We start from the raw sequence: 107,452 nt of genomic DNA, 5'->3' as shown, positions 1-107,452 counted from the left end.
AGCGTGTCCTGGGTCTTCCCTGGGGTCTCATCCTGGTGGGACATGCCTGGAACACCTGACCAGAGAGGGGTCCAGGAGGCATCCTGACCAGATGCCCGAGCCAACAAACCTGGCTCCTCTCAATGCGGAGGAGCAGCGACTCTACTCTGAGCCCCTCCTGGATCACTGAGATTCTTCTCTGAAACCTGATACACACGAAGATTTTTTGGCTGTTTTTGGTCCAGATTTTACCTCTTCCCGACCAATGATGGCAAACGCCCAATTATCATATGTCTTGTGTGATTTTTCTGTACAATTATCATTTGGTCTGAGGTGTGTTACGAGCAGATTTGTCCCGATAATTCACACCAAAATGGGTTGTTGCCGACAATTAGAAATGTTGAACATGTTCAATATTTACGACCCGATTTCTGAGGAAAGCCGATGACTCGTGAATTGTGACTGCGTGGATGGTGATGTGGCACGGAATGTAGCCAATCAGAGAGCAAGCTGGCTGGGGAACAAGGAAGTAAATAAAGTCCGTGTTCACGCCGTTCTCGACCAGATAAAAAAGATTTAAAAATCCTTATGTGTGTACCAGGCTTAAGGAAGAGCTCGGCCACCCTGCGGAGAAAACTCATTTTAGCCACTTGTATTCGCTATCTCGTTCTTTCAGTCACAGCTCGTGACTACCCACTCATAGGTGAGGGTAGGAACGTTGATCGACCGGTAAATCGAGAGCTTTGCCTTTTGGCTCAGCTCCTTCTTCACCACAACAGACCGATGCAGAGTTCGCATCACTGCAGACGCCGCACCGATCCGCCTGTCCATCTCCCGCTCCATCCTTCCCTCACTCGTGAACAAAACCCCGAGATACGGGAACTCCTCCACTTGGGGCAGAACCTTAGTCCCGACCCGGAGAAAGCACTCTACCCTTTTCCAGCTGAGGACCATGGTCTCAGATTTGGAGGTGATGATTCTCATCCCAGCCGCTTCACACTCGGCTGCGAATCGCTCCAGTGAGAGCTGAAGATCACGTCCCGATGAAGCCAACAGAACCACATCATCCGCAAAGAGCAGAGACCCAATCCTGAGGCCACCAAACTGGATCCAAATTGTATTTTTATTTTTATTTTTTTAAAAATCAGTATAAACAGGCAGGTAGATGCTGTTGATCAGCTCTCAAGGGTAGTAAAGATAAATATATGCCATCTACAGGCCACTATGTGTTACCGTGCTCCTTAAGAGGGGGGTGCATTTCATGACAGGGGTGCTTTTTCTGTACAACACCTGTCCTACACGACTGTGCTGTAGCCCAGTCAGGCGATCTGGGCCTGCACGGCGTGTCGTGGAGCAGTCTATAACCAGCGCTTATCTTCTGCAGCAGGTCATCGAGCGCTGTGTTGTCACACCACAGTGGGTTGCACTCAGTCCGGGACCGCAGGGCATGACACAGCACAACCAGCAGAAGTTTACAGCAGCGATCAGCAGTTTATAAGTGACCACAGGCTCGACGAGGAGCACACAGCCTGCAGCAATACTCAGACAAGTCTCCAGAAGCATATAACCAGAGTGAGCAGCACGAGAAGGACAAAGCGCAACAAAAACAACCATGGCTGCAAACCTTCCAGCAACCGTCCAGGAGGGGAAGTCACGGATGCCAGGAAGTGACGTAATCTCAGCCACCACTAAGTAAGAGAGGCAGCATGTACCCCTTGTTTGCCTTTTATATTATACTCCAGACGCAGTGCCAGAAGCAAACAATAGACATTAGAGTGTCCTGCTACAATTACATAGGTGGAAGAAGGTGTTTCTAGAAACCTGTGTGAGCCAAAGGACAAATCCTGGTTAAAAATTTCTCCAAGGTTCCTTACTGTGGAACTGGAAGCCAAATTAATGCCATCAAGAATAATTACATTGCTAGACGATTTTGTCCTGAGTTTTTCAGGTCAAAAGACAACAACCTCAGTCTGGTCTGAATTTAGTAGGAGAAAATTCAGTCATCCAGGTCTTTATGTCTAAAAGACATCTTTGTAATCTAACAAACTGATTGGTTTTATTGAGATTCATGGACAAGTATATCTGAGTATCATCCACCATGCAAAGTTTATACCATGCTGTCTAATGGTATTACCTGAGGGAAGCATGTATAATGTGAAAATTATTGGTCCAAGTACAGAAGCCTAAGAAACTCCATTACTGACTCTGGTGTGTGAGGAAGACTCACCGTTTACATTAACAAACTAAAATCAATCAGATAAATATTGCTTAAACCAGCCTAATGCAGTTCCTTTGATCCCAATAACATGTTTAAGCCTGTGTAGCAGAATGTGGTAATCAGTGGCGTCGAATGCAGCACTGAGATCTAACAACATGAGTCCAGACAGGAGGATCTGAGGCCATGAGAAAATCATTGGTAAGTTTCACCAGTGCTGTCTCTGTGCTCGGTCTTTACAAAATCAACTGGCATAAATCAGAATCAGAAGAATGGAATTTTGATTGGAGAACATCTAAATCAGTGAAGAAGAGAATGATAAATTATACCTTTATTTATAGAGTTTACTCCTGTTCATTTGATGGGTATAAGTGATTCAGATATTTGTTGACACTGCAAGATAACCTTTTATCATATGGTTTGGACATGCAGTAAAGTTGACATTTTTTGGGAAAATGTTATTCAGTCTTTGGGTAAAATTGTTGGTTGTTCTTTTATCCAGCTTTATGACTATTGAATTGTAATGCTAAACCAGTTCTGTCTAAAGTTCACAAACAAATCTTTTTGTCAAAATTTATGGGGGTGGAAGGTTGGCGGTTCGATTCTCGCTCCCCCAGTCGATCTGTCGTTGCATCCTTGGGCAAGACACAGAGGCCATAGGCAGCAACGTTTCCGTCAGCCTGCCCCAGTGCAGCTGTGGCTACACATGTAGCTTCCATCACCAGGTATGAAAGAGGAGTGGATGAATAATGGATTCAGTGTAAAATATATAAATCCATTATTATAAATATTAATAGCTGCAGTATATCAGCAAAAAGACCGATAGAGATGAACTGGAAAGATGCAGATCAGTAGAAAGATGAATTGTGACATACAACATTTTTAGAAATGCTTTGCATGGAAAGAGCTGCATTTCATTTAACTGAACTTTATAATGAACAAAAGCTGTAGAAATTTTTAATGATTATAACTCATAAAATTTTCCTCTACCCCTGAATTTTGTGACAATAATCTCTGACAAGTGAAAAGTGCTTGCGTAGCCGGCTGACAAACAATGGAATGAAAAATGTACATTTCAGAGAAATAAAATAATGTTTCATGCAAAATTTAAAGCATTCAGAAATAAGCAGTGTTTAATTAGTGGGCATCACATACACACAACTTTGTTTAGAGGTTAGTACACAGAAACCAAGTCTGTGTCTCATACGTGAAGGATAAACAGATGGAAAAGAGAAATCTGACTCCAGGGCCTTTCCTGTGGATGGCCAGGACTGTGGGGGTAGGTTAATGCACAGCCAGGATCCTGATGAATGTGTTACACTGAGAGAATGAAAAACAGACTGGATTTGACTTGAAAATGAAGCAGGCTGATGTTTAACCTTGGCTTTGTGCTGAGAGGAGCTGCCAGGCGTCCTTATGGGACCACAGAACCCTGCTGGAGGCACTCAGTATGCATCAGGTCATCTGAACGCCTCTACCGATGCTTCTGGCATTTACATCCTTCTGTCAGTTAGAATTCACACATTACATCTGAATCAGCTCGGTGTGGACAGACCTCATCAGACAGTCTTTTTCTCAGAATACAGGTACACAAACAGCCATAAAGATATGAAGGAGGCCATATTCTGTTAGACTTGACACATTTGCTCCAGAAAAACTCAGACAACTGATTTCTTTCCCCTTTTCCCGTCTTTGACTTTCTTTTTTTTTTGCCTTGAAACCAGGAATTTCCTGGTATTCCTGTGGAATTTGTAGTATCTGATCACTACAATGCAGAAAAGTCATAAACTATGAGTCCAACATGGTGTCTGGATGAAAAGAAATCAGTTTAATACCCTGGACAACATGAGCTGACAGATTCTCAGATGGACTTTGGTCTGATCAGGGTCATTTTTCTGCTGGAATGTGAGCCAGTCTCACATCTGTAGAAGAATTTACCTGGATTTATCTCCAGCCATCGTTCCCTCAGTTCTGACCAGTTTCCTTGTTGATGGAAATATCCCCACATCATGGTGCTGCCACCACCATGCTTCTCTGTAGAAATGAGAGGTGTTGGCTTTTCAGGGCACATCCACACTGGAGCTGTTTGCGCCTCTTTAAATAAACCCTGGTGGTCCACTTTCACAGATAGTTTGGTTCGTTTGGAGCTGGATTAACTTACTCTCATTCTCACTCTGGTTGGACCAAAGAAATAAAGTCTGTTCCTCTTGAAAACCGGGGGTCTCCTTATTCAGTTTTCTTCCAGTGAGAAATCAAACAGGCATCCAGTGAACCAAAGAGAGGAAGTGATGTCAAGCAACATGGTGGATATATGGTTGCCTCTCCTGCTGCTCGTACTGGACAGATTCTGGTGAAAACCAGATCAGTAGAAACAGGAACCAGACTGCAGAAATGTGTTCTTGGTCCATTGTTTACTTGTTATGAGTAAGACTTTTCGGTTGTGGCCAGTCAATGAGCCATATTTCCTGCTTCTATCTTCTTGGTCAGTGGTCATTTTAGGAAATATTGCCCCCTAGTGACCAGTTGTTTGAACTTTGTGAACTTGTCCAGGTGGTTTGGTCTGCTTCCATAAGTGCAGCGTGAAAACACTGAGATAATTTCCAGAAATCATACCAAGTCCCCCTAACTATCCTGTTGTAAACAAGCCTATCTATGCTCTATGCTAAGACAGAGCCTTCTGTCAATTTTTTTGACCAATATTGAACAATTGGTCAAATAGACTCTTTTGACCAAGAGTTTATTTAGCCAATAGATCACAATCTTTTACAATGGAAGTTTTTCTGATGTCACATTTGGAGGGCCTCAGGGCAGCTGCTCGGGTCCATTATTGTAGTGTTTTTACAAATAATTCACCACTTAAAAAAGGCCAAAACAATAATATACACTATTTCTCTGCACCCACAACTACTGAACTAAACAAAATATAACAAGTTCATAAAACCAAACTCCTTGGTATTATTATAGATAACAAAGTAACTTGGAACAAACACATTGAGGAAATTATAGCAAATATGAGAGGAGTGATCACTGCACTTAGAAGAAAAGCAACATTTTTACCAACAAATGCAATGAAGGAAATAATCCTGAATCACTGTTCAGTTATCTGGTCCACTGTATTAAATGAAATACTCAAGAAACAAATACTACAAAACTGAACAGCACATGTAATACTTACATGTAATTACAGGACAAATATGATCACAACGCACAATAGTATAAATTGGTTAATGGTAAAAGAAAGGTTATTATACTCACTACTCGCTTTCATCAAGAATACAGGTGCTCGTCATAAAATTAGAATATCAAGAAAAAGTTGATTTATTTCAGTAATTCCATTCAAAAAGTTAAACTTGTATAATGTAGACATTCATTCCTCACAGACTGATATATTTCAAATGTTTATTTCTTTTCATTTTGATGATTATAACTGACAACTAATGAAAACCCCAGATTCAAATTACTTAAGACCGATACAAAAAAAAGAATTTGTAGAAATGTTGGCCAGTTGAAAAGTATGAACATGAAAAGTATGATTATGTACAGCATTCAGTACTTAGTTGGAGCTCCTTTTAACTGAATTCCTGCAGCATGCGGCGTGGCATGGAGTCCATCAGTCTGTGGCTCTGCTCAGGTGTTATGAGAGCCCAGGTTGCTCTGATAGTGGCCTTCAGCTCTTCTGTATTGTTGGTTCTGGCGTATCGCATCTTCCTCTTCACAATACCCCATAGATGTTCTACGGGGTTCAGGTCAGGCCAGTTTGCTGGCCAGTTAAAAACACCATGGTCCTTAAACCAGGTACTGGTAGCTTTGGCACTGTGTGCAGGTGCCAAGTCCTGTTGGAAAATGAAATCTGCATCTCCATAAAGTTGGTCAGTGGCAGGAAGCATGAAGTGCTCAAAAACTTCCTGGTAGACGGCTGTGTTGACCGTGGACCTAAGAAAACACAGTGGACCAACACCAGCAGATGACATGACACCCAAACCATCACTGACTGGAAACTTTACTCTCCACCTCAACAACGTGGATTCTGAGCCTCTCCTCTCTTCCTCCAGACTCTGGGACTTGATTTCCAAAGGACATCAACATTTCCTTCATCAGAGAACATAACTGTGAACCACTCAGCAGCAGTCCAGTCCTTTTTGTCTTTAGTCCAGACGAGATGTTTCTGTCTCTTGTTCCAGAGTGGCTTGACACCAGGAACACGACAGCTGAAACCACGTCTTGATATGTCTGTACTGGTGGTTCCTGAAGCTCTGACTCCAGCTGCAGTCCACTCTTTGTGAATCTCCCCCACATTTTTGAATGGGTTTGGTTCCACAATCCTCTCCAGGGTGCGGTTATCCCTATTGCTTGTACACTTTTTTCTACACATCCTTCCCTTTGCCTCTCTATTAATGTGCTTGGACACAGAGCTCTGTGAACAGCCAGCCTGTTTAGCAACAACCTTTTGTGTCTTCCCTCCTTGTTCAAGATGTCAATGGTTGTCTTTTGGACAACTGTCAGGTCAGCAGTCTTCTGGTTGGTTGGTAACTTTCCACGAACACTGGCTGATCAGAAAAATTCATTTAGCCCAGCTGAGAATGAACATCGTCATCATCTCCTCCACGTCACCAATTTGTTGTCCAAAACTTTTTTTGTTTGTGAACTTGGAGGTGAACTCTAAACTTTAAACTGCCGCCAGATCATTGAGTCATTCAAGGCAAAAATGGTTGAGAAGATAACTGCACACTTGCGTTGCTTCCCTTTTTTGACTCCTCCCCGTCAGTCTGTTGTCTTTGTCCGCCAGTAAATCTCTAACGTCCTGCCGTACCTGCATCCAGGTCTTCTTTATGTCTCGTTACAGGGAACCGTCTTTGCTCTGATGTGAAAACGGTTATTTAGGTGGCACAGGAGGCAGAACTTCAGAGGTTTAGCTGAACTGGAAACACACCAGTGATGTGACATTTAAATGCTTTATTTTATTATAAAATCAGGATTTTACATGAAACATCAGCAGGAGACGTTCTCTGCAGGAGAAGAGTGTCAGTTCTGCAGAGCCGGAAGGATGGTCCCCCGGCAGCTTCCGAAGCCCACCCTGAAGCCGTCGCCCTGACAGAAACCTAAACATGGATCGGACATTAGAAGAACATCTAAACGTCATCATCATCCAAACTACAAAGTATCTATTAGATATGAAAAGTGAGGGTCCTTGAGCTCCAGGTAAGTCTGAGTTTTGATCAACAGACTGACCTGTGATGATGACTTCATCTCCATCATTCAGGAACGTTCTTGTTCTTCCTTCTCCAAGATCAACGCTCTTAGATCCTCTCCATGACAGCTCCAGCATGGAGCCAAAACTCTCTGGACTCTGTGGAAACACAGTGGGTCAGAAAGGAGGAGGAATTCTGGGAATTTTACCAACTGAATGTTCGATGGGAAAATGGACATTGATTTTAACTGGATTGACTGACCAGCGAAAAGTTGTCACTTCATTTCTGCTGATGTGAGATTGAATGGATATCTTTAAGGAACACGGACGCAGCTGCACGCTAAACCCCGCCCTGCCACGCACCAAGTTAAGCGCTAAGTATGAAATCGCCGGGTCACTTAAAAATACAGGAAGAGGAGAACACTGCAATTACTGTGGTCACTTGGGGCAGCGCAAAACCGCAAAGACTCATGGGAAATATTCAGTATAATTCACCCTTTTGTGATTGTTACCTTATTAATGCACGTTTTGTGTTTGCGTTCAGTGTTTGAATGTTGTGTTATATATGAACAAAAAAGTACAAGTGAAAAACACGGACCTTTAATTCATGAAAATGGTCCCTGTATGACACGTTGGAATCAGTGGTAGATGCCCTCTACCAGCTGGTGGCAGCATGAACATGTCAGGGTGGAATACCACCCAATCAGAGAGCAGAAGAGTAATGAGATGCTGGCCTGCCCCCCTGATAGTAGGAGAAACACTGGATTGTGTTCACAACAACAGCACATTAAATTTTGATGAACAGGTGTCAGTCCAACACTAAAGTCTGCATATGTCAGGGTTTCAGGCTGGAGATGGAATTTCCCAGCCACCTCTGAAGGCATCTTTCCTCTGGCTATGATTGCTTTGCACCAATTGCTGATGCTCTGCGTTGCTCCCTGGATGAGCAGGAGTCAGGATTCTCCTGAATGTTTCCAGCCCTTCTCTTTTCGCCTGTTGACCTGTTTTCTCCCTTCCTGGAGTTTTTGTACCTGTCTGTTCCAGCCAGGTAACTTCTGCTTTCTTCGGCTTGTTATAACGGATTGGATTTGGATTTTGGACCAAGCTTGTTCTTTCCTTATTGGATGGATTGAAGGAAAAACCGGACCTCTTGGAGTTCCCTGTCTGGATTCGAGTAACCGAGCTCTGTTAACCCTCTAGTTCTCACTGCAGTAACCTCCTCCTCATTAGTTGCTCGCAGCTCCCTGGAGAAGATACCTGATCAGATCCCATCACTTCTGCTGGTACGTTGCCTGAGTCCTTCTTCTACAATCATTCAGCGTCTCAACTGTTCTCTTACATCCACAGAGGAGCCAGCAACCAAGAACCACATATAACCTTCCTGAAACACCTACCTGAGCACAGCCCTAAGGTGTCTGATCTTTTGTGGGTCCTAACTGCTGAACCGTTACAATGTGTTCATGTTTCCATCAAGTTTACCATGGAGCAGGGTAATGTTTGTTATACTAGTTAAAGGGCTGAAAGACAAACGGCTGCAGCGTTGCTGAATGCAAATGACTAATTAGGAAGATATTGTGAAATTTAACATTATTTGCTCTTATCAGGTCAACGTTATAAAAATCATTCAGTCTGTAACACAAGCAGATCATGTACATGGTGTCCTGCAACCGAAAGACCAGAGATAACAGAACTGTGTCACATATTTGATAAAACAGAAAACTTCAGCTTTAGCAAAAGTTTGAAGCAGAAGTATTGATAACTTATGACCAGTGTTTAATATTCCAGTGTAGATTGTCTGTTATTAGTCAGATAAAACATAGTTTACATTAATGCTCTGATGTCCAGATCAGATACCCGTATCAGTAACTGTGGACTACCGTCTGACAACACAGTCAGTCCTGATAATCATGCTTCTGTCGGCGGTTGCAGAAACAAGGTAACAAAATGCCGTTTGCGGAGCGAGAGAACTTCTGGGTCGTACCACCGCCTCCAAGGAAAAATACAAAATCGGATCTGAGCCGTTTTTTTTCATTTTCATTTTCATTTTGTGCACAAAACGGTTCAATATCCAATTTTTCACTTAGGATTAGGAAATTAAAAGAGGAAAAACTAGTGTTTTTTTTCTTTTCTTTTTTTTTTAAATGTCAAAAGAAACTGCCTGAATGTGCACAAACCAATAATCTGTTAAAGTTCTGTAGTGCATCTTTAAGTGACTTTTTAAAATAAAAAGTCAAATTTAAACCGGATGCTGTTAGTAACAGGAAGCCAGCGGTGAGGCGCCATCATCTGGGTTCTATGGTCCTTCTGTCCAGTACCAGTCAGCAGACCCCGGCAGCACTTTGTACCAACTGGAGACAGGGACCAGAGGACTGGTTCAAACCAAAGGACAGACGGCTGCAGTAGTCCACCCTGCAGGTAATTAACAGGTGGCTAGCATGTTCACAGAAAGGCATGGCTTCACCTTAGCTAACTGTCTGAGATGGAAAAAGCTAGACTGGACTACTGCACTCACTATCCAGGAAAACTCATGATAAAGAGTCCAGACCAATGTCAATATCTGTTAAATATGGCCAAAAAATACAGTTCTGTTTTATTTTGATTGATTTTTTTACAGACATTTTTCAGGCATTTCTATCCCGTCCAGGTTTACAATCCAGCCACCAAATGTAGGTTTACTCAGAGACTCTATCTGGTAAATCCACAATGATCCATGATAACAGCATTTTTTATCACATTTCACCATAAAAACATCACTATCACTACTATGTTGCTAAGAGACCTCTATTTAGACCTGGACATGATGATGAAGCCACTTCCTGTCAGACTTTCCACCAATCAGAGAGCTTAGATTGACGGTAACGTCCAATCAGGAGCAGCCAAAGATCAACCAGTGAGCAGAAAGTTCTATGTGTGTGTGAAAAGAAGAAAAATAATGCTCCTCTATGGCTGGAATAAAGCCAAGAAGACGTTTCTGATGCACGGTGGCGCCACAAAGCAGCTGAGCTGGAGTTGCTTTAGTGAGGATCAGGGGCCGTCCCCACGGAGCCGAACTGCAGTAAAACTGCAAAAGTATTTTAGCAATCCACCCTTTCACCCCGCGAAACCAGGGGTTAGCCTCCATAAAACCGATCATGTCTGAAACCAGGTACCAAGGTGGATAGGTTTGAGAGCTTCACACCTGAACCGGCTTTGGTGCTGTGTGGACATAGCCTTAGGTCAGCAACGACCCCACTCTGCCTGACACCTTGAACAGCTTCGACTCTCCAAGCAGCAGAAGTACTGTTCACCCTCCACAGCCAGAGGCAGCATCAGCCTCTTACCCTGCAGCTGCTCCAAGTCACCTCCACCCTGAGGAGGATCAACATCAACAAGACTGCGGGTCCAGATCAGGTGTCAGGTCGGACACTAAACTCGTGTGCAGACCAGCTGGCAGAAGGTTTTCTGGACATCTTCAACTTGTCCCTGCAGCTTTCCACGGTTCCTGTCTGCCTGAAGTCCTCCATCATTGTCCCCAAAATAAACAACCATTACCCGCCTGAATGATTACAGCCTCGTCGCTCTCCCCACAGTCATTATGAAGTCCTTCGAGCGTATTCTCCTAAAACACTTCAAGGACGCCATCCCTGCCGGCCTGGGCAGCCTGCAATTCACCTACAGGTTCTATACACCTACTGTTCTATGGACGATGCTGTGTCTATAGTACTTCACACGGCCCTGATTCACCTGCAGCATCCCAACACCTGTATTAGGATGCTGTTTGTGGACTTCAGCTCAGCCTTTAACACTGTTCTCCTGGACCTGCTGGCCCTGAAGCTCCACAACCTGGGTCTGCCAGCATCACTCTGCACCTGGATCAGGGGGTTCCTCACCAACAGACTCCAGGTGGTGAGGATAGGGAAGTAAAAACTACAGATCCTCAACACTGGAACGCCGCAGGGTTGTGTGCTCAGCCCTGCCCTCTTCACCCTTTTCACACAGGACTGCTCTGCCATCCACCCACCAACAAGGTTGGGAAGTTTGTACCACCATGGTGGGTCTGATATCCAACAATGATGAGACCCACATCAGAGAAGATGTCCAGAGTCTCACAAAATGCTGTTCCAAGAATAATCTGGTTCTTCACATCAACAAGACCAGGGAGGTCCTAGTAGATTCCAGGAGGTCCAGGAAGACTGAACATGCTTCTCTCTGCATCCACGGAGAGGCAGTGGAGTGTGTGGACAGCATGAAGTTCCTGGACATCCACATTTCCTCTGACCTCTCCTGGACTGTGAACACTTCACACCTGGTGAAGAAGCCCAACAACGGTTCTTCTTCCTCAGGAAGGTGAAGCAGACGGGACTCTCTTCTCAACTGCTGATGAACTTCTCCAGAGCCTCCATGGAGAGCATCCTGTGTTTCAGTGTGACGGTGTGTTACGGCAGCTGCACAGGACAAGAGGAGCTTAGCCCGGGTGATGAGGACAGCTCAGGGGATTGTGGACCGCCGTCTACCAGATCTGGAGTCCATCTACACTGCCCAAGTCCAGAAGAGGGCCAGGCACATTGCAGCCGACGCCACCCACCCGGGCAACGCCCTGTTTGTGCTGCTTCCATCAGGAAAGCTGGACAGGAACATTAAAACCACCACAAACAGACTCAGAGGCAGCTTCTTTCCCACAGCTGTGAAAGCAATAACCCCCCTGTAATCCAACACTTATACCCCCCCTACAGTACTCACACACATGCACCCACCCCTTCACAGACACACACACTGGTCACGTTTACATGAGAATTTTAATTCCCCTTTAATTCAGAATAAAAATTAAATCCTCTTTAAATGGCCTTGTAGACACCTAATTCCAAATGAAAATGGCCATTCCTCATTACTCTTAAACCCAAAATAAGTGGCTGGTTTATTCTGATTTTATATCCTTCCTTTAATTCCTCGATCATGTATATGTTCATTCTGCTTTAAATGAATTCCGGTTGTTCCCTTGAACTGTTGCCATGCCGGTACGGTACTCTACCTCCTCCTTAGCTGACCAAAGTGAAGCAGAATGCTGGTGTCGAGCTGCTGCTTCAAAACTAAAATCACAACCAGAACTAAAATGGTTTTTATTATGTGGTCTTCCATGTTGTAGAAAAGAAGCAGGAACTGGAGTTTTCTTTGTTCCTGTACACGTAAATGCGTCACGTCCACCCCCGTCCAATCAGAACCCTTCCCAGCTCCAGATCTTAAGTGAATTTTTTTTTTTTTTTTTCCCAGTATGTTTATTGGCTTTTTTGTTTTATACACACATTCAATAACAGTAAACAATAAATACAAACAAACAAACAAACGACGGCCCAAACAAACAATCTATCATTTCAAGACATCAAGATACAAATGCCCTTTTAACAATTGCTGAAATTTCCAGTTCCATATGAGACAGGAAAAGTTTCCAGGTTTTTTCAAAGATCACATCCTTGTGATGTAGTCGACAAGTTAAACCATCAAGGGAAACATAGCTGAGAATAGTCCTATACCACTGTGTCACAGTGGGAATCCGGTCTGAAGTCCAGTTAACCAGTAAACATTTTCTGGCACAAAAAGTGAGCATTTGATACAGTTTCTTATGGTATTTGTTGGTGATAACCGGATCAGTCAGTCCAAGCAACAGGAACAGAGGGTTACAGTTTAAGTTAGCAGAGAATATCTTGTCCATTTCCTGTCTGACAACCTGCCAGAACTTTTTCACTCCAGGACAAGACCAGAAGCAGTGCGTGAGGGTACCTATCTCAGCCTTACACTTCAGGCACAATGGCGAGGAATCAGGCTTAAATTTATGGAGCAGATAAGGCGAGATGTGGGCCCTATGGAGGATCATGAGCTGAGTTGCTTTAACTCTTAACTGCTTAACTGCTTTAACTACAAACACACAGTGTTTTAGCATTCTTCCAAATGTCATTCCAATCATTGTCAGTGATGACACAGTTGAGTTCCTTCTCCCACAGCGCCTTCAGCTGCAGAGTATTGACAACAGAGTACCCCTGCGTAATGTTATAGAATGTTCTAATAGAACTATTTGATTTAGTTAAGAAAATTTGTCTCTCTGCGTCCGATATGCCCTGGAGTATCAAATTAGCATTGTCTCTCCGAGCGAAGTCCCTCACCTGTAGATACTGATAGAAATCATTCTTCGGAATGTCATATTTCTCAGCTAACTGGTTAAATGACATAAATGTAGTTCCCTTAAAAAAGTCCTGTAGTATAATCAAACCTTTGTGTGCCCAGTTTTGAAATCTCTTATCTTTCATACCTGGTATAAACTCAGGGTTATTCCATATCGGCGTGAGCACCGAGGTCATATTTGGCCGCCCCTCAAGTTTTCTTAACATGCGCCAAGCTGTAGCTGTAGCAAGGGAAATTGGGTTAGCGCAAGCAAGCTTTAGCGATTTATTCTTTCGAAGAAACAATAAGGTTGCTAATGGGCATTCAGACATGGAGCTTTCTATATCCATCCATAGTGATGTAGGTTTGTTAAGTACCCAATCTGCTATGACACGTAAATGCGTGCTAAGTTGGTAGTTTTTGATATCTGGAAGATCTAAACCTCCATCAGATGAGGGGCGGCATAGTACAGCTATTTTAAGGCGTGCCTTCCTTTTAGACCATATGAATGAACTAAACCAACTGTTTAACTGCTTTATTACTTTGTGAGACAACATAACCGGAACCATCTGCAATGGATAAAGAAGCCTAGGAAGAACATTCATTTTTAATAATGCAATTCGGCCCATCCAAGTAACAGGGAGAGTGTTCCATCTTTCTAAGTCCAGACGAATGCGATCAAACAAAGGGGGAAAATTTATTTTATACATTTGTTCAAATCTAGGTGTCACCTTTATCCCTAAGTAAGTGAAGCCCTCCGGAGACCAGTTGAATGGAAAGGGTCTTATAGGAGCTTGTTTCGGGTCTAAGAGGCCCAGAGGCATAGCCTCAGACTTGGTAAAATTTATCTTATAGCCCGAAAAACTACTGAAAGCATCAATTGTTTCAATGAGACAAGGAATAGAGATCTCCGGGTCAGTCATAACAATCAAGATGTCATCAGCATAAAGTGTAATTTTGTGCTCCTTATCTGCAATTCTAAAACCACTAATGTTTTTGTTCTCCCTAATAGCCTCAGCTAAAGGCTCAATCGCAAGAGCAAAGAGCAGTGGTGAGAGGGGGCAGCCCTGCCTCGTTCCTCTAAAAATGGCAAAATAAGGAGAGCGTAAACCATTTGTGAGCACTGCTGACAGGGGATTTCTATAAAGGATTTTGATCCAGTTTATAAAGGTAGCACCTAATCCAAATTTATTCATTGTACAAAACAGATACGACCACTCTATCCGGTCGAAGGCCTTCTCAGCGTCTAAGGAAAGCACTAGGCCACTTTTAGAGTGATGCTGGAAATATTGAAAAGTATTCAGTAACCGGCGCATGTTATTGTAAGAGTTTCGGCTTTTTATGAACCCAGTTTGATCTTCTTTTATTAGTGTGGGCAGTAATTTCTCTAACCGAAATGCTAACACCTTGGATAGAATTTTTTGGTCTACATTTAATAATGAGATGGGTCTATAAGACGCACAGTCATCAGGGTTCTTACCTTTTTTCAATATCAAGGAAATATTTGCTTCTCTCAAGGATTGTGGTAAAGTATTTTTAACCAGAGAGTCATTAAACATGTTCAACAAAGGATCAACTAATATATCATGGAATTCTTTATAAAATTCCACGCTGAGTCCATCTGGGCCAGGAGATTTGCCAGACTGCAATCCTTTAATTGCATCGAGTACCTCTCTTTTAGATACAGGAGCTTCGAGAGTTGCTTTCTGTTCTTCCGTCAGATAAGGAAGGTTCAGTGAGGAAAAGAAGTCCTCCATTTTCTTTAATGAGTCAGGCTGTTGTTCAGATTTATATAGATTTTCATAAAAGCTTTTGAATGAATGAATGAATGAAAAATACTTTATTAATCCCAAAGGGAAATTCAATATTGTAGTAGTAGTAATTTTTTAGTAAAACAATCACATTAATTAATTAAGGGCTTTGTTCTTCAGCCTGATAGCTGCTGGAAGGAAGGATCTTCTGTATCTCTCTGTCTTGCATCGGACTTGAACAAGCCTCCCACTGAACACACTCTGTTGTTTCGTCACGGCGTTGTGTAGAGGGTGTGAAGGATCTTCCATTATCTTCGTCAGCTTGTACTTTTAAAAGTACTGTTAATTTTTAAGGTATCAAAAGATAACTTTCCTTGGTTATCCACAATTGAGCAAATAGTTTGAGAATCAGCCTTTTTCTTAGTTAAATATGCTAAGTATCGCCCTGCTTTGTTGCCACTTTCATACAGTTTTTGTTTTGCAAATCTGATCTGGCTTGCTGCCTCCATTGTCAGAAGGGTATCCAAGGCACTACGAAGTGCAGACACCTCCTTGAGTTTTTGTGAGGATGGCCGTTCTCCACATTCCCTTTCAGCACGCCTTAATTTGGATTCAATTATTTTAACTTGCTCAGACTGTCTTTGCTTTTTAGTAGAAGTATAGGATATGATAATACCTCGTGAGAAGGCTTTTGAAGTCTCCCACAGTAAAGACGAGTCACTAGTAGAAGATGAATTCGTGGAGAAGAAGAATTTAAATTCGTCTCTAAAATAGGAGGTAAACTTCTCATCTGTTAGTACGAGGGGGTTAAATTTCCAGTACCGGGTACGAGTTAGTGGGTGTGACAATTTATATTCTAAAAATACTGCAGCATGGTCAGAGATTATGATAGGGCCTATTGAACAGCCAATAACAGAACACAATAAAGATCTGGGAAGCAAAAAATAGTCTATCCTGGTGAATGACTGTGCAGCACTTGAAAAGAAAGTATATTCTCTATCAGCGGGGTGCTGGGCTCTCCACACATCCGTATAACCCGCGTCCTCACAGGATGCATTAACAAACTTGGCATGAAGAGAGTGCCACTGTCTCCCAGATGGAGATTTATCAAGAGCAGGGCTGAGGTGACAATTGAGATCACCTCCTATGATAATGTGTTTACCGCCAAAATTAACAACTTCAGAGAACGCGGACGACAACAGATGTGCCGGAAGTCCGGGAGGATTGTAAATATTTAATATTGTAATTTCTTCACCGGAAATTATACCCTTTATAATTACATAACAACCCGATGCATCCTTTCTACAGTCTAGAAATTTAAAATTAAGGTTCTTTTGTACCAAAATAGCAACTCCTCGGCTCCTAGACATGAAAGATGAGAAATGAACTTGATTGAACCCTCCCTGCTGAAGTTTTGAATGTTCAGTGTCATTTAAATGGGTCTCCTGTAGTAATGCTATTTGTACCCCCTCCTTTTTTAGATAATTTAGGACTTTCCTTCGTTTCATAGGTGTATGTATTCCCTTAACATTCCAAGTACACAGTTTAAGTCTTGACATAACCGTAGTTAAGAAATAAAGTAACAGGGCACCTGTTAAATGCTGAAAGCACAAACATTATGATAGTGAACATAGGGCCAAAAAGAACATATAAAAAACAGTTACAACAGAAATCGGTGCACTTAAGGTACACGCCATCAAACTTTAGCAAAGAGCGGAACACTGTCCTCCTCCTAAAGGAGATCGAGCGAGTGGGATTCCTGGCAGCAAAGAGAAGCATATCAGTCCGGGCCGCCGGGAGGCTGTGCTCATCTTTCCCCTACGCCGTCATTTACTGATTTTAGACTCCATTCGTATCGCATTTCGCATCAAACAACATACTCACAGACAGGTGACAGTCCAAGGTAAATTACGCCGTGCCGGGAAGTTACGACGTCACTCACTACCAGTCATCGCGTCCACATACTTCTCCGCCTCAGTCGGGTTGTCAAACACCCGGCTTGATCCACGATAAGTTATCTTTAGCTTAGCCGGATAGAGCAGCCTGTATTCCGCACCTAGGGCTTGGAGTCGCCTCTTCACTGGGTTATATCCTTTTCTCTTACGAACCAGCGCGGCAGAAAAGTCCTGGAAAAACATAACCGTGGAATCTCCGTGTTTTACAACCTGGTTCTTCCTTGCTAGGTCCCAAGAGGCATCCATCACGCGTTGTTTGTCTTGGTAGTTATGAAAACGCGCTATGACCGGTCTTGGCTTCTGCTTTGATGAGGGCTTTGGAGCGAGTGAGCGGTGGGCTCTCTCCAGTTTAATCCGACCGTTCTTCGCTTTGATCTGTAAAACCTCAGGTAGCCAGCGTTCGAAGAAGCGCGTTGGGTTAGTCCCTTCCACGTCTTCAGGTACTCCCAGTATCCTTATGTTCATCCTGCGGCTCCTATTCTCCATTTCATCCAGACGCTCGGTCAGAAAGTCCACCGTCTTTTCCAAAACCTTGACCTTAGTTTTGACCGGGTCCGATGCATCCTCCAGGGCCACAATCCTCTGCTCTGCCTCGGTTAGCCTTTTTTCGTGGTTGTCAAGAGTGTCGCCGTGTTTTTTTAGCAGTTCTAATACCGGCGCTAGCTTCTCATCCATAACTTTAGTGACATTTGCGGTCACCTCATGCACCACTTCACGCAGTGCAACACGAAGGTTAGTATCTGTCTCTCCGTCTACGCCAACCTGTTGCTCTGCCACATCGGCAGCATTAGCTTCCTCTCCAACCATATTAGCTTGTTGCTCGTCGGCGGCGTCTGAAACAGGGTTTTTCCTCCGCGGCCGTGCTTCTTGTCTCAGAAAGTAGTTATTGATGCTCATCTTATGTATGTTAATCAATGAGCAAACGAAGTTGTCCTCATTAGTAGGGATATATGAAAATATCAGTGAATAGCTTTGCCAGCACTCCCAGACTCAACCTGCCCTCACGCCGCCATTTTGAAAAACCCTCTTAAGTGAATTTGAATAAAGACGATTAAACATGCTTTTCATGTAAACCTCAATTCATAATTACTATTTCCATGTAAAGATGAAGAAGAATACTTTTATTTGGAATGATTCTGAATAATTAATACTGAATTAAAAAACATCATGTAACACACACACATATTACGGTCTTATTTGTGTAAATATAGAGGCGTTTTTATGTTTTATATATTTTATATCTTTATTTTTACTTATTTATATGTGCTTGATATGTTTGTACTTTCTTATTTAAATGTGCTTAAGCTGAGAGACTTCAAATTGTAGTTGCACTTGCATGATAACAATAAAGGTCTTGAATGTTGACGAATATTAGGTAAATAATAATGTAAATAACTGGAAAAGAGGAAAAAGTGGAAACGTAGAAATAGTTTCTGTTGTGTGTTTGTTTCAATAACAATATTTTTTCTCCTGAAAGCCAAGACTTGAGAGAACGATGAGATGAGAAAAGGTTTGGTCACTGTTGATCTGTGTGTTATTTCTACAAAGTTCTGTTAGTAATAAATTCTGCTTTCTTCTTCTGGTCGACCTTTATGCTGCTATATCTATTCATACATTAATTTTACATCATTTTACCTCCCAATCTGACAGCTGAGAAACATCACGTCTTCAGCTTCTACAGCAGTTTTATATTAAAAACAACACAGAAAAGCAGGCAGACCAAAAGCAGAAATAGTTTGGAATTTTAAGGGTTAATGTCTGAATGTTGTTGCCTTAATGGTTTCTCATGTCTGAGAAGGACTGCAGCTAAAAGATCTGATAATCAGTATCCCATGTTAACACAGTTAGAGGCTCACCGGTCCACTGATGGTACCAGAAGCCAGCAGGTCTCCTGGCCGAACGTTGCAGCCATTCACTGTGTGGTGGGCCAGCTGCTGCTTCATGGTCCAGTACATGTTCTGAGACAGAAGGAAGAGGAACTGGTCAGAAGACATTACTGGGCCAGTTTTTCACGATTCCAGATGCTTTATTTTCATTTAACATGTTCAACTTGATCCATAGGATCGGTAGTGAGGCATAGTTAAAAACAATCCAATCCACATTAAACTAGGAGGAAAAAAAACTAATAAAATAAAATGAGGGAGTTGTGAGTAAGGTGTTGTGATATGCTGAGATATGTTGAGACAGAATATTGCAGCATGTTGTACAAGAACCTAGTGACCAACAGCTGAGTCTGCAGGCTGCGTTCAGCAGCTTCTTACTTTAAAGTTGGAACTGCAGATGTTGGCAGCTTCAGTCATGTCCTGGCCTGGAAGGAAAACAGCTGTCAGAAGAACAGATCTTTACACCACATCACTCAGCAAAACCTTACAGATGTTCAGTACTGTGATTAAAGATGGTACTTGAACTAAACATGGATTGCTGCTGGATCGTAAGTTTATGTTAGAGTAAACTCGGCAGAATAAGAAACCAGTAAAGTTGCTTTGAGTGCTGGGCAACGAAAAAAACGTTAATCACATCATCATGATTAATCACATTATACACAAAATTCAATCATGAATTCAAAAGCAGTGCTCTGCACTTTTCTTTCAAAAGTACTTGTAGCTGCTTTCTAACAGCAGTTTTCTCTCTATAAAGCAGCAGTTAAAATGTTTCTTGTGAATTTCAAAAATAAATATTATTATTATAAAATCAAATATTCATGACAAAGATGGACTTTTTAAACGGTTGCATCAGCAGAATGAAAACAAAAGCTGCCAGAAGCTGATGTCCTGCTAAACTCAGAGGAAACAAAGTCTGATGAATTTCCAGCCATCACTTGAGTTAATTTTTAACAACCTTAAAACCTTAAAATAAAAAGAAAAGCAGCAAAATAAAATAAATAAATTAATTAAAAAATTTAAAAAAAAGAAAGAGAGAATTTTGGGGCTTTACACTTTCCATAGAAACTGTGCATGTGGACGATGCAGAATTCCGATGGAGCTGGAGGCAAAAATGACCAAACAACACCAGTTCATGTGTGTGAGTGTATACACACCCCTCAGAGCCACAAACAAGTTAATGTTGAAGGTGTACGCATCATGATGCTGCAGGTACGGCAGTGGTTCAGGGTCCTGGAGGAAGAAAACAAACCAAAACTGAACAAACAGCTGAATGAACAAGCCTTTTCTCTCGTAAAGGTTTTTCTGAATAAAGAATTTGGATTAAATATTTGTTTTACAGCTTCTGGTGAAAGAAGAACAGCAAGTCAATAAAATGAAGAACAAACACAAACAAATATTCTTTTTTCAAAACTAGAGAAATTTGATAAAATGTGGAAGTTAAAAATCAAAACACAAGCAGTTCAACTTCTCCTTCAGGAACACAAACAGCTGTCCTGTCTGGCATTTAACCAGATACACTCAGATTATAACCTAATAATAATATTGTATTTAGATTCAAATCTAATAACCTGAATAATCTCAGATTATAATCTTGTAATGTGAATTTTCCCAGAACAGCTATCAGGAAAGAATTAAACTGAGTTCTGAGGTCAGTGAAGATGCTTGGTGATCCATCAGTTGTAAACATGTAAAACATTTTCATCAATGTCAGTCTCATCAAGTCAACCACATTTCTGCAGATTATCAACACAACAAATGTGAATAAACCCCCCAGTTTAATTTGATTTTTCTTTCTGAAAACTGGCAGTTTAAATGGATTTGAGGGAAATTTTAGGTAAAAAGAAACAAAAAACAAAACAAAAACTCCTAATTGACAGAATGAAATACATAGGTAATTAAAAATTGCAGAAAAAATCAGGAGACACCATGAAGGACAAGAAAGTCTCCAAACTGGTCAGGGACCAAGATGTAGAGAAGAACAAGTCAGAGTTGGGTTATAAAAAAGACCTGAAGCTTCCCACAGAGCTCCATTAACTCCATCATCACCAGATGTAAGAAGATGACACCATAACAAACCTGCTGAGAGACAACCGTCCACCAACACTCAGAGGCCAGACAAGGAGGACATTAATCAGAGACAACAAAGAGACCAAAGGAAACCCTGAAGGGGAGACTGCTGGATCTGTCCGGATCACTATCAACTGGACTTTGTGAACAGAAAAAAGACGCTGCTGACAGAAAAGTTCACCAGAAGGCACGAAGGAGATTCTCCAAACATGTGGAAGAAGGTCCTCTGGTCAGAGGAGACACATCAGTGAAGCATGGTGGTGGCAGCATCATGATGTAAGTGTCATGCTTGCGCCCTCCTCTCGGGTGCGCTCCTCTTCACCTGAGTTCTGATCACTGGCCACAACACTAAAATACCCACAATCCCTCAGCTTCGGACATCTTGGACACACCTGCCATGAATCACAATCATCATTAGTGTACACCTGGTCTTCTCCCTACAAAACCCAGTCCTGGACTACTGCTTTGTGTGTTATTCTGCCTTATGGTTGCATTCTGCTCAGCGTCTGTGTTTACCTTTGAAGCTTTACTAAAGCTCGATTTCCTTGTTACCTGCGTTTGTGTCCGGCTCTTCCTGGGATCCGCCTGACAGTAAGGATGTTTCCACCAGCTTGGAAACTGATCAGAACTGAAGCAGTGATGGATGGAGATTCATCCATGGAAGTTCTAGAAAAACCTGTTTAATTAGGGACAGAGGTCCACCTTCCGGTAGGACAATGACCTTCATCATCCTGATGAAGACTAGGAGAAATGTATACTGGGTTAATGGCCCAGTTTAAGACCAGACCTCAGTCCATTTGAGGATCTGTGGCAGGACTTAAAGACTTTAAGTTGCCATAAATGACTATTTTCTGTTGAATATTCACATTAAATTGTTCCCAAAATGTAAATTACAGGGTGTAACAGAAAAAGAGAGAAAAAAGAAAACGTCCAGGAGGATCAAACTCCTGAAAGCTAATCTATCATCTCACTTTGAAAATGTTAACAGTTTTCTATCAACCTTGTGTAGTTCTTCGTTTAACAGTTTATTGATAATAAGCGATTAATGAAGTTTTAATAACAAGATTCAGTTCTGGTTAAATCTACTGAAGACCTGCTGATAAATAACCAGTAAAGTTTATTCCTGTTTAGTTTTAGTCTCATCCCAATAAGGCCCTACTGGTTGATAATCGGATCGGCGTTGTTACTACAGGCACTTAGTTGAGTTAATGATGGCTCCTCTTTGATCCGGTGATTGGTTTACAATTTTGGTTTACAATTAATTTTTTTATCCATTAAGCAGTCCTTTTATCTTTAACAACATGAACTCTCGCTGAGTACCAACCTGTAGAAAAACTGTTTGCTTCTCTCAATTACCAACACCTGAGTCATAGGAACACCTGTCCTTATAATGATTTCAGGTTACTGTATGCCACAGACAGCACACAAGACTCGCTACCACCCCCAGCAGATCTGTTTGCATTTACTGTCAGAGATGTTAACAACAGCTGTTAGAGCTCCATCAAGGTCACACAATGTCCCTACTGATCGTCCACCAGGACTCACCTGGACCGGGTTGGGTTCTGCAAAAGGTAGAAGTGCCTCCATTGGGACAACCCACGGGGAGATGGTCGTCCCAAAGTTCTTCCCCAGGAAAGGTCCAAGAGGAACGTACTCCCAAGCCTGGATGTCCCGAGCTGAGAAGAATATAAACACATGGGTGAGTCCAGGAATCCTGAAGTCCAGAACCAGGAATCAGAAATCCTACAATCTGGTTCCAACCGGTTTAAAATAAATGTTTTCAGAGATGTTTTCAAGTTTCTTTGTTAAAATGAAGCTGCAGATAACAATCTGCTCCCACATCACAATCTGGATGAAACTTTCTATTTCCTGTCATCTCTCACATTCAAACGGTCCATCGAGGAAAGAAAAGCAGAGAAAGGAGGGAGTGTCTGACATAAACTGAGGCCATGCTGGCAGAAATCTGCTCAACAGCAGAAACATAAAAAATGTCTGCAGGATTTCTGTGTGCAGCAGCCGGACGGGATGTTGCTGAAACTGTTTACCGTGTCCAGCAGGAACATCAGCGCCCCTCACACCGTATGAGGAGGAATCCTGAAGACATGAAAACAGTCAGAAGAAGCCGGCAGCAGCTCTTCGCTCTGTCTGAGGCTCAGCGTTTCCCCACAGAAATACAGGCCATGAGCACAGTTTAGGTGTTAGCAGTTTATCGTCACAGTATTCATTCATCATTTGTGGTGTGTGTGTTGTTTACATGATTGGGTGCATGCAGATGTTTATGAAGCGTCACACAGGGCAGCTCGTATATTTTCATTGTATATTTTTTGTACAATGACAGTAAAATAAAACCTGGTGAGGTTAGCAGACTGGTTCATGCTGACTGGTTTATTAGGCCCGAGCACCGAAGGCGGTGCGAAGGCCTGTTGTAATTGCTCCGTTTCTTCCTTATTAGGCCCGAGCACCGAAGGCGGTGCGAAGGCCTATTGTAATTGCTCCGTTTCTTCCTTATTCTTCTTCTTCTTCTTCTTCTTCTTCTTCTTCTTCTTCTTAAACATTGGAGGCATTTTTGGGGACCTGAACATGCACGAAAACGCGCCTATTTTTGTGTACCCCCCCAAAGGAATGTGAAAAATTTGATATTTTGGGGTGCTTGGGACTGTTCGGGCAAAATTGAATGAGAGCGCCACCTATTTACGATGCCCCGCCACTGCACGTCATCAATCTTTATGAAAATTGCTACAAATATTCTAAATGTTCGGGCGAACAAAAAATCCTCTTGGAGCAACAGACTAAAACCAACAGGAAGTCGGCCATTTTGGGTCAAAGTCGCCATTTTGGCGTTTTACTGACATTTTCAAAATCTATCTCCTCCTAGAGATTTCATCGTACCGCTACCAAAATAGCTCAGGATGTCCAGAAGGCATGTGTCTTTAAAAGTTATTGAAAGTTTTCTAATAGGAGAAAGGGCATGGAGGGGGTGGGGCCTCAAATTTTGATGTGTCGCCGTGAAGAACGAAAGTGATATAGCTTCCACATAAAACAATGTATCTGAACCAAAATGGCCATGTATGATGCCAGTCCCATCCTGAACACATCTACATGTCAATATTTGGGTTATGAATTGGCCACGCCCCCTGGCGACAGTAAGTCATGGTTTTTACTTGGAGACCCTCTTATCTGACGTTTTGAACACAACCAGGTCCAAACTGGGTCAGACAGCAGAAAACAAGTTGGTGATGATAACCAGTGAAAACTGTTGCTCTATGCTGCAGGGCGAGACCGTGGCGCCATGGCGAACTTTGATAAGACGCCATGACATCATAAATCACTATAAATCCCTCAATTCTGATCCAATCCCCATCAGACTTGCAGGGATTAATCAGGGTCCGGCCCTGAACAGATTCATATCACCAATTCCGGTCTAGCCCTAAGCCCCGCCCACTTCCAACAGGAAGTGCTTTTTTTCAGACGCAGGGGTCCATCTCCTCAGGAATAAAACGTGCACACTTGAAAGTACTTCACAACAGGTCAAACCCTTTCATGATACCACAATAAAAATCTCAAGCTCCTTCGCCAAACGTAACCATGGCGAATAGCGGTCCGACGCCATCAAACAGGAAGTACTTGTAACTGACCCATTGTACTGCTGATCTACACCAAACTTGGCAGGGAGGAGCGCGGACCAGCCGAGAACTCAGCCACATTGACATATGCTGCAAAAATTGCAATATGGCTCAATAGCGCCCCCTACAAATATTTAATTGATCATATCTGCCCACTACATTGAGCGATATGGCTGAAATCCGGTATATTGATAGAACTTGGAAGGATGTACAAAAAAGCCTCTTGGACCTATATGATAACTTCAACAGGAAGTCGGCCATTTTGAAAAAATTGTCATTTTGGGGGTCATTTTTGCATGTTTCTTTGCCTTGCATTTGAACGAACTCCTCCTACAGATTTAATCGTATTTACCTCAAACTCAGTCTGAACACTCCAGAGACATGTGTGGTCAAAAGTTATTGAAAGTTTTCTAATAGGAGGTGGCGTTCAGCGGCGGCGCCTCATCAAGTCTTGATGTTTCGCCATCAAGCACGGAATCCATTATTTCTGAAATACAACACTCATTTTGCACCAAACTGCACATGTTTCACTTCAGTTCCATGCCGGCCACATCTACATGTCCAGATGATGTCACCTGAACATTGCTCAACGCTGCATGGCGAGACCGATGGCGCCATGACAAGCTTGGAGAAGACGCCATGACATCATTAATCTGTACAAATCCCTCCAATTTCATCCAATCACCATCACACTTACAGTGATTAATCAGGATCTGCTCCTGAACAGATACATACAACTACTTCTGGTCTTGGCCTAAGCCCCGCCCACTTGAAAGAGGAAATGCCCTTTTCAGACACCGGGGTCCCTCTCTTCAGGAATGAGTCTCACACATTCTAAAGTACTTCAGATCAGGTCAAACCCTTTCATGATACTACAGAAAAAAGCCCTCAAGTTCCTTGGCTAAGCAAAACCATGGCGAATGGCGTCCACCGCCATGAAACAGGAAGTACTTGTAACTGACCCAATGTACTCCCGATCTCCACCAAACTCGGCAGGGAGGACAGTGGTCAGGCCTGGAACTGATTCAATTGGACATATGCTGGTTATGTGGCTCTATAGCGCCCCCTATAAATATTAAATCTATCAGCTCCAACTACTGCTTTGACTAACATTGATGAAAAGTTGCATATTTATAGAACATGCCAGGAAATACAAAAAAGCCTCGCATTGTCCTGATGTTGTCAACGCCATAGCCCCGCCCCATGGGAACAGGAAGTCCCACCATTTTAACCCTTTGTCCTCTGTAAAACTAATTCTAACTCATTAATATCATCCTTCATGAACTCATGGTTGAAAATATGACTGACTTCTTACAGCATCATGATTAAAATGGCTTTCTGTAATGGTTTAAATCATTTCGCCATTATACAGGAAGTGGCACTAACCCTGCTGTCAGTTGACCAATTGAGCTAATATTTTCCTGTTCTCATTAGAGTTCCAACCTGAACATGGTCCTACATTAAAACAACTTTACCACCACCCAGTGGCCACGTGGAATTTTCCTCTTGATAAAATCATGCTCCAGTTTGTGGGAATTCAACACAGTTTGTAAGAAACAAGGTCATGAATGCTTCAGATGTGATCACTGGAAAGGCTGGAGTGCAAGTTGATCTTCTGATGAGGAAAATCACCTCTTGATGGAGATAAACTCTGGAAGAATGGGTATATGGCTGTGGGCAAGAGAGGCTGTGTTGCTGGAGGGAGGCTCTTGGCCGATGGGGCGGTGCAATAGGCCGAAGCGGCGCCAGAGGTGCGAGGGCCTCCAACGCTGCTTGCAGCTTTAATTAGGCCCGAGCACCGAAGGCGGTGCGAAGGCCTATTGTAATTGCTCCGTTTCTTCCTTATTCTTCTTCTTCTTCTTCTTCTTCTTCTTCTTAAACATTGGAGGCATTTTTGGGGACCTGAACATGCACGAAAACGCGCCTATTTTTGTGTACCCCCCCAAAGGAATGTGAAAAATTTGATATTTTGGGGTGCTTGGGACTGTTCGGGCAAAATTGAATGAGAGCGCCACCTATTTACGATGCCCCGCCACTGCACGTCATCAATCTTTATGAAAATTGCTACAAATATTCTAAATGTTCGGGCGAACAAAAAATCCTCTTGGAGCAACAGACTAAAACCAACAGGAAGTCGGCCATTTTGGGTCAAAGTCGCCATTTTGGCGTTTTACTGACATTTTCAAAATCTATCTCCTCCTAGAGATTTTATCGTACCGCTACCAAAATAGCTCAGGATGTCCAGAAGGCATGTGTCTTTAAAAGTTATTGAAAGTTTTCTAATAGGAGAAAGGGCATGGAGGGGGTGGGGCCTCAAATTTTGATGTGTCGCCGTGAAGAACGAAAGTGATATAGCTTCCACATAAAACAATGTATCTGAACCAAAATGGCCATGTATGATGCCAGTCCCATCCTGAACACATCTACATGTCAATATTTGGGTTATGAATTGGCCACGCCCCCTGGCGACAGTAAGTCATGGTTTTTACTTGGAGACCCTCTTATCTGACGTTTTGAACACAACCAGGTCCAAACTGGGTCAGACAGCAGAAAACAAGTTGGTGATGATAACCAGTGAAAACTGTTGCTCTATGCTGCAGGGCGAGACCGTGGCGCCATGGCGAACTTTGATAAGACGCCATGACATCATAAATCACTATAAATCCCTCAATTCTGATCCAATCCCCATCAGACTTGCAGGGATTAATCAGGGTCCGGCCCTGAACAGATTCATATCACCAATTCCGGTCTAGCCCTAAGCCCCGCCCACTTCCAACAGGAAGTGCTTTTTTTCAGACGCAGGGGTCCATCTCCTCAGGAATAAAACGTGCACACTTGAAAGTACTTCACAACAGGTCAAACCCTTTCATGATACCACAATAAAAATCTCAAGCTCCTTCGCCAAACGTAACCATGGCGAATAGCGGTCCGACGCCATCAAACAGGAAGTACTTGTAACTGACCCATTGTACTGCTGATCTACACCAAACCTGGCAGGGAGGAGCGCGGACCAGCCGAGAACTCAGCCACATTGACATATGTTGGAAAAATTGCAATATGGCTCTATAGCGCCACCTACAAATATTTAATTGATCATATCTGCCCACTACATTGACTGATATGGCTGAAATCCAGTATATTGATAGAACTTGGAAGGATGTACAAAAAAGCCTCTTGGACCTATATGATAACTTCAACAGGAAGTCAGCCATTTTGAAAAAAGTGTCATTTTTGGGGTCATTTTTGCATGTTTCTTTGCCTTGCATTTGAACGAACTCCTCCTACAGATTTTATCGTATTTACCTCAAACTCAGTCTGAACACTCCAGAGGCATGCGTGGTCAAAAGTTATTGAAAATTTTCTAATAGGAGGTGGCGTTCAGCGGCGGCGCCTCATCAAGTTTTGATGTTTCGCCAACAAGCACGGAATCTATTATTTCTGCAATACAACACTCATTCTGTACCAAACTGCATATATTTCTCTTCACTTCCATGCCGACCACATCTACAAGTCCTGATGTTGTCATCTGGACATTGCTCAACGCTGCATGGCGAGACCGTGGCGCCATGACAAGGTTGGATAAAACGCCATGACATCATTATTGAGTATAAATCCCTCAATTTTCATCCAATCAGCATCACACTTGCACTGATTAATCAGAGTCTGCTTCTTAACAGATATATGTAATTACTTCTGGTCTTGGCCTAAGCCCCGCCCACTTGAAACAGGAAGTGCCTTTTTCCTGCAGCAGGGTCCCTCTCGTCAGGGATTAACCTCACACACTCTACAGTGCTTCAGATCAGGTCAAACCCTTTCATGATATAAGAGAAAAAAAACCTCAAGTTCCTTCCTCAAGCAAAACATGGCAAATGGCGTCCACCGCCATGAAACAGGAAGTACTTGTAACTGACCCAATGTACTCCTGATCTCGACCAAACTTGGCAGGGAGGACAGTGGTCAGGCCTGGAACTGATTCAAATACACATATGCTGGTAATATGGCTCTATAGCGCCCCCTATCAATATTTAGTCTATCAGCTCCACCCACTGCTTTGAACGACATAGTAAAATGTGGCATATTTATATAACATGCCAGGACAAACAAAAAAGCCAGTTCATGTCCTGATGTTCTCAACACCATAGCCCTGGGAAAAGGAAGTCCCACCATTTTAACCCTTTATCCTCTGTATAACTAATTCTAACTCATTAATATCATCCTTCATGAACTCATGGTTGAAAATATGACTGACTTCTTACAGCATCATGATTAAAATGGCTTCCTGTGATGGTTTAAATCATTCGCCATTATACAGGAAGTGGCACTAACCCTGCTGTCAGTTGACCAATTGAGCTAATATTTTCCTGTTCTCATTAGAGTTCCAATCTGAACATGGTCGTACATTAAAAGAACTTTACCACCACCTAGTGGCCACGTGGAATTTTCCTCTTGATGAAATCATGCTCCAGATTGTGGGAATTCAACACAGTTTGTAAGAAACAAGGTCATGAATGCTTCAGATGTCATCACTGGACAGGCTGACGTGCAAGTTGATCTTCTGATGAGGAAAATCACCTCTTGATGGAGATAAACTCTGGAAGAATGGGTATATGGCTGTGGGCAAGAGAGGCTGTGTTGCTGGAGGGAGGCTCTTGGCCGATGGGGCGGTGCAATAGGCCGAAGCGGCGCCAGAGGTGCGAGGGCCTCCAACGCTGCTTGCAGCTTTAATTAGGCCCGAGCACCGAAGGCGGTGCGAAGGCCTATTGTAATTGCTCCGTTTCTTCCTTATTCTTCTTCTTCTTCTTCTTCTTCTTCTTAAACATTGGAGGCATTTTTGGGGACCTGAACATGCACGAAAACGCGCCTATTTTTGTGTACCCCCCCAAAGGAATGTGAAAAATTTGATATTTTGGGGTGCTTGGGACTGTTCGGGCAAAATTGAATGAGAGCGCCACCTATTTACGATGCCCCGCCACTGCACGTCATCAATCTTTATGAAAATTGCTACAAATATTCTAAATGTTCGGGCGAACAAAAAATCCTCTTGGAGCAACAGACTAAAACCAACAGGAAGTCGGCCATTTTGGGTCAAAGTCGCCATTTTGGCGTTTTACTGACATTTTCAAAATCTATCTCCTCCTAGAGATTTTATCGTACCGCTACCAAAATAGCTCAGGATGTCCAGAAGGCATGTGTCTTTAAAAGTTATTGAAAGTTTTCTAATAGGAGAAAGGGCATGGAGGGGGTGGGGCCTCAAATTTTGATGTGTCGCCGTGAAGAACGAAAGTGATATAGCTTCCACATAAAACAATGTATCTGAACCAAAATGGCCATGTATGATGCCAGTCCCATCCTGAACACATCTACATGTCAATATTTGGGTTATGAATTGGCCACGCCCCCTGGCGACAGTAAGTCATGGTTTTTACTTGGAGACCCTCTTATCTGACGTTTTGAACACAACCAGGTCCAAACTGGGTCAGACAGCAGAAAACAAGTTGGTGATGATAACCAGTGAAAACTGTTGCTCTATGCTGCAGGGCGAGACCGTGGCGCCATGGCGAACTTTGATAAGACGCCATGACATCATAAATCACTATAAATCCCTCAATTCTGATCCAATCCCCATCAGACTTGCAGGGATTAATCAGGGTCCGGCCCTGAACAGATTCATATCACCAATTCCGGTCTAGCCCTAAGCCCCGCCCACTTCCAACAGGAAGTGCTTTTTTTCAGACGCAGGGGTCCATCTCCTCAGGAATAAAACGTGCACACTTGAAAGTACTTCACAACAGGTCAAACCCTTTCATGATACCACAATAAAAATCTCAAGCTCCTTCGCCAAACGTAACCATGGCGAATAGCGGTCCGACGCCATCAAACAGGAAGTACTTGTAACTGACCCATTGTACTGCTGATCTACACCAAACCTGGCAGGGAGGAGCGCGGACCAGCCGAGAACTCAGCCACATTGACATATGTTGGAAAAATTGCAATATGGCTCTATAGCGCCACCTACAAATATTTAATTGATCATATCTGCCCACTACATTGACTGATATGGCTGAAATCCAGTATATTGATAGAACTTGGAAGGATGTACAAAAAAGCCTCTTGGACCTATATGATAACTTCAACAGGAAGTCAGCCATTTTGAAAAAAGTGTCATTTTTGGGGTCATTTTTGCATGTTTCTTTGCCTTGCATTTGAACGAACTCCTCCTACAGATTTTATCGTATTTACCTCAAACTCAGTCTGAACACTCCAGAGGCATGCGTGGTCAAAAGTTATTGAAAATTTTCTAATAGGAGGTGGCGTTCAGCGGCGGCGCCTCATCAAGTTTTGATGTTTCGCCAACAAGCACGGAATCTATTATTTCTGCAATACAACACTCATTCTGTACCAAACTGCATATATTTCTCTTCACTTCCATGCCGACCACATCTACAAGTCCTGATGTTGTCATCTGGACATTGCTCAACGCTGCATGGCGAGACCGTGGCGCCATGACAAGGTTGGATAAAACGCCATGACATCATTATTGAGTATAAATCCCTCAATTTTCATCCAATCAGCATCACACTTGCACTGATTAATCAGAGTCTGCTTCTTAACAGATATATGTAATTACTTCTGGTCTTGGCCTAAGCCCCGCCCACTTGAAACAGGAAGTGCCTTTTTCCTGCAGCAGGGTCCCTCTCGTCAGGGATTAACCTCACACACTCTACAGTGCTTCAGATCAGGTCAAACCCTTTCATGATATAAGAGAAAAAAAACCTCAAGTTCCTTCCTCAAGCAAAACATGGCAAATGGCGTCCACCGCCATGAAACAGGAAGTACTTGTAACTGACCCAATGTACTCCTGATCTCGACCAAACTTGGCAGGGAGGACAGTGGTCAGGCCTGGAACTGATTCAAATACACATATGCTGGTAATATGGCTCTATAGCGCCCCCTATCAATATTTAGTCTATCAGCTCCACCCACTGCTTTGAACGACATAGTAAAATGTGGCATATTTATATAACATGCCAGGACAAATAAAAAAGCCACTTCATGTCCTGATGTTCTCAACACCATAGCCCTGGGAAAAGGAAGTCCCACCATTTTAACCCTTTATCCTCTGTATAACTAATTCTAACTCATTAATATCATCCTTCATGAACTCATGGTTGAAAATATGACTGACTTCTTACAGCATCATGATTAAAATGGCTTCCTGTGATGGTTTAAATCATTCGCCATTATACAGGAAGTGGCACTAACCCTGCTGTCAGTTGACCAATTGAGCTAATATTTTCCTGTTCTCATTAGAGTTCCAATCTGAACATGGTCGTACATTAAAAGAACTTTACCACCACCTAGTGGCCACGTGGAATTTTCCTCTTGATGAAATCATGCTCCAGATTGTGGGAATTCAACACAGTTTGTAAGAAACAAGGTCATGAATGCTTCAGATGTCATCACTGGACAGGCTGACGTGCAAGTTGATCTTCTGATGAGGAAAATCACCTCTTGATGGAGATAAACTCTGGAAGAATGGGTATATGGCTGTGGGCAAGAGAGGCTGTGTTGCTGGAGGGAGGCTCTTGGCCGATGGGGCGGTGCAATAGGCCGAAGCGGCGCCAGAGGTGCGAGGGCCTCCAACGCTGCTTGCAGCTTTAATTCTTCTTCTTCTTCTTCTTCTTCTTAAACATTGGAGGCATTTTTGGGGACCTGAACATGCACGAAAACGCGCCTATTTTTGTGTACCCCCCCAAAGGAATGTGAAAAATTTGATATTTTGGGGTGCTTGGGACTGTTCGGGCAAAATTGAATGAGAGCGCCACCTATTTACGATGCCCCGCCACTGCACGTCATCAATCTTTATGAAAATTGCTACAAATATTCTAAATGTTCGGGCGAACAAAAAATCCTCTTGGAGCAACAGCCTAAAACCAACAGGAAGTCGGCCATTTTGGGTCAAAGTCGCCATTTTGGCGTTTTACTGACATTTTCAAAATCTATCTCCTCCTAGAGATTTTATCGTACCGCTACCAAAATAGCTCAGGATGTCCAGAAGGCATGTGTCTTTAAAAGTTATTGAAAGTTTTCTAATAGGAGAAAGGGCATGGAGGGGGTGGGGCCTCAAATTTTGATGTGTCGCCGTGAAGAACGAAAGTGATATAGCTTCCACATAAAACAATGTATCTGAACCAAAATGGCCATGTATGATGCCAGTCCCATCCTGAACACATCTACATGTCAATATTTGGGTTATGAATTGGCCACGCCCCCTGGCGACAGTAAGTCATGGTTTTTACTTGGAGACCCTCTTATCTGACGTTTTGAACACAACCAGGTCCAAACTGGGTCAGACAGCAGAAAACAAGTTGGTGATGATAACCAGTGAAAACTGTTGCTCTATGCTGCAGGGCAAGACCGTGGCGCCATGGCGAACTTTGATAAGACGCCATGACATCATAAATCACTATAAATCCCTCAATTCTGATCCAATCCCCATCAGACTTGCAGGGATTAATCAGGGTCCGGCCCTGAACAGATTCATATCACCAATTCCGGTCTAGCCCTAAGCCCCGCCCACTTCCAACAGGAAGTGCTTTTTTTCAGACGCAGGGGTCCATCTCCTCAGGAATAAAACGTGCACACTTGAAAGTACTTCACAACAGGTCAAACCCTTTCATGATACCACAATAAAAATCTCAAGCTCCTTCGCCAAACGTAACCATGGCGAATAGCGGTCCGACGCCATCAAACAGGAAGTACTTGTAACTGACCCATTGTACTGCTGATCTACACCAAACCTGGCAGGGAGGAGCGCGGACCAGCCGAGAACTCAGCCACATTGACATATGTTGGAAAAATTGCAATATGGCTCTATAGCGCCACCTACAAATATTTAATTGATCATATCTGCCCACTACATTGAGTGATATGGCTGAAATCCGGTATATTGATAGAACTTGGAAGGATGTACAAAAAAGCCTCTTGGACCTATATGATAACTTCAACAGGAAGTCAGCCATTTTGAAAAAAGTGTCATTTTTGGGGTCATTTTTGCATGTTTCTTTGCCTTGCATTTGAACGAACTCCTCCTACAGATTTTATCGTATTTACCTCAAACTCAGTCTGAACACTCCAGAGGCATGCGTTGTCAAAAGTTATTGAAAATTTTCTAATAGGAGGTGGCGTTCAGCGGCGGCGCCTCATCAAGTTTTGATGTTTCGCCAACAAGCACGGAATCTATTATTTCTGCAATACAACACCCATTCTGTACCAAACTGCACATGTTTCACTTCAGGTCCATGCCGACCACATCTACAAGTCCTGATGTTGTCATCTGGACATTGCTCAACGCTGCATGGCGAGACCGTGGCGCCATGACAAGGTTGGATAAGGCGCCGTGACATCATTAATCTGTATAAATCCCTCAAATTTCATCCAATCAATATCACACTTACAGTAATTAATCAGGGTCTGCCCCTGAGCAGATACATGTAACTACTTCTGGTCTTGGCCTAAGCCACGCCCCCTGGAAACAGGAAGTGCCTTTCTCTGACACCGGGGTCCCGCTCATCAGGGATTAAACTCACACACTCTACAGTGCTTCAGATCAGGGAAAACCCTTTCATGACACCACAGAAAAAAAACCTCAAGTTCCTTTGTCAAGCCAAACCATGGCGAATGGCGTCCACCGCCATGAAACAGGAAGTACTTGTAACTGACCCAATGTACTCCTGTTCTCCACCAAACTCGGCAGGGAGGACAGTGGTCAGGCCTGGAACTGATTCAAATAGACATATGCTGGTTATATGGCTCTATAGCGCCCCCTATGGTTATATCATTCGCCATGAATCAGGAAGTGGCTCTAGCTCTGCTGTCAGTTGACCAGTTGAGCTGATATTTTCCTGTTCTCATTAGAGTTCCAACCTGAACATGGTTCTACATGAAAACGACTATAGTGCCACCTAGTGGCCACGTAGAAATTTCCTCTTGATAAAATCATGCTCCGGTTTGTGGGAATTCAACACAGTTTGTATGAAACAAGGTCATGAATGCTTCAGATGTCATCAGTGGACAGGCTGAGGTGCAAGTTGATCCTCTCATGACGAAAATCACCTCTTGATCGACATAAACTCTGGAAGAATGGGTTTATGGCTGTGGGCGAGAGCGGCTGTGTTGCTGGAGGGAGGTTGTTGGCCAATGGGGTGGTGCAATAGGCCGAAGCGGCGCCAGAGGTGCGAGGGCCTCCAACGCTGCTTGCAGCTTTAATTCTTCTTCTTCTTCTTCTTCTTCTTCTTCTTCTTCTTCTTCTTAAACATTGGAGGCATTTTTGGGTACCTGAACATGCACGAAAACGCGCCTATTTTTGTGTACCCCCCCAAAGGAATGTGAAAAATTTGATATTTTGGGGTGCTTGGGACTGTTCGGGCAAAATTGAATGAGAGCGCCACCTATTTACGATGCCCCGCCACTGCACGTCATCAATCTTTATGAAATTCGCTACACATATTCTAAATTCTCGGCTGAACAAAAAATCCTCTTGGAGCAACAGACTAAAACCAACAGGAAGTCGGCCATTTTGGATCAAAGTCGCCATTTTGGCGTTTTACTGACATTTTCAAAATCTATCTCCTCCTAGAGATTTCATCGTACCGCTACCAAAATAGCTCAGGATGTCCAGAAGGCATGTGTCTTTAAAAGTTATTGAAAGTTTTCTAATAGGAGAAAGGGCATGGAGGGGGTGGGGCCTCAAAGTTTGGTGTCTCGCCGTGAAGAACGAAAGTGATATAACTTCCACATAAAACAATGTATCTGAACCAAAATGGCCATGTATGATGCCAGTCCCATCCTGAACACATTTACATGTCAATATTTGGGTTATGAATTGGCCACGCCCCCTGGTGACAGGAAGTCATGGTTTTTACTTGGAGACCCACTTATCTGACGTTTTGGACACAACCAGGTCCAAACTGGGTCAGACAGCAGAAAACAAGTTGGTGATGATATCTGGTGAAAACCATTGCTCTACGCTGCAGGGCGAGACCGTGGCGCCATGGCGAACTTCGATAAGACGCCATGACATCATAAATCGCTATAAATCCCTCAATTCTAATCCAATCCCCATCAGACTTGCAGGGATTAATCAGGGTCCGGCCCTGAACAGATCCATATGACCAATACCAGACTAGCCCTAAGCCCCGCCCACTTCCAACAGGAAGTGCTTTTTTTCATACGCAGGGATCCATCTTCTCAGGAATGAAACTTACAGACTTGAAAGTGCTTCACAACAGGTCAAACCCTTTCATGATACCACAATAAAAATCTCAAGATGCTTCGCCAAACGTAACCATGGCGAATAATGGTCCGACGCCATCAAACAGGAAGTACTTGTAACTGACCCATTGTACTGCTTATCTCCACCAAACTTGGCAGAGAGGATCGCGGTCAGGCCGGGAACTCAGCCACATTGACATATGCTGGAAAAATTGTAATACGGCTCTATAGCGCCCCCTACAAATATTTATTTGATCATAACTGCCCACTACATTGACCAATATGGCTGAAATCCAGTATATTGATAGAACATGGAAGGATGTACAAAAAAGTCTCTTGGACCTATATGACAACTTCAACAGGAAGTCGGCCATTTTGAAAAGACTGTCATTTCCGGGGTCATTTTTGCATGTTTCTTTGCCTTGCATTTGAACGAACTCCTCCTACAGATTTTATCGTATTTACCTCAAACTCAGTCTGAACACTCCAGAGGCATGTGTGGTCAAAAGTTATTGAAAATTTTCTAATAGGAGGTGGCGTTCAGCGGCGGCGCCTCATCAAGTTTTGATGTTTCGCCATGAAGCACGGAATTCATTATTTCTGAAATACAACACTCATTCTGTACCAAACTGCACATGTTTCACTTCAGTTCCATGCCGACCACATCTACATGTCCAGATGTTGTCATCTGGACATTGCTTAACGCTGCATGGCGAGACGATGGCACCATGACAAGGTTGGATAAGACGCCATGACATCATTAATCATTATAACTCAATTAATTTTCATCCAATCAGGATCACACTTACAGTCATTATTCAGTTTCTGCTCCTTAACAGATACATGTAACTACTTCTGGTCTTGGCCTAAGCCCCGCCCACTTGAAACAGGAAGTGCCTTTTTCCTGCAGCGGGGTCCCTCTCGTCAGGGATTAACCTCGCACACTCAAAAGTGCTTGAGATCAGGTCAAACCCTTTCATGATATTAGAGAAAGAAAACCTCAAGTTCCTTCCTCAAGCAAAACATGGCAAATGGCGTCCACCGCCATGAAACAGGAAGTACTTGTAACTGACCCATAGTAATCCTGATCTCCACCAAACTCGGCAGGGAGGACAAAGGTTTTGCCTGGAACTGATTCAACTAGACATATGCTGGGAATATGGCTCTATAGCGCCCCCTATAAATATTTAATCTATCAGCTCCAACCACTGCTTTGACAGACGTTGATGAAATGTGGCATATTTATATAACATGCCAGGACAAACAAAAAAGCCTCTTCATGTCCTCATCTTGTCAACGCCATTGACCCGCTCCCTGTAAACAGGAAGTCCCACCATTTTTATCGATTTAAAGCCTGTAAAACCAATTCAGACTCATTAATATCATCCTTCATGAACTCATGGTTGAAAAGTTGACTGACTTCTTGCAGCATCATGATTAAAATGGCTTCCTGGCATGGTTGTATCATTCGCCATGAAATAGGAAGTGGCTTTACTCTTGCTGTCAGTTGACCAATTGAGCTGTTATTTTCCTGTTCTCATTAGAGTTCCAACGTAAACATGGTTCTACATGAAAATGATGATAGCACCACCCAGTGGCCACATGGAATTTTGCTCTTGATGAAATCATGCTCCAGTTTGTGGTATTTCAACACAGTTTGTAAGAAACAAGGTCATGAACACTTCAGATGTCATCACTGGAAAGGCTGAGGTGCAAGTTGATCCTCTCATGAGGAAAATCACCTCGTCATGGAGATAAACTCTGGAAGAATGGGCATATGGCTGTGGGGAAAAGCGGCCGTGCTTACTGAGGAAGGTTGCTGGCTGAGGGGGCGATGCATTAGGCCGAAGCGGCGCCAGAGGTGCGAGGGCCTCCAACGCTGCTTGCAGCTTTAATTCTTCTTCTTCTTCTTCTTCTTCTTCTTCTTCTTCTTCTTCTTCTTCTTCTTAAACATTGGAGGCATTTTTGGGGACCTGAACATGCACGAAAACGCGCCTATTTTTGTGTACCCCCCCAAAGGAATGCGAAAAATTTGATATTTTGGGGTGCTTGGGACTGTTCGGGCAAAATTGAATGAGAGCGCCACCTATTTCATATGCCCCGCCACTGCACGTCATCAATCTTTATGAAAATCGCTACATATATTCTAAATGTTCGGGCGAACAAAAAATCCTCTTGGAGCAACAGCCTACAACCAACAGGAAGTCGGCCATTTTGGATCAAAGTCGCCATTTTGGCGTTTTACTGACATTTTCAAAATCTATCTCCTCCTAGAGATTTCATCGTACCGCTACCAAAATAGCTCAGGATGTCCAGAAGGCATGTGTCTTTAAAAGTTATTGAAAGTTTTCTAATAGGAGAAAGGGCATGGAGGGGGTGGGGCCTCAAAGTTTGGTGTCTCGCCGTGAAGAACGAAAGTGATATAACTTCCACATAAAACAATGTATCTGAACCAAAATGGCCATGTATGATGCCAGTCCCATCCTGAACACATTTACATGTCAATATTTGGGTTATGAATTGGCCACGCCCCCTGGTGACAGGAAGTCATGGTTTTTACTTGGAGACCCACTTATCTGACGTTTTGGACACAACCAGGTCCAAACTGGGTCAGACAGCAGAAAACAAGTTGGTGATGATATCTGGTGAAAACCATTGCTCTACGCTGCAGGGCGAGACCATGGCGCCATGGCGAACTTCGATAAGACGCCATGACATCATAAATCGCTATAAATCCCTCAATTCTGATCCAATCCCCATCAGGCTTGCAGAGATTAATCAGCATCCCGCCCTGAACAGATCCATATGACCAATACCAGACTAGCCCTAAGCCCCGCCCACTTCCAACAGGAAGTGCTTTTTTTCATACGCAGGGATCCATCTTCTCAGGAATGAAACTTACAGACTTGAAAGTGCTTCACAACAGGTCAAACCCTTTCATGATACCACAATAAAAATCTCAAGATGCTTCGCCAAACGTAACCATGGCGAATAATGGTCCGACGCCATCAAACAGGAAGTACTTGTAACTGACCCATTGTACTGCTTATCTCCACCAAACTTGGCAGAGAGGATCGCGGTCAGGCCGGGAACTCAGCCACATTGACATATGCTGGAAAAATTGTAATACGGCTCTATAGCGCCCCCTACAAATATTTATTTGATCATAACTGCCCACTACATTGACCAATATGGCTGAAATCCAGTATATTGATAGAACATGGAAGGATGTACAAAAAAGTCTCTTGGACCTATATGACAACTTCAACAGGAAGTCGGCCATTTTGAAAAGACTGTCATTTCCGGGGTCATTTTTGCATGTTTCTTTGCCTTGCATTTGAACGAACTCCTCCTACAGATTTTATCGTATTTACCTCAAACTCAGTCTGAACACTCCAGAGGCATGTGTGGTCAAAAGTTATTGAAAATTTTTTAATAGGAGGTGGCGTTCAGCGGCGGCGCCTCATCAAGTTTTGATGTTTCGCCATGAAGCACGGAATTCATTATTTCTGAAATACAACACTCATTTTGTACCAAACTGCACATGTTTCACTTCAGTTCCATGCCGACCACATCTACATGTCCAGATGTTGTCATCTGGACATTGCTTAGCGCTGCATGGCGAGACGATGGCACCATGACAAGGTTGGATAAGACGCCATGACATCATTAATCATTATAACTCAATTAATTTTCATCCAATCAGGATCACACTTACAGTCATTATTCAGTTTCTGCTCCTTAACAGATACATGTAACTACTTCTGGTCTTGGCCTAAGCCCCGCCCACTTGAAACAGGAAGTGCCTTTTTCCTGCAGCGGGGTCCCTCTCGTCAGGGATTAACCTCACACACTCAAAAGTGCTTGAGATCAGGTCAAACCCTTTCATGATATTAGAGAAAGAAAACCTCAAGTTCCTTCCTCAAGCAAAACATGGCAAATGGCGTCCACCGCCATGAAACAGGAAGTACTTGTAACTGACCCATAGTAATCCTGATCTCCACCAAACTCGGCAGGGAGGACAAAGGTTTTGCCTGGAACTGATTCAACTAGACATATGCTGGGAATATGGCTCTATAGCGCCCCCTATAAATATTTAATCTATCAGCTCCAACCACTGCTTTGACAGACGTTGATGAAATGTGGCATATTTATATAACATGCCAGGACAAACAAAAAAGCCTCTTCATGTCCTCATCTTGTCAACGCCATTGACCCGCTCCCTGTAAACAGGAAGTCCCACCATTTTTATCGATTTAAAGCCTGTAAAACCAATTCAGACTCATTAATATCATCCTTCATGAACTCATGGTTGAAAAGTTGACTGACTTCTTGCAGCATCATGATTAAAATGGCTTCCTGGCATGGTTGTATCATTCACCATGAAATAGGAAGTGGCTTTACTCTTGCTGTCAGTTGACCAATTGAGCTGTTATTTTCCTGTTCTCATTAGAGTTCCAACTTAAACATGGTTCTACATGAAAATGATGATAGCACCACCCAGTGGCCACATGGAATTTTGCTCTTGATGAAATCATGCTCCAGTTTGTGGTATTTCAACACAGTTTGTAAGAAACAAGGTCATGAACACTTCAGATGTCATCACTGGAAAGGCTGAGGTGCAAGTTGATCCTCTCATGAGGAAAATCACCTCTTGATGGAGATAAACTCTGGAAGAATGGGCATATGGCTGTGGGGAAAAGCGGCCGTGCTTACTGAGGAAGGTTGCTGGCTGAGGGGGCGATGCATTAGGCCGAAGCGGCGCCAGAGGTGCGAGGGCCTCCAACGCTGCTTGCAGCTTTAATTTCTTTTATTTCTTTTTGTTCAAGTAAAAGAATGTCAGAATAAATCAGAAAATATTGTATATATATATATATATATATATATATATATATATATATATGCATATAAGAATCTGCTGAAAAGTCAGTTTAACAAAAGCTAGTTCACAAAAATGAAAAAAAGGAAAAAAAACAAACATATTCATTAACTAAAATCCCAGTGTCTTCAGACATCAGCGTTTCTGTGAGGCTGGTTTCTGTGTGATAGAATGGGTCATTTTACAATTTGGTTTCTTAACAGTCACAGACCAGGATCCGTTCCAGGTTCCAGGTTCTGGAGAAACTCTGAGTATGTTAATCCTGAATGAGTTCTGGTTCCAAACAGTCAAACCTGGAATCTGTTACCATGGTGACTGACTCTGTGAAGTAAACCTGGGAGGTTTCCTATCATTTCTACCCGTCTCCTCCGCCTGAATCAGCTGTCAGACATGGGTTGTCGTAGCAATGTGATTCCAGACATTTAGAAGCAATGATTTATGTACGGAGGGTTTTATGACCTCCAATAGATGATCTATCATTTCCTGATCAATAACTTATCAAACAGCATCTTTTTGCAGTCAGATTCTTCTTCTGAACATATTCACCGTCACACACCGAGGACATGAGATGATTCCTCAGGCAGGTTTCTGCTGTGATACTTTCTGTTTTTAATAAATGGGATGTTGCTTAATAATATGTTGGAAAGTCGACGGTGTGTTGAGTCGTGAGGAAAGTCCTTCACAAGCCCGGAACCACAATTCCACTAATAAAACTATGTAGAGATTTGTTGGGGGTTTAAATTACAAAATGTAGAAACAGCCACTGAATATATCAGCTAGTGCGAAATGGAAATAAAATATGTCCAATCATGGTCTAGAAGAGGGCTATTCAATTCGGTGCAGCAGAGGTCCAAACTCAGTCGCACTGGTTTTCTCCATGTGTGTTCTCCCTGGTGGGATTTAACCCAAATAAAACATCTCCAGTGAGCTTTTCTCTGCTGCTGTGTGCTGGGGAAGCAGCATCAGAGCAGCAGCACCAGCAGACTGAACAACATCAGAAAGAAGGCTGGAACTGTGGTGGAGAGGAGGTCGCTGAACAAAGTGGTTTCTATCATAGAGAACCCCGACCATCCTCTCCAGCACACACTGGTCAGCCAGCGGCGCTCCTTCTCTACCAGACGGAGACGCTCCGCTGTCGTACGGACAGATACGGGAAATCTTTCCATCCCTCTGTTCAGCTCTGGCAGATGGGGAAGAGCCTGCAGACACCAGGCTCTACCTGCTGCTTCTATCCACGACATTTGAGAAAATGTCTACATCGAAGAATCTACATCGAAGAGACAACATGGATGTCACACCTGGAACTTATGAAAAGATGAAATCTGATCAGGGAGGCTGCAGAGATACTGCAGGAGGTTCTGGAAGTTATGGTTGTGTCCTACAGGTAAAAACAATCTCCAGGATTTTTCCAATGTCTGGACTATGAGGTAGGGTTGGAGACAAAAGACTTCTGACAAAGAAAAACATCCATAAAAAACAACTTTTCCAAAATCATGAAGGAAAATGTCTTCTGGTCTGACAGGACTTTCTGGACACACTTCCAGAAGAAAAACCACCATCCCCACAACGAAGCATGGTGGTGGCAGCCTCATGCTGGAGGCAACTGGAGTTTTAATCAGGGTGAAAGGAGTTCTGACCAGGTCCAGATACTAGATTCATTTTGGGTCAAAAACTACTGGAAACTACTGGAAACCTGAAGAGGAATCTCACCTTTCAACACGATGATTATCTCAAACAGGTATCCAAATCAACCTAAGACCAGAAAGATATGAAACATTCCAGAACCAAAACCCCACAGGAAATCTGCGGGCTGAGAAGATATCCTGTAGATATCAGTCTGACAGATGTGAAGCCAGTTTGTGACAAAGAAGGGAAACATATTGCCAAGTCAGGATGATCCATGCAAGAAGACTGAACGCTGGGATTAAATCTAGGTTAAAGGTGCAATGTGTAGAATTGCTGCCACACAGTGGTAATGAAGGTGTACAGAGCAGTTGTGAATGTACAGTGATTGTCAGTGGCCAAAATGAAGATCATTTCATGTTTGAGTGGATCCAGTGGCCCCAGATGCAGCGATGGCTGCACGACAGGCAACTCCTTCAGCATTATGTACTGTACAAGTGTACTGTCTTCCTCTGTGGTGCTTTTAATGTGTTGTTTATACCACACGGTGCTCTAGTGCCTGTCAAACAAAGCCGGTGCTGTAGTTTTAAAGCTTCAAACACAAGGTTGTTTGTCCATTCAGAGACACCGTAGTAAAAACAGTGGCATAAATATGGCAGCTGCCATGTATGTGGACCCATGACAAGCAGATTCAGATTCATTCTAAGAGAATAAAATCATACGGTATTTTAGTAAAGTAATTAGATAGGAATACAAAGTTTAAAATGACAGATTATATTTTTTGTTCTCAACCTTTACACACTGTTGGGTAAAACACTGTTTCCATTGAACTGTTCAGATGATCAAAGAACACATTAAAAACACAGAATGTTAATACAGTTGTGGAAACTTTTTACATCTACCAGGTCTAAGATGTGAACCGTGTTGATTAATAACACTATAAGTTAAAACTTCTCTGGATCAACAGAATCTGTTCACATCACTGCAGATGTGCAGAAACTTCCAGTCAGGATTTATGTCTCTAGACTTTTCCAGGATTTGGGACAGAACTGTAACCTTTTCAGTAATTTTCCATTTTACATCACAGTATGTGTGTGTGTGTGTGTGTGTGCAGTGCTGTAGCTGAAGTGAGGTGGTATTACCACTCCAATCGTTCATGAGCACCATGCCAAAGATGTGTTCATGGGCATTGTTGATGGGAATGGGCTCCCCCTGACGGTTTCCTCCTCCAATGAAGAATGCCTGATCAGAGAGGAGGTCAGCTGTGAGCGGCGTGACAAAGACACTATCGAGGAATATTAACTCGAACATCAGAAACACAGAGCATCAGGTCCAGTAAACACACCATCTCCAGCTCAATGTCCAGCTGCTTCGATGGGCCGAACACCGGAGGCTTCGCTGAGAGAAGAAGAAAAACATGGTCACCATCATCACCATCACCACCAACATCACCATCATCACCATCATCACCATCATCACCAGCATCACCACCATCACCATCATCACCAGCATCACCATCATCACCATCACCACCAACATCACCATCATCACCAGCATCACCACCATCACCATCATCACCAGCATCACCATCATCACCATCACCACCAACATCACCATCATCACCATCACCACCAACATCACCATCATCACCATCATCACCAGCATCACCACCATCACCATCATCACCAGCATCACCATCATCACCATCACCACCAACATCACCATCATCACCAGCATCACCACCATCACCATCATCACCAGCATCACCATCATCACCATCACCACCAACATCACCATCATCACCATCATCACCAGCATCACCATCATCACCATCATCACCATCATCACCAGCATCAACATCATCACCATCATCACCATCATCACCATCATCACCATCATCACCAGCATCACCATCATCACCAGCATCACCATCATCACCATCATCACCATCATTACCAGCATCACCATCATCACCATCATCACCATCATTACCAGCATCAACAGCATCACCATCATCAATGTCACGTGACAGCAGTTCAAACAACTGTTTTTTATAGTCTGAACTAAGACATCTGTCATTTTTAGAGATTCATCTTTTCGGAGGTTTGACCAGTATTAACACTGATGTAACCATGCCAAAGACTTCCTGACTGACAGGTTTGCCTGGAGATATTCTTTTTTTCAAAACTTGTCCTGTCCAGCATGGTGGCAGCAGAATGATGGTCTGGCTGCTGTGTTGTGCCGAATAAATTTGCTTTGCCTAGTGGGAGCTTCATGGTATAGGGCAGGGGTAGCCAACGTCGGTCCTCGAGGGCACCAATCTGGCAGGTTTTCCAGATTTCCCTGCTCCAGCACACCTGACTCAAATTAAATGGATCCAACAGCCTATAAGGATCTCCACAATGACTTGTTAGTTTAAGTCAGGTGTGTTGGAGCACGGAAATCTGGAAAACCTGCAGGATTGGTGCCCTCGAGGACCAACATTGGCTACCCCTGGTATAGGGCTCCTCTGGGTAATTAGATTTTTTATTTAAATCTTATTTATTTATTTTGAATTACAGAATTTCCATTATATTGCATGATCTGAACGGAGGGGCAGAGGAGGAGTGGCAGAGGAACACCCAAGTTAGAGCCCCCCGCGGTCACTGGACACAGGCACTGTCGGGCCAAGGTCAGCAGCCACTGACCCCACTGAGCGCCGGCCATCCAGGGCGGGCAGAGCGCAGGGCCCCAAGAGCCCAAAAGCCACCAAGGCAGCGGTTCCGCACAATACCCCAGAGGACCAGACCCCCCCTTAGATGACCACCCAGTCCAGCCGCATACCCTGGAAACCAGGGCACCATCAGCCACTCCCCTCTTCCTCCTCTTACCCACACCCATCCCTACACCCCCCATTTTCCTGACCAACTTTCTCATCTACCTGCTGTACAATAATGGACACTAGAGCTAGCCTACACATTCTTAATAACAAAGTAGAAAAGACTGGTTTATGGAACACACACATACACAAATAAGTCATCAGACCTATTTTACGATTTCCTTTTAACATGAAGCAATTTTTCATTTCATTAATGACATCATGACTAATCCATTTTGAAAGGCCTGACTAGTCTACTTCAAATATGTCTTAAAATGCCCATCCCTTATTGATATATAATAGGTTGAATATGTAATGAGAGCAAATTAATATGAGATGAATTTATAATTAGATTAACATATAATGAGATTAAATGAATATATAATCAGATTAGATTAATGCATAATGAGATTATAATTTATAAAAAGATGAGATATTATATAATGTGATAAGATTAATAAACAGTGAGATGAGATTAAAATATTACTTTGATCTGGTCTCATCTGGCCCAGAGGACGGCGAATGGGGGTCCCAGAAACCACCACTGATGAAGCTCTTCCATGGTACCCCACAGGAAGCCTCAACCTGTGACAGATGACAGGCTGATTAGTTACAGTAATGAAGGAGATATTCAGGGATTAACTTCGGATTTTTCCACAATCCCGTTTTTATCCGGTTCTGACCAGAACTGTGAGTTCTTACCAGTTTGGCATCAGAGCATTCTCCTTCCCTCTGAACATGATTCCAACATTGGAGGCGTGGTCTCTGGATGAGTAGAAATCAGTGTAATCACCTGGAAAACAGCAGCACCATGAGCTGACTCCAAGTACCAGGAAGGACGGTGTTACAGCGCCCCCTGGTGCTGGTCTGACCCAGGTCCAGTCACATGTAAACTGTTTTCCTCTCAGCTTCACAAATAAGATCATCACCAGGAATATTTAAGTTACAGCTGATGGAGAAAAGTAAATTCACATACTTTTCTACTCTTTGGTTCATCATTGATCTGAGCTGGCAGTGTGAAGGAGGAGAAAACTGTACAGATCTGCCTCTGATCTCAGGACCACGATGGGATGTTCAGTTCGAACTATCAGGCTGATGGGAACAGGGCCGGAATGCCGAGAAATCAACCTCATCCCAGCCATTAGCAACACAGTTAACACACTAACACAGTTAGTTCAGCACCAACCTGATGTTGATCTATAACTAAATAATTAACAGTTTATGTGAAATTTATTCCATTTAAACACCAGAATGTATTTCCACCTCTTTCAGTTCCAGCTTCAATCGGGAATGTCTCTCTGATCTCGGCTCATCCATCCTCTGGGATTTTTGTCCGTGTAGTGGTGAAATATCAGGTTCTGGCTCTGCCGGTGTCCATCAGTCTATAAGTCCAGAATCTCAGATGAACTGAGGTCTGGACTTTGACTCATTCATTCCAAGATATTTAACCCAGTCAGTGTGTCTTCATCAGGGCAATTAGGGTCATTATCCGCTGGACTTCCGTCCCAGTCTCTAATCTCTGGAAGACACAAACAGGTTGTCCTCCAGATCATCCCTGGATTTATCTCCATCCATCATTCAGTTCAGACAGTTTCCTTGCTGATGGAAACATCCCCACATCATGATGCTGCCACCACCATTCTTCACTGTGGTTATGACAGCCGTTGGCTTTGTTCAGTCTTCTCTGACTAGAGGACCTTCTGCCAGATGGTTGAGGAGTCTCTTTCATGTCTTTTGGTAAACTTTTGTGTCAGTAGTGTCTTTTTTGTCTTTCCATTCTTCCATAAAGTCCAGCTCTGTGGAGGTCTTCTGGACAGATCCAGCTGTCTATGCTCTTCAGGGTTACCTTTGGTCTATTTGTTGTCTCTCTAACTGATGTCCTCCACAGTCATCATGCTGTCTCCTGATCACAGGTGCTTCAGATTAAATCAGGTGTATATAAACTTGTGGGTCCTAGAGGTTCTAAAAGTAGAATGGAAGGCAGTTACCAGACCCGTCTCTGTGGGACCAGCTCCCAGGGATGATTTTGAAGTTGCTACGAATAAATCCGAATTTTAAACTGAACCACCATTTTTTTCTGTCTCATTTCACTTCACCAGTTCAGACTATCTGAATTAGACATAGTTAAAAAAATTTGAATAACATTCTGTAACTCAAAAAGGAATAACACAAATGAAGGAGAAGGGGTGTCTCTTCTCTCATCCTTCACTGTTAGAAGAGACATTTGGTCTAGCGATGGTGGACCGTGGAGAGATGAGAGGCTCACCGATATCTGCAGGAAGGTGCATTGTGGCTGCACTCTGATGGACGAAGGCTCTGCAGAAACAAAGACAAAGACCAGCATGAAATATGTACAGAGGACTGATGTGATGTGGACACATTTATTCATTCCTGTGGGGATCAGACTGAAACTCCATCATTTAGTTCAACCTTTAGCCTCTCGGTTTGTTGTAAATGAGTCTGTAGATCTTCTGTCAGCTGCAGACATGAAAACACAGAGCAGAGGGATGAAGATGAAGATGTCGGCATGTTGGACACTGACCTGCTTCGGAGGCTGACATCATCTCTCAGCGTGCTCTCATTGGCTGACAGCAGCATCTGCAACGTCTTCCTGGCCTCCCTCCAAGCCTCAAAACCAAGAGCCATGAAGGCGTTCAGAGTGGGCTTTAAGGAGACAAAGATCCCACATCAGAACCAACAAAAACCAACGGAACCATCAGCTTCCTGCAGACCAATAAGATCAGAACTTTACTGGATCCATGAACCTTTATCGTATGAATAAAAACATCAACTTTAATTCATAAAAGCTGCAGACTGATTAAATTGTCGGATGTTATTTTACTTCCTGGTTCTGACAAATAGCTGCTTTTAATGGACATCTTCCAGGTTTAAAGTTTCGTTTAGAACCCAGGTCTGGACCCGATGGGTTAAACAGCTGATTGAAACTGATGTTAGAGAGGAATTCATTCCACAGTTTAAGGTGAATATTGTCTGAGCTGCTTTTGGTCCTGATGATCCTGTAGTCTGCCTGAACTGGAACCTTCTCCACAGAGAAGGTCTATCAGATGAGCTAAATGTGGACCCTGATGGACCTGACAGACATCACAGCATGTTTACATGATGGAGCCGAGTCTGGTTCGGATCAAATCTCATACAAACCAACCTGCTGAAAGACATCCTGATGTTTGGACATCACCGGTCCAATGAACAGAGACATGATTACACTCAGGTCCAGGATCTGGTCTCCAATGGCAACACCGATACGATGTCTGGGCTGAAGGAAAAGATGAAGATATGATCCACATGCACACTAACCTCTGGTTCTGAAACAGTTCTACTTAATATTTACTCTACTGATCCACATCTCAACCCAAGCCTAGACAGTTCTGGAGAGAGAGAACGGATCAGGACGGTTCTGGAGAGACAGAACGGATCAGGACGGTTCTGGGGAGACAGAACGGATCTGACAGAACGGATCTGGATGGTTCTGGAGAGACAGAACGGATCAGGACAGTTCTGGAGAGACAGAACGGATCTGACCGGTTCTGGAGAGAGAGAACGGATCTGGACGGTTCTGGAGTGACAGAACGGATCTGACAGAACAGATCTGGATGGTTCTGGAGAGACAGAACGGATCTAACCGGTTCTGGAGTGACAGAACTGATCTGAACGGTTCTGGAGAGATAGAACAGATCGGGACGGTTCTGCAGAGACAGAACGGATCTAACCGGGTCTGTCCCTGCTATCAGACAAACAAAGAAACTGGACTCACATTGTCAGATGTGGAGAAGACTCCATAGGGAAGGTTCTGGAAGGAGAAATCACAGTTTGGGTCCACTTTGATGAAGGACATGTTGTCTTTGTCTGCAGTGTTCACCGTCTCTGAGAAGCCAGAGCAGAGTTAAACTCTTCCAGATGTTTAACTTTGGACTGGACCGCCTCCTCCAGAACAGCCAATCACAGGCTTCATGCTGAAACCACCCAGCTGCAGGACTTAGAGAGACCAGACACAGCAGCTGGAGAATGACTCAGCAAAAACTGTAAAACAGAAGGATAGATGGAGACAGAGGATAAACAGCCTGAATTTAGTGAATTTAATGAAAAGAATGTATTTAGTGGATATAAATTAATTCCATGTAGGTATCATCAGTGCTAATCTTAAATGAGTCAGATGAATGTTGGAGTGCAAAATGTTGAATAAATTAATATACTTAAGATTATTCAGTGAAATTAAGACGAAAAAATGATCAAATAAACGACCAAAGCTACTTTTCACATTTTCTTTTACTGACTGGTTCATGTTGGCAGCAGACGCTCCACCTCATCATGTCCTTCATTTTATTCTGGACCGCTGGTGTTGCCGTTTACGCCAGGGTCAGAGGTAGGAACACGTCCCCCCAATCACAAGGACGTCCCTGTGATGGGTAAAACGTCCCTGTTACATGACGTCCTCATGATGGACATGACGTCCCTGTGATGGAAATGACGTCCCCGTGATGGAAATGACGTCCCTGTGATGGAAATGACGTCCCCGTGATGGACATGACGTCCCTGTGATGGAAATGACGTCCCTGTGATGGACATGACGTCCCTGTGACGGAAGTGACGTCCCTGTGATGGGCATGACGTCCCCGTGTTGGACATGATGTCCCCGTGATGGACATGACGTCCCTGTGATGGACATGACGTCCCTGTGATGGAAATGACGTCCCCGTGATGGACATGACGTCCCTGTGATGGAAATGACGTCCCCGTGATGGAAATGACGTCCCTGTGATGGAAATGACGTCCCCGTGATGGACATGACGTCCCTGTGATGGAAATGACGTCCCTGTGATGGACATGACGTCCCTGTGACGGAAGTGACGTCCCTGTGATGGGCATGACGTCCCCGTGTTGGACATGACGTCCCCGTGATGGACATGACGTCCCCGTGTTGGACATGACTTCCCCGTGATGAACATGACGTACCCTTGATGGACATGATGTCCCCGTGATGGAAATGACGTCCCCGTGATGGACATGATGTCCCTGTGACAGAAGTGACGTCCCCGTGATGGAAATGACGTCCCTGTGATGGAAATGACGTCCCTGTGATGGGCATGACGTCCTCGTGTTGGGCATGACGTCTCCGTGTTGGACATGACGTCCCTGTGATGGACATGACGTACCCTTGATGGACATGACGTACCCTTGATGGACATGATGTTCCCGTGATGGACATGACGTACCCTTGATGGACATGACGTACCCTTGATGGACATGACGTCCCCGTGATGGACATGACGTCCCTGTGATGAACATCCTTTCATACTTGTGTGCCTGTCCATGGTCAGTCCAGGTGGTGCCAGGACAGGAAGACCATCAACAGGAGGTAAAACTCCTGGTGTGCTCAGTAGCTGAAACCTGACAGGCTCTGCATCACTGTGAATTCTAGCAGGCACCAGTCCAGGGGCCTCATTTAAAAACTGATAGCAAAGCAGACTACAGGTGGCGTGCGTAGGGACAAAGGGAAATGTGGCGCACAAAAACTTTCAGACTTGTCAAAGCGTGAGTATGCACTTCCCTCTCCTGTTTCATATCATTTCCATGATGGCTCAGGAGAGGAAAAGAACAAAAAAGCATAATTCTTCAGTGTGTGAGACAGAGATCCTGATGGACCACGTTGGAAAATGTAAAATGGTTTTATTTGAAGGGCACAGCGTGGACATTACCAGGGTCAGAAAGGCAGAGGAGGGCAGCAGGTGACAGATGCTGTCAACGCCGTGTCAGAAAGCAAGATACACCAGAGGTGTCCAGCTGGATATATCTGAAGTTTAAATCCTACAGGGGTCAATTGCTTTGGAGAAAAGTGCTAAATGACAGTAATGATGCCAGTAATTTAGTCATTTGTTTTAATTTATAAAATAAATATGTACAGATATATCTGAGACTGGTAGCAGTTTATTTAGTGTTAAATAATATTTCTTTCTCGCTGGGCGCTCTATGTGGGTGGGCGGGGCTCCAGCTGGGTGGGCGGTGCAGAGGGACACCATCACCGCTATTAACCAGGTGGACAAGGAGTTGCGGGAAATAAAGACAATCTTGACAGAAATTGGGACAACAATAAAAATACATTGTGTAAGAATAAATAAATAAAAGGAAATCCTCCTCTTGTGTGTTTCATTAGCGTAGCATCACTTCTAGACCTCCAGCCTCCAGTCTGGTCCCGCTCTGCTGGACTGAAGGACCAAAGCTACTTTCCACACTGACTGCTACATGCTGGCAGCAGACTGGCACCTTATTTATCTGGATGGATTTTATCACATGGAAGTTTTGTTTCACAATGACAGAACATGTTTTAGTGGTTGAGGTTCTTGTTAATATCATCTCCCTTTTTCCTGAAAATCCTATATAAATATTTATATATATATATATATATATATGGAAATATTAAAGAAAACAGGTTTAACTAATACAGTGGTTCCCAGGTTTTTTTCTGCAGGGCCCCTTTTTACTTGTTATTTCTGAAGTAAACAATGGGATTACCCACCACCCCCGATCTATTTATTGAAAAAAATACCGGTTTGAGAATGTATTCTTCTTTTTTTGGTGAAATTTCTGTTCCCAATCCAGTCCAGTAGGTGGCGGTAGAACATTTCTGAGGTAGCTCCTGAGCACGTTGATATAATTTGAAAGAGGGAGGAACGCTGTGCTGCAATTAGCGGCAGGAGGACTGTGTTCTCCTTTCACTGTCAAAAAAAAACAAAACAAAAAAAAAAACAAAACAAGTTGGTGTCATGATGTTGAACTTTTCCCAAACAGTATTTGTTTAGCGTTAATATTTAACTGAAAAAGAACGACAGACACTGATATTTCTTCCACACGCCCTGTCACAAACACGTGGTGAAGTATTTTCCGAGCGTCAGTGAAGGCAGCAGCAGCATGGCGGCTGTGAAAGCAGCGAAACAAGCTCTGAGGAGACAGATCAAAGCCCGCGTGGCTACGCTGAGCGTGGAGGAGAAGAGGAGACAGTCCTTGGTAGTTTCAGAGAAGGTGAGGAGCAGATTTCACCAGCAGACTTCAGCTTTTCATGTGGTCATTCCTAATTTTAGTTCTAACACTGAACACACCCTCCTGTCTGACACGGTGTAGTGTCTGAGGTGGTTACCCCTGATAAACCTCCCTGAACGCGGGAGCGCGCTCATGTTCAATAGATCTGAATCCTGCTTACTCAGCATATTAACACAAAAGTAACGTCTCGTTGGGTCTCTTGTAAGAAAATGTTTTTTTTCTTTACAGTTTTAAACTGAGAAAAACAGAAACACGTAATACTAATTTACCTCTGTCATGCAATTTTAATCATAATTTAACATAATTATCATGTCCGTCTGTCATTTTTACACAAACAACTGTTTTAGGTCAGACCTTTTATCTTATTTATTTAACCTTCATTTTACCAGGCAAAACATTAAAATTCAAAATTGCAGGCCATTGACTGTTTACCATCTTTTTAATGATCAACTCGCAACCAGACTGCTTAAAGTAATTACAGAAACAGATGTATGAATTATTCACTTGAGGGGGGAAAAAAGTAAATATTCTTGTCCTGTTGCAGCAGGTTTCAGATTTTCAGGAAGAATTCCAGTCATTACCAGGTAATTCCTGGTTATTCCACACTGGACTTTATTCCTATTATATGAGGTTCATGTCAGGTTATATTAGGTTTGTATCAGGTTTACGTAAGGTTTTGATTAGGTTTATCAGGATCATGTCAGGTTTATTGTAGGTTTTTATCAGGTTTATGTCAGGTTTATTTTAGGTTTTTATCAGGTTTATGTCAAACATATATCAGGTTTATATCAGGTTCATGTCAGGCTTATATCATGTTCATGTCGGGTTTTTATCAGGCTTATATCAGGTTCATGTCAGGCTTATATCAGGTTCATGTCAGGTTTATATCAGGTTCATGTTGGGTTTTTATCAGGCTTATATCAGGTTCATGTCAGGTTTATATCATGTTCATGTCAGGTTTTTATCAGGCTTATATCAGGTTCATGTCAGGCTTATATCAGGTTCATGTCAGGTTTTTATCAGGCTTATATCAGATTCATGTCAGGTTTATATCAGGTTCATGTTGGGTTTTTATCAGGCTTATATCAGGTTCATGTCGGGTTTTTATCAGGCTTATATCAGGTTCATGTCAGGCTTATATCAGGTTCATGTCGGGTTTTTATCAGGCTTATATCAGGTTCATGTCGGGTTTTTATCAGGCTTATATGAGGTTCATGTCAGGCTTATATCAGGCTTATATCAGGTCCATGTCAGGCTGATATCAGGTTCATGTCAGGCTTATATCAGGTTCATGTCGGGTTTTTATCAGGCTTATATCAGGTTCATGTCAGGCTTATATCAGGTTCATGTCAGGTTTATATCAGGTTCATGTCGGGTTTTTATCAGGCTAATATCAGGTTCATGTCAGGTTTTTATCAGGCTTATATCAGGTTCATGTCAGGCTTAAATCAGGCTTATATCAAGTCCATGTCAGGCTGATATCAGGTTCATGTCGGGTTTTTGTCAGGCTTATATCAGGTTCATGTCTGGTTTTTAGCAGGTTTTTGTCAGGTTTTTATCAGGTTCACGTCGGGTTTTTATCAGGCTTATATCAGTTTCATGTCGGGTTTTTATCAGGCTTATGTCAGGTTCATGTCGGGTTTTTATCAGGCTTATATCAGGTTCATGTCAGGTTTATATAAGGTTCATGTCAGGTTTATATCAGGTTCATGTCGGGTATTTATCAGGCTTATATCAGGTTCATGTCAGGTTTATATCAGGTTCATGTCGGGTTTTTATCAGGCTTATATCAGGTTCATGTCGGGTTTTTATCAGGCTTATATCAGGTTCATGTCAGGCTTATATCAGGTTCATGTCAGGTTTATATCAGGTTCATGTTGGGTTTTTATCAGGCTTATATCAGGTTCATGTCGGGTTTTTATCAGGCTTATATCAGGTTCATGTCAGGTTTATATCAGGTTCATGTCGGGTATTTATCAGGCTTATATCAGGTTCATGTCAGGTTTATATCAGGTTCATGTCAGGCTTATATCAGGTTCATGTCAGGTTTATATCAGGTTCATGTCAGGTTTATATCAGGTTCATGTCGGGTTTTTATCAGGCTTATATCAGGTTCATGTCAGGTTTATATCAGGTTCATGTCAGGTTTATATCAGGTTCATGTCGGGTATTTATCAGGCTTATATCAGGTTCATGTCGGGTATTTATCAGGCTCATATAAGGTTCATGTCGGGTTTTTATCAGGCTTATATCAGGTTCATGTCAGGCTTATATCAGGTTCATGTCGGGTTTTTATCAGGCTTACATCAGGTTCATGTCAGGTTTATATCAGGTTCATGTCGGGCTTTTATCAGGCTTATATCAGATTCATGTCGGGTTTTTATCAGGCTTATATCAGGTTCATGTCAGGCTTATATCAGGTTCATGTCGGGTTTTCATCAGGCTTATATCAGGTTCATGTCAGGTTTATATCAGGTTCATGTCGGGCTTTTATCAGGCTTATATCAGATTCATGTCGGGTTTTTATCAGGCTTATATCAGGTTCATGTCAGGTTTATATCAGGTTCATGTCGGGTTTTTATCAGGCTTATATCAGGTTCATGTCGGGTTTTTATCAGGCTTATATCAGGTTCATGTCAGGCTTATATCAGGTTCATGTCAGGCTTATATCAGGTTCATGTCAGGTTTATATCAGGTTCATGTCGGGTTTTTATCAGGTTTATATCAGGTTCATGTCAGGCTTATATCAGGTTCATGTCGGGTTTTTATCAAGCTTATATCAGGTTCATGTCGGGTTTTTATCAGGCTTATATCAGGTTCATGTCAGGTTTATATCAGGTTCATGTTGGGTTTTTATCAGGCTTATATCAGGTTCATGTCGGGTTTTTATCAGGCTTATATCAGGTTCATGTCAGGCTTATATCAGGTTCATGTCGAGTTTTTATCAGGCTTATATCAGGTTCATGTTGGGTTTTTATCAGGCTTATATCAGGTTTATGTCAGGCTTATATCAGGTTCGTGTCAGGTTTATATCAGGGTTATGTTGGGTTTTTATCAGGCTTATATCAGGTTCATGTCATGTAGGGCTGGGTGATATGAGCAAAATCTCATATTCCGATATCGCTAATTTTATATCCTGATAATGATATACACGATATAGGAAGTTTTTGTAGTTTCAGTTAATGAATAGTTTATATAAAACTGTATAAAATTATATAAAATTGCAACGTAGAAATGCAGATATACAAAATGATCTGCTAAACAAATAAAAGGTAGTATGTACTAAATACTTCTTTAGTTTAGAACTTTTTTCTTTCCAAGCAAAACGTGATGGTCATGGTAACATCTGCCATTAACAATAAACATGTAGCAGTAGCCTACTTTGTAACAGTAACACCACCCAGACTTCTCTTGTAGCATCATGTACATGTAAGAAGTATTATTCTTTGTTCTCTAGAGTAGGCAGTAGAAAGCAGCACGCTAGCACAAATATTGGTAAAGACCTGCCTTTTCCTATTGGGTATAAAAGATAAACTGAACACTTCTGGGTTTAAAGATCACAGTGCAGGGCAAAATACCAGATGTAAACTTTGAAGTTTAATGTGCAACAAAATCAGGCTCACAATATAATTATACAAAATCCTAACATATGAAAAAAATCATTTTTACAAGTTCAAGCAGTAAACAAAAATAATACAGACCTACAGGCTTAGCCCCTAAACGAATGTAGGTTACAAAATACCAAATGTAAACATGGAGCCTCTCAAGCTTAAAGTGTATCTGCAAAAGGATTACAATATATCATGCATAAATATAATATGAGGTATAAGAGGTAAACAAAAGTACTTCAGGTAGCCTGGATATAAATTAAAACAGAAAAAATAAGATTATTTGCCAAATCACAGGCTTCTACGCGCAACTTTATTAATATGTTTTTGGCTGGGCATTTCATATCTCGGACTGAGTGTTTGCACCACACAAACTCACAAACTCACGTTTTTCCACCGTATAGATTGTAACCATATCTTTGCAGATGTGCTTGGAAACGGCAGTAAAGATCTCCTTCCATCCGCGGGAGCTATGGTGTTGCATGGGTAAAAGCACTTTCGCCACCGCTCGACGCTGCTTTTGCTTGTTGACTGTGTATTCTTTGTCGTGATTCTTGCGCAGGTGATAAAATAAGCTATTAATGTTGGAGTCCGTTGTTGGGACTAGGAGCCGACATACTTTACAAACAACGGTTGTCTGTTCCACGTCGATCTTTTTATATCCAAACCACGTCCATGTCACAGAAGTTGCCCCTCTTTTAGGTACAAGCTCCTCGGTTTGGGTTGGGTGGTCATCTTGTAGTGCATTACCCTGCTCTGAAACACGTCTGCTACCTTATTCCTCCATGTTTGTTAATGTATTGCAGCGTGCATGAGCATGTCCGGTTATATTAGGTTTATATCTGGTTCATGTCAGGTTATATTAGGTTTATATCAGGTTCATGTCAGGTTATATTAGGTTTATATCAGGTTCGTGTCAGGTTATATTAGGTTTATATCAGGTTCGTGTCAGGTTATATTAGGTTTATATCTGGTTCATGTCCGGTTATATTAGGTTTATATCTGGTTCATGTCAGGTTATATTAGGTTTATATCAGGTTCATGTCAGGTTATATTAGGTTTATATCAGGTTCGTGTCAGGTTATATTAGGTTTATATCAGGTTCGTGTCAGGTTATATTAGATTTATATCAGGTTCGTGTCAGGTTATATTAGGTTTATATCAGGTTCATGTCAGGTTATATTAGGTTTATATTTGGTTCATGTCAGGTTATATTAGGTTTATAACAGGTTCATGTAAGGTTATATTAGGTTTATATCAGGTTCGTGTCAGGTTATATTAGGTTTATATCAGGTTCGTGTCAGGTTATATTAGGTTTATATCAGGTTCGTGTCAGGTTATATTAGGTTTATATCTGGTTCGTGTCAGGTTATATTAGGTTTATATCAGGTTCATGTCAGGTTATATTAGGTTTATATCAGGTTCATGTCAGGTTATATTAGGTTTATATCAGGTTCATGTCAGGTTATATTAGGTTTATATCAGGTTCGTGTCAGGTTATATTAGGTTTATATCAGGTTCGTGTCAGGTTATATTAGGTTTATATCAGGTTCGTGTCAGGTTATATTAGGTTTATATCAGGTTCGTGTCAGGTTATATTAGGTTTATATCTGGTTCGTGTCAGGTTATATTAGGTTTATATCAGGTTCATGTCAGGTTATATTAGGTTTATATCAGGTTCATGTCAGGTTATACTAGGTTTATATCAGGTTCATGTGAGGTTTTATTTCTTAAAAACGTTGTTGCTGCAACATTCTTGCCATTCTCGAACTATGGAGATGTACTTTACATTAATGCTACTGCAACATCATTACAAATGCTGGATACTGTGTCCCATGCTGCTTTGAGATGCATTACCGGGTTAAAAAACACTGTACATTGTATGCTAAGGGTGGTTGGCTGTCCCTGTTCGCTTGCGGGATTCTTCACAGGTACATTTTATCTATAAAGATATTACGGGACTACTCCCTTCATACCTCTGCATTTACATTGTGTTTAAATACAAGTCCACAGAGAATCTGTGACCCTAGGTCTGTCTTTTTGCCTCAGTGCCCCCCCACTCCACCCCTCCACCAAGCAGATGCTTGATAAAAATAAAGGTTAAATAAATAAAAAATAAATAAGCAGAAGATGACGTTCAGCTAGCTGTTAGCATGAAGCCAAAGTCATGGAGAGGGTTTAAAAAAAAAAAAAAATGAAGATGAAAGTTTTTCAAACCCTATAAAGTTTGTACAATCTGACTAAATAACTATGGTTTTATAAACGGAGGTAACGAGTCAGAGCTGACAGAACGTGTTGTTATCAACACTATACAGCACTGAATCAACACTCAGCATCTAGAACATCTAGAAACAGCTAAATAACAAAATAAATATAATTTTATGTACATTTTATTGAATGTGAACTGTTTTTTTTACTTTGAATGGATGTATTTTATCACTGCACCATTTTATTAATCAAATTTCCATTTTTTTAGTCCCATTTTTAAGTCCCTCCCTTTTTGTTTGTGCAGTAAAATCTAATAATTAGTAGTTTCCTTTCATCCATTTTCTGGCTGTTTATCTGGGGTCAGCAGGGAAGCTCAGACTTCCTTCTCCCCAGCCCGATTTGCCAGCTCATCTGGGGAATCCCGAGGTGTTCCCAGGCCAACCGAGAGTCCCTTCAGGGTCTCCTCACGGAGAACACCTTGCCAGGGAGGCGTCAAGGAGGCATCCTGATAAGATTCCCGAGCCACCTCAGCTGGGTCCTCTCGATGCGGAGGAGCAGCCACTGTACTTTGTACCCCTTCCAGATGACCGAGCTTCTCACCTGATCTCTAAGGAAGAGTCCTGCTACCAGGGGGGTTGAATTGAATCTTTTCTATGAAGCATTGAGATGCGGACGTGGACGATTCTGCATCGATGAAGCAACAAAACATAATCGATTAAAAGTATATTCTGCTACCGCTTGCAATTGTGGCGTGATCTAGCTGCTGCAACACCTCGACAGATCTGGGGCTGCATCCTTTTTAAAAATTTTACTTTGGAAAATGTAAGTACACGCAGCCGGTACAGTGAAACTGCAAATGACTCATTAAATCAGTTATGGTTCCTGACTAAGCAAACATACAGAAAATGCATCAGTATTTCACTGGAAACACTTTCATTGTCTCAGTAAAATCACAAAACATTGCACATCAAAATGTGTAAAAACCAATAAGTTAGCTTAAGGCTAACGTCTATGGAAAAGCTTATTGACAAACATAGTGGTTAGCATTGGTGAATGAACTAGCGGGATTAAAACAACATTGTCCATCAATAAATGTTTACCTCAATAATATTCTCTGTGCTCAGTTACAAATTGAGTAGAATACTTACAGGCAAATGTTTTCTGGCCATAAGAGAAAACATGAAAAACATCATCTTCCATATTCTGTCAGAACTAACTATGGAAAGACTGAAGGGACAAAACACACGGCTTTACTGTAATAATTCTCACCCCTACAGGTTTGCTTAATCAGAATGTCACAGTAATGATGTCTCTTGATTTTCTGGCAGTGGAACAATAATGTTCGGTAATAAAGTTGAAAATAACATTATTGTTTACATTTTATGATGGTTGTCAATATCAGGACATTCAAATTGATTTCTGAAATAATTAGAAATAAACAAGAAGTTCATAATTATCTGACTGCTTGTATTCAATTATTGAAAATAGTAGTAGAGCCTGACCCATTGACCAGCCGATTAAATCGGCCAGTTATAGCCTTTTTCAGAGTAATTGTAATCGGCCAGAGTTTTGCCAGTTAAATGCCAGTATATTCCTACTTTCTCATAAACATTAAATGTTAAGTGTTGGAGTTGTGCAAAATGATTGTTTTGAGCAGTTTGTCCATTAGATGGAGCTCTGACTCTGTTCAACTCTCAGTCCTCACCACCGCTGTCAGTAACTACAACTTAGCCACAGCAAGGCAACACTACACCGGCAGACAGTCATTTTAACCGCATGTATTTGTGATCTCATTATTTCGGTCACTACCCACAGTTCGTGACCATAGGTGAGGGTAGGAATGTAGATTGACCTGTAGAGAATGTTGCCTTTCGGCTCAGCTCAGTTTTTACCATAACAGACTGCAGACGCTGCACCAATCCAGCTGTCGATCTCCTGCTCCAAACCCAGAGACTCTTAAACTTCTCAACTCGGGGTAGGACACCATTCCTGACCCGGAGAGGACACTCCACCCATTTCCGGCTGAGGACCATAGTATTGGATGTGAAGTGTTGATTTCCCAGCTGCTTCACACTCAACTGCAAATCCTTCCAGTGAGAGTTGGAGATCATGACCTGATGAAGCCAACAGAACTACATCATCTGCAAAAAGCAGAGACCCAATCCTGAGTCCACCAAACCGGAGCCCCTCAACACCTCAGCTAATCTTAGAAATTCTGTCTATAAAAGTTATGAACAGAATCAGTGACAAAGAGCAACCATGGCAAAGCCCATCCTTCACTGATAACAAATCCAACTTACTGCTGGCAATGCATTGACCAAGCTCTGGCCCTGTCATACAGGGACCAGACAGCTTGTACAAGGGGGTCAGGTACTTCATATTCCCAGAGCACCCCCTACAGAAGTCCCTGGGTGACACAGTCCGTTTATCCTGCCGGTACCTGCCAGCTGCCTCCCACAGGCCAAAAAGAACAAACAGGACTCCTTCAGCATGACTGCATCCCTCACCAGTGTCCACCAACTAGTTTGGGGATTTCGGCTGCAACAGGCACCAACCACCTTATAACTACAGCTTTGGTCGGCCACCTCAACAATGGAGGTGTGGAGCACTGCCTACTTTGACTCAGTGTCCCCTGCCTCGCCCGGGACATGGTTTGAGCTCTTTTTGTTATTGTAGCAGCCTGATTTACTGGAATCAATTGTTAGTCTGTTGTCACATACACATGAAAAATAAATGTTTTTGTAAAGATTTCAGTGTATCATGTCACGTATCTGACAACGTTTTAATTTCTGTGTATTGATTTAACAAACTGTTCTGAACGGTTTGTCACTTCTCCTCATCACTTCTCCTCATCACTCTCTCTGACTTCTAGCTGTTCAGAAACCCCAGGTATGCGTCATCAAAGCGGATCGCGGTGTTTCTCAGCATGGATGATGAAGTGTGCACACAGGAGATCATCAAAGATGTGTTCAGATGGGGAAAAAGCTGCTTTATCCCCAGATATGAGCTTAACAGCTCCCACATGGACATGTTGAAGCTTAACAGTCTGCAGGACATGGAAACGCTGCCTCTGACGTCCTGGAACATCCGACAGCCAGCTGAGGATGACCACAGCCGAGAGGAAGCACTGGCCTCAGGTCACTATGTATAATGCTTACTCATTGTAACAAGTGAATTTCTCCACTGTGAGATAATAAAGTCTAATCTAATCTAATCTAATCTAATCTAATCTAATTATTTCCTGTTAGTCCACAACTGTCTGCTTGTCTGATGCAGATTATCTTCATAAATTAAGGTTAATAAGACAGTAATAACTGAATGACACTCTGACCTCCAGGAGGCCTGGACCTGATCTTGATGCCGGGTCTGGGCTTTGACCAGTCTGGGAGACGTCTGGGACGAGGGAAGGGATTCTACGATACGTACCTGCAGCGCTGCAGCAGACAGGGCGGAGGGAAACCTTACACCATCGCCTTGGCCTTCAGAGAGCAGATCTGTCAGGAAATCCCAGTCGACGGCAATGACGTGCTGATAGATGAAGTCCTCTATGAGGATCTCCAGTAACCAGCTAGTTACAGCTTGTTACCAGCTATTTACTCAACAATGCCACAGCTAACTAATGTTTAATAACTATAATAAATATACTAACTAAAAGAAGGAGATGAAGTCACTGGTCTGCAGCCGTCAAAGTGACTTCCTTCCTGGGACCAGTTTAAATCTTCACTGCTGAATATTGATGATATTTTATTAATAAAAAATATTATTAACTCTGATTATGTCAATTCAGATGTTCACACCAACGTCTCACTTTCTCAAACACGTACTGGAACAACGGTAGCCATCGTCTGTCAAAAAACCTCAACAACACCCCAAATTAATATTGTCCTGCATTTAAGCCGCTCTCGTTTATCTTCTCCTCCTGCATCTCACTGTGCGCTGGCTCGCAGGGAAAATGCGCAGTTGGTGCTATTTGTCACCTGCTGGCAGCTGTAGTTTCAAGATGACAGACCGTCACAGCGCTGTCCTATCAGCTTACCTGTCATATTAATTTAGAAATCAAAATTTCTTCGCTTACAATAAGGGGTGTTGCATACTACGATGCTGGTTCACTTCTTACCAGGGTAAGTCACCGTGGTAACTGAATGGTTAACCAGCTCTGGAGCAGGTTATGTTCTGGATAAGAGATCAATGGCTGTGTCCAAATGTGCACCCTACTCCCTGCATAGTGCCCTATATAGGGAACACGCCATTTTGTAGGGGTGTCCGAATGTCCAGAAAGAAAAAAGTAGGGCACTCAAAATTACCCACAATGCATCTTGAAAAGTAGTGAGCATCGATGGTCACTAGACGGGTCAATATAGACCACAATGCATTGCGGGCCAAAGCTCATCATGGTGCAAGGAGGCGAAAATATCGAGCGGCGCAAAATGACCTATAAATGTAAGTATTTTATTAATCATATCCAATAACTGAGTGTTGTTAATGCATTGAAATAAAAAACAACTTGTGATGTGAAGGTTTTTGGTCATTGTGACCACACACACACACACACACACATATATATATATATATATATATATATATATATATATATATATATATATATATATATAAATACATTGAGGATAGTCAACGATCGCATTCAGCTTTTGTTAGCTTTTCGTGCATTTGCTCAGCGATGTTCATGACATCTTCTAACACTAATTATTAATTAACTGCTTATCAGAAAATAAGTTGGGTACATGTTTAGGTTATGTTGTAGTATATGATATATGCTGTTTTTTGTTTTTTTAGGGACGGATGAGAACGTGGAAAAGCTGGTCCGCTTCCGTGTGGCAGAGGACCACCTCTTTAATGGGAGGAGGTTTGCTTCGGCTGCCGGCTGGGAGTAAGCTTATTATTTTAATTTAATGTAAGTACTATTGCTGCTGCTATTATTTAATACTGTGTGTGGTGTGTGGTTTAAGGGCTGTGCTGCAGAATATGGGGCTGAGCCGGGAGGTCAGCCCTGCCCGGGCAGCCAAAAAGTGGGAAAACCTAAAAAAAACCTACAAGGTTTGTGACTTTTGTAGTTTCAAATGTGATCGGTATATACAGTACAATGTAAATACCATGTTACAGTTACTTAAAATTCCATGTTTGAAGGAGCTCAGGAAACCACCCACAGGAACTGGCACTGAGACGGAGGAGCCCACTGCTGCATCATGGAAGTGGTTCTCCCTGATGGATGAGGCGATAGGCAGCAAACCGTCTGTACGGCCTCCCTGCCTTATTGCTTCATCCTGGGAGGAGAGCCCTTCCACGTCTGTGGCACCCTCCTCTGTCTCAGTACCACATGATGAGGAAGATGAGGGCGAGAGCAGCACCCCTGCCAAGCGGCCGAGGCTCGAGAGTCTTCTCCATTTTCTGGAGAAGGCAGAGAAGAGAGAGGAAGAGAGAGAAAAGAGAGAAGAGGAAAGGGAGAAAAAGGAGGAGGAAAGGGAGGAGAGATTGTTGTCTCTATTAGAAAAAATAATTGAGAAAATTAAATAAAATGTTGGAACATTTAATGATGAGTTCTTTTTATTTAGAATAAAAATAGAAACTCAAACAATAAACTTATACATAACTTATAACGGGATATTTCAATTATAGTTACATTTTTAAAGGCATATTTATAGGGACACACTTATTCTACTGAAACTATTTACACTTGTGTCTTTTGAAATGTTTTTTACATATTTAATTTGCTGTTTGACTTCAGAACAAAACAAGACAAAGGAATAAAACAAGAAAAAAACCTGCTTTTCAAAACACCAAATACTCTCTCTATTACAGCTCGTGCCCTGGAGTGGTGTCGATTATACCGGGCTTCAACGGGACTCCTTACAGGCTCCCTGTAAGGAGTAAGGAGGGTGATGGGCTGTGACGGGCACGGATATCCACCATCACCGATAATGATGAAGCCGTTCGGTGGGTAAAGATGTTGGGTGTACAAGGGGCTGTTTTTTAGTACACGGGAATCATGTACTGATCCTGGATATCCAACAAAAATGTCCAGAAATCTGCCTCTATGGTCACACACTGCCTGGAACTGAATGTAATGAAAAAGCTTCCTGTTAAAATAACATTCTGCATTCTCACCAGGGGGCTTGATCCTGACGTGGCAGCCATCAATGCTTCCCACCACCTTCCTAAATGCTGCAGATCCACCAAGCTTCTGGAAACCAGCTGAAACCTCTGCCAGTCCATCCAAAGAGGGAAAGTTGATGACCCTTCTGCGCAGAGCCAGTATGGTCAACGTCGCAGACCGTGGCCTTGGGCATGTCAAAGGCCTGGGCCACAACACGGTATGATGTGCCACTTGCCAGCCAGAAGAGAAACGTCCAGGTGTTTCCCCCAGCCATGGTGATCTGTGGCCCAAAGCTGCCCAATCAGACCCGAGATGGTGTCTCGGTTCAGGCAAAGTAAGGGTGGAGGTCAGAGTGACCATCAAAATACATGGTCAGGAGGGGGACGTTTTTATTCACCTGGCTGTAAAGTGGTGGTCCCTAAAAGAAATAAAACTTGGTGAGTTTGTGTGAAACACTTAAGGAAAAAAATAAAACAGAAAACTAAAAGGAAAAAGGAAAAAAAACAACTTCCCAAGTAATGTAGCTACTTAAAATTCAATGTTTGAAGGAGCTCAGTGTTGTTTGTTGTTAAACATGTTATTCTGTTGGTTAATTTCCAATGTGGTGTTCTTTTAACCAATAAAGTTCATTCTATGTAAAAAGTCATTTTATTTAGTGTCTCAATTTATTCTTAGTTTAAATCCAGTGTACATACAATTTATAACATGTATAACTAAGATGTGATATAAGCTGGAGTTGAGGCCTGTTCTTGGTCTACATAAAGGCCTTCAGTGTTCTCTATAGAGAAAGGAGACTGATCTCCCATAAAACTAGCTGTAACAGCAGCTTTTAATTTGAGATAAGGGCCAAAAGTACATTTAACTTTGCCCAGAAGATGGTGTTGTCTGATTGTGATAAACAGGATAAAAAAAAAAAAAAACTATTCACTTACGTGGTGTCTTGCTAACGCAACAAGTGCCATTTTCCTCATCCGTTTTCTCCTCATCACATGTCTCCTTCGTCTTCTCTGCCGTTGTTTACTTATTTTGACGATTAAAAGCTGAATTAGCGTCCATAAGAAGAAATTTAAAACTTGTGCCATTTCTCCGATGGAGAATACTGCATCGAGTGATGCGTTTGTGGTTGCCGTTGTGACGGCGGTAGTCACATGGTTTGCGGCGAAGAAAAAATAGGGAGCTTCGTGTCCGAATCGCTAAGAGAATGAGTCACTATGTAGTGTGCTATGTAGTACAGCCCTATGTAGTGAACGAGGGGTTAGGGAGTAGGGTGCACATTTGGACACAGCCAATGAGTATAAAAGCACCACCTCCTGACCAATCAGTTCTCTTGGAAGATGTCCTGCCCATTCTGTTGATGTTGGTGATTGGATCATGAGAAAAGCGCTTGGGAGAGAGAGAGGTTTCAGGGACAGATGTGAGTTTTTCATGAAGAATATAAAGCCTTGTCATTGATCGCTTTACGTACTTGTTCTTGACTTGTTCCCAAGTCCATTCAGCTCCACTAGGGTTGCATCTGGAATAACACACACATGTCAGAACTGCAGAACCGTGGAACACACAGCTGCTCGTGCCGTCACGGTGAGGAATTAAAGGTCCCATATTATGCAAAATTCACTTTTTAATGGTTTTGGAACAGTCATACTGGTCCCCCCGCATGTGTAGGAGACCCGTAAGTGTGAAACTCTTTCAGGCGCTCTCTCTCCCCCCTGCTCCACCTCTAGGGAAGTAAGCGCTGAATTGAGCGAGTTTGAAAGCCTGTACGTTAAGACGTCATAAGGGACAATAACCACTCCCCACAGAGCGATGGACCTGCTTACCGGCTCTCAAAGCCCGCCCTCTAAAAATCACCTAGCGCCCAGTGTTTTTCCCTCTTCGGCAACCCTCGTTAGCGGACATGGCTAAGCGACAGAAGCACTGTTCTGTTTGTGGCTGCATAAATGAACACGAAAACGTTTTTTTACTTCCATCCACTGAACCCACGAGGACTGAGTGGATTAATTTTATTTTTGGAGGAAATGTACCCGGAAAACTTCCAAAGGTTTTGCATGTCTGTGGCCAGCATTTCAAAGAGGACTGTTTCCACAACATGGGGGCATGGAAAGCAGGCTTCGCCAACCGTTTGAAGCTGAAGCCAGGTTCAATACCAACTGTCCGTGACACAGCTGGAGAGGTAAGAGCTGGCAGTTATTTTATCGTTTCGGCCTTATTAGTCTGATAGCTTGAAAATATATTAGCACTGTTGTAAATGTAGCCAAGTCACTGTTTCTACTGTTTGTATCCGGTGCCATTGTGCATCAGATTGATGAGCGTAGCTAGCTGTGTTCTCCGTGCGTCACGGTTTGGGTCGGTAATGGGGGCTTCAGGAATGGGTTCCGGTGTTCCGGCGTTTGTTTATCCTTCACTACGCTGTAATCAGCGTCTAGTTACCGCTAAGGCCTAACCTGTCAATCACCTCATGACGGGCGATGCGATGGGCGGAGCCAACAGCTGAGCTGCTCCACCAGGGTTCCGCCCACCATAAACGGCACATTTCTGAAGCTGCTAAAAAGAGGGAGGTGAAGAGAAGCCGCTGCACTCAAACTGAGGGTCGATTTGTCCATACCATGGCGGAAATATTTCATTTAGATATTAATGAATGGTCTCAGATTGGGAATAAAGTGTATAATATGGGACCTTTAATATTCCAACACAAAACTCACTCACACAGGGTGCTGAGCCTCTAAAGAACTGAAGGGGAAAAGTGAAGGAAAGAAGGAGCTGAAGAAGCTCCGCCCCTAACGTCTGGGCAGTGATATTCAGAGTGCTGTCCGTTTATATTGTCCCATCAATTAATATGCTATAATCACACCAATTTACACATTAACGGACTGTTGCTGCGGCAGCAGTGTTGTTTTTGGCCTGGATGATGTATCTGAATTCTTTGTATTTTTGAAGAATGATTATCTGCTCCGCCATGGTAAAGTATGCTGCTGTAGCGGCTCTTGAATGGTTGCTGGTAGAGTGCCTCTAGAGAGAGAGTGGCGCCATCTCCGTTCACTGCAATGGTTCAGTTTTTTCACAGCAATGGCGGCGTATGGAGCCCCTCAAAAGTTCCCGGAAGTTAGCAAAAGCTAAGCGACTGTCAGTGTATTTCAATAGAGCAGATTGTCGGAGCTACACTTCTTCAAGGTAAGATGTTTTAATAGTCATATTTCCATATCAATTGTGCATCAAAATCAACTTGACAGGAGTAATTAAATATGTTGACGGATTGTCACCGTCTAGATTAATATATTTAGAGATTATAAACCGATAAAAGTTTATGCTAGCACAGTGATAGCAACAGATGCCACAGGCTGATGAATGTAAATTCTGTTCGTCAATATAAATTGATCCAACACCGTTGATAGCGAGGTTAATGTGTAGGGAGAGCGATTGTAGTTACATTTTTATTTAATTTTAATGTATTTATAAGGCTGTGGAATTATGGACAAAGATATGAAGATGAATACACAGTATTAGATAGCACAATACTCTTAGTATATATGTTTACAATCTTTGCAACTATAAAACCTGTTAAATGTAACAAACATGTTAACCTTAAGAACTTAACAAAATATACACAAAATAAGTGGCTGATTGTACTTGAGTGCATTTGCTGCACTAGACAGCACTCAGCACTCTCCCAGTGTGCAGGATGAGAGCAGAGAAGCAGAGAGATGCTTAAGGGAAGTATATCACTCTTCCCTCGTGCAGCATTGTCCTGAAGAACTTTCAGCTGTTCTGGGGTTGCCTGACGTTAACTGGGATACTGTTCTTCTTCACCTTCCTGGTTTGGCCACTTTTAAGTGTTGTTTCCTGTCTTTTTTTCTACATTCTGCAACCTCAACCATATAAATCTCCCTGTGATGTGTTCTCTGTGTTTAATTTAAAAATATTAAACTTCCCAATGATATTATCTTTGAAAATGTGTAAATGCATTGTTTTAATATGATTACCTCACATATTTTTTTGTTTTTACAGTCCCTGGTGGTGGTCAAATGTATCCTGTTGACTTTGGCCATCCATATTTTCCTTCTGTCCCTGTCTTTGGGGAAGCCATACATACGCACGCCTTTCTCTGAGCGATTGGAGCATCCCCATGCAGCACAGCATACCATGGTGAAGACTGTATTCAAGGATAGCAGAGAAAAGAAATGGCTAGACATGCTGATCTAGTCGAGTTTTATTGTAAAGGAATTCTTTTAGGTATTAAATGCATTTGGAAAACAAAGGGTGTTTGTCTGATTTATTATGTATATGTAGGGAGTAAGTCTTGGGATAGTTAACAAATAGTGATAGAAAGACATGTATTTTCCATGAATTGAAATCAGAATTTTATTTATTTGCCATGGATTTTCTGTAAGAACACATTATATTGTGAGTCAGTCTGCCTCAGTCAAAATAAGTCTTATGACTTAAAAGCAATTCACACAAGTAGATACTAATAAGTAAGAATAGATAACCCATTTATTTGAAATGAATTGGGATCTAAATTTTATTTATTGGATATAGTTTTCTTGTAAGAACAGTTATCATTATGCTATGAGCCTAGATTTATTGTGTAGTCACTTGGTAAATCATTGTCGTCACCTGTTGGTATGCCTCAGTCAAGTCTGAAAAATAAAGTTAAAAAAACAGAAAATATTACATTGCTGTTGATGTCATACAGGTTTAGTAAACTTAACATGATTCATATCAATGAACGCAACTATAAAAATATTGCAAAGCAAAGCCTTCATTGATCATTATTTACCGATTATCGTAGTTTTCTTATTATTTTGTATTGGCCGCCAAACACTTCCTGGAACTTTTGGAGGCTACATGGACCACATGATCGGATTTTGAGCTTCCGGTGGCGCCACTCTCTCTCTAGAGGCACACTAGTTGCTGGTTAGTGACGTCACACCAGGGATCAGGATGGATCCACACATTTATTCTGCAGATAGCATGAGGGCCAAAGTTAGACAGAGACAGCGCTAGGGTCTCTCCCCACCTCCTGCAGCTGGTACGAAGGGAACGAGAGAAAATCCCTGGCAGAATTAATAAGAAGTCGATTTTGCCAACAAAAACCTCACCTAGAATTCACAGAAGTAATGAGTAACTAGTAACTAATGACTTTTTTAGCGTAACTACCCCAACACTGGTTGGTTGTAGATATTTTTTTAGAAGCTTTAGCAGTGAAAACTACACAAGCAGCACTGCTGACAGGCAAGCCTTGAGCTGTTCTACACAAACGAAAAAGCTGATGAAACACCTCTTTGTAAGGCTCTAGAAAGGTGGTAAACTCCAAAACACTGCAGAGTTCATTCCCACAACTTTCTCTCCTCGGAACAACCTTCCTAGCTTGATACAGCTCATGTTTGAAGTCTTCAATGTCACATTCATACAGACCAGCCAAAGTTAAAACCATCTCCTTTGACAAAAAACTCTTACCATTGGGGTTTAGTGCTTGTATACCCCTCATAATATTACAGTTTGTATTGTTGAAGTCCCTCTATATCTCTGCATACACATGGTGCAGAATGGGCTAAATACTTCCCTCCTAAACTAGTCTTTGTCATCGTCCTTAGACCCATGCTGTTCAATAGCAGACTCTACTAAACTCCCTGCAATCTGCCGCTCAGCTCTCTCCGCTGCAACATTTCACTGTTTTGCTGTAGCCACTGTTTTTTGCCACCGCTCATCAAAACAGGATTTGCTTCTGTACTGGTCCCAGCTTTCTTGAAGTTCATGGATTAGGTCTACAGCCCTGGCTAGATCAAGAGATGGAGATTGAAGTACGTCAGAAAGCAACTTCATTTTTTCTGAATGTGGCTAAATTGACAAGTGAGTTCAGTTTGTCCAGCAGACCCTGTGCCTCTGTAGTGGAGTGGAATTGTCTCACTCCAATTTCCTCACTCACACATTGCCACTGCAAGGTGTAGCGCATATGGCACTGATTGCTGGGCGGAGGAGAGCGCCTTTATATCCGGGCAGGTGTTTGTCCCTGCAGTATGCTCTGTATGCTGGCGGGTTGTGTGCCAGTGTCAACATTGTCTCCACTGCAATCGTAAGTGCCATGGTCTCTTTCTCTCTCTGTTGGGGCTGTGGCAGCTCTTGGGTAGTTACATCTGATTTGTTCTTCCACAGTATTGCGTTGCACACAGGCTGTCCGGGCCATGTTGATACCAGACAGCTCCACTTTGGCGGTGTGCTGCTTGGTGACTGAGTTTGGTTGCCGGGGCAGTTCGTCCAGACCTGCTGCAGTGTTGCTGGTTTCTTCTCTCTCCCTCCCCACATGAGGGGGTGTAGCTACTTGGTAAGACGGCATTTGCTCTGCAGACAGAGCAGAGTATTAACACGGGTAATAACAGGGTTTGTGTGTTTCTCTTTTAGACATGGGGATTAGCGCATCCTATGCTATCGCGGTGTGTGTGGATTCCCTGCTGTTTTGTCTCTGTTTGGGATTCCTGTCTGCTCCTCCCGTCCATCCGCAGGTGGACAGTTGTTACTGACAGTTCACCCTTACACTCCAGCGCGAGGGATGATCCCAGACAGATTACCACGGGGGATGCAGCCCCAGATTTTTTTTTTTTTTTGGAAGTGCTTCTGTTGGTGGCTTCTTTTTGTTTGGCATGTTTGAACCCTTTTTTTATTTGTAGGGCTGTAGCCTCCATACAATCTTAACCCCGGTATATAGGGTATTTTGGAGAATTGTCAGCTTTTATTTATAATTTATGTTTTTATTAACTGTTTTAAAAGGAAATTGGGGGGATTACTGGGGTTTTTAGGTTTACTGGGGGTTTAACCCCCCAGTTGGCGTTGTCATCCTTATTTTAAATACAACAAATCTTTTATAGCTTTACCACCTCGCCACACCTCCACTGATCTGTCGCCACTGTTCTCGACATTGAGCTCATAAAGTACTCTTAATATAACCGTGATGTTTTTACATGCACTGTAACAACAGGCCCACCTGGTATCACTGAGCTGTTGGGCCTTGCTCAGGGCCCCCAAGTGGTTTACCTTAGTTGCCAGCCCGGAGACTTGAACTTGATTGGATGGATGGAGTCCTGCCTCATGTAGCAGACTTGCTCTCTGGAACTCTAAAAAACTCTTGAACAGCACCATTGTAGTAGTACCTAAGTACTAATTATAGTTGCGCCTTCTTTTTAGGTCTTTTGTTTGCGATCACAGAGAAGCACTCGCTTTCCTTTACTTCTCTGATAATGTCTTCATATCCATTATTTCATTCTGAATGTTGCTACTGGTATACTTTGCATTTCCTATTGCCTTCTCTTTTTTACAATAAGTGGATTAAGTTTAGAAATCAGTTTATCTCTAAAGAGTTCCCTTTGTTTTGCAATGTATCTGTCACAAACCCACAGATAGGACTCAAAGTATCAGAGCTCCAGAGATTGGGTGAAAAGTGGTTTATTGGACAATAAGAATGTGCAATGGTGTTCAATCCGGTCTCGCAGGGTCAGCTCTTCTGTGGGGTATGAGAACAGGGGTAAGTAGGCAGAAAGTCAGTGACAATGATGTGGGATAATGTTACTCCACGTACCAGGTGTAGTTGGGTTGTCGGGGAGAACGGAAAAAGCAGGACCGGAAGATTCAGCAAGGAGTCCGCTGGGGTGGGTTGATAACTGCTGAGTAGAGAACAGGTTAGTGAGGGAATAACTTGGCGGGGTCAGGGAATCCAAATGACAGAAGCGGGGCTTCTGAAAATCTTCGTCAAGGCAGAGAAGATAAGTCCGCGATCCAGAATCCAAATCCAGTGTACGGTCCTGAGGTCAGTAATCCAAGAATCCAATAACAAACAAATCAGCGTTACCAGACAGGGGGCAGGCAGAGACGAAAATCCAGGTCCAGAATAACAGGGTTAAACGGCAGGCAGGCAGGCAGAATTAAAGGCTGGATACGTGCAGGGAAGAACCAAGACGATCTGGCGGAGAGAAGCTGTCACAGGCAGGTATTTAAAGAGCGCTGTACAGGTGAAGCGCATCAACAATCAGTGTGGGGAAAGAGGGTGCATTCAGGGAAGCTGGGACGTCCGATCCTTATCAGATGAACCATGACAGTATCTGCCTCAAAGTGTCCCCTTCGAGGGAGGTTTTACATAGCTGTAAGTAGTATCACTTCAGTAACAGCAACGTAGATGCCATTTTTCTCTGTTTTATATGCCTTGTCCAGAGCATCACGCACAGATGAATCTGTAAGAATTTAATTTTGTTTACTCCAAGCATGCATGGCCTAAAACGGGGATGGGCAAACTTTTTAACTTGCGGGCCACAATAGATTCTAAAATTTGAAAGAAGGGCCGGGCCAGGAGCATTTGGATAGAGTGTTTGGGCCAGATATACTAAAATGTTGCGTGTAGTATGTAAACCTCATAGTACAGTAAGTACACGCAAAAAAATGTACAACCTGATCTACTAACAGTGCAAAATGTGCAAAAGAGCCCTAATCTAGGTAGTACATTTGTCTCACTGAATATGCAAGATGCGGCGTTTACACACTATTTGGCACAATACTGGGAGGAGAAAATGGAAATAGATAAAAGTAGCACACACACTGTGATCTATCAAACGTGGAGATTGCATCTGTTTTTAATATGTTTTAATTGAAGGCGCAAAGTTAAAGAAATCAACATTTAATGAAAAAAAGATGAATGACATCACTTTCAACATTCAAAACATATTATTACCTAACAAAATACTCAATCAACCATTTCTGCTCCGCTCCATTTCTGTTCCGCTGCTGTGCAAAAATGCACACTTAATTAAAAAACACACTTCCAAAATTTCCATAAGCATTTTTTTTCATAACACAGTAGAAAAACTCACCATTTTCAGTGGGAATAGTGTTGTTGGTCTCCCTTTTTTGCCAGTGCATCAAAGTCTGGAGTTAGTTCTCAGGATAGATCTGAGGTGTTGACTTGGATCTGTGACGGGCTTTGTTGACGTTCATGACGCTAAACGTCTGATCACACACCGGTCGAGCCAAACACCACAAACATCTTCTGTGCTGTCCTCCGGAGGCTTGGAAACGTGGCTTCAGTAAGTGAAGCGTAAAAGTCATTCAGTTTAAGAGACTTGAACTTCTCCTTTGAGGCAGAGTCGGACTGAAGATCGATCAGTTCCAGTTGCAGCTACTGTGGTGCTGTTTCCTGGTCTTGTGACAGGACACCAGCTGAAGTGACTTGTCCATTTTTTCACAATCAGAGAACCGATGGCAGAATTCTCTGTGCAGGTCGTCCAGTGATTGCAGTATTTCTTCGTGGGAAAATGAGCAAAAGTTTTGTTTGACATTTGTCTGGAGAATAAAATCAGCTGGATCTGAAGGTTCTCACATTTGTGTACATGTAGTACACAAACAGATCTTTCCAGCTCATTCGTGTGTGAAAATATGTCCACAGCAAATGCAAAGTCACAAAGCCAGTTCATGTCACTCAGCTTGGGAAATTTTTCAGATTTCCCCATTAACGCCAAAAACGAGCTAATCTCCTCTTTGAGCTCCCACACTCGTTGAAACACTTTCTCCAAACTTAACCAGTGGACACAAGAGTGGTAAAGCTGGTCCTGGTGATCGGCATCGGTTTCCTCCAAGAACGTAATGAACTGACGATGACTAAGCCCCCTTGCTCGTATGAAGTTAACAAGTTTTACAACTGGATCCATGACATGATTAAGCTGCAATACAGACTTACACAGAGACTCCTGATGAATGATGCAGTGAAGGAAAATAACATCCTGCTCAGGATTTTGATCTTTCACTTTTTCCTGATTTCTCTTCAGCAGTCCGAGGTTTTTGTCCAGTTAAATTTTCTGATCCATCCGTGGTGACATTGGCAAGTTTACTCCAAGGTAGCTTCATTCTCTCGATGTGTTTTCCCCTTCAGTGACTCCATGCTCCAAAGCTCCTCATTTATCTCAAAACTGTTGTTTATAACTGATAAAAATTAGTAGCTCAGCAGAGTCTTTTATGTTTTTACTTTCATTCAGTGCTAGTGAATATAACTTAAAGGTCCCCGCCTTTTTTTTTAACTCGCTCACTATATCTTTATCAATTAGTTCCACACGGCAAGTCACTGTCCTGCGTGATAAACTGTTTTTTTCAAACTTTCCTTTGCACTCCGGACACAAGAGACCTGCTGTCTTTACCATGCATTCTTTCAAAAACTCGCCTTCGGAGAAAGGCTTGCTAGCCTTTGCCAATTTGATGGTGAAAAAAATTCTGCTGCGTCTGTAAATTAGCCGCCAACCTATGTGCAGTAGCTGGCCGTTCTTGCGTTGACTGCTTGCTAGCATAGTTTGCATGCTTCGTGACAAAGTGACGGCTGATATTCTCTTTGAAAACCGCAGCAGCTTCTTGGTATATCAGACATACAGCCGTTGACCGGACTTCAGTGAAAAAATATTTTGTTGTCCACTCTTTAACACTCGGCACTCACTGTCCACTTTCCTTTACTTTGGTACGCTCATTTTTACAGAAGGGCTCAAATGGCGACGGGAAAATGAATGTGAAATAAAGAGTAACACACTTCAACAAAGGTCCACCAGTGGTCAGGGTGCCATCTATTGGTGAAACGCGGGCATTGCAGGGACAAGATGAATGATTGATGAATAATTTTGATATATTTTTTAAATTGGACAAGTTCGGCCGGCCGTATTAAAAAGCCCGTAATTTGCCCATGTCTGGCCTAAAACCTCCATTTTTATACATTGCCTTCTACTAGTTTGAATACCCTTCATGTGATGCGAAAAGAATTTGGAAGGAATTGTGTAAATGCCAAACAATTGTATATTCAAGCAATTTGTGCTGTGAATGCAATGTGTTGTTAAAGGCCCTCTTCTTGTCACCTAGTACTGTTTGAGGAAATACCTTCAAGTGTGGCTTTCTAGGTCAGTGTTTCCCAAACTTTTTTTTCAGGGGACCTACTTTTTGAAGGTGATAAATCCCTGTGACCTAATTTACATTAGGCCCATATACTTATAAATCATGAAAAGAATTTGTGAATTAACAAAACATTTCAGACTATTGTTAAGCATCCACTTTACACAACTATTTCAAAGACATAAACATCTGACAAAATCACAACTTTTTTATTCACCTGTTGTTGACAACAAGAAGTAAAATACAGTGAGGAAAATAAGAAATAGTTGAATGGTTCTTATTCTCATCATTACACGTGACTGACGACTATATGTGACATGTAAAAGACAGTTTATAGTTAATGAAACAAAGTACAAAACAATCAATCCAAACCTTTCATATATCATTCAATGCTTTGCACATCAGAACAATAAGAACAGTAAGTTATATCTAAAACATGTTTCTCATTTAAATATATTTTTTTACTGTTACATGTACTCCAGTAGGATACTTTGAGGCAAAATACTTGCATTTAGGAAGAATAAACAGGCTGTCTCGTTTTTATGTTCATCAGCATAAGATGTACATTTCATAAAAGTAAGTGCAAATTATGGCAGGCTCTCCATACTGCTGGGACATTACATGCTACCACATGGCTGGCTTTAATAATTAGATGAAAGTAAGCCATAACAACCTAGTCATTTAATTTTAAGACCACCGTAACGCTACAGCCCACGGTAAGTCGCTTTGGAGAAAAGCGTCTGCTAAATGACGGTAATGACACGGTATTGTCTTTTGTTTTAATGTATAAAATAAATATGCACAGATAGATCTGAGATTGCTAGCAGTTTATTTAATGTTAACTAGATTTATTTCTAGTTTCTGTGCGCTCCAGTTGACAGTGCTGCAGCTGTGGTTGGAAAGGGTGAGGCCGGAGATTTCACCCAGCACCGCAGCAGCCGTGTCATCAGAGGAAGTCCTGCAGATGCAGAGGGACACCATCACCACTATTAACCAGGTGGACAAGGAGTTGCAGGAAATAAAGACCGTGTGGACAGAAATTGGTACAACAATAAAAAGCATTGTGTAAGAATAAAAAAATAAAAGGAAATCCTCCTCTTGTGTGTTTCGTTAGCGTAGCATCACTTCTAGACCTCCAGCCTCCAGTTTGGTCCCGCTCTGCTGGAATGAAGGACCAAAGCTACTTTCCACACTGAATGCTATATGATGGCAGCAGACTGGCACCTTATTTATCTGGATGGATTTTATCACATGGAAGTTTTGTTTCACAATGACAGAACATATTTTAGTGGTTGAGGTTCTTATTATCATCTCTCTTTTCCCTGAAAATCCTTCCCCCCCCCCCCCCCCCCCCCCCCCAAGCATGCATTCTCAGGAGAATTAATATAGAATGTGCGTCTTTGTTTCTGCAGACAGCTTTAATATCTAACATGTGGTGTGAAAGGTAATAGTGGATTGTGCAGTCTGGTTTTTATAAATCCCAAAAGTTGACTATAGTTGGCGTATGCTGGTTTTTGTTCCTACACCAGCTTTATGAATGAGGCCCCTAGTGAAGGCAATTATTGAGTTTTAAGTGACAGGCAGGCAGCCAACATGATAAGCTAGTGCTGCTACAGAGATCATGGCATAAAGTATTCACTTACACCCAAATCTACATCTCCATACAGCAGCTCATGCTAGGTACCCCACTACTGTCGATGGTGTTCGATGGCTGTAATAATTATGTTAGGGTTACTTACTTGTGCAATATTCTACTAATTTCACCAAAGTTTGCTTAACAAACATATCACCTACCGGGATATTTGTTGTCTTCGTTGTCTGTTTTATTTATTTAAAATATTTATTTTACTCTTAACAAGAGCTTACAAAAACAAAACAATCAATACAACAAAATTTTCAAACACCTGTATGAAAAGGAGCAGAAAGAAGAAAATCTTTTATTACCTGCCCTCTCACAAAATAATTAAACCAATATAATCACATTTATGTAACAACAAAAAATGACCAACCAAAACAGCCGCAGGCCAACATGCCGCTGATTCCTAATGCATACTTCACATTTTACACTTTATTATCTACTAAATACCATAGAACACAACATAACACAACAAATTAACCTCATTCATTATATTTTCTCATCACAGAGTCCTTAACAATCTTTTTAACACAATAACTGGTTTAGTTTCTTTGGTTTCTTTATCCAGATTGTTCTATAAACTGACTCCGTACACTGAAACACATCGCTCCAACACTTTATTTCTAAATCTTTTTTTTTTTTTTTTTTTTTTAAGTATTTCGTATCCTTTTAAATTATAATGACTTTCTCTTTTTTCAGATCTTTTTGTATGGTGTTTGGCAAACATTCACTGTGTGCTTTATACATTAGCTTCAAAATGCTGTGGTCAACTAGATCACCTAATATCTAAAGTTGTAACTTACTAAATAATGGATTGGATGGATTTCTATATCTGCTTCAACTACTGATTCTTATTGCTTTTTTCTGTAAAATGAAAACTGGATTTATGTTCAGTATGTTTTACATGTAGTTCCCCATATTTCAATCCATCAAGTCAGATATAGAACAATCAAAGAAGTATATAATAGATATAAAGCATTGTTGTTCAATGAGTCCTTTACTTTATGTAGCATAGCAATTGTTTTTGCTATTTTTGTTTTTGTACGAATAATATGTGGCTTCCATGAAATATTTTCATTAATAATAACACCCCAAACCTTCACTTCAATTATTCTGCCAATATTACTACCTTCTATACCAAATGTAATATGTATCTCTATTAGTAGACCTCATGAAATGTGTTTTATTTAGATTTAGGGATAATTTATTTATTATATTAAACTAGTGTTTAATTTTTTCCAGTTCTTTTCAGGCCACCTCTTTCACTTGCTCTATATTGTTACCTTTGTAAAAAACAAGTTGTGTCATCTGCAAATAGTATGCATTTTAAAAGTTTAGATACTTTAAGAGTGTCATTAATATAAAGGATAAACAGTGTAGGACTGAGGACTGACCCGTGACATGTTATGTTATGTTACATGTATCCGATGCCACTCCTCTGGTACCGTATTTCCTGTTTTTTTTAAAAGAATGTTATGAATGAAAAGAATGTCTTGTGCTGCTAAACCTTGCTGCTTAACTTTCCCCTTGTTTTCTAATGTGGGTGTAGCGAGCAGGTGCTGCATTCACTTACACTCGGACGTTTGAGCTTCAGTGTGTCAGCGTCATCTTACATTTGACGTTTTATTGAATTTGATTGTCCCAGCTAACGGGGGTCACCTGGGGTGGCCACTCTAATTGATGCCCCCCCCCCCCCCCTTGGCCACCCCGCTGGCCATGTCCCTGGTCAACCTCTGAAACCCAAACTAGGAGCTCTAAGTCCCACCTATGGCAGAGCTACAACCATGTCCCAGGTGAGGAGGGGGACATGTTCCATGCCTCCATTATTGAGACAGCCGTCTGGAGCTGTGGCCGTAAGGTAGTTGGCCCCTGTTGTGGTAGTGATCCCTGAACCCATTGGTGGACACTGGTGGTGAGGGATGTGTCAAGTTGAAGAAGGAGTCCTATTGGGCCTTTTGGCCTGTGGGACTCTGGAGGAAGCTGACAGATATGGGCAGGCTTCAGCATTTGCTGAGGTAACAACTTGGGTGTGGGAGGATTTCAGTGTGGCCCTGGAGAACAACTTCCGATGGCTTCGGCTAAATACTGGTCCACCATCCAGCGGTTCAGGAGGGGGACGCAGTGCACCATCAACACTGTGAACAGTAGGGAGCTGCTGAAGTTGTGGGTCATTGGAAGGAATACTTCGAAGACCTCCTCAATCCTACCAACTTGTCTCAGAGTAAGGAAGCATAGTCTGGGGACCCAGGGGCTGGCTCTCCTATCTCTGGGGGCTGAAGTTGCAGAGATAGTCCTGGCTTCCTCTGACTGTATGTTGAAGTGTCTTTGAGCAAGGTGTTAAACCCCACATTGCCTTCTGATGATAGTTACAGCTCTGAGTGTAAAGACAAACATGATATTCTCTGTGTGAATGTATTAAGGATTGATGCATCCACATTCATATAACTGTGTAAACCGAATCCAGCTCCAGCTGGTTTCAGCTGTTTTTTTCCTCCTGTGTTTGGAGAAAAATAAAGAAACAAGTCCAACACATCAGGTCATGTTTGTGAAGACGGGAACGGAGGAAATAACTTTGGTATTAAAATGGTTTATTGTTTACAAATGAATAAACTTAATGAAGAATTTTATCACCATCATCCTGCATGAATGAGCTCAGCAGAAAGCCAGAGATGACTGTTCAGGGCCTGCAGTATAACCCCGTGGAGAGGGAAGAGATGTGTTTATGACTCAGAAGCAGGCTCCCAGCAGGTCTTCATTATCTGGAAAGGTCACAACCTTTTGATTCACACATAACAGTCAGTGATAGAGAGAGTGGATGGAGCTGCAGCAGGAGGACCAGATGGATGGATATAGATGGAGAAACATCATCTGCTGGATACTGAGTTTAATAGAAAACTCATCAGAGTGAATTTAACCTAAAACCAGCAGACATGTCCTGATGGATGAACTGTATCACATGTAGTACAAGGTACATAATGGGCTGCTCCACAATGATCCGATGTTGCCTCCAGGAAACACTCAGATATATAAAACACTTTAAAAAAACGTCCTTTTTGGAGACTTTTACATTTAATCCTGGATGTAACTTGTTGAATATTTTACATGTTATTGACATAAATGTTGGTCAGTGTTTCAGAAAAATAATCTTTTTCACTTATATACGACATTATTGTCCAATGTTGCCTCCAGACAATAAACCCCAGAAACCTATAAAAGAAATAAACTTTAGGCTGTGTTTTTTTTTCTTTTTTTCTATTTTAATACAAAAAACCACTTCAAACATATTTCCCTAACTGACTTCATAATATAATAGAAGTATAACAGTTTATATTTACAATAATTACTTTCCTATCTTCTCTTCAGGATTCATGTTAATGGTCCTGATTTATCTGATGGTCATGCTTCAGATTTTTAACGCAGAGCTTTTCTGCATCTCTGTGTCCCACTTTGTGAATCTGAATCTGGGCTAGCAGCAGCTGGGGGGACCAGATGTGGCCCCAGCAGGGCCAACAAACATGGGGAAGCTGCTGTGGTCCAACATGAAGTTAAACTTGATGATGGGGTTTTACTGCACACTCATGCCTGTTGGATCTGACTCGTTTTCTGATCTTACATCACAAACATCTTGTGTTTGCTGAATAATGTCATATTGAATGCTGCATAAACTTCCTAATGAAATGATGGAGGATCGGACCAAAGAGAAGATTTGATGCAATCCATTGGTTTCCTTAGCTAGGTATTATTTTATGAACACAGTTATTAAATAAAATGGATTAATGTGGATCATATAATGTATTTATTTGAATTGGATTATAATGAATTAGACTGAATTAGTACCATACAAATAGAGCTGAATTAAACTAAATTTAACTTCTCCTACTCAGTTCTCAGGTGTCTCATTCTCTCAGCCTTTACACATCCCTGTTCTCATCCATCCTTCCTCATCCTCTTCATCCTTTTCACCTTCTCTGATTCACTGGTTCTCATACTTTTTGAGCCACAACCCCCAAGATGACATCCGTTGGTGTTTGCGACCCCCAAGAGACGGCTTAGTGATTAATTGTGTGATATATTAGATGGCTCATCCTGCAGAACCCTCTAAACATAAGGCTGGAAAAGAATTTTTTATAAATAAGGAGGATTAAAAGCTTTTTAGTGTTTCACTGCTGTGACAAGGCAGCTACATGCCCAAAATCAACTTCTCTTGCAGCGATAATGTCTAGTTCAGATTTTTAAAATGCCATGTGTACTAACTTTGTTGTTTATGTGTTAACGTGGTAAAAAATATTTTTGCTAATTTAGAAGATTTATCTCTTTATTAATGGTTTAATTTTGACAGCCCTGGTAAAAATACCAATCTGGTAACCCCCTGAAATAATCTCACGACCCCTAAGGGTCCTCCACCCAGTACTCAATCGAGACTCCCCAAATGATCCAGCTATGGGCTCAATATTAAGTCATAAAGATTTTGCAGTTGTAAATGAATGCTTGCACATAATTTCAGTTTGCATCTGTAAATCAAGCTTGTCACCCTCTAAAAACAATCTGCCTGAAAAATTCAAGTGTGCAAATGTGCAGAAAAGGGGTTTGCATAGTTTGTATTTGTGGGGAAAAAAATAAAGTTCTTTTGCGAAAACCTTGCTCATAGATGCAAGGCACAACGCTGCGTGCGAGCCTCTGAAGTTGCGAATTATGTCTGTGTCTCTACACTCCTATCTGATTGGATGGTGACAAATCAAACTGTCCAATCAGAGCACAGATGGCTTCCTGTCTTACCACACCGCTGCAGACTCTTAAAGGGGAGTTGAGTTTCAACAATGGACGAAGGCGCGAGTTCGTCTGTTATGCCGGTGGGTTATAATTTTAAATGTACTTGGAATAAAAGTTTATATTTTATGTCACAAGTTTGTTGAAGCATTCAGTTGTTTTAGTATCGCTCCAACCAAGTTATCCTTGTACAGTTTTTAAGATCAATTGCAGAAAAGAATCAAGCCAAAACAGATTCCCCATAGCAGGCTGAAGATGCTTTTTTTAAACTCCGGTGAATAATCCTGTTAAATGAAGAGTGTGATAACAATTATTAAGCTTACCACTTATTTTTAATTTGTTCAACAAAGTGTGTTTAAATATTAGTTTACAGTTAGCTAAGAAATGGCCTCTCCTAGCACCGATGTATTTGTAGCCTCTTGAACACCTAACGTCACCGGGGCTTGGTCGGCAATGTTAATAGAACCCCAGCTGCTGTTTCCTTGTGCCCTTTCAGGTTTCTCCCCAGTAAAGTTATGTTAAAACATGTCTGAAAACACAATATAGAGAAATGTCCTCACCACGATCAACTGACAGAAGTGAGGCATCGTTACGATGCAGAAACACTAATTATTAATAACTTAGACGGTTACAATCTGCTGAACACTGAATAAAGTTCAGGGTTTGATGTGTTCCCAACTGCAAGTTTATTAATGCCCATTTGGCTCTATTTTCTTTAAAATATTATGATTCATTTTAGTTTTTTGTTGTTGTTTTTTCCCCATTTATATATTTATTATTAAATTATTGAAAGAATGTTAGGTCATTTCCAGCAATGTTTCAAAGAAGACAGAACAGAGGAAAGCGACCTTTTCCAGCACCAAGTGTTGTCATACCAGCAGCTCGCCGTGTAGAGCTCAGTTTCTGTCTTCTGCCTGGTTCAACAACAAAAACTCCCAAAAATGAAATGAGGCTCCTTCAAGGTGGACTGGGAAGGCGGACAATTGGCATAGCTGATAATGCTGATCATCAACAGGTCATTTTCTTGGTCTTAGATTTATGGAGTCTGTTGATAGGAATTTGAAATTGCATCTCCTAGAATACCCTAGTGAGGTCTTTGGTTTTTAGCAGACAGATCTTTGGAATATCACATTAGTCTTTATATATTTTTTCTTAACCTAGATCACCAAAGCTCTTCATGATGAATATCCCAAAATGAAGACCCTAACCGGAGGATGGCTTTTGTATAAATCTGCAGATAACAACCATTTTAATTATACTAGATGACTTATAAAGTATACTAAATTTAAGGTTTGTAAAATTATACTGCAAAAATGCTTATTTTAGTGCAATGCTTTGTAAAAAATATCTCAATTTGTACTGTTGCTACCAAGCGGCAACCTCCGCCAGTAAGATGTGAAGCCTACGTGGAAGTGCAAAAATTGTAGTTCACCCCTCATCCGCTAGGGGTTGGCTTCAAAACAGAGTCAATCCCCATAGACTCCCATGTTAAAAAGACCAACTTCACAGCAGAAATAAACATGTTATTTTTTTTTTTTATTTATTTATTTTTTTTTTAACTTGTCCTGTCCAGCATCATAGCAGCAAAATCATTATCTGGTTGCTGTATCGTGCTGAACAAATTTGCTCTGCCAAGGGGAGGCCTATGGGTAAGGCTCCTCTTGATAATCTGATCCATTTATTTATTTATTTACTTTGAATTACGGAATCTATGTAATCTTGCTGGACCTGACCGGAGGAAAAAGATGGAAAATAGCAAAAAGAGCAAAAGGGAAAGGAGAAAGGAGACAAAAAGATCACAGACAGAAGGCAACGACCCTTCAATCCACACCATCACCAGACAACAAACTGTTACACCTGTACATGAACACACCAGAAAATTTCCTACAACTTTTACAAAAGCAGAAACACACACACAGAAAAAAACTAGTCATTAAGAGTTTTTAAGTAATAACCAAATCAAAAAGACATAACGGCGACCAGATACTAACTCACAGGAAAAAAAAAAAAAAAAAAAAATTATCACTTAGTATTAAAACCCACTGGACAACTCAGTGACTGTGTCAGCATGCAGAGCATGAGAAACAAGGAGTGATCGGTGATGAAGAGTGATGAGTGAGATCATGCAAATGCGACCAAGCCTCCACGGAGGCCAGAGGCAGACCAGGGCCTGGGCCGGGCCCCCAGCAGCAGACCCGGAGCACCAACCCAAGCCACCCCACCACGAAGATGACTCCAGCCCCACCCGAAGGGCGGCAGAGGAGAGCCCCAGCAAGAGCCCCTCACGGTCCCGGGGCACAGGCCCCAGTGGGCCAAGATCAGCAGCCACCGGCCCCGCCAGGGACCAGCCACCCAGGGCAGCCCAAGCGAAGGGCCCAGGGCCCCAGGAGCCCAGAGGCGGCCGCCCCACCCCCCAAAGGCAGAGGGCCCGCAACATGCCTAGGAGGACCAGGCCCCCCCAGACAGCCACCCGGCGTAGGCCAGCACACACCCCGATGTTCCAGCCGCACACCCCGGGAACCAGGGTGCTATCGGCCCCCTCCCACCACTCCCCACCTGCACCCTATATAACCCCACACTCACACCCTCCCCCACGCCGCACCCACAATCACTCACCACCACACAGTCACGCTGTTAGAGGAAACAGAAGTTGACAGTTTAAAGTTAACAGTTTAAAGTTTCTCCCTTAAGGATGGGTAATGATTTGCGGTCTCACCCACCCTGCAGAGGACAGGATGTGGTGGTCACAGCTCTGTGTGATAAGGGTCATAAAGTGTTGTATGCTGATGTGTTTCCCTGTTTGAACTTTGCTTGAACTTTGTTTGCTCTACTGAAGTGTGATAGCTGCTCAATAAAGAGGCTGTGCTGGGGTTGAGACTTCGGAGTTGACACCAGACACTCTCTGAGTGCTGAACCACCGTCTCTCCCCATCGCGATGACGCTGACTTCACTCTGAGTTCTTTGTGTCTTATTTTATGATAGGAAAAATACCCATCATTTTTGGTGCCGTGACCCGGATCCCAACATACCCATTCGTTGACAGGAGGAGGCCTGAACACCGAAACCCGCGCGGGCAGCCATCATCAGGACGGCTGAGAAGAAAGACCTGACGACTGAATTGTCCAGTGGTGATTTACTTCATGCTCATCCTGCCAGCGGTGGATTGACGGGATCCGTGACTGAGGAGGATACCGAACCCGGAGTGGGTATAAGCAAGAGAGTGACGCCAGGGAAAGAAATAATAGACGCCAGGTTAAACCTGGGAGCAGTCTTTGTTATAACACGCCAGATTAAATCTGGGGCAGTGTTGGTAAAACACGCCAAGTGGTTCCTGGGAGCAGTGCTATAGACGCCAAGTTTTTTCTTGGGAGCAGTCACTTAGTGCGCCAGACTAAGTCTGGGAGCAGCACTATAGAACACGCCAGAAATTTTCTGGGAGCAGTGTAAAAACGCACGCCAGAGAACCCTTGGGAGCAGTGTTAAAGGTAAAGCGTCTGAAAGAAGGCACAGGGACAGAGCCTAGGCAGAAGTGTGTGTGAGTGAGTGGCTGTGAGAGTGAGTGCTCGAAGTAGATTTGACTGAAGCATCGCACTGGTGGAAACCTGACGGTGATAACACAAGCCAGTGGTCTGGTGAAGTAGGTCAATTTACCTCTCGAGATTAAGGTCATAATTTCATAACACAACGCAGACCCAATATGGGAAACAGTGAATCTTCAGTCGCCTTAGAGGGAGATGTGAAGTACATGAATCAGAGGAATCCGGATAACGTCAAGTTTCTGGAAAAATGGGTCCCCAAATATGGGGTGACAGGGAAGTTGAAGGTAGATGAGTGGCAGACAGTAGTAGATAAGCTGGAAGCAAGTGTAAGTGGTAAGACTGGTAAGAAGGCAGATAAGAAAAAGAAGGAGCTGGAGTGTGCACACAGGTGGTTAGAGGAGTCTAAGATTCGCAGGGATAATATTAGAAAGTCTAAAGACAGAAAGAAGGGCAAAGAGGCTGCTATGGTAGCTTTTGTAAGACCTGGTGATAACGAGACCGGTCCCATCTACCCAAGGAGACGGGACCAACCTGTTCAACCCACACCAGGCCCCTCGGGTGGAGCTGCTTCGGCCACCCAGGGTACTCCCAGAAGAGGCAGACTACCACCTACTCTGACCCCGACCTCGTCCCCGCTTGCATCTCTTACTGCTCCACCAGTAACAGATTCACCTAAACCAGGCCCCGCAGCCCCGTTATATCCGTTGCTGCCACCTGCATATGACTTAAGACCATCAGATAGTGTGCGCCCACCAGCCAGATACACAGAGACTTTCCCCATGATTCAGGTTGCTAATCCTAACCCTGAGGCAGCTGACAGACACATGTATGTGTTCAGACCATGGACTCTTGAGGAAGCTGCCAAGGCAGTGGCAGGTGTGACTCCTCCTCGTGAGAATCCTGATGACTGGGTCCAGGACATAACTGACATTATACATTCCTACAGACTGAATGCTCACGAGGCAGGAGAAGCTATGATGTCCTCTTTGGGGAAAGACTGGGGCAGAGTGAGAGGAGATTATACAGGCAGAGATGCGGTAGGAGCAGTTAGCCCATTCCCCAGCAGATGGTGACATAACTGGAGCCTATAAAACTCAGCTAGATGCACTTTTTGACCGTGTGCGTGTTGCCTTTAAGAAAATGGCTAATTACAGCCACCTTGCAGCTGTAAAACAGAAGCCAAATGAAGAAGTGGATGATTTCCGCATATGGTTTGAGAAAGAATTTAAAATACACAGTGGCATTCCCTATGATACTGACGAAAAAGGTCCTTATCAGCAACAGCTTAAAACAGCCCTGTTGGACAGGATGACGTATCAACAGGAAACAGGTTTGCAGATGCAACCGCGAAGCAAGCAGCAGCAGGGCAATTTGGGGTCAATGATCTCTACTCTGCTGAGCAGCAGGGGGTCTTTATTGACCACACGGTGCTGGGCGACATGCAGGAAGCAGCGTCTACGACAGAGAAACAACTCTGGCTTACTAAAGGAGCAGCTACAAGTCAGAGAACAGGACTTTATGAACTTAATGGTAAACCTGTTCTCCCAAAATCTTTATTTAAAGCAGCGGCATTAGTGACACATGGTGTATGTCATGTGTCAACAGGGGGGATGAGTGACATTATAGAGAAGCAGTTCACAGCTTTTGGTTTAAAATCTTACTTAAAAAACTTTTGTAAATCCTGCGTGATCTGTATTAAACATAACCCACAAGGCAACATGATACCACAGAGGGGCAGGTTCCCTGAACCAAAATATCCTTTTCAGACACTCCACATGGACTTTATTGAACTAAACCAGAGCGGACCACATAAATACTGTCTGGTAATGATTGATGCTTATTCTAAATGGGTTGAAATAGTCCCAGCTAAACATGCTGATGCACTGACTGTGGCAAAAGCAATTTGTAAACACATTATACCTAACCATGGTATTCCAGAAATAATCTATAGTGACAATGGACCACACTTTGTGAACAAACTAATCTCAGACATGGCAGAACACCTCAAAATGACTTTGAAAAACCACTGTGCATACCATCCTCAAAGTGCCGGATTAATAGAACGGACAAACGGGACAGTTAAATCCAGACTGAAAAAGTGCATGGAAGAAACTAGAAGGCCCTGGCCTGAATGTTTGGATTTAGTAAAGCTATACATGAGAATAACCCCTTCTGACAAAGGATTAACTCCTTTTGAGATCATTCATGGCAGACCTTACAGACTACCAGTGTTTTCTAAAGACTTACAGCATGCTAATGATGAAAACACTTTAGCAGACTACATGAGGAAAGTTCTGCAGCAAAGAGATGTAATCAATGCAGGTTTATTGCCCTCCGATTGTATTTCCTTACAGGACCTTCCTGAGCTGGTGAAACCAGGAGACTGGGTCTTCATTAAAGTCATCAAGCGCAAAACCTGGTCCAGCCCACGGCGGGAGGGGCCTTACCAAGTGCTGCTGACAACGCCTACGGCAGTCAAGATAGCGGAAAGACCCAGCTGGATACATCTCAGTCACTGCAAACTTCTGAGTGCAAAGTAAGGCTGCTGTGAGTGGGGGAAGGAGGGCTGTGATTAAAACCCACAGCCTCTGGCTACAAATAGGGATTATCTTTTAGTGATAATTCGTATCAACGCCAGTGAAGAAACCAACGGATCCCATTTCACCTTAAGCAGCACCTTTAACTCAGAAACCAGCACAAATGGAGGATCTGGAGCAGAGACGTAGACCAAGGCGTCACTGCTGCTGGACCTACGCGTGCGCTGTGACTGTAGCATGTCTCACCACCTTGTCCTTTGCATTATTCTTGCTGTGGCCAACAATCTACAGATGGTTCTACCCTGCACCGCTACCGGAAACAATGATCAAAAGGTATGTGCACCATCATGCACACATGTGGAAAGACCATAACCCCTTGGAGCTACAGGACGTCAACCTCTGGTATGCGTATGCCAAAATGTTGGCCGCCTTGAAGAACCAGACCGACTGCTATGTTTGCTCAGTCATACCAAAGTCATCCAGCCAACCTGACCTTTATGCACGAGCCATGACCTACTGTGATGCCATATGTTTTGCTTAATGGAGATGTGGCGCAGGCAATGGCTGGCCTGCAGAATCTCAGGGACAGTATGGCTGCAGATCGTGTGCCACCCCCTGAGTGGGGTTTCTGGTCATGGCTTACTAGTGGACCATGGTGGACTGTGATATTAAGGGTGTGTGCTCCATTCCTATCAGTATTGATTCTGTTTTGCATTCTGATTTCTTGTGTGATTCCATGTCTTAAATCCATGGTTTCTCGAGCAATTTCACATGCTTATGTGCAACAACTTATGTTGTCACGGGAGTATGCTCCACTCCTAGTTGATGCTACAGACATAGGTCTGTAATGTTCACTGTTATGATGCCTGTATTGAAAATGTGAAGACAAGTGATACAGTCTGATGCTATGAAAAGTGGACTTCGTTTTATATTTGCATTTCTTCACATATTTTTGATTCATGTTTTTGATTTATGTTTGGTTTATGCTTGGAATTGATAACTTTAAATGTCAAACAGGAGGGAAATGTTAGAGGAAACAGAAGTTGACAGTTTAAAGTTAACAGTTTGAAGTTTCTCCCTTAAGGATGGGTAATAATTTGGGGTCTCACCCACCCTGCAGAGGACAGGATGTGGTGGTCACAGCTCTTTGTGATAAGGGTCATAAAGTGTTGTATGCTGATGTGTTTCCCTGTTTGAACTTTGCTTGAACTTTGTTTGCTCTACTGAAGTGTGATAGCTGCTCAATAAAGAGGCTGCGCTGGGGTTGAGACTTCGGAGTTGACACCAGACACTCTCTGAGTGCTGAACCACCGTCTCTCCCCATCGCGATGACGCTGACTTCACTCTGAGTTCTTTGTGTCTTATTTTATGATAGGAAAAATACCCATCACACGCCACACACAACCCACCCACCATGACCCGTGGGGGACACCCCAGGCAGACCAGAGGACAGCGAGCCCCAAGCACCCCCCCCCCCCCTTGACCCAACACCCACAGAGCCAGCAGCCTACCAGCGCAGCCACCCCGGGACCCGGCCCCGGGGCAACCACCTCCCCCCGCCCACCCCCGGCCACACACAGGGGGAACAGGGGTGTGAGAGGTCCCCAATACCCTCTCCATTCCACCCTGCATGGCTCCACGCCTCCCAACTCCCTACGTGTGTGTGTGTGTGTGAGACAGAGAGAGCTGGAAGTAAGAGGGGTCCGGGGGAAGCAAACTTCCCTCTGGATGATGAGCCTCTAGTGGCATTAGGCACCCCCGCTCCCCAGGAGGCCCCCAGGGCAAGACAGGCCAGGAGAGGCCGCCCCCCACGACCGGGCCACTCAGGGACCACAGCCAGTGAGCCATCACCAACCCTAGAAAGTACCCACCCTCCCACACCCCTAACGGGGAATGAGAGGATGGGGACAGCGGCAGACCCACGGCCCACCACCCCCAGGCCCGCCCAGGATCCACCCCCCACCCCCACCCCCACACACGTGCACTTAACCCCGCCCCAACCACACACAGAAACACATGCACACACCTATTTTCTTGCACACTCCGGCTCATCCTAACTCAAATACGCCCTCTCAGCCCCACCCACACAATATAAACACTCACACAGCATCCAACCCTCCCACTCTCACTCCCCAGACACACCCCCACTCATCCTAACGCATGCATACACACGCACACAAACAAACCCCCACATCCACACAAACATCATCCAAAGTACATACACACACACACAACATACAGGCATCCCTGTCTCACACCCCAGCACCTCCCCCTATAATCCCCTGAATCCCACTCAGCCCTCCTTCAAACCCCTGCACCCCCCCCTGCCCCCGGGCCATACCTGGGTCCCAGGGCGTCAACCAGACATCAGGGCATGCACCAACCCACACCACGGCAGCACATCTGGGCAGGCCCAGACCCCGGGCACACACGGACCCCACCACCCCGGAGGGAGGAGGACCACCCCCGGGCACCAGAGCTCAGAACCCCCGCCCAGCCCGCCCCGGAATAGCCCGACCTCACTAGCAACGAGGTCACAGTGCTCCACCTACACTAAGTGATGGAACTAAGCACAGGGGACCAGAGGGAATGAGATTCAGCTAAATAGTTCTTTGAGGAGGTAGACATTGTCTCACTACTGATGTGGTCAACTAAGAGATTCCTAAACTGCTGAATACACAGATTAATTTTGTTTTTCCAGTTCACAAGGATAGTTTTCTTTGCGATGCATAATGCTGTGCGTATCATGTGTGCAGAGTTAATTGTCATATTAATGTCACCCAAGTCACCTAGTAGACATAGTGCAGGGATTGTAGGAATATTACATTTAAACCATGTTGACATGTCCACACATACCTGAAGCCAGAACCAGCGGACAGGTGTGCAGGACCACAAGGCATGGAGATAGTTGTCAGGTATGTTTTCATTGCAGTGTGGGCAGATGTTTGATTGTGACAGACCCATACTGAACATCCTTTGTCCTGTATAATGAGTTCTATGCAGAATTTTGAATTGTATTAGTTGCATATTTGAATTCTTAGTCATTTTAAAGGTGTTTAAACATATTTGTGACCATTTATCTTTATTAAAGTTACTGGATAAGTCACCCTCCCATTTTGAAGTTGGAAGACAGACTGAGTCTTCTAGTTTGGATAATAGTCTATATGTTTTTGATAATAGCTTTGGGGCATTGAGATTGATGAATTCTGCCACCCTAATAAGTAGCTGTAAGTTTAATTGATTAATGGTATATTTTTTACATATAATAGATTTAAGCTGGTGATATTCTAAAAATGTTTTGCTACTGATTCCATATTGTGAAGTGATAATATTAAATGACAAAAAGTTTCCATTTTCTATTATATGTTCTAACTGTTTTATTCCTTTATTTTTCCATTAAGTGAAATTAATCAGCTTTTTATTGTGCAGGATGTCAGGGTTGTTCCAGAGGGGTGTAAACTTACATGGAAAAAGTGAGGATTTGGTTATTTTTAGAAATTCCCACCAAGCCACTAAAGAGGAACTGATATTGATGCTTTTAAAACACTGATGTGTTTTGATGGTTGAGCTGATGAATGGCAGGTCAGAGATAAACAGATCCTCACACAATGCTTCCTCTACATCTAACCATGATTCATCCAGACTGCTAGGTTTAAGCCATTTGGAGATATACTGCAGCTTGTTAGCTAAGAAAACATGATTAAAGTTGGGTAGCTCCAATTCGCCTCTATCTTTAGTCTGTTGTAAAGTTTTTAGACTGATACGTGATGGCTTATTTTTCCATAAAAATTTAGATATATGTGAGTCCAGTGACTTAAACCAGCTGGAGGATGGTTTAGTGGGTATCATTGAAAACAGGTAGTTTACTTTAGATAGAACCATCATTTTAACTGTGGCAACCCTCCCCATGAGTGATATGGGTAAGTGCCTCCACAGTGAGAGATCATCCTCTATTGCTTTAAGTAGCTGGACATAATTTAGCTTTGTTAGTTCTGATAACCTGGGGGAAATGTTTATGCCTAGATATCTAATGTTTCCAGACTGTATTGTAGTATTGGGTATGTTTTGTAGGTCACAGTTAATGGATATAACAATAGTCTTAGACCAGTTAATAGAGTAGTCAGATATTGATGAGAATGTGTTAATAAGTGTGATTGTCTGGGGGAGAGATGTCGGTGAGTTCTGGAGGAAAAGTAATACGTCATCAGCATAAAGACTTATCTTGTGCTCTATATTTTTGGCATGGATTCCTTTAATCTTTTTATTTTGTCGTATGGCAGCAGCTAGGGGTTCAATAAAAATAGCAAAGAGTGATGGAGAAAGCGGGCAGCCCTGTCTGGTTCCTCTCTGCAAACAGAAGCTTGGAGAGGTTTGATCATTGGTCTTCACACATGCATTTGGGTTGTTATATAATATTTTTATCCAATCTAAGAAAGATGACCCAAACCCAAATTTGTTTAACGTTGCAAATAAAAATTTCCAGTTTACTCGGTCAAATGCTTTTTCTGCGTGTAAAGAAATGGCTGTGGATTCCAGGTTATGTAGAGTAGAATAATCTATGATGTTAATTAATCTACGCATGTTAGTAGAGGAATGTCTACCTTTAATAAAGCCTGTTTGGTCAGGATGTATTATTAGAGGGGTTATTTTTTCTATTCTTCTGGCCAAAGCTTTGCTAATTATTTTGAGATCTACATTTATTAATGAAACTGGACGGTAACTGGATGGAAGTGTCGGGTCTTTACCTGGTTTTAATAGTAGAGTAATATTGGCTAGGTTCATATTTGAAGGTATTTTTTGTTTTTCCCTTATTTCTAATATCATATTGTAAGAAGTGGGTGCCAGCACTGTCCAGAATTCTTTGTAGAATTCTGCTGGGTAACTATTTGGACCTGGAGCTTTATTGTTGGGCATATGCTGGAGAGCTTCTTGGAGTTCGCCAACTGAAAGGGGGGAATCCAAGACCATTTTATTTTCATGTTTTAATTTTGGAAGATTAATGTTACTAAGAAATTTATCAATATTGTCATCTGTTGTAGTTAGTTGTGATGTATATAATGTTTTATAGAATTCTTTGAAAGTGTTATTTATCTTGTCAGGGCCGTGGCTGATGTTTCCTTCTGGATCTCTGACAGAGGAGATGGTTGTTTTCTCCTTGTTTGTTTTTAACTGATTAGCCAGGAACCTTCCAGATTTGTTGCCATGCTCAAAATTCTCCAAGCGAAGTCTTTGCACCAAGAATTGCGTCTTTTTATCTATTATTTCATTAAGTTCAAGTTTAGCTTTCCTTATAGCATTTAGTGTGTGTTCTTCTGGGGAGACATGGTAAGCATCCTCTAAGGATTTAATTCTGAGTTCTAACTCTGAAATTCTCAAAGTTTCCTTCTTTTTCTTATGAGAAGAAAAGGAAATTATTTTCCCTCTCATCACTGCTTTTCCTGCTTCCCAAAGAACACACGCTGAAGTTTCTGGCAAGTCGTTATTTTCTAGATATAAGGACCATTCTCTTTTAAAGTAGCTGATAAACTCTTTAAGTAATGACGTATTAAATCTCCAGTTTCTAGTTGCTGGTTTATTGCTCTTACTTCTCAGAGTGAATGATACTGGTGCGTGATCACTAATGCTAATAGGATGGATTTTGATTTCTGACATGTCATTTATCAGTGAGCTGCTAGTTAAGAAATAATCTAATCTAGAATAGGAATGGTGAACTGAAGAGAAGACGGTGTATTCTCTCAGTGTGGGATGGTGAGAGCGCCAAGCATCACAGAGACCAAAATCCTTCATGTACTGTTTTACAGTTTATGAGGATTTCCAGACTCGATGAGCTCCTGTGGTACTTTGTTTGTCCAGTATAATGTTAAAATCACCTCCTATAATTAGTGTGTTATCTGAGTGACCATAGAGTGAGGCGAAGAGGGAGTGAAGAAGGAGGGATCATCTATATTTGGACTATATATATTTGCAATACATAACTTAACATTTTTAATAGATAATGTAACTATTATAAATCTGCCTTCTGGATCTATGATTGTATTATCTATGTCAAAATTTAACCTTCTATTAATAAGAGTTGCTACTCCTCTCTGCCTAGAATTATAACAAGCTGAATACACGTGTGGAAACTGGGTTGTTGAGAGAAGATCTATTGTTGAGTTTGATAAATGAGTCTCTTGGAGTAATATTCTATCTGCTTTCATTTCTTGTAAACGATTAAAAATGTTTAACCTCTTTTCCCTTGTGCCAGCTCCACGCACATTCCAAGTGACAAATATGAGTTCGTTCATGAACCAACCACAGAGATGAGGGCTATATGCATATTACTGAAGCCTGTGTGCGTGCATCCCACTGCTTCTCCGCGTGCATGTGTATGTGCCAGCTGGTTGTGACAGGGATGTATGTGCGCTTGTGCTGTTCTGTGTGCGTTCCTGTGAATCATGAAAAGTGCTGATGTGTACATAGTATAATGACAAGTGTTACCGTTAACCATTAAAGGGTCGGAGAGAAGAAGTGTAAAGAGTGAAAAGAGCGACAGTGCGGTTTTTAGCAGACTTACAGCGCGTCTTAGCTTTAGCTCGCCTACCTCCGTTAGCTGGTTAGCTACCGTTTCTTGGGGTTAGCTCAGTTAGCTCTTAGCTACAGGCAGCTCAGAGTTTGATGGGGTGTCAATCATTCACCCCCCACCTTCACAGTCCCCCTCTCAGCTTTTTGGATGTTCCTGGACTAACGACATGCGTGATGCTACCAAGATGGCGACGGTGGGAACAACCAACGAGCTACACTTTTGCTCTTCAGAAACCTACGTGTGACGTCATGGAGACTCCGTCCATCTTTTATATACAGTCTATGGTTGCTACCCAGATCGATGTTTTAAATTAAGGCAATTTACAATATTGACTGCAAGTTTACTGCTTTTGTGTGTTATGGGTTTAATTTTCTACATCTTGTGTCTGTTTCCTACATCCAAGGTGGTAATGGACAGAGGAACTTGTCTCTTGTGGCTCAGGGATCGCAGGACTACATGTCTAAGATGCTGAAGATGGCCACCAGCAATGGGAAGCACATGCTTTACATTGTTTCTGCTCCAGGAAGAAATTGATACTACACCTCTTCCTCATGATGCTGCAGAGTTCAGGAAAATGCCCAAGTCTAGACAAATCTAGAGACAAAGCAGGTAAGATAATGTGAAGTTTGGCTTTATCTAGCCCAGGGATCTCAAACTCTGGTCCTCAGAGGTCACTGTCCTTCAGGGTTTAGATGTTTCCCTGCTCCCTCACACCTGACTCTGACTAATGGTTCATTGTGCAGACCCTGACACTACTGGTTCCATTTTATTCAAATCAGGTGTGTTGGAGTTCAAGATCCCTGCTTTAGCACTTTAATACATATCTGCTTGCACTGCTGTGAGAACCTCCCAGCGATACACGTGGATACCTCCACAACTTGATGGAATTATTCACTGACTGATAGAGAATACAGTTTGAGAGACTAAAGGCTTGTGTCTGAGTGAATGGTCAGCAGCAATAAAAACAAGCTAATACGTCATCTTCTATAAATATATTTTTCTAGCATGTATGAAATCCTAATGCACCATTTTAACAATATTTGAAAGGTGGCCACGCATTAAGTATACAAAAATTTTGTACTCATAGAAAATTTACATGAAAAACGGCAAACTGTAAATGAAGTGAGTAGGAAATATGCAGCCTTAAGGCAATATGAACGAGTAACAATTATGAATAGATAGACAGAAAGATAGAAGTACTTTATTCATCCCAAGCTGGGAAATTTAGGTGTTGCAGCGGTACAGTCATTTAGCAGTTGTGCTTCTAAAGGTAGCAAAATAAAAACAGTATAAAAAATTTTGAATGAAGGTGTTAAATACAAAAAAGTTTGTTAAGTAAACACTTTCGAGTTGCATTTACCTTTGGCTCTAATGTGAATGGTAAAACACACACACATAAAAGTCAGCATCATACCGAGATGAACAGCTGTAATTCTCTACAGCTTCAAGGAAGAACTCCAGAGCTGTGGATGCCTTGTTGTTGTTAGCTGTGTTCAGGTACAGGATCTACGAGGACATATTTTGAATTTACAGACACTGAAGTTGGTTCCAAGTTAAAATTGTTGCCATTCCTGCTTAGGCTAAATTTCAGTGACTTGAAGAATAACAACAACAAAAGAAATGAAAGGGGAAACAAACCTTTCTTTAAAAGCCATCAACACCACCAAACATTATAATTCCGTATCTGTACAGTTATAGACAGACACAGACAGACAGACGGAGGACTGCTAACATTGTAATCCATTTGGTATATGCACAGAGGTATACAGGACTGCATCAGTGTGTTCTAGATTTTGACTTCTACTGTAAATAAAGCTCACCTGATTGTGGTTTGTGTCGATGTGTACAAGAGACAGAGGACCAGGAACACTGTATGTCCATTTGACAGCGCAACCAAGATTTGCCATCCTCTCAAGTATTCCTACACTGTCTACCCAGTCCATGGAATCCCATACTCTGGTCCACTGCCCTCAGATGTCCTTTCACCATTCTGTGACCTACAGGAAGACATATTTTAAACATGATGTCAGAACAATGCATCTGAAATTTATGTAAATTGATAGTGCAGTGAAACAATATGACACACTTATATTGAGACCAATTTCACACAACACTACTACATGGTGCAGCTTAGAAAATAGCCTTAACAACCCTTTGTCACTGTATTAAGAATAATGTAACTAAAAAACAGGAAAAGCTGTAACATCATGAACAAGTTAACTTCTCAAACTGACTCAGATTTCTTGATTGTTGCTTGATTGTTGATACCAAGCTGTCAAGCTCATCATCTGACATTGAGCTGTAGGTATCTCTTATTAAAAGGCCCAATTCTCTCATTCTATGGTGGATCGTTTTCACTGACACACCAAGAATCGTGGAGATACAAGACACAGAAAGGTCCATCTCAATTAGGTCTTGAAGATGGTCGTTAGAAATGCTCAGCCTGGGGCGTCCCCGTGCACTAGCTATCCTGTCGACTATAACGGCTGGCCTTCTCCTGTTCATTTCCGATTGGATGAGGGTAATGAGCTGTTCCAGACCTTCAAGTACCAATAAAAAAAATTATATACAAAAAATAAATTTATAAAAAAAAATTCCTTAGCAGTATATCCCCATTACATAATGGATATTTGAATACAGACGTTTACTGTATATTAATTTTTAAGAACAAAATGTTAGTAAAGAAACACATATTGTAAATTTCAAGTTGTACTAGAATTAATTAAGTTCAGTTGACCCACCGATAGTGGAAAGTTTAGATGAGCTGAAAGGGAGAGGATAAGAGTCATTGTGCTTGTAGTGATGAACTCCACATTATCAAGGTCCAGCGACTGTTGCTGGCAAGCCTGTTCCAGTCTGTTTTGTAGTTGTTCTAGGACCTGTTTTCCTAAATCCACCTGATAAATAGAAAACGTAGTTATTAATCTACTGATATAATGTGAAATATGTTGCATGCAGCTTGAACTGTACAAATGCAGTTACCAATTAGACTGATATTAGTATATTTGTGGTTATGCATTTGCCATCCAACAGTTTACTGAAAATAAAATAATTTGAGACCAGCTTTAATTTACATGTGCAAACAACCTAAATCTACTTACCAAGGAGTCAGAGGCGGCAACCATATTGGAGAGAAACACACCAGATTCCTCTGGGTCTACAGTCACCTATGAAGCCAAACAACAAACAAGTGCATGTCTGTCCTGTGTAATGTATTCTGACAATGTAATACTTCCTCACAGGAGGAGCAGGAAGAGGATAATGAGGAGAAGTCTCTGTACTGGGATACGTACAGACAGAGTAGATCTCGCTACTGTCTGAATCCTGCTTTCTGGAACACGATCCTGATCCTAATTACATGGTTTGCCAATAGCTTGTTATCAAATTCTACACAAGCCCCGTAATGACTCTTTGATTTAAATAAAATTCCATAACCTACAGAAACCGACCCTAGATGACTGGAGTTAGTAATTGCTGATTTATCATTAATCTTATTGTGAGGCTAATATAAACCAGAAAAGCTGATCTTCATTTAAGAAAACAAAATATATAACCGCGATTCTTAACAAAGAACATACACAAGACAACTTGGTTGGAGTGATAGTAAAACAACTGAATGCTTCAATAAACTTGTGACATAAAATATGGTAAGCTTAATAATTGTTATCACACTCTTCATTTAACAGGATTATTCACAAGCATCTTCAGCCTGCTTTGGGAAATCTGTTTTGGCTTGATTCTTTTCTGCAATTGATCTTAAAAACTGTACAAGGACAACTTGGTTGGAGCGATACTAAAACAACTGAATGCTTCAATAAACTTGTGACATAAAATATGAACTTTTATTCCAGGTATATTAAAAATAAGAACCCACCGGCATAACAGACGAACTCGCGCCTTCGTCCATTGTTGAAGCTCTACTCCCCTTTAAGAGTCTGCAGCGGTGTGGTAGGACAGGAAGCCATCTGTGCTCTAACTGGACAGTTATAATTATCACCATCCAATCAGATAGGAGTGTAAAGACACAGACATAATTCGCAACCGCAACTTCAGAGGCTCACACCCAGCTTTGTGTCTTGCATCTATGAGCAGGGTTTTTGCAAAAGAACTTTATTTTTTCCCCCACAAATACAAATCTTTTTTACAACTATGCAAACCCCTTTTCTGCACATTTGCACACTTGAAGTTTTCAGGCAGATTGTTTTTACAGGTTGACAAGCTTAATTTACAGATGCAAACTCTGAAATTATATGCAAGTTCTCATTTACAACTGCAAAATCTTTATGATTTAACCTTTTAAACCCTAGGGTTTTTGGAGGTGTAGATTGCCTGAACAGACCTACCCAAATTAAATCAACATCAACTCTGTAATTTTCAGGTCAATATACATAACCTTGGTCTCAATGGATAGGTAAGATCCATTGTCAGAAACATTGTGAACGTTAATATGCCTGTGCAAATTGTGATAAACCATAGGTAAAGATAAAAATAATATCCTCACCTAATTGTTTTTTTTTTTACACAGATGAAAACATCATGATAGAAATCATTCTGTGCATAAAGATACCACTGCATGCATTCAGCAACTCCTTGACTACAACTGTACAAAGTTTCACGAGAAGAGAACAAAGCTCATTGCTTTTTTGCAGGTTTTAGTGTGGATGGTACAAGGCGGACTCTCCATTTGGCCACTTGGATACCCAAACTGTGCCAAATTGTGCTGTGTCTGTATTTCCTCTAGAGCTTCTAACACGGTGTTAGAAGCTCTTTCCGGTGCACCTCCGTGCGTAATGATGCAATGATGCTCCTTTGTTTACCCGAAAGTATTTATACCTGACAGATGAAGTCTCGTTCCAGTGTAAGATATCGCTGGAAAGCTTGTAAGATGTAGAACTTATTCCAGACATACTGGAAGCAGTCTGGAATAAAATCATACTAGAAACTGCAAACATAGCACTAAATGTGGTGTATTGAGCGTGTGCCAAATCCTGCTGCATATGAGGAGTATCCAGGTGGCAATTGTATCAGAGTGACAATGTTGGCCAACACAGCAGGTACCGTTTCAGAAGATATGCTGCAAGCCAAGAACAATTGCTTCATTGTACCCTGTCTGACTTCTCTCTTCCCCATTCTTCATGCAGTCACATAAACTGTGCAGATATCAGTGTAGAAAGTACTTGCTGTTTTAGGACAATAGAGACTCTCATCAGGTATTCTACATCCTGCAAACATAGCACTAAATGTTGTGGTGTATTGAGCGTGCGCCACATCCTGCTGCGTATGAGGAGTATCCAGGTGGTAATCTAGAGTATGTTGACTGAGAGAACGCATCTACACCAGAAAAGTGTTATGGCAAGTTGCAGCCATTTTCAATACACTTTGAAGACATTTACCAATGTTGTTTGTGTGTCTGAAAAGGGGTTGGGTGGTAAGAGAACATGGCTGAAATTAAGAAGAAACCCTCCCCGTCGGGGAATCGAACCCCGGTCTTCCACGTGACAGGCGGAGATACTGGCCACTATACTAACGAGGAATGCTGCATGGCTCCGAAAGCTTCGTTGTCCGCTACTTCTCCGTGCTGATGTTCAACGGTTGAGTCATGGCAAATTGATGTAGCATGTTGTTGACCTGCTGCCTGAAATAGAGATGTTTCTGTCAACAAGAAACATCTAGCCCACCTAGCGTATTTGGCAAAAATATAAAATATAAAAGATTTTTGAACTCTGTGACGCTCAGAGTCAGTCTCACAGCTCCCGCAGACAATGAAGCCCATAAGCATGAGCATTTTGCTGCCATTTGGGGTCAGTATCAGAATTACGAGAAACAATCTGAGCTGTGGGCTACTGTTGGTCATATGAGTGTTGCTGTGGATGCCTTGAGAGTGATCTGCCTACGAATCCAAGCAACCCAGGGAGAAAGACACCAATTTTCGTCAGAATGGCCGAGCGGTCCAAGGCGCTGCATTCAGGGTGCAGTCTCTCCTGGAGGCGTGGGTTCGAATCCCACTTCTGACAACTGCAGCATGCTTTGTCTTTAATCATTGGCTCTTATTTAAGAATGCCCCTCTTTTAGCTGTCAAACGCTGTCCTTTGTTTTCTTGTCCTGACCGGTGACAGGTTGCATTTCAAGTGGTTTCTGTGGTGTAGTGGCTATCACGTTCGCCTAACACGCGAGAGGTCCCTGGTTCGAAACCTGGCAGAAACTTGCCTTTGTTGCTCTGCGGCCTGGGTCACCTTTAAAAAGTCCTACCGTTGAGCAATGAGCATCTGACAAAGGGCAGGTTTAGCCCAGCTTGCTGGTAATGATACTCATCTGTCAGAGTGACAACGTTGGCCAACACTGCAGGTACCGTTTCAGAAGATATGCTGCAAGCCAAGAACAATTGCTTCATTGTACCCTGTCTGACTTCTCTCTTCCCCATTCTTCATGCAGTCACATAAACTGTGCAGATATCAATGTAAAAAGTACTTGCTGTTTTAGGACAATAGAGACTCTCATCAGGTATTCTACATCCTGCAAACATAGCACTAAATGTTGTGGTGTATTGAGCGTGCGCCACATCCTGCTGCGTATGAGGAGTATCCAGGTGGTAATCTAGAGTATGTTGACTGAGAGAACGCATCTACACCAGAAAAGTGTTATGGCAAGTTGCAGCCATTTTCAATACACTTTGAAGACATTTACCAATGTTGTTTGTGTGTCTGAAAAGGGGTTGGGTGGTAAGAGAACATGGCTGAAATTAAGAAGAAAGCCTCCCCGTCGGGGAATCGAACCCCGGTCTTCCACGTGACAGGCGGAGATACTGGCCACTATACTAACGAGGAATGCTGCATGGCTCCGAAAGCTTCGTTGTCCGCTACTTCTCCGTGCTGATGTTCAACGGTTGAGTCATGGCAAATTGATGTAGCATGTTGTTCTATTCTATTCTATTCTATTCTACAGTCATTTAGCAGACGCTTTTATCCAAAGCGACTTACATTTGAGAGGAAGAACAACACAAGCATGAATTCAAACAAGATGGGACGTCATAATTAAGTGATAGTCAGGCCGCTTTTGAGTCCAGTTGGACCCAGGTGCTGTCATGTAGTGCTAGTGCAGTGCATATAATTTTTTTTTTTTTTTTTTTTTTTTTTTTTTTAGTCATTTTATTTAAATACAGGATCACGATTTCATCAAACAATATCAACTAGGTCATAAGTGCATGATTTCATCACATAATATCAAATTGGGCATAAGTGCATGATTTCATCACACAATATCATCTTGGGCATAAGTGCACACAGCTTCTTCAGTACTTGGTTGAGCCAAAAAGCTGGACAAATCTTTCTGATTCATTTAGTTAAGCTAAATGTGGAAATGCTCCTTAAACAACTGAGTCTTTAGCTTGGTCTTAAAAGTGGATACGGACTCTGCGGATCGGACGGAGTTTGGTAGATCGTTCCACCACCGGGGAACAACAGAGGAGAAGAGTCTAGCTACTGATTTTGCGCTACGTTGTGGTGGGAGCACTAGGCGTCTTTCGCTGGTAGAGCGTAAGTTTCGAGAGGGAGTGTAGCTCTGGATTAAGGAGTGAAGGTAGCCCGGAGCCGTTTGGGTTATTGTTTTGTAAGCCAGAAGCAGAGCTTTGAATTTGATGCGTGCTGCAACTGGAAGCCAGTGAAGAGCAATTAGCAGCGGAGTGACATGAGCTCTTTTGGGCTGGTTGAAGACCAGACGTGCTGCTGCGTTCTGGATCATCTGCAGAGGTTTAACTGAGCATGCAGGCAGGCCAGCCAGTAAGGAGTTGCAGTAGTCAATGCGTGAAATGACCAGAGCCTGGACCAGGAGCTGGGTCGTGTGTTCAGTCAGGTAGGGTCTGATCCTCCTGATGTTGTAGAGAGCAAATCGGCAAGACCGGGAAACCGAGGCAACATGGTCCTTAAAGGTCAGCTGGTTGTCTACCATGACACCAAGATTCCTGGTAGAAGATGTAGGCACTAGTGTGATTGAGTCAAGCTGCACACTTATCTGTGGCGGTAAAGAAGGACTGGCTGGGAAGACAATAAGCTCAGTCTTGGACAGATTTAGCTGAAGGTGGCGATCCTTCATCCATGCAGAGATATCAGCAAGGCATGCTGATATTCGCATTGAGATGGTTGTGTCATCAGGTGGGAAAGAAAGGAAAAGCTGAGTGTCATCTGCATAGCAGTGGTAGGAGAAACCATGAGAGCTAATGACTGCACCGAGTGAGGAGGTGTATAGGGAAAAGAGAAGAGGGCCGAGCACCGAGCCCTGAGGCACCCCTGTTGTTAGCCCATGTGATCTGGACACGCCCCCTCGCCAAGATACTTTGAATGATCTCCCTGTGAGGTAGGATGTAAACCACGAGAGGACAGATCCTGAGATGCCAAGCTCTAAGAGTTTGGAGAACAGTATATGATGGTTGACAGTGTCAAAGGCAGCCGACAGGTCCAGCAGTATAAGGACTGAGGATTGACCAGTGGATCTGGCAAGCCGTAGGGAATCAGTAACTGACAGGAGAGCAGTTTCAGTAGAGTGACCTTGCCTATATCCAGATTGATATAGATCTAACAGGTTGTTGTCCTGGAGGAACTGTGAGACCTGACTGAAGACGGCACGCTCTAGTAATTTAGACATGAATGGAAGCAGTGAGACCGGCCGGTAGTTTTCAACCTGGGCTGGGTTGAGTGTGGGTTTCTTCAGCAGCGGGGTAACCCGAGCTTGCTTGAAGGCAGAAGGAAAGACACCGGATTTAAGAGAGGAGTTGATAATATGAGTTACTGCAGATTTGACTGTAGGTAAAATGCTCTGCAGGATGTCAGAGGGAACAGGATCAAGAGGACAGGTTGTGGGTTTTGAGCTGACTAGAAGTTTAGAGACTTCGTCCTAAATAGACCTGCTGCCTGAAATAGAGATGTTTCTGTCAATAAGAAACATCTAGCCCACCTAGCGTATTTGGCAAAAATATAAAATATAAAAGATTTTTGAACTCTGTGACGCTCAGAGTCAGTCTCACAGCTCCCGCAGACAATGAAGCCCATAAGCATGAGCATTTTGCTGCCATTTGGGGTCAGTATCAGAATTACGAGAAACAATCTGAGCTGTGGGCTACTGTTGGTCATATGAGTGTTGCTGTGGATGCCTTGAGAGTGATCTGCCTACGAATCCAAGCAACCCAGGGAGAAAGACACCAATTTTCGTCAGAATGGCCGAGCGGTCCAAGGCGCTGCATTCAGGGTGCAGTCTCTCCTGGAGGCGTGGGTTCGAATCCCACTTCTGACAACTGCAGCATGCTTTGTCTTTAATCATTGGCTCTTATTTAAGAATGCCCCTCTTTTAGCTGTCAAACGCTGTCCTTTGTTTTCTTGTCCTGACCGGTGACAGGTTGCATTTCAAGAGGGTTTCTGTGGTGTAGTGGCTATCACTGTTCGCCTAACACGCGAAAGGTCCCTGGTTCGAAACCTGGCAGAAACTTGCCTTTGTTGCTCTGCGGCCTGGGTCACCTTTAAAAAGTCCTACCGTTGAGCAATGAGCATCTGACAAAGGGCAGGTTTAGCCCAGCTCGCTGGTAATGATACTCATCTGTCAGAGTGACAACGTTGGCCAACACAGCAGGTACCGTTTCAGAAGATATGCTGCAAGCCAAGAACAATTGCTTCATTGTACCCTGTCTGACTTCTCTCTTCCCCATTCTTCATGCAGTCACATAAACTGTGCAGATATCAGTGTAGAAAAGTACTTGCTGTTTTAGGACAATAGAGACTCTCATCAGGTATTCTACATCCTGCAAACATAGCACTAAATGTTGTGGTGTATTGAGCGTGCGCCACATCCTGCTGCGTATGAGGAGTATCCAGGTGGTAATCTAGAGTATGTTGACTGAGAGAACGCATCTACACCAGAAAAGTGTTATGGCAAGTTGCAGCCATTTTCAATACACTTTGAAGACATTTACCAATGTTGTTTGTGTGTCTGAAAAGGGGTTGGGTGGTAAGAGAACATGGCTGAAATTAAGATGAAACCCTCCCCGTCGGGGAATCGAACCCCGGTCTTCCACGTGACAGGCGGAGATACTGGCCACTATACTAACGAGGAACTCTACATGGCTCCGAAAGCTTCGTTGTCCGCTACTTCTCCGTGCTGATGTTCAACGGTTGAGTCATGGCAAATTGATGTAGCATGTTGTTGACCTGCTGCCTGAAATAGAGATGTTTCTGTCAACAACAAACATCTAGCCCACCTAGCGTATTTGGCACTACTGCAATTTTGGCAAAAATATAAAAGATTTTTGAACTCTGTGACGCTCAGAGTCAATCTCATAGCTCCCGCAGACAATGAAGCCCATAAGCATGAGCATTTTGCTGCCATTTTGGGCCAGTATTAGAATTACGAGAAACAATCTGAGCTGTGGGCTGCTGTTGGTCATATGAGTGTTGCTGTCGATGCCTTAACCTCTTAAACCCTACTGTTTTTGGAGGTGCAGTTTGCCTGAACAGACCTACCGAAATTAAATCAACAATAACTCTGTAATTATCATGTCAAAATGCATCATTCTGGTCTCATTGTATAGGTAAGACCCCAAAGAATACAATCCCAGTGTCAGAAAAATTGTTAATGTTCAGATGTCTGAGGAAAATGTGATAAACCAACAGAAAAAAATAAAAATATCACCATGGAAACGGTTGGAGAGGTGATGATATATGAATTCTGAATTATGATCTAGAACATGGTAGAATTTACTGACCCTGGGACATCTGATGTTTACCTAAGAGTAGGTCAGTTTACACCATAGACTGTATATTAAAGATGGACGGAGCCTCTACGTCACTGGTAGGTTTCTGAAGAGCTGAATTGAAGCTCATTGGGCGGTTCGCACCACCGCCATCTTGGCAGTGTCATGTGTGTCGTCATTCCTGGAAAATCCAAATATGGGCAAAGAGGTGGAGCTGAAAGCGAGGACTGTGAAGGTGGAAGTGGATGACTGAACCTCATCAAACTCCGAGCTGCCTGTAGCTAAGAGCTAACCGAGCTAACCTGAAACTAATGGTAGCTAACCAGCTAATGGAGGTAGGCGGATTAAAACTAAGGCATGCTGTTAGCCAGTTAAAAACCGCAGTTGTGCTACACTCCCCCTTCTTGCTGTGGATATTAGATACCTGTCAGTCGAAAGGACACAACCCTATTTATGTCGAATTTCCAAATTAAATAAGATTCAAATGGATGAGTTAGAAAAAAATTCAACCCCTCACAGTTGTCATGAAGGTAAACTTGAACTTTTAATCCTAAAATCGATTTTTGTACTTTAAACATGTTCATTTCTGCTGTGAAGTTGGTCTTTTTAACATGGGAGTCAATCGGGATTTGCTCTGTTTTGGAGTCAGCCCTTAGCAGATGAGTGGTGAATTGCAATTTGTTGCACTTCCGCATAGGCTTCACATTTTACCAGCGGAGATTGCCGCATGGGTAACACTAAATATTTGTAAGCAATTACTTATTTTGTTGATACAATACAGTCAAAACAGGTAAATTTCAGGCATAGTTGCAAATGGTGATTTGTAAGCTGTGATCAATCTGATTACATATATATATATATATATATATATATATATATATATATATATATATGGATAGATAGATAGATAGATAGATAGATAGATAGATAGATAGATAGATAGATAGATAGATAGATAGATAGAAACATAAATAATAAAAATAAATGTGGAGAGAAAATGTGGAGTTTTCATTATTTATTAAGCTGTTATTTTCCAACCCACTGAAGACCAGATTGAGCTGAATGTGGAACCTGGACTAAGATGAGTTTGACTCTCCTGGTTTATAAGCTCTGAATTACGCTGCAGCAGGGGGAATAGAAATTGATGAGTCTGATACTTCATCAGTTTCCAGCTAGAGATTTCCTTGCCCTGAACTCCCATGAACAAACCAAACAATAAGGAGAACACACTCAACATAAGACGAATCATCACACACGTGCAATATACTGCAACAAGTATTATACCACTGTGAAACTTGAAACCCTGTTGTGCAATACAATACTTCTAAGTGCAATACATTCAAATTGTAAATATATGTATATATCTGTTTTTTGTACTTACCATATTTTTATTCTACTTTAAGTATTTTATTTATATTTATTTCCTCCTTTTGCCCTTATTCTTAATATTTTTGATATTCTTTTATTCTGATGCAAATACCATAAGGAGTAGCACCCCCTAATCTCGTTGTATGCTCTGGTTTACAATGACAATAAAGGCTTTCTGATTCTGATTCCTATTGATTGGTCATTAATTAATATGTATGAACAGATATCAATACAGCACACAGAACCTCAGCATGAAATGAAGTGTTTTTATTATCGATTTACTGCAGGAACGAATTTCAAATCAATATTCACAGTTTTATGTTGTGTTGATGCTCAAATGACCTTTTATATAGAACCAGAGACTGGAACAGAACCAGAGACTAGAATAGAACCAGAAACTGGACCCAAACTAGAGACTGGAACAGAACCAGAGACTGGAAAAGAATCAGAGACTGGAACAGAATCAGAGACTGGAACAGAACCAGAGACTGGAAAAGAACCAGAGACTGGAACAGAACCAGAGACTGGAATAGAACCAGAAACTGGACCTAAACTAGAGACTGGAACAGAACCAGAGACTGGAAAAGAATCGGAGACTGGAACTAAACTAGAGACTGGAACAGAACCAGAGATTGGAAAAGAATCAGAGACTGGAACAGAACCAGAGACTGGAATAGATCCAGAAACTGGACCTAAACTAGAGACTGGAACAGAACCAGAGACTGAAAAAAGACTCAGAGACTGGAACTAAACTAGAGACTGGAACAGAACCAGAGACTGGAACAGAATCAGAGACTGGAACAGAACCAGAGACTGGAAAAGAACCAGAGACTGGAACAGAATCAAAGACTGGAATAGAATCAGAGACAGGAACAGAACCAGAGACTGGAACAGAACCAGATACTGGTCCTGTTCTGTTTGATGGCGGCAGTAACTCAGGTGGTAGAGCACGCTGTGCAATGATCAGACGCTTGGCCATTCAAATCCCACTTCCCCAGTCAT

At 42.5% G+C, this 107,452-nt stretch overlaps 3 protein-coding genes, 1 long non-coding RNA gene and 7 other non-coding genes across 11 annotated transcripts in view; 6 read left to right on the top strand and 5 right to left on the bottom strand.

The window, feature by feature from the left end:
* Positions 1-7,132: 7,132 nt before the first annotated feature.
* Positions 7,133-49,352, bottom strand: fah (fumarylacetoacetate hydrolase (fumarylacetoacetase)). The gene is made up of 14 exons (XM_041986003.1): positions 49,199-49,352; positions 48,590-48,700; positions 47,969-48,090; positions 47,693-47,742; positions 46,129-46,219; positions 45,914-46,011; positions 43,915-43,967; positions 43,712-43,811; positions 22,716-22,846; positions 20,258-20,333; positions 19,482-19,528; positions 19,077-19,178; positions 7,424-7,541; positions 7,133-7,293 (listed from the first exon to the last, which is right to left on the bottom strand). Exons 1-14 carry the CDS (start codon positions 49,277-49,279, stop codon positions 7,217-7,219), a joined length of 1,257 nt encoding a protein of 418 aa, XP_041841937.1. The 5' UTR covers positions 49,280-49,352; the 3' UTR covers positions 7,133-7,216.
* A 2,765-nt stretch (positions 49,353-52,117) lies between these two features.
* mthfs (5,10-methenyltetrahydrofolate synthetase (5-formyltetrahydrofolate cyclo-ligase)) lies at positions 52,118-62,068 on the top strand. Its single transcript, XM_041986950.1, has 3 exons — positions 52,118-52,461; positions 61,168-61,432; positions 61,633-62,068. Exons 1-3 carry the CDS (start codon positions 52,351-52,353, stop codon positions 61,857-61,859), a joined length of 603 nt encoding a protein of 200 aa, XP_041842884.1. The 5' UTR covers positions 52,118-52,350; the 3' UTR covers positions 61,860-62,068.
* Positions 62,069-63,278: 1,210 nt separating this feature from the next.
* Positions 63,279-64,957, top strand: LOC121641273. The gene is made up of 3 exons (XR_006010682.1): positions 63,279-63,350; positions 63,441-64,247; positions 64,422-64,957. It is a non-coding gene; the product is annotated as an uncharacterized LOC121641273 (long non-coding RNA).
* A 34,854-nt stretch (positions 64,958-99,811) lies between these two features.
* trnad-guc lies at positions 99,812-99,883 on the bottom strand. The gene has a single exon. It is a non-coding gene; the product is annotated as a tRNA-Asp (tRNA).
* A 398-nt stretch (positions 99,884-100,281) lies between these two features.
* Positions 100,282-100,364, top strand: trnal-cag. The gene has a single exon. It is a non-coding gene; the product is annotated as a tRNA-Leu (tRNA).
* A 117-nt stretch (positions 100,365-100,481) lies between these two features.
* Positions 100,482-100,554, top strand: trnav-aac. Its single transcript has one exon. It is a non-coding gene; the product is annotated as a tRNA-Val (tRNA).
* A 548-nt stretch (positions 100,555-101,102) lies between these two features.
* trnad-guc lies at positions 101,103-101,174 on the bottom strand. Its single transcript has one exon. It is a non-coding gene; the product is annotated as a tRNA-Asp (tRNA).
* A 2,375-nt stretch (positions 101,175-103,549) lies between these two features.
* trnal-cag lies at positions 103,550-103,632 on the top strand. Its single transcript has one exon. It is a non-coding gene; the product is annotated as a tRNA-Leu (tRNA).
* A 118-nt stretch (positions 103,633-103,750) lies between these two features.
* trnav-aac lies at positions 103,751-103,824 on the top strand. The gene has a single exon. It is a non-coding gene; the product is annotated as a tRNA-Val (tRNA).
* Positions 103,825-104,373: 549 nt separating this feature from the next.
* On the bottom strand, positions 104,374-104,445 carry trnad-guc. Its single transcript has one exon. It is a non-coding gene; the product is annotated as a tRNA-Asp (tRNA).
* Positions 104,446-106,702: 2,257 nt separating this feature from the next.
* The window catches only part of minar1 (membrane integral NOTCH2 associated receptor 1), a 32,193-nt gene continuing 31,443 nt past the window's right edge, over positions 106,703-107,452 (bottom strand). The window contains exon 5 of the mRNA XM_042008993.1: positions 106,703-107,452. This exon is cut by the window's right edge and continues 1,230 nt beyond it. The gene's annotated coding sequence lies outside the window, so the exon portion shown is untranslated.

This window comes from Melanotaenia boesemani, chromosome 1, assembly GCF_017639745.1.
Source record: "Melanotaenia boesemani isolate fMelBoe1 chromosome 1, fMelBoe1.pri, whole genome shotgun sequence".
In the NCBI taxonomy this organism is placed as follows: Eukaryota; Metazoa; Chordata; class Actinopteri; order Atheriniformes; family Melanotaeniidae; genus Melanotaenia; species Melanotaenia boesemani.
Note: the sequence above shows the minus strand (reverse complement) of the source record. Positions and strands in the feature narration are given on the sequence as shown.

Excerpts from the sequence above, each read along its gene's own strand:
- fah (XM_041986003.1), bottom strand. The coding sequence starts at position 49,279 with ATGTCCTTCATCAAAGTGGACCCAAACTGTGATTTCTCCTTCCAGAAC. Across the intron at positions 22,847-43,711 it reads GCTCATGAACGATTGGAGTG|CTCGGGACATCCAGGCTTGG; the intron begins GTAATACCACCT and ends TATTCTTCTCAG. Across the intron at positions 7,294-7,423 it reads AGATGAAGTCATCATCACAG|GTTTCTGTCAGGGCGACGGC; the intron begins GTCAGTCTGTTG and ends ATCCATGTTTAG.
- mthfs (XM_041986950.1), top strand. The coding sequence starts at position 52,351 with ATGGCGGCTGTGAAAGCAGCGAAACAAGCTCTGAGGAGACAGATCAAA. Across the intron at positions 52,462-61,167 it reads CCTTGGTAGTTTCAGAGAAG|CTGTTCAGAAACCCCAGGTA; the intron begins GTGAGGAGCAGA and ends TCTGACTTCTAG. Across the intron at positions 61,433-61,632 it reads AGAGGAAGCACTGGCCTCAG|GAGGCCTGGACCTGATCTTG; the intron begins GTCACTATGTAT and ends TCTGACCTCCAG.